General features: G+C 41.3%; 4 protein-coding genes, 1 long non-coding RNA gene and 1 other non-coding gene across 7 annotated transcripts; 3 read left to right on the plus strand and 3 right to left on the minus strand.

Annotated features, from left to right (window-relative positions):
- Window positions 1-1443: 1443 nt before the first annotated feature.
- Window positions 1444-23868, plus strand: PCP4L1 (Purkinje cell protein 4 like 1). Its single transcript, XM_032616093.1, has 3 exons — window positions 1444-1682; window positions 21598-21652; window positions 22269-23868. The coding sequence occupies exons 1-3, from the start codon at window positions 1674-1676 to the stop codon at window positions 22409-22411; spliced, it is 207 nt and encodes a 68-aa protein (XP_032471984.1). The 5' UTR covers window positions 1444-1673; the 3' UTR covers window positions 22412-23868.
- A 9494-nt stretch (window positions 23869-33362) lies between these two features.
- Window positions 33363-37065, minus strand: MPZ (myelin protein zero). The gene is made up of 6 exons (XM_032653186.1): window positions 36918-37065; window positions 35738-35904; window positions 35281-35494; window positions 34903-35038; window positions 34706-34766; window positions 33363-34604 (listed from the first exon to the last, which is right to left on the minus strand). Exons 1-6 carry the CDS (start codon window positions 37063-37065, stop codon window positions 34503-34505), a joined length of 828 nt encoding a protein of 275 aa, XP_032509077.1. The 3' UTR covers window positions 33363-34502.
- Window positions 37066-41537: 4472 nt separating this feature from the next.
- Window positions 41538-69364, plus strand: SDHC (succinate dehydrogenase complex subunit C). 2 transcript variants are annotated; one of them, XM_032633818.1, is made up of 6 exons: window positions 41538-41601; window positions 46871-46927; window positions 49138-49239; window positions 58985-59046; window positions 65421-65584; window positions 68499-69364. In XM_032633818.1, the coding sequence occupies exons 1-6, from the start codon at window positions 41582-41584 to the stop codon at window positions 68601-68603; spliced, it is 510 nt and encodes a 169-aa protein (XP_032489709.1). In that variant the 5' UTR covers window positions 41538-41581; the 3' UTR covers window positions 68604-69364. The 2 variants fall into 2 exon arrangements, with proteins under 2 accessions (XP_032489709.1, XP_032489714.1); XM_032633823.1 differs by lacking the exon at window positions 46871-46927 and having other exon boundaries at window positions 41563-41601.
- Window positions 69365-69485: 121 nt separating this feature from the next.
- CFAP126 (cilia and flagella associated protein 126) lies at window positions 69486-99324 on the minus strand. Its single transcript, XM_032653294.1, has 7 exons — window positions 99279-99324; window positions 98899-99061; window positions 98548-98669; window positions 72688-72755; window positions 72402-72482; window positions 71717-71893; window positions 69486-71328 (listed from the first exon to the last, which is right to left on the minus strand). The coding sequence occupies exons 1-7, from the start codon at window positions 99322-99324 to the stop codon at window positions 71053-71055; spliced, it is 933 nt and encodes a 310-aa protein (XP_032509185.1). The 3' UTR covers window positions 69486-71052.
- Window positions 99325-105653: 6329 nt separating this feature from the next.
- Window positions 105654-105726, minus strand: TRNAV-CAC. The gene has a single exon. It is a non-coding gene; the product is annotated as a tRNA-Val (tRNA).
- Window positions 105727-112536: 6810 nt separating this feature from the next.
- Window positions 112537-121217, plus strand: LOC116749220. The gene is made up of 4 exons (XR_004348541.1): window positions 112537-112605; window positions 115910-115913; window positions 116529-116536; window positions 121153-121217. It is a non-coding gene; the product is annotated as an uncharacterized LOC116749220 (long non-coding RNA).
- The last annotated feature ends 2813 nt before the right edge of the window (window positions 121218-124030 follow it).

Raw genomic sequence — 124030 nt, forward strand, 5'->3', positions numbered from 1 at the left:
GTATTTGAGGTCTTATCTGAATCTGGTTGTTGAGAAGGGATCAGTGGTTGCTGGCTGAGAGAAGCTCAACTATTAATGACTCAGTTATTACAGGCCATGAAAGAAACTATCAAAAGGGTGAAACGGCTAACGCTGAAAATGTTTGGCTTTGGCTGACTGAAGCTTTAAGTAGGCTAAAAGGTTTTACAATGCCTAGAAGTATCACAGGCAAGAGCATTTAAAGGATTTCTTTAAAGTAGAAATGAAAGCTAGATATTTAGGAATAGCAGTTGAAGTTATCAGAAAGTTCCTGACTTTTACCTAGGTGTTCTGTTTCTTTTCATCTTGCTCTAATCACATTTTTTTCTTAAAACTTATACAACATAGTGATTATTTAGTAAAGTTCCATCTTATTGAAAAATAATCTATATAGATTGGACTGTGGGCATCATCTTTCACATCTGCTCCCTACATCTGGGCAGAATCCACTTGCTAGTTTTGGTACTCAAACATATGCCACCAAATGGGTTCCTACCTGAATTGCAGGAAGAAAAAGCCTAGACTCTAAGAGATAGGACTTGCATATTGAAATCTATTTTAATGGCAACAATAGGTGCAAGGTCATAATGTGTGTGTGTGTGTGTGTGTGTGTGTGTGTGTGTGTGTGTCTCTCATTTTTTTAATAGCTTCACCACCACAGTGGAGCACAGTGGAGGGCACATTGTCAGACTGAGATTGAATGAGTAAACAGTCGTAAATTAACTTTTGGGGGGAGCTCATTACCTATTTGAGTAGATGCTAGGGGACCATCATTTTGTTGGAGAAGGGTTTTTCGCATTATGTGGGAGGTAGAATTGATGAATCCTAAAATGTCTTTCAACTCCTTAGATCTATATGATCTTCCAAATCAAACAGGCACTTCAAAATTCCCCTGTTCTTTGCCACAGAATACCGTCCCCTTGCATCTCTCTGTCTCTCTTTTGCTCTCTCTGTCCCTCTCTGTCTCTATCTCTCCCTCTCCTTCCCTTCCTCCTTTCTGCCCTTCTCTTATTCAGACTGCCATACTATTACTAAATCTTAATCTGTAACATCTCTTGGCTTTTACCCTTTCATTCAGTTTCCTGCTTCACATGCACCCTCTTGATATCCTTCCAGCTCTTCTTTCTTCACTTTCTCAAACTCACACACTCCTTCTCTGCCTCTCTCTCTCTTTCCTTCGTGTACTACTCCTTCCTCTCCTTCCTCCTTTGCTGCCCCTGCTTCATTTTCCATCTTCTCATCCCCCCACGGTCTCCCCCTCCTTCCCGCTCTCTGTCTTACCCTAGTTTGGAAATGCAGCAGACCTCTGAGCCTGCCACCATTGGATACCAGGGGCTGTCACTCTGCGGCAGGAAGAGCTCCTATTGGTCGGGCTGGAGGCTGGCAGGGAGCTGACTATAAAAGGTGGGGCCGGCGGAGGCTCGCGGGGCGGTACTGACAGGACAGGGTCGGAAGGGGACTCCTGGCAGGGAGCTGAGCGCCTGGAGCTGGGGTGCGGGCACTGGAGCAGCGGCTCTCCGCACTAACTCTCCTCGCCTCGTCAGCGGGTCCCCTGCCTCAGAGCCCGGCAACTTGCGGCCGTCGCCCGTGCAGCCTGAGTGCCCCTTGTCTCCCCTGCACGTGTCGCGCCCCGCGCGCCCCGTCTGGCCGCCGCGATGAGCGAGGTGAGAGGCGCTGCCCGGCCCCGCCGCTGCGGACTAGGGCTGCGGCGCGGGGAGGCCGCGGCTCGGGGTCCCAGGGCTGCGAGGGAGGGTGCTGCACCCCAGAGCCGCTGAGAATCCTCCCGGGACGCCCCCTGCCTCTCTGGGAAAGCTCCCACCTTGGAGTGCTGGGGAGCGATTGGAAGAGGGAGGCTTTAAGTTCCCTGACTGTCGGTGGAGATTTGGGGGGACTGGAATCGATTGTAGAATGGGAGGGCTGAGGTCTCAGGTCATAAGTTTTATCCTCAGGATACTGCCCTCTGCATAGGTCTTACTGCTCCAAGGTTACTTGGGCTTCCCTTCACTCCCCAGACTTCTGAGAAAAACATTAGCTTCTGTCTTCCCTCTCCTAGGGCTGTATTGCTTTTACACTCCTTATGTAGCATTCAACGGAGAACTCCAGCCCTCGCCCCCTGGGGTGGCCACTTCGCCCCTATTAGGAAGGTGGCATCCTACCCTCCACTCATTCAATCAAGAACCAACCGTTGGAGGGACCATTCTGATATTCAGAAGACTTGTAGTGGGGGCCTGTCTGGCTGCTGGGGAGGTGTCCCCTTCAAGAGTAGACCTCCTTCAGTGCTTGTTACACCCTGAGTCTCCACAGGGTCCGTGGTCATCCGAACCAGACCCAGTCCATTAACTGTGATTTCCTCTATTCAAAGAACACTGTCCATCCGTGGGGGTCAAAGCAGAGACTGGAAAAGACCTCTTCCATTGTTTGACTGCATTTTTAGGCATCCAGAGACAAGGATCTTCCTTTCTAAGTGAAGTCAGTATGGGCAGTGACATCACAAGCTTGCTCTCTGCACCCCCTTTCCTAGTACCCAGGATCTTGTGTTAAATCCAACATCTCAGCTATATGCCAGATCCCAGCTCTACTGCTTACTAGCTATGTGGCCTTAGGCAAGTTTACTAAGCCTTTCTCTGCTTCAGTGTTTTATCTGCAAATTGGGGGTAATACTGGTCGTTCTAACGATTAAATGAGAAAATATATGCCAAGTACTGAGAACGGTACCTGGCAGAAAGTAGGCACTCATTGTATGTTAGATATTGTTATCACCTCCATCTCACTTCTAAAATTAAAAAAAAATTTATTTTAGAGTATTTCAGAAAACTAGCATGAGAAGTGTCAAGGATACAAGGTTAGTGAAGGGGTAGGACCCTGTAGGTCTCAGTTTAGATCTTCATCTTTAGTAGGAGCTCTGCTGGCTCCTACCAAAATCTCTCGCCCGGGAAGCCAATTAGTGCCAACTACTATGTTTTGGTTGCCATGTCCACTAAGTTTATCCTGGAAAATTCAGCTACTCTGGGGGCTGCAGATGAACTAAAGTGGTTTCCTGTCCCTCAGATAGTTGTGACTGTGACCACAGCAGCCTTTCAGAAAGAAAGAAAAGGAAAAAAAGATTCAATCTTCTTTCCTTTTGCTTCTTTCAGCCCTAATGTGAGAAGAGAGGTTTTCTAGGTTTTCTTTGCCCTCTTCCGTTGCAGAGCACAGGCTCCGGACGTGCAGGCTCAGCGGCCATGGCTCACGGGCCCAGCCGCTCTGCGGCATGTGAGATCTTCCCGGACCGGGGCACAAACCCGTGTCCCCTGCATCGGCAGGCGGACTCTCAACCACTGCGCCACCAGGGAGGCCCTCTTTGCCCTCTTTTCACTGAGGTCTAGAGTTCAGCACCCCCCTAGTGTTTCTAAATCTGAAAGTTGCAATTCAAGCCATCCCCTGGAGGTTTGTGATCTGAAGTCTATGCCAACATGAAGATGTGTGGTTAGCCTGTGCTTTTTAGGGGAAGTGCACAGCCTCTCTGTAGGATACACTACAGGGGCTGGGATCTGGGGTGATATTTGATGGAGTGACAAAGCTGTCACAAAGCAGTGTCAAGAAAAATAATTTGGTGTTTGAGGGGAAAGTCAAGTCTTGACTTAGCAGCTGTACTTGACTAGCCTCGATCAGGAACTCAGTAGAATGAAGAGAGTGGAATCCTTGGATGGGAAGTAACTGACAGTGTCTGCAGGGCTGCCTGACCTCCCAGGCTGTCAGAGTGAACTGGTCCTAACTAGCAGTTTAGTTGTCGAAGCTGCCTCCTAATACAAAGCTGAGCCTGGCTTCAGGGATGAGTATTTATAAAATCCAGAAGCAGCCACCTGGGCTTACACAGAGATCAGCTGTCCCTGAACCAGATACCCAAAGGGCTTCTGCTTCCCTAGAGGCCAAGACCCAGCCTGTTTTCTTCCTCTTGTAAAAGCTATGAAGAAAAGTGGAAGTGTTGCCCAGAGCTCTGAAGCTCTAGGGAGACTCCAAACTTCTTTATTTCTCTCAGCCCAGCCCCAGGGATCTCCTTTTTCAGGCTGGAGCCCTAGCCCAGGAAAGCCCTGTGCACTCTGAATCTTATGTAAGCTTCACCTCCCCCACCTGCTTATTGTCTTGCTTCAGTGAAACTGCATGAAATGAGAGAATTTGGGATCTCTTTAAGAGAGTTCCATTTCAAATGAAGAACAAAAATTGGGGAGGGGGTCTCCAGACCTAGAGGAAAAGCGTAGGATCCCGGTGACGCTGCTGGGGAGGGTCTCTGGTTATACTTTGCCTTCCTGGCTCTGCTGTCACTCAGTACTACAGCAGAGCATTTCCCTGTGAGTGTGTATGTTCGTGTGCAGAGGAGCTGCAGGGGCTCGTCTCCAGCTTGTCTGCATTCACAGCTGCAGGCAGGACTTGATTGCTGTGAATCACAGTCTATCTCTTATAGTTTAATAACTTTTTGCTAGTTTCGGTGAAGAATGGGGATGGGAGATGCATTCAGTCCATGAGGGCTCTTTCCTATAGTCCCTTGTCATATGGTGTAGCTGGCGGCTTAAAGCACACTTGCAAGTTCTTCTGTGATCCTGTTGCCCTTCTCAACTGTAAAAAGCCCAGCTGGAGGAATCCCTTGGTCCAGCCGTCATTCTGCTGAAATGGGGCTTATGGATGACTGGTAACTAGTTCCATGGTGTCTGCCCCGTAGCGTCTGTCCTCAAGCTGGCAGGGGATGGAGCAAGGGACAGATCAACTAGAAACCTCACTAGACCCAGTACTCCCTCCTTTATTATTCTGCTTGCTGTCCTCCTAGGTAATAGGAATGGGATATCACACTTTGGGGATCACATTCTCCTTCCTGTGCATATCTGCCTGAATCTACAACCTCCTCCACAATGGAAGTTTGGTCAGGGTGACATCATTCTGTTACGTCTTCTGCGAACCATTTGTTAGGGAACCTGGTAGGGACTTGGAGGAAATCCAAGTTTCTCTCTTTCTCTCTCATTGGTATTTTATGATGACAATGATTATGTTGGACGTATAAAACAGAAGAGCTGGATACTGGAGAGCCTTCCACCTCTAGAAATATCTGTCTTCTGAAGTAAGAGAAACCAGAATCTGGTTCCAGAGCTTGCTCATCCCTTTCTCAGTCACCAATCCAGGTTGTTGGCTTTAGCTGCTTGAGCAGGAGACTGGCTGATAAAAGTGGATGACTTTGTCATCCTGTGACCTGGGAATATAGTCTTCTCCCTCAGCTGCAGCTGTTATCAGTAACACCTTAGAATGTCAAGTCTCTATAGGGACAGGCACCGTAAGTATTGTGGCTGGAGTCCGAATATGCAAACCTGATGTGTCTTTCATGTCTGTCCATGGAGAATCTTAACTGATGACAGTGATGGAGATAGGGCTGCAAAGACAGAGGAGGAAGTAGGATCAGGTCAATCAAGATAAGTCACTAGCTTGTCTTTTCAAGGTAGTGGTTCTATGAATGCTCCCCCCTGTTTTCTTTCTGTTTTTCTGTAGTTCCAAATTGTCTTTCATGAGTCTATGTTATCATGGAAAAAATAAGCTTAGTTTTGCAAAAATCCTTCTATCTAGAAGAAATACAGGTATTTTTTTTTTACCAAAAATATCTCAAATAATATATCAAAACATTTTAGCCATATAATTTCAGATTTGTCAAGGAACCCTAAAGATCATCTGGTCCAGGGCTACCCTGGTGGCGCAGTGGTTGAGAGTCTGCCTGCTGATGCAGGGCACACGGGTTCGTGCCCCGGTCCGGGAAGATCCCACATGCCGCGGAGCGGCTGGGCCCGTGAGCCATGGCTACTGAGCCTGTGCGTCCGGAGCCTGTGCTCCGCAACGGGAGAGGTCACAACAGTGAGAGGCCCGCGTACTGCAAAAAAAAATAAAAAATAAAAAAAATAAAAAGATCATCTGGTCCAATCTCCTCATTTTACAGATAAGGAAACTGAGGCCCAAACCTTATCTAAGTTTACACAGTATTAGAACCAACACTGGGGCATAGAACTGCTGCCTTCTTATCCCCAAAGAACTTTCCCTAAGACTCTTTTAACATGTGACTCCAGTGATAGAATGGTTTAATTTACATGCAACTTTGAAGGAATATATTAGAAATACTTTCTATAGGAGATCTAAGCAGTGTGATTTAATAAATCCTGAGCAAGAGGATAGAGAGAGAGGAGAGACCAATGTAGGATGATATGTACCAACGGGGTAAATTTTGGTAGAATACTAGACAGGGTAAGCACTATTCTTCCTTATGCAAGATGCCTAGTCACCTTAAAAGTGAGTGCAATGAATGTGCTGAAGTGGAGTAGGTAAGTTAATAGGAGTGTAGGAAGGCGGAAGTCTGGAGGTCCTCTTTTCATGCATTCTTTTTTTTTTTTTTTTTTGTGGTACGCGGGCCTCTCACTGTTGCGGCCTCTCCCGCTGCGGAGCAACAGGCTCCGGACGCGCAGGCTCAGCGGCCATGGCTCACGGGCCCAGCCGCTCCGCGGCACGTGGGATCTTCCCGGACCGGGGCACGAACCCGTGTCCCCTGCATCGGCAGGCGGACTCTCAACCACTGCGCCACCAGGGAAGCCCTTCATGCATTCTTAGTTTCTGGTGTCCATCACTGATTATCATCACTGTAAAGAAACAAGGACTAGAAGGAGAGGTTTTCTTTCAGAAAAGAAAGGAATGAGCAATTCTCTTAACTCTAAAGTATTTGACTTGGAGGATCCAGTGCAGAAAACAGGTATCTAAGTAGAATTTCGGTACCTGATAATCAAACAGACGCTGAACATTTACTCCTTCATTTGGCCACTTGACTTCCAAAGAGAGTACAAAGGCTTTGGGAGGAGAAATCTAGAAGAGGGAAAGAAGAACACGTTAGGCTGGCAAAGTAAGTGATGAATACTAAGTGCATGATTTTCTAAATCCGTACTCCAGACCTACTGCTCAAAGTGACTTGCTCCAGAATTATTTTACCTGCAAGAGTAAGCCAAGTCAGAAGCAGATCCCAAACCACTTTTTCTAAGAAAACTGCACCCCTGCAGGTGCCTAGATCTTATCACATTCTCCTCCCTAAAGCCTGATTATTGTTTAATTCCAGGCTGATGCCAGAAGGCGGGCCCACCTAAGTTTCCCAACCCCCCATCCAAGGAAAAGAGGTGCCATTTACCCTTCTGTTGTCCTTGGTGCTGCCTCCCTCCCCCACAAAGCCCTCCAGCTGAGTGTTTGCTTTGTAGACTGTGGTGGGATTAATACATTTATTTTGGGACAATAACGTCACGGGTGGGATGCACACTGAAGATTACAGTAATAAATGATGCTTTGGCACTACTTTCTCTCCCCTACCCCCTACCCCCAGTATGGGGTGAAGGCACAGCTCCAAGCTGTGTGCAGAGCACCGCAAATAACTACTCATTAAATTGTGGCAGCCCATGCTGGGGGGAAACGGGCGGGGGCTGTTGACTCACCGCATACCATGAGCTGGCATAGCCAAAGAATTCTGCCTGACTCCAGTGAGGGGTACTGCTATTTCAGGAAACAGGGGTGGGATGGCTGAGGGGGGGAAGGACAGACCATGGGGCTTGGGAGCTCGGACTGCTTAGGTTGTATTCCTGCCTCTAAGGTATTTGGGTTCTATTCCACGCATTAGGAAACATTAGGAAAAGAATGTGTGTCTGTAGAACCTGGAGTAAGGATTCCTCGTCCTTTTTCTGTTATTATCTTGAGGGTGACCTTGAGCAAGTCTTTCTGAAGCTGTTTGAGGACTGCAGCTGGTTGCTGCACTGAAAGAATTGAAACAGTTCCAGCAGTGCTCCAAAAACAGCGGTCCAGGGTCTTTCAGGGGCACCAGGGGATCCCAAAGGCCGCTCTAAGGATCTGTAGCGGTGAACCTCATTTACCATTGGGGGAGAACATGTCAGCAGGGATAAAAGGGTCCCTGGGGGGCTGAAGCCTCTTTGTCACTACTTGAAAGCAGATGCACCAACTCCTGTCTCCCTTCACTTTCTGCATCTCTAAAGCAAGCAGGGAGCTTACAAGGCCTAGGATTTATTTCAATACTAAGGCAAGAAAGGGGTCTTTGGGGCTCATGTTTAGGATTTTTAGGATTCAGGCCCTTTTTAGATTTCCCTGCCCTGGACTATAGGACAGGATTCTGAGTCCCTGTGCTTATTCATCTGAGCTAAGTGATCCTAACAGTACTATAATGTGTATATGATGTGTTTTCATTTGCCCAGCATCCAAGATATATCATGCAAAAGCAGAGTATATGTGATCCAGATACAATGGGGTGCTCCTTTGTTCCTGTCTGTTGCTGCTGTTAACAACCTGTGATACCTCTTTAAAGACCCCAGTGGGATGAGGCATATGGGGAAATCTGGGTAGTTTACCTTTCCCATGGTTAGTTCTAAATTGCCGCTTGGAACAGAGGGGGTGACACTATCTTGCCTCTTCGCGTGACAATGGTTGCTGTGGCAACGCCATTAAAGATGTAAGAGACAAAGAAAGGGAGAAATGCAGCCCAAGAAGGGGGCAGGGCGAGTAGGGCCTAGAGTTATAGGGTACCTATTCCCCAATAGTGACAGCTATAGGGAAAAAGCACCTAAGTCGCTACCACTTTGACTATTTTCAGGTGCTTTGCCAATACTAACAAGATATCCTTCTGAGGCAAGGAATGGATTTACACAGTCATCTTTCTGATACAAAGGATTGATTGAGGAGATATGGTCTGTTTGCTCCTGAGGACTAACCTTCTCCCTGTGGTCTACAAAAAAAAAAAAAAAAAAAAAGGGTATGTTTGTGTCTAAGGGTTCTTTGCAATGAAACATGAACATTAATGGAGGTGCTGTATTGGAGGTCCCCTCTGGTACACCTGTGACCTGGGAGTAGTTCCAGGAGGCTCCAGGGCTACAGACATGGGCAGCTGCTATACAGAATACAATTTCTGCCCAAGCAGACTATTGTTGGGCCCTTTACCAAAGGTTTAGAGCTATTGTCAGCATTTTGGGGGACAGACATTGGGAATACAGGGAGATTGTGATTTCCAGGGTTGGTTTAGAGTAAAAAGAGAACAGTTATGAAACTCCTTTGGTAGCAGAATAAGCCTCAAGGGCCCTTAGAGCCATCCCAGGTATTCCCTTCCTCCTTCAGTCCCACTTAGTGAAGATATATGCTGTGGCAGCTCTACTTTTTGATTCCAGGTCTTGAGCCAGGCAATACCCCAGTAACTTGACCTATTCTTATATTCAATCCACAGTTACATTACTTCAAAATAATAACAATTTATTTTGATATATGCTAGGTATTTTGCATAGTTTTTTTCTAGGTCTTTTCACCTTTTAGGATAGATATGTTTTCTCTTCTGCAGATGAGATGTCTGAGCACAGCAAGGCTAACTGATTTATCCAATGTCACACAGCTAGGAATGGGAGAGCCAGGATAGTCAATGCAGATCCAGGATATGAACTCGGATCTGTCTACCTCTACCTAAGATGACATATTGCTTCCACCAGGAATTTGAGGCTTGAGAAAATTTTAATTCACATAAACAAATATCTACTGAGTACCTACTATGTGCAAGACATAGGTTGCAGTTACTACAAGTGATACACAAATAAATGGACCGTGCTTTCAAGGAAATGGACTCTGGTGGGGTGGTGAAGTTGGGGAAGGGGAGGTAAGACAAATACACAATAACTATAATACAGGTAACATGAAATACACTCCTAGAGAAGTTCTTCCCCTTCATCCTCAGCTGTTTTTCAGGCACATCTACTGAAGTGAGGAAAAGCAATGACCTGGCTTCACAATCTCTGAGCCAGCTACAGAATAAGGCCCTCAGCTATCTGAAAACAAATTAGACTTCAGAAATCGTGGTGAGGTGGCAAATACAGCAGAGTAGGAGCTCCCTTCATTTGTTCAACATATATGAGTGTATATCGTGCTAGACCCTGGGACTACAGGAGTGAGTAAGATAGACACTGCCCCTACCCTCATAGCGAATTCCTCATAGGAACCCACACAGAAATGGAGGAGACAGACATTAAATATCTAATCAATAAATTATTATTTAATTACATTAGTAACAAGTACTACTAAGGAGAAATACCAGGTGCTGTGAAAACTTATGAGGGTCCTAGCCCAGTCTGGGGAGCTAAGAAGGGCTTCCTGGAAGAAGGAACCCTTAAGGAGAGCTCTGAAGGATAAATAGGAATTAACTAGGTAAAAGGGGAGCAGGGGTAAGGGAACCATGTGCCAAGGTCCTGAGGTGAGAAGGAACAGAGATGAGGTTACCGAGGTAATCAGAGGCTGCATAATGTAAGGCCTTTTAGACTGTGTTAAGGATTTTCTTTTTTTTTTTTTTTTAAGGATTTTCTTTAAAAAAAAAAAAAAGAATTTTCTTCTTTATCCTAAGAGCATCAGTAACCACTTGGGCTATTACCGTGGTCCACATAAGAAACAACTGTGTTAGGATGGTGGAAGTGAATGGATTAAGAGATATTAGGGAGATAAAGTTAATAGGACTTAATATTGAATTGGATATGCAATATGAAGGAAAGAAAGGTGTCAAGAACAATTTCTAGGTTTGTGGCTTGTACAACTGGATGAAATGGGGAATACCTTGCAGAGGACTAGGTTGGGTAGGTAGGATTATGAATTTAGTTTGAGATACAAAGAGTTTGGAGTTCCCATAGAACATCCAAGTGGAGATGTTTTATTTATTTATTTATTTTAATTTTTATTTTATTTATTTATTTTTTTGCAGTACGCAGGCCTCTCACTGTCGTGACTTCTCCCATTGCGGAGCACAGGCTCCGGACGCGCAGGCTCAGCGGCCATGGCTTACGGGCCCAGCCGCTCCGCGGCATGTGGGATCTTCCCGGACCGGGGCACGAACCCGTGTGCCCCGCATCGGCAGGTGGACTCTCAACCACTACGCCACCAGGGAAGCCCAAGTGGAGATGTTTAAAAGCTCAGAGGAGATTTCTGGGATAGAGGTATGCAGTCTGCCCTCTGCATCCACGGGTTCCACAAACAGCAGATTGAATTTCTGAATCTGAGGATGCAGAACCCATGGGTACTGGAGGGCAGACTGTACTGTGCTATTTTATGTAAGGGACTTGAGCATCTGTGGATTTAGGTATCCCTGGGGATCCTAAAACCAATCCCTCTTGGATACCAAGGGAAAGCTGTCCATTTGAGCCGTCAACGGCATTCTGTGCTGTTCAATATGGTAGCCACTAACCACATGTAGCTATTTAGCTTATTAGTTATTAATAAATTATTAACTTATTAAATAAATTTATAAATTTTATTCCTCAGTTGCACTAGCCACATTTCAAAATGCTCAATAGCCCCGTGTGCCTAGGGGATGCCATATATTGGACAGCACAGATATAAAACATTTCCATCATTGCAAAAAGTTCTTTTGCAGGGGTCTGCAAACTTTTTCTGTAATGAGCCGGGTAGCAAGTATTTTTGGCTTTGTGGGCCCTGTGGCCTCTGCTGCAATTACTCAACTCTGCTATTGTGGTGCAAAAGCAGCCACAGACAATATGCAAACAATGGGCATGGTTGTGTTCCAGTAAAATTTAATTTAGGAAAACAGGCCGTAGACCAGATTTGGCAGTGAGCAGTAGATAGCTGACCACTGTTCTATTGGATGATGCTGTATAAATGATAACTGAAGTCATAGGTGCAGATAAGATCATCTAGGAAAAGAGAACAGAAGGGAGCCTAGCCCTAAACCTCGAGAGCCCCCAATACTTAAATGTTGACAGAAGCGTCCAGAAAGATAGGAGAAAAACCAGGAAAAACTGTGACGTCCCAGGAGCTAAGGAAAGAATATGTGTCAAGAAAGGTGAAATGATTATTGAACGCTTCAAGAGGTCAAGCCAAGTGGAGCTGAAACTTTTGCATTTGATTTCTTATCATAGAGCACATTGGTTTTCTAAAGAGGCATTTCAGTGGAGTAGGAGTAGAAGCTAGGTTGAAGTGGGTGGGAGAGTGTGTGGGAGGTGAGGAAATGGAGACAGTAAGTGTTCTGAGAAGTCCAGCTACGAAAAGAAAAGAGACATGAGAGACCCTGGCCCCCACCCCTTCCCCAGTCACCTATCTACTCTACCTTTCTAACTGGTCCTTCTCAGTCTTTGCTAGCTTCTTGACCCCTCTTAACCTTCTTTCCCCTTAAAAAAATAACTTATTATTTAATAACTTATTACATTACTTGTATAACTTAATAAGTTAATAAGGTATAACTTACAGGCAGTAAAATGTACTTTTATCCGGATATAGTTCTGTGAATTCTGACAAACATATACATCATGTAACTGCCACCACAATCAAGATATACAGCAGTTCCATCATCCCCAAATTCCCCCATTTTCCTTTATACTCACCCCTCCCATGACCTCAGCCCTTAGCAGCCACTGATCTGTCTGCTGTACCTATAGTTTTGCCTTTACAAGAAATGTCATATAATTGGAATCATACAGTATACGTGTATCCTTTCGGGTCTGGCTTCTTTCACTTAGCATAATGCCTTTGAAGTTCATCCATGTTGTTGTATGTATCAGTAGTTCATTCCTTCTTTAATTGTTGAGTAGTATTACATTTTATGGATGTATTACAATTTGTTTACCCATTCCTCTGTTGAGGGACATTTGGTTGTTTCCAGTTTTTGGTGATTGCAGGTAAAGTCGTTATAAACGTTCACTTGCAAGTTTACGTGTAGATGTACGTTTTAATTTCACGTGGGTAAATACCTAGGAGTAGGATTGCTGGGTTGTATGAAAAATGTACACTTAAGAAACTTCCACACTAGCTGTTCCATCTTACCTTCCCACCAGCAATGTCTGAGAGCTCCAGATACTCTGTATCTTTGCCAGCACATCGTATAGTCATTAAAAAAAACCTAACAAAAACACATGCATGCACACACACGCACACACACACACACAACCCCCCCAAAACAACAACAACAACAAAACATTCTAATAGCTGTATAATGATGTCTAATTGTGGTTTTAATTCAAATTTCCCAAATGACTAATGATATATATATTTTCATGTGCTTATTTGCCATCCATGTATCTTCTTTGGTGAAGTGTCCAAATATCTTCCTCCTTTTTACAAACTGTATTCATACTATTGAGATTTGAAAGTTCTTTATATGTACTGGATACAAGTCCTTTATCAGATTTCTGATTTGCAAATATTTTCTTCCAGTCTGTAGTTTGTCTCTTCATTCTCTTAGGAGTGTCTTTCAAAGAGCAGTTTTTAATTTTGATGAAGTCCAATTTATAATTTTTTTCTTTTATGGATTATGCTTTTGGTGTATCTAAGAAATCTTTGCCTACCCCAAGGTTGCAAAGATATTTTTTCCCTGGATTTTCTTCTAGAAGTTTTATAGTTTTAGGTTTTATATCCATTTCAAGTTAATTTCTGTATAGGGTGCAAGACATAGATTGAGGTTTCTTTGCACTTGACTATCCAATTGTTCCAGCACTATTTTGAAAGGACCACCCTAACATTTTATTTATTTATTTATTTTTATAGATCTTTATTGGAGTATAATTGCTTCACAATACTGTGTTAGTTTCTGTTGTACAACAAAGTGAACCAGCTATATGCATACATATATCCCCATATCCCCTCTCTCTTGAGCCTCCCTCCCACCCTCCCTATCCCACCCCTCTAGGTCATCGCAAAGCACCGAGCTGATCTCCCTGTGCTATGCTGCTGCCTCCCACTAGCTATCTATTTTTACATTTAGTAGTGTATATGTCGATGCTACTCTCACTTCGCCCCAGCTTCCCCCTCCGTCTCCCCCCATGTCCTCAAGTCCATTCTCTATGTTTACGTCTTTATTCCTGCCCTGCCACTAGGTTCATCAGTACCATTTTTTTTTTAGATTCCATAATATGTGCGTTAACATACAGTATTTGTTTTTGTCTTTCTGACTTACTTCAGTCTGTATGACAGACTCTAGGTCCATCCACCTCACTACAAATAACTCAATTTCATTTCTCTTTATGGCTGGGTAATATTCCATTGTATATATGTGCCACATCTTTATCCATTCATCTGATGATGGACACTTAGGTTGCTTCCATGTCCTGGCTATTGTAAATAGTGCTGCAGTGAACATTGTGGTACATGTCTCTTTTTGAATTATGGTTTTCTCAGGGTACATGCGCAGTAGTGAGATTGCTGTGTCGTATGGTAGTTCTATTTTAGCTTTTTAAGGAACCTCCATACTGTTCTCCACAGTGATTGTATCAATGTGTATTCCCACCAATAGTGCAGGAGGGTCCCCTTTTCACCACACCCTTTCCAGCATTTACTGTTTGTAGATTTTTTGATAATGGCCATTCTGACAGGTGTGATGTGATACCTCATTGTAGTTCTGATTTCCATTTCTCTAATAATTAGTGAGGTTGAGCATCTTTTCATGTGCCTCTTGGCCATCTGTATGTCTACTTTGGTGAAATGTCTATTTGGGTCTTCCACCCATTTTTTAATTGGATTGTTTGTTTTTTGATATTGAGCTCCATGAGCTGTTTGTATATTTTGGAGAGTAACCCTTTGTCTGTTGTTTCATTTGCAAATATTTTCTCCCATTCTGAGGGTTGTCTTTTTGTCTTATTTATGGTTTCCTTTGCTGTGCAAAAGATCTTAAGTTTAATTAGATCCCATTTGGTTTTTTCTGTTTTTATTTTCATTACTCTAGGAGGTGGGTCAAAAAAGATCTTGCTGTGGTTTGCGTCAAAGAGTGTTCTTCCTATGTTTTCCTCTAAGAGTTTTATAGTGTCTGATCTTACATTTAGGTCTTTAATCCATTTGGAGCTTATTTTTGTGTATGGTGTTAGGGAGTGTTCTAATATTATTTTACATGTAGCTGTCCAGTTTTCCCAGCACCACTTATTGAAGAGGCTGTCTTTTCTCCGTTGTATGTTCTTGCCTCTTCTGTCATAAATTAGGTGACCATATGCACGTGGGTCTATCTCTGGGCTTTCTATCCTGTACCATTTATCTGTATTTCTGTTTTTGTGCCAGTACCACACTGTCTTGATTACCATAGCTTTGTAGTATAGTTTGAAGTTGTGGAGTCTGATTCCTCCAGCTCCGTTTTTCTTTCTCAAGATTGCTTTGACTATTCTGGATTTTTTGTGTTTCCATACGAATTGTAAATTTTTTTGTTCTAATTCTGTGAAGAATGCCATTGGTAGTTTGATAGAGATTGCATTGAATCTGTAGATTGCTTTGGGTAGTATAGTCATTTTCACAATATTGATTCTTCCAGTCCAAGAACATAGTATATTTCTCCGTCTGTTCACCCTAACATTTTAATATTGGAGTTCCTCAAGGCTTGGTCCTAGACCCGCTTCTTTTCACTCTAGTTGTGGTTGAAGAAGGAATTCAGATTGAGGAAGGCTTTTTCTTGTTTTTTCGGTTTTAAAGAAAGGAAGAGGTTTTATTTATATACAAGTCAAGAGAATTGATTGTGAAGATTCCTGAGGAGGAGAAAAGGGGAATGGGATCTAAAGCTCAAATGGAAGGAAAAGACATCATCTGAATGCTGATAAATTCCCTGGAAGGAGGTATGGGGTCAGGAAAGGGAGGATATTGCTGTGTCATATCCCTCTCTGCAGTCTCTCAAAGTTTGAAGACAGAAGACCCCTAAGCCAGCAGACCTCTCCTTTTCCTCCGTCCACACTGGAAGGGAGAGTCCACAACTTTGAACTGCAGAGGAAACAAAAGTATACTCATGGGGAATTGGCAGCTACTGCCAAGATGATGGAATGGAACATTGGAGCACATCAGGCCCAGAGGTGAGGAGAAAAGGAATACAGGAATGTAGGCAGGGAAAGAAACTAGGGCCCTCTAGGGAAAGGCAAGAGTTGATGGGCCTCATAGTTGCTAATTACATGTTGAGAAGTAAGAAACATTTAGTCTTGTGTAGGCAGTGAGGCTGAACTGAACCAAGCTTCAACTCACTAGAAACTTCGAGTAACAGGCTTAAATGTAAGCAAGAGAGTCATTTGAAATGGAAACCAACAGGATGATCCTGCATGTGGAATTCTCAGAATCTGAAAGGCTAGCATCTGGCCCTGGGAGTGAAAAACACACACATAGGCTATGGCTAACCCGCAGGGGTCAGCCCGGTATGTATCAGGAGGCCCACTGGGCAAACATCAAGATGAAAGCCAGAATCAGCATGGCTAGCTCAACTAGCAGAGCAGGAATCTGAGTCAGTAGGCAAGGTCTGGGATCAGGTTCTCAAATTACAAGTAAGCTTTCCCCATATTGGGAGGACAGGACCCTCTAGAGTATATATCAAGCAAGTGTTGGGGACTATGGATTGAGAGACTGGTCCTTGAATACAGCTGCCTAACTGTGGGAATGGAAGGAAATCATGATCTCTAGGACTTTCCTTCTTACCTAGGGATTGCTCTGCTGTGTGGGAGCACTTGTCTATTTAAACCAGTTTCACACTGGACCTCCTTCTCATGTGGTATGTGTGTACCACATGCATACACGTGCTTACGCCTTTGGCTGGAGACTGGGATACAGCATAGCATAATGTTCAAGAGGGTGGACTCTGGAGTCAGACCACCTTGGTTCAAATCCTGGCTTTGCTACTTCTTAGCTATGTGACCTTAGGCAACTTAATTAACCTCTTCTGGCCCTTAGTTTTCTTATCTGTAAAGTGAGACTAGTAACAATACCTATCTTATAGGGCTGTTGTAAGAATTAAACGTGTTAAAGTACTTAGAAAAGTGACTGGCACAAAGTAAATATTATATCAATATATATGATTATTAATAAGATGAGGTGGGGTGGCATTCTAAAGTCCTTGATTTCTTCCAGTTCCCCTAGATGGGTCCCATAAGGAAAAGGAAGGATTTGCTAAACCATTTCACTGTTGTTATTTCTGGTCAGAAGAGCTCAGTATTGAAAGAAGTAGAAGAGCACCTGAGAGTTTCCAGTAATCCATACCTGGCTAGAATGAGAGGCTGAAAGAGAGCGGCTGAGAAACGCTCACCTGTCACAGCTCTTGTGGGTGAGCACTGATTCTCTGGAGTTGTGAAATTTTGTAAGAGACAGTCTTACAGCACATGTGGTTTCTGGTTCATCCAGAGTGGACCTCCGTGCCTCCTTGGTTTACCAGAAATATGGTTAATCTGATGGCTGTCAGATGGATGCACCAGAGGACCTTGATTCATCTAAAATTGCTGAGTTTCTGGAAGATATACAGGAGGCTTGGGGCAGAGACCAGGGACCAGTAAAGGGCTGAGTATGATGTAGAGGGTGGGAGCTAACAACCTGTGATCTAACTGCCCCCACCTCCCACCTCAGCAAATCACTAACCACTAAATCCAGAAATCCATAGTGTTCAGAGTAGCTATTTGAGAACTGGCTGGAGAGGGTACAGGGAGGAGGAGCAGGTCGAAGCCCCAGCGTATTACTTTTTAGCAGAAGGTGTGAGAGGGATTTCAAGGGGCATTGTGAGTAATAGGGGTTTTCTTCTCCTTTACAGAACCCTTTTCTAGTCTCCGTAGTGACCTCTCATAAAGTTAAGCCAAATGGAGCTGAGAACCCCTGGGTGGCTAGACAGCAGCTGAGCCATGGCTCCATTCCAGGGTCAGTAATCTCAGGAGAGACTCAGGAAGGTGACAGCTGGCAGGGCAGAGGGAAAGGGGTGGCGGGTGTGGTTCAGCCCTGGCAAATATTCCTGCTTCGAGGATTCTCAAGGTTAGCTGATATGAGAAGGAAGGCAGAGGAAGGGACAGTTACTCGAGGGGAGATTTTTAGAACTGGGGTCCAGATTTTCCTCCAGAGGGGAAGGATGAAAGAAAAGAATTGGTGGATTAAGGGAACAGGCTTAGAGAGAGAGAGAGGGATAATGGTTAAAGCAAGGATCAGATTCAGGGATTTGCTGGCAATAAAAAAAGGAGGGTTTGAAGTCAGAGATCATGGGACTATAGAACTTGCCTCTTGACCTGTGACCCTCTTGTCTGGACTATTGACTATTATCCTATTACTAAACACCCCATGTATCTCATGCTTTTGCAGTGTGGACAGACCTCTTGTGATGACAGCGTGCCAGTGTGGAAAGCATCACCTAGCTAACTACTGGGTCATTACATTGATCATGTGCCAAAAAAAAAAAAAACAACCATATATATATATATCTCGACTACAGGAAGATCATGGGAAAAGAAAGAGTAATGAGTGGCCAGTCTCCCAAGAGTCTCAGGAACAACCCGTCCTCTAATGGAAACTTTTTTTTTTTTGGTCAAAGGGGGACTAGCAGGAATTCCATAGGGTTTGGGGAACACCCTTGTGCAAGTTCTTTCAGATTTTTAAATAAAAATGTACATATACATACATAAGCAATCAATATATTTTACAAAAATTGGACCATATCAACTTTTATTTGTAAATTTAATTATTTTTGGCTGCACTGGGTCTTCGTTGCTGCACATGGGCTTTCTCTAGTTGTGGTGAGCAGGGGCTACCCTTCATTGCGGTGCGCGGGCTTCTCATTGCAGTGGCTTCTCTCATTGCCGAGCATGGGCTGTAGGCGCGCGGGCTTCAACAGTTGTGGCACATGGGCTCAGTAGTTGTGGCTCACGGACTCTAGAGCACAGGCTCAGTAGCTGTGGCACAGGGGCTTAGTTGCTCTGCGGCATGTGAGATCTTCCCAGACCAGGGCTCAAGCCTGTGTCCCCTGCCTTGGCAGGTGAATTCTTAACCACTGTGCCACCAGGGAAGTCCCAGCGTTTTTTTTGTTTTTGTTTTGTTTTTTGGCGGTATGCAGGCCTCTCACTGTTGTGGCCTCTCCAGTTGCGGAGCACAGGCTCCGGATTCGCAGGCTCAGCGGCCATGGCTCACGGGCCCAGACACTCCGCGGCATGTGGGATCTTCCCGGACCGGGGCACGAACCCGTGTCCCCCGCATCGGCAGGCGGACTCTCAACCACTGCGCCACCAGGGAAGCCCTTGGGCAAGATCTTTAACATCTCTAAGCCTGTTTCCTCAACTATAAAATAGGATGACATCTCAGAGGTTTCAGAGGATTAAATGGGATACGGTTTGGCACATAATAAATGCTCAGGAAGTATTATTTGGATACTTGTCTTATCTCCTCACTCAGCCTGGAAGATAGGGACAATATCTTGACTGGTTTTACTTTATTTATTTTTCTAATTTTTGGCTGCGTTGGGTTTTTGTTGCTGCAGGCTGGCTTCCTCTAGTTGCGGTGAGTGGGGGCTACTCTTTGTTGTGGTGCTCGGGCTTCTCACTGCGGTGGCTTCTCTTGTTGCGGAGCATGGGCTCTAGGCGTGCGGGCTTCAGTAGTTGTGGCGCGCGGGCTCAGCAGTTGTGGTGCGCGGGCTTAGTTGCCCCATGGCATGTGGGATCTTAGTTCCCTGACCAGGGATCAAACGGGCATCCCCTGCATTGCAAGCCGGATTGTTAACCACTGGACCACCAGGGAAGTCCCTTACCTGCAGAATTTGACACCATTAATCACTCTTGTCTCCTTGAAATAGTTTCTTTATATGGCTTCTAAAGTACTATAATCTCTTGACTTTTCTCCTGGCTTCTTCTCAACTTCTCTTATTGATTTCTCCGCATTTCTACAACCTCTAATCACCGGAATGCCTCAGGATTTGACCCTTTTCTCCTCTTTATCTGAACTCACTCCCTTGGTGATCTCACCCAGTCTCATGGCTTAAATGCCAACCACATCTTAATAATTGTCTAATTTATATCTCTAGGCAAGAGTCTTCTCTTTAACTCATCTTGAATATCCAACAGCTTATAACAACATCTCCTCCTGGTAGACAGTGGACTTGAGGATGGTGGGGGGCCGGGGGCCAGGGGGTACGGGGTGGGGAGGCTGAGACAAAATGAGAGAGTAGCATTGACATATATACACTACCAAATGTAGAATAGCTAATAGGAAGCAGCTGCATATCACAGGGAGATCAAGTGCTTTGTGACCTCCTAGAGGGGTGGGATAGGGAGGGTGGGCAGGAGGCTCAAGAGGGAGGGGATATGGGGATATATGTATACGTAGAGCTGGTTCACTTTGTTATACAGCAGAAACTAACACAACATTGTAAAGCAATTATACTCCAATAAAGATGTAAAAAACAAAAACAAAAACAAACTCCTCCTGGATAATTAGGTAGGCAATCTCAAACTTGTCCAAAAACAAGCTTCTGATCCTTTCCCTAATACCTGCCCCTCCTGCTGTCTTCTTCATTTCAGGAAATGGCAATTTCATTTTTTTTCATTTCCTCAGCCCAAAAACTTTGGAGCTATCCTTGAGTTGTCTCACTATGCCATTTAACCAATAGTCGTAGCTTGAAAATACAGTTGGCCCTCTGTGTCGGAGGGTTCTGCATCCGTGGATTCAACGAACCAAAGATTGAAAGTATATAATTTTTTAAATTTCAGAAAGCTTCAAAAAACAAAACTTGAATTTGCTGCAAGCCAGCAACTATTTGCATAGCATTTACATTGTATTGACAACTATTTACATAGCCTTTACATTGTATTAGGCATTATAAGTAATCTAGAGATTTTAAGTCTGTGGGAGGATGTGCATAGGTTATATGCAAATACTTACCAATATACAAATAAATGCCATTTTATATAAGGTATTTGAGCGTCTGTGGATTTTGGTATCCTCGGGGGTCCTGGAACCAATCTCTTGCGGAATCTGAGGGACAATTGTATACCTAGAATCAAATCACTTCTCACCACCTCCACTGACACCTTTTTGATCCAAGCAACCATTATCTCCTGTCTAGTTTTCTGCAATAATCGCTGAACAGATTTTTCAGCTTCCTCCCTAATGCCCCTTATGTGCCAATTGAAGGTCTCTAATGGCTTCTCATCACCCTTACGATAAAAGTCAAGCTCCTTAAAAAGACTCCCAAGGCTTAAAAAGACTCCCAAGGTCCGACGGAGTCTGCCCCATCTCCCAGTTATCTCTGATCTCATCTCCAACTGTCATTCACTCCAGCTACGTTGGACTCATGCTATTGCTCAAACACGCTAGTCACACTTCCACCCCAGGGCACTTGAGAGCTCTTGCCCACCACCTACAGCCCTTACTCCCTTATCTCCTTCAGCTCTTGGCTCAGATACCACCTTTCAGAGAGGCTTTTCCTGACTACTCTGTATAAAACTGTATTTCTCCTTTCCCACCTGGCAGTCACTACCTCCCTTCCCCGTCTTTTCTCTATAGCACTTATCACCACTTAACATAATAATATTTTTTAAATTCATTTGTCTATCTATATCCTAGAATGTAAACTCCATGAGGGCAGGGTTTTTTCTGTTTTGTCCTCTACAATTTCCCTAGCACCAGTCAATACTTGTTGAATAAATTTTGATGACTTTTCTCCCTCTCTCTGATCTCAAGACCCACTTCTTCAAAAGACTAAGGGATGGACCTGGTAGTAGGAGGGCTTGAAAATGATGATGGTGAGTCTATGGGGATGGCACCTTAATACTTCTGTGAATATCTAATATTCTGATTTTTCTTTTCCAGCTTAACACCAAAACATCCCCAGCAACCAACCAGGCAGCTGACCCAGAGGAAAAGGGTGAGTGGGGGTGGGCTAAGCAGTTTGTAGGGCAGGTAAATATAGGGACATGAAGACAAGTAGGGCTGTAAGCCTGGAAGCTCCTAAAGTCAGATGTAACAGGAATAAGAATGTGATAAGTGAAACAAAGCACTAGGTTAGGACTACTATATCTATAAACTTCCTTCCACTTTTTCCTAAGAAGTAAACCGACTAGAATTTACTCTTTGATTTTAGACACTGGCTCTGGAATGCTTGGAAACACGTACAGTGATAGGAAGAAACTCATCAAATGATCCCAGCCCCTGTCTCCATCAGAACTTTAGGGAAAACAGGGGAAAGTGAGTGTGCTGTGGGACTCTGAACTGTAGGATTTAGGAATAAGTGGTGATAGAAGACATTTGTCATCTTGGTTCAAGAGTTGCAAAGCTTCTGAGTACCTACTATAACTAATTCTCAGCCAAGTACCCTGACTCAAGCTTCTGGGAGAGTTATTAGGCATTCCGGGTCCTAGCAAAGATTGGGGGACCTCACAGAGTCCAGTAGAAAGTGGACTTTAACCACTGTATTTGGGGCCTGGGAAAGGGGCTGGGGCAATTCAGGTTTACTCATTAATGAATCTCTCCACTATCTGCAGGGAGAGCTGGCAATGCCAAGAAGGCTGAGGAGGAGGAGGAGATTGACATTGATCTGACGGCACCAGAAACAGAGAAGGCTGCCCTTGCTATTCAGGGCAAGTTCCGGCGATTCCAGAAAAAGAAAAAGGATTCCAGTTCCTGAATAACCAGCCTTACCCTTCACCTTACTCCCTTCCCTCCCCTTCTCCACAGCTCTGACTCCCGTGTATCTTTGTCTCTTTGTCCCTCAAGCTTCTTGTTGAGGCAAGTTCAACACTTCTACATTATTTTCTCTGGCCTCTCAACCCATCGCAGCCGCAGAGGCACAAGGAACACAGGGAAGATGAAGAATTCAACAGGCAGCCACTTGCTTAAGGGTGGAACATTTTCTCCTTGGGATACAGCTTCTTGACCAGTACCTGTGCCTGCCCTATGAGGCTGAAGAGCAAGAGGATTTGAGGTTGAGAGAGGGACCCCTGACAATGTGGGAGGGAGGGAAAAGCCTTCAGAGTAGGGTGCCCGAGGGTGGGGCATATGCCCTGTTCCACTGGTTACAACATTCACACTTCAGGTAGCATTTTTTACCTTCCCATCCTTCTCATCAGAACCTCAACTTCCCTCCTATGAGCTAAGCCACAGTGGGGACTGGAGCCTCCCTTTCCCCTGGGCAGACCTAAATCAAACTGCTCCCATGTTAGTGCATGCTCAGTAGATTAGGTCCAAGGAAGGGAGACTGGGACTGGTAGAGAGACAAGGGAAAGTTTCCTTCATCGTCTAGTCTAGAACCGTAAGGGGCAGAAGTGGAAGAGGTTCAAGGGGCCACAGGCAGGGAAATGGGAAGATTTGGGAAGGAAATCGCCAGTTGATTTGGGAAGAAAAGAAAAGTGAAGGAGGAGGAGATCTCTAAGGACACAAGTTACTGCTGGTAAAGATGTACCATATGAAGGATTCTTGGGGCTTTTTTAACCTGCCTACCTCTAACCCCTCATGCCTAGCCACCCCCAGAGGCCACAAAAACCAAGTGACCCTTGTAGTTCCTACCTGCCCCACTGTGGAGTCAGAGCAGAAGTGGAACAGCCACTCTATGTGATTTTAGCATGTTTAATAATTATGAAAACAATAAACAAAATCCTCAAGTGGGGCCTTTTGACCTCTACTTCTGTTTTTTCTTGGGAGGAATATGAATATAAGCCTGAGCTGGCCTCAGGGAGGGTGGTAGAGCAACTGCACGGATTACATGATGGCTCAGGAAACTAACACAGACCGAAGCCCTCTCCTACCTTCCTTCCCTGACCTTGTGCTCACCTTGATTCACCACCCACATTGTCTCTACCTGCTGCTATTTCCACCCCCGATGCTGTTCATCTCCTTCTCTTTCCCCTTCCAGCGAGCACACGCTTGGTGGATCTGCCTCTGAAAACAAACCCCATCTTCCCTTCCTCCCTCTCCCCGAATGACCTGTGTTAGCTGTCCCTCCTGCTTTGTCTTCCTCCCACGACCCTCCTCCCCTCCCACTGTTTTATCAAACAGGAGAAGAAGCAGATGACTCTGGGTCAATAGAGAGCACCACTGTCACACTGAAGATTTTAAACCATGAATAAAATGATGGCTTACATTGCTGAGAAATGATTTCTATACATTGAGACCGGAAGCCAAATGCTTGAAGGTCGAACAAGGAACGCTTTCTCTCCCCCATTCTCCTCACTTCTTAGTACTGATTTAAGAATACAGAAGCTGGAACCATGCAGCAGCTCTGAATAGGAAGCAAGGAACAATATCCCTGGAAGCAACCTATATTACAAAGTTCGTCCATGCCTAACAAGCCATGGCTATAGACTATCAGGAGAATTAAACAGTAATTCACGGGAAGGCCCTCTTCTCCTGTTGCCAGAGACGAGAAGGAAATTTTACATTTGAAATCTGTTCTGAGTGCAGTATAGTAATGATGGTGGCTTTCAGTCCTGGACTCAGGAGCAAATAAAAGGATAACCTCATTGCCACACTAGGGTGTGTCCAGTATGTCCCGGTAGAACAGGAGGATTCCCTGTTCTCTGGTTCCGTGGACACAAGATGGGGATTAACTGTACTGCACCTTGGTCTGCCCCTATTAACACTAAAGTAAAATAGGTACTTCCTGTTCCTGGTGATATGAGCTTCTGAGAGTTGGCTGGTGCTAGGGCAATAGTGGCATTCTCTGTCACCAGCCGTCTCCTATAGACTCTGCTGCTTGGAGGATACCTGCTGATTTGTTTTTTGCCACCCTGATCTGGAGCATGATTTTTTCCCCTTCACTACTACTAGCTCCAGGCTATTATGCTTGTCCTCATGTGTATTTTAAAGAAAGGGCATGGTAGCAAAAACATAGTCTGTTGCTTTGGGAAAGATAGTTTGAACCGGAAAGAAAGGTTTAGGCATCTCTTGCTGGACCAGTAGTAGTTCTCAGTAAAAGTTCTGAAAGCTGGTTTCTCTCTGCCCAGGCTACTTACTTCTACCATAGGGCACTCAAACTGAGGCTTTCCTCTCTGGCATATCTGTAACTCCTCCTTGGGGCCCTAGAATTCTGTCTCTCTGCCAGAGACACGATCCTTGAGTACTGATCACTGAGAAATTATTCCTGAGTGCTTTGTTCTGTGGAGCAAAAACCACAAGTCTTTGAGGGATCGGTGAATACTCTCACAATAAGTGGTTTAGCAGAAGACACACGCATTAGAAACAGTCGAGGAAGAAAACAAATGCAGTTGTCACATCTATATCACTGATAACTCTTTTGGTACTTTTTTCTCTGTGTAGGAGTGGCAGAGCTGGGAGTAGAGTCTCGTCAAAAGTGAAAGAGGTCTGGAGATCTGAGGGGGGGATACTTTGAAATATGTTCCCAAAGCCCAAACTTGGAGGTGAAAGTCTTGGGAGAAATTCAGGCGGCTAAAAGGACAAGGATCCTGCTTCCCTGGACAACCTACTTTCAGGGACTTGGTGTCATTGCTGGGTAGGGCTCTTGACCTCTCCTTGAACTTGCCCCAATATAGAGCCATCTTTTTCCACTTTGATCTCTTCCATCTTTTACTCTTACACTTAACCCCTGTCCTAATGTCCTTTTTGGGAGCTTCCCTTCCTGTCCACCTCTGCCTCTCTCTGTCTACCCTTGCTGTGTTTCCCTTATTTCTGGAGTTGTTTTCAGTGGGAGTGACTCCTGGCAGCTTCTTTGAGCAGGGGCTGTACTCATCCCTGAGAACAAGTTCTCACTGGAATCACTCTCCAGTGAGCTGCTGTCTTCCAGTTTTAATCGTCTGCTGTCTGTGCCTCTGAAAACCGAGGATTTGTGGGTCAGGTGGTTTGTTAAGATGGACATCACTGGTGCCTACTGTTCTGGTTGTTTGGCTGGTAGCCCTGAGTCCAGATCTGCAAAGGCAGAAACTCACAATCCACGGATGTTCAGAAGGTCAGCCTGTTCCCAAGGCTTCAGCAGAGGCTTCTTCATTCCCTCCCTGACTACTTCCCTCCTCCAGCCATTGGGTTAGGGTCGCATTGACCGCTCTCCCTCCTGCTCTCAGGATTCTAGTCTTCCCTTGGTATAACACTACTGCTACTACTAATAGGCCTTTCTTGTTCCCTAATCACCTAGATCTTCAAGAATAAAGCAAGAGGGTCATATCCCCTAGATCACTTGAGTATTACCTGTACATAATGTTCTGTTGACATAGGTTTCATCATGTTCATCCCCCAAGTTGGGGTAACTCCCTAGCCTTATGCTACCTGCAGGGCATGAATGGTGATGACAATGGTAATATCTAGATTTGTAAAGTACTGTGTGCCAGACCACGTTCCAAGCAGTTTTACATATGTAAACTCATTTAATTCTTACAACCCTATGACATATTATTTCCTTTTTACATATGAAGAAACTGAGGCGCAGAGAGATTAAATAACCTTCCCAAAGCAAGTGAATTGGTGAGTTAGTATCAGAGCTCAGGTAGTCTGCCTCTAGAATCTGGGCTGTTTGTACCACCTTGATAAGGGACTGGATGACTGAAGAGTAGAGAGCTTTGTTGTCGAGGACGTCGTTCAGCCTAGTTTAGAGGGCAGAGAGGGCCAAGCTTCCCTTAGCCGAGCCCAGGCATATCTACTTGGTCCCTCATGGCCCACACAAGTAAGACCTAGACCCTCTGTGGTCCCCCATATCTCTAGGGGACCACCAGCTCTGGCTTTACCTGATTGTACTGCTAGACTCCTCCCAGAATTCTATCAGTGGCTTGATCGCATCCAGCTGCCTCCCCTGGTGCTCCAAGGAACACAGGGGCAGGCCCTCTGGAATTAAAGGTGGTTTGAAGTGAAATGGCTAGAGAAATGGGGCACAGAACTTGGCGGGTAGGGCTGATACGCATGCCCAGAAAAGGAAGAAGGGTCAACAGACTCACATTAGGGTATAAAGGTGAAGAGATGCAGGCATCATGAAATGAAACCAAACTCTTCTCTAACTCCCGGGAGGGCTCCAAGTCTCACTGATTCCCCAAGCCAGTTCTCAACGGGAGGATGTACTGCCCTCTAGGGGATGTTTTGGAAGTCCATGGGGGTATTTTTTTTGTTGTCATGATATGTAGGGGGGTGGGGTGGGGATGAGGGAGGGTTTCCTGGTATTGAGCATTCAGGGGTGAAAGATGCTAACCATACTGCAATGACCAGAATAGTGCTGCACAAAATAAAATTGTCCCACATCCCACGTGTCTTTTGAAAATACCATTGTGTATTAATGTGAAAAACCTGTTATAATCTGAGGGTACCTGGAACCCAACTTCATTTTACATATGAACACAAAGTACTTTTTTTTTTTTTTTTTTTTTTTTTTTGCGGTACACGGGCCTCTCACTGTTGTGGCCTCTCCCGTTGCGGAGCACAGGCTCCGGACGCGCAGGCTCGGCGGCCATGGCTCACGGGCCCAGCCGCTCCGCGGCACGTGGGATCTTCCCGGACCGGGGCACGAACCCGTGTCCCCTGCATCGGCAGGCGGACTCTCAACCACTGCGCCACCAGGGAAGCCCCACAAAGTACTTTTTGCACCATTTTAAACACTGGATTTTCAGAAATGCAACTAACATGTAGATTGAAGGAACTTATAATGTGTTTTGTTCAGAACTTTATCATGAGTTGCTTACCGTTTCAGAAATCCACGTCACCGATGACAATACTGCTTATGGTATTTGAGTCACTGATACATATGCCCCTCTCAGTTTGCATTTGTTGCTGTTGTATTTACAATGATTCTACGTGTAGGTTCAAGTCTCTACTATGTTATATGCTTCCAGTGTAGTTATGCCTGAACATTACATATTAAAATACAGACAATTTTATTATAAATTAATCTTTTATTTCACCTTTATAATATATGGTTAGAGTATTATATTTACTTTCTGAAATTATGTTTATAGTTCATATTATATATGAATATCATTCCTGGATAGTAAAACGGGCACTGTGTCTGAGGGCTTTGGGAACTGTTGCTCTAAGCTTTTGGAAAGCCATGCCCAGCACTAGCCTGAAGATTCAGGAATTCATGTTTCCCCTGCCTCCACCCCTTTTTTCTCTAAAAGAGGCCCCCAAACCTTACTGCCAAGCTGTAAGTCTTTACCATGAGCTGGACACTCAGAGAGGGACCACAGGATAAACAATGGGGACTCAGCTGGAAGCCACACTTAATGCCTAGAAAGAAAAGCCTTTGCAAGACAAAAGGATCATGTTTGTGTTGTGATGATGTCTGAATTGTGAAGCAGACAGTAGTAGACTGGAGATCTGACCTGTGGGCAAGTTAGGCCCTCCTGCCTTAATGTGTATTGGGGGAGAGGTTCCCCACTTGCTTCAACTGAACAGAGGAAAAAAAGGGAGGAAGAGGATGACTAGGAACTAACATGGATGGGGCTTCTACTCTATGCCAAGTACTTAGTGACATGGTTTACATATATTCTCAATTTCTTCTTTTAAGTACACCATAGGATAGATATCAACTTAACAAAACTCAAGGTTCCAGTCACGTGATTTGTCCCAGGTCACAGAGAGCTTCAACAGGAATTAAAGCAGGACTGGTTTGATCCGTGCTTTAGGTTGCCAAAAACAGGGGTGAGTTCCTTCTTTAGACCATTCCTAATTTTTGATTCTTTTAGAGTAAGCAAAGAGGGACTTCCCTGGTGGCGCAGTGGTTAAGAATCCACCTGCCAGTGCAGGGGACACGGGTTTGAGCTCTGGTCCGGGAAGATCCCACGTGCTGCGGAGCAACTAAGCCCGAGCGCCACAACTACTGAAGCCCGTGCACCTAGAGCCCGTGCTCCGCGACAAGAGGAGCCACCGCAATGAGAGACCCGCGCACTGCAAGGAAGAGTAGCCCCCGCTCGCCGCAACTAGAGAAAGCCTGCGCTCAGCAACCAAGACCCAACGCAGCCATAAATAAATAAATAAAATTTTAAAATGCTTTAAACAAACAAACAAAAAAATCTTCTAGATGACTCCATAGCTGAGTGCCTAATATGTCAACAGCAGAGACCAACACTGAGTCCCTAATATGTACTACTCCCTGGGGGGACCAGCCAGACGCTTGATGTCAAGGTAATTACATTGGATTTCTTTCATCATGGAGGGGGCATAGATTTGTCTTCCCTGGAGTAGATGTTTTGGACATGAATTTGCCTTCTTTGCTCATAATGCTCCTGCCAGCACCAACACTGGGGGAATTCACAGAATGCCTATTCATAGTTATGGCATTCCCCATAGTATTATGTCTAATCAAGGAGCTTATTTCATAGCAAAGGAAGTTTAGTAATGGGCTTGTGCTCATGGAATTAAGTGGTCTTACCATGTACCCCATCATCTGAAAGCAGAAGCTTATTTGAAACGTGGAATGGTTTACTGAAGATTCACAGCAGCAATTGGGAGACAATACCCTGAAAGAATGAAGTTCTGGCTTACGGGATGCAATATATGCTTTGAATCAGAGACCATTACATGGTGTTTTCTCCTCCATGACCAGAATACAAGGGTTCCAGAGTCAAGGGGTAAAAGTGCGGGTGGCTTTTTCACTATTACACCTAATAACCAACTCACAGAATTTTTGTTTCTCCTGGCAAATTTGAGCTCTACTGGTTTGGAGGACTTAGTCTCCAAAAGGAGAATGCTTCTACCATTAGACACAATGGTTCCATTGAATTAGAAGAGGAGACTGCCACCTGGTCATTTTGGGCTCTATACATCACTGAACCAAGAGGCAAAAAAAAAAATGATTACTTGGCTGGCTGGTGTGATATATCCTGATGACCTAGGGGAAGTTGGGATGCTGCTACACAATGGGAGCAAGGAGAGCTATTTCTGGAACCCAGGAGATTCTCTGGGGCACCACTTAGTACTTCCTTGCCTAAGAGTAAATGTTAACATAGCAACCAAAAAAAAAAAAAAAAAGACAGGACAGACCTTGAGTCAGAAATGGAAGTTTGGATCACTCTACTAGGTAAAGAACCCTGACTATCTGAAGTTCTGGCTGAAGACATAGGAAATATGGAATGAGTAGTTGAAGCAGTTCATAGATATTAATTATGGCTTCTTGACCAATTACAGAAATGAGGACTGTGGTGACTTGGCATATTTTCTGTTTGCTTGTTTTAGATATGTGTTTGTCTAAGTTAACCATTTTATGCATCTCTCCCTTTCTTCCCATTTTTATGTTATTATACTAGCTGTTGGAAGTGAACTTCACAATTTAATCTTTAGGTAACAAAAAATTCAGTGGAACTGTGGGTTTAAGGAGTAGCTAATATAGCCAGAGATGGACATGATGACTGGTGGCCTGTTTGAGGAACTGTGAAAAGCTCTGTGCTGTAGTCTGACTTTACCTCCCTTCTCCAACTTCACTCTCACACATAAATATTTGTCCAATTTCTTAGATGTTTTAAGGCAGAGCAGCAAATTCATGTTAAGGGTGGCTGGGCAGGTAAGGAAATGAGAGTAGTGAGAATTCAGGCCCTATCTAGAGGAAAAAAACTATATTCAGTTCAAGATGATTGTTGCCCTGTGACGCTCAAATGTAGCCTTAATTTAAATAAACAAACACACTTCGTGTGGGACGAACAAAAGATGTCTTCCTGGTTCCGGGTTCGTGCCCCGGTCCGGGAAGGTCCCACGTGCCACAGAACGGCTGGGCCCGTGAGCCGTGGCCGCTGAGCCTGCGCGTCTGGAGCCCGTGCTCCGCGACGGGAGCGGCCACAACAGTGAGAGGCCCGCGTACCGCAAAAAAAAAAAAAAAAAAAAAAAAAAAAAGTCATGCAGTTTTCAAATACGTAGGAGAAAAACCATTAGCGTGTTTCAAGGAAGCCAAGAGATAATGTGTTATCAGAAAGAGGAAGTGGCCATTGATGTTAAATGCAGCTGAAAGGGTGAGGAGGACTGAAAAATGACCATCGAATTTGGCGAAATGGACATCATTAATGCCCTTGGACAGGAGCAGTTTCAGTAGAGTGATGGGGACAGTGTGTTGAAGGGAGAATGGGAGGAAGGAGATAGTGCCCTAGACTTGTTCAAGAAGTTTTGCTGTAGAGGGAAGCAGAGAAATGGGACAGTAGTTGAAGATGCGAATAAGGGAGATATTTAATTGTTATGTGTAGGAAGATATTTCATTTGTGTTGTATTTTTCTCCACAATTACCAAGTGTCTTTTGGTTTCATTTATAATATATTCTGCCATTAAAGAGGTTCAAGATTTTATGATTTCTTGAGAAGAAATCTTAAGATTTCTGGACTTCCTGTCTTGTTTAAAGGCCTTCTCCATTTAAGGATTAAATGAATATGCTTATTTCCTTCAGATACTTGTATTTTATTTCTTAATATTTAGATTTTATTTTTATATATGGCATGAGATAAAGATCTTACCTTGTTTTCTTCTATACATATGTCAATTGCACCAATACCTTTTGTTAAATAATCCATTAATTTACCACTGAACTAGAATGTTATTTTTATAATATGTTCCCACACTTATTTGCATTTCTGGGCTCCGTATTCTGGTCTACTGATAAAGACTCTTTAGCTTAGATATTCCCAACTTCATTGAGCTGTGACTCAGCTTCCTCTCCCGCCCTGAAAAAGCTATATAGACTCTATTAGCTTCTATTTTCCAATTTAAAAAAATGTGGTAAAATACAATTAACATAAAATTTACCTCTCAACCATTTTTAAATGTATAGTTCAGTGGTATTAAGTACATTCATAATGTTTTGCAGCATCACCATCATCCATCTCCGTAACTCTTCATCTTGTAAAACTGAGACTCTATCCCAATTAAACAATAACTGCCCATTCTCCCATTTCCCCAGCGGCTGGCAACCACCATTCTACATTCTGTCTCTATGATTGTGACTACTCTAAGTACCTCATATAAGTGGAATCAAAGTATTTGTCTTTTTATGCCTGGCCTATTTCACTTAGCGTAATGTTCTCAGTTCATTCATGTTGTAGCATATGTTACAATTTTCTTTCTTTTTACAGCTGAATAATACCCCATTGTATGTATAGCTATACCACATTTTCTTATCCAGTCATCAATTGTCCAGGGACCTTTGGGTTGCTTCCACATATCAGCTATTGTGAATAATGCTGCTATGAACATGAGTGTACTAATATATTTTCAAGACCCTGATTTTAATTTTTTTTGGATATATTCCCAGAAATGGAACTGCTGTATCACATGGTAATTTTGTATTTAATTTTTTTGAGGAACCTCCATACTTTCCACAGGGGCTGTACCATTTTACATTCCCACCAACAGTGCACAAGGGTTCCAACTTCTCCACACCCTTGTCAACACTTTGTTTTGTTTTTCTGCCTCATTTATTTTTCTTTCTTTATTGCAATACGCGGGCCTCTCACTATTGTGGCCTCTCCCACCGCGGAGCACAGGCTCCGGACGCGCAGGTTCAGCGGCCATGGCTCACAGGCCCAGCCGCTCCGCGGCATGTGGGATCTTCCCGGACCGGGGCACGAACCCGTGTCCCCTGCATCGGCAGGCGGACTCTCAACCACTGTGCCACCAGGGAAGCCCTGTTTTGTTTTTGATAGTAGCTATCCTCATGGGTATGAGGTGGTATCTCATTGTAGTTTTCATTTGTATTTACCTAATGGAATCTATTAGCTTTTCTATTAACATGAATTTGGGTTAATTTTTCTTTTCAGAGAAGTGGAAGACAGCCCTTGAAATAAATGGAAGCACTCTGGGTTTTGGCAAAGCTGCTGTTAAAAATCTTATCTTTAACCTCTTAACAAGGTGAAGAATTGACTTGTGAGAATCTTAGGTTTTTTGCCATCAGTAACCGCCAAGGGAAAAAGATATATATGTTTTTCCATAATTATTTAAGGATTCCAGGATATTAATGGTGTACCACTAGCATACCAACAAACCAGCTAATGAGCTGTTAATATTATACCTAAAATGCACCAACAAAACAAAGTTGTGTGTGCGTGAGTTTGTAGGGGTGAATGAGATCAGTGCTAGTTTGTAAAGTGTAATCCTTTAGGCAAGACTGAGAAACATCTTTAAAGGACTGATCCTCAATATCTTAGTTGTATATCAATTTATAGTTTACAAAGGTTTCCATACACGGGATGGAATCATGTGATTCTTACAAAAATCCTGGGAATTCAGTAGGGCAGGTATCATTATCTCAGTTGTTTACAAATGCAGAAACAGGCTTACCTAAGCCAAGTGACTAGCCCTGGGTCAGCTTGTGAGTGGCTGGGATATTTTAAAAATATAGATCTTGGTGAAGAGGGAATCTGTTATAACCCATGTAAACGCAGAGCCTGATACACAGTTTAGCACATAGTACGAACTCTGTGTACTATAGTACAAACTCACTGAATATTTGTTGAATGTATGAATGTGTCTTATGAGCTTATTTCAGAGTTCTTTCCATAATACTATGTAACCCATGCCATGAAATCAAATTCTTAACAACTGAAACCGGTTGGGGAGAAGAAGGAGTTGGGGAGGAGAGGGTTTGGGGAAGGTGGGAGGTTGGGGATGGGATAAGGGGCAGGGATTATTCCCAGAAGAATGAGGAAATTGGAGATGGAGGCAACAGCTTCTGGAAATGTCAGTGTTTATTAAACATTTAAGGAGATTTGGGGGTTTGAGAAGAAATATACAGAATGTAGAAAAATCCTAAGAATCCCCTGTGGCTAGGAGTGCAGCCTCTTCCCTTTCCCCCGTTTCCCATTTGTTTATCCTGCTTTTTCTGTGGTTATTTAAAAGCTATTTCTTAAGGCTCATTTGTCCCCTCCTCAGCCCCCTCACCTATGAAGATCCTTTGTCTCTTGCTCTCCTTTCCTGTGACCTTGAGTCCCAGAACAGTGCTCCAAAGTGGTCAGGGGCCACCATTCCTGTAGCTGAGGTTTGAGGATCGGGGGCCCCTCTGCTTGGGCTGGCTCTCCATTAAGGATTTAATGGGGGGTGGGGAATTGCCAAAGCCACATGACGTCATTGGTACTCAGTCATGGGGGGAGGGTAGAGCATGGGCACAGATCAGATAAACAAACAAACAAGAATGGATTAAAAAATAAAAAATAACTAACAACCTAAATAAAACCTGAAGGAGAATCTGATCTGGGTGACCTGGGTGTTAGCTGGGAGGGCAGAGTCTGGAGCTGGGCCACCTGATGGAGGGGAGGGAGGGTCAGAGAGAAGAGGGTCAGAGGGACAGGCTAGGTGGTACAGGGGATGGGAATATCAGGTGGCCTGGAGTTGAGGCAGTGGGTAGCAAGGTCCCTTTCTTTTCAGCGTCAGAGGAACGGGCACCAAACACACAGTCCCTGGGGCAGGTGAAGTGAAGGATGGAGCCCTGGGCTTCCAGAAAGCCAGGGGGTGAAGGCGGGGGAGAATATGAAGTGCCTGGGGAATGAATTTTGGAATGAAACTTACATCTCAAAGGGAAGTGAGGGCAGGGCAGGGCTGGGGAGCTAAGGAGGAAAGCACCTAGACGGGGGATAGAGGAGCCTAGGTCCCCCTTTTCTGGCAGGGCCTTGGTGAGGGGAGGGGGGTGATCACTTTTCTGAGTCCAGGCCCATCATGTTCTTGAGGGCGTTCTTGAGGCTGGTTCTGCTGGGGGACTTGACAGCAGGCCGGAGCTCCGAGCTCTGCTCATCCTTTCGTAGCTCCATCTCTATGACCACCATCTGAGAGCCTTTCGTAGCCTCCGCCCCTGACCCCTTACCCCCCGCCCGGCCCGCTAACCGCTATTTCTTATCCTTGCGAGACTCCCCCAACCCTTTAGTCTTCTTCTCACTGGCAGCTTTGGTGCTTCTGCTGTGGTCCAGCATGGCGTACAGCACTGGCGTCTGTGGGGAGGAGTGCACGCATCAGTCACTGGTCTGGTGGGGCTTGACTGTTCCCATCCTGCCCCCGACTGCTGCCTGGAGGCACCCCAAGTCCCGCTAACCTGCCGGCCGCGCTTCGACGAGTCCTTCACAGACTTGTGCAATTTCCCCTTCTCCATGGCACTGCAGGGAAAGGGGGTGCTATGGATTTGGCCCTGTTGGAGCCCCTCACGGAGGGGTCAAGGCTTCCTTTTCCCTTTGGCCCTCCGCCCAATGGGGAGTAGTGGGTTGGGGAAGGGGAGTCGGCTCCGTGCCTTACCTGAGTCTCCTCTGCAGGGCCGCCTGCCTGCGTAGCCAGCAGTACCGAATCAGGTAGAAAAGCAGCAGCAGCAATAGAACACCCCCCAAAACACCCCCGATCACGGCTCCCAGCACCACCCCGTACCTAGTAGGCACTAAAAGGGGAAGGAAAAGAAGTGGCGGAATGAGCAGGGACGAGTATCTTTGGTTCCTAGCCCCACACTTATTCCCTGCGGTTTGGGTTGTAAGACATCCCAACCAAGGCTGTCTTCTGCCCACTCTCCCAGAGCCTGAGGGGCATTAGCCCCGGCATTTTGCCCCTTCCCCCGGCCTCTCAGGGAGGCCCGATCCCCTCTCTGAACTCCCTCCCATACCCACATCCCACCTCCTCTCACACCTTTTTCAAAGACATAGAGCGTGACCTGAGAGGTCTTGCCCACTATGTCTGGTGGGTTTTTGACGTCACAGGTGAAAGTGCCGTTGTCACTATAGTCCAGGTTGTGTATGACAATGGAGCCATCCTTCCAGAGAGGGTCCCCTACCCACTGAATGCGCTCTTTGAAGGTCCCCACCTCATCGATGTAGGGTTGTCCCTTGGCATAGTGGAAGATCTATGAGGAATGAGGGGAAGCATGTATTTCTAGCTTCAGGGTGAGGGATTCTGGGCTGGTGAGGGTAATGCTGGGGAGGGGGTTCAGCCCTAGTCAGTGTGACAAAGATTGCCACTTACCTTGCCAAAGATGGGGTTATGGCTCATAAAGGATTTCCCCTTCCTTAGCCCAAGTTCTCTTTTCTGTGGTTCTTTGAAGCACCCTTTCTGTTATGCAATCTCAGTATTCCCCCCAGGCACTCACCGAGATGGCATCGCGGCCTCCTTCTGGCTGGTAGCGCCAGGTGAAGGAGATGTCATCTGAGACCCACTCACTGGACCAGAAGGAGCAGTGCAGGGTCACCCGGGAGCCCACGGCACCGTGGACCTCCTTGTCCGTGTAAACCACAATGGCCTGGGCTGGGGAAAGCACTGCAAACATAGAGGGGGAATCAGATGCACATGTGGGTCCAAAAAGGGATATAGAGGGAGTGAGATCAATAGGAAGTCAAGCCTGAGTCAGAGGCCAAAGCAAAGACTGGGACAGAAGTGACGAATTCTGCGGTCCAGGTCTCTCTCGCCTAATTGAATAGATGAGTGGAAATGCTGTGTTGGTTCAAGCTCTTCGGCATGTTCATAGAGGAAATGAAATCAGCAGTACCAGAATTCCCCTGAGGACTTCCAGAAGTTGAATTCTGTCTCCAAGTCTAACTTTCCCTTTGGATCAGTATCTAATTCTTAAGCTATCCCTTAGATGCAGGCTCTACAATTTTTAAAACTTATTATAAATTATACAGGTAACACATAGTGCATTCTTCTTATAACTATTCAAGCAATAGAGATAAAGAGAGCTAAAGTCTCTCTTGACCAATTCCTTTCCTGTAGTCCCCTCCCAGATATTACCAATGTTATCAGTTTAATGTGTAACCATTTTCTATGTGTCAGACTCAACATAAACTCAAGATACACATATACTTATAAGAAATAGTTTTTCTGTGGAGCTTTCTTTTCTTTTTTAACATACATTGCATTATAGTCTTTTTTTTTTGCTTAAGAATATATGTATAAAAAGAATATATGTATCTGTTGGGAGTGTTCCACTTTGATGCGTACAGATCAGTATTATTTTTAACAGCTACATAGTATTTCACAGTACAACAAACTCAAATGTCTTGCAGAAAAATTGAAGATAACTAGAGAATGTAAGTCTTCTTCCCTGACCCAGCTGTCTTCAGTGCTGAATCCCTGATTGCCATACAGCTGCTCTTGACTGGGGGGTCACGGGGGGAAGGACCTCATATCCCTCTCAGGGGAAGCTAGATTCAGAGCAGGACCCCCAAGTCCAAAGCTCAGATGACTCTGCATTTGAGCCCCTTGCGGTTCTGCTTTGACCCTCCTCACCCTCCTCTTGGCCCTTTTGGCCCAGTGTCACTCCCAAGACTCACCCACACAAGGCCATTCCAGGGAGATTATGTGTGTGGGCTGGCCCTGGCAGGGGGCAACTGTAGACCCTTTTGTTCTATGGGAGAGGGAGGAAGCAATCAAATAAATAGAGACCCATTGTCTGACCACTGACCAGTGTTGGGGGCTCATGCCTCCCCTCCCCTCACTGCCCCCCACACCCCTGCCCGTGGTCCATAGTCCCAAATCTCCCACCTCAGCATGCAACACCAATGACTCACCTCCTGGGACTCAGCCTTCGAGCCTTCTTGGGTATCCCAAATGTAACAAGGAAGGTTATTCATTGGATCTAACTTCTATTCCTCCTGTTCAAACATCAACCACTGCCCTTCAGCTCTGTTCAATGGTGCTACGAGTGGAACAGAACTTTCTCTCCCTCTTATACTCCAAGATTCCCTCTCCCCATTTCCCTCACCACGCCCTTCTCCAACTCCCTATCCTTAACATTTTCTCAGGATAGCTCTGAATAGTCCAGTACAGTCCAGAAGAGTCTAGCTGCTAGGTTTAGGACTCAAGGAGCTGACCGCAGAGAATCTCAGACATTCTAACCAGCCCTCCCTCCCCTCCCCTCATTTGCCCTACTTCTCACCCACTACACTAGGCTTCAGGGCAGTTTGGAGAAGGGAACAATCCATTCAGATAACCCTGCTTTGAACTTCTCTTCCTCACCCAACATCTGCCGTGGGGCAAGGAAGGGGCAGGTCAACTTATGTGGAAGATAGCTTTAGATGAGACAAGACCCTAGAATCTCACAGAACCTCCCTTCTACTCTGTTCACCCACATAATGGACAACAGATCCACAAAGAGAAACTGAGGTACCAAGAGACAAAGGATCCGAGGAGTTGGGACCACAAACCTTGGGCTCCTTCCTTAGATCACATTCCCTGACTTTTCTCTTCAGGGAAACTAAGGTTAAGGTAACTTCTGCACGACTAGGTAATGAGTAGGGACCAGAACCCAGATGTCTGAACATGTTCCTTACCAAGCTCTAACATTCCTTCCTACTAGGCCTTCACCACTGCTTTGGGGGCATGTTACTGGTTTCCAACCCGGGTCCAGTCAGGTCCACCTCAGGGAAGCTCTCTATACTCTTTTCCCTTTTCCCTTCACAGAATACCTTTACCTTTACAGCCTCCCTCCAGACTATATATATATTTTTTCTCTGCATAGAATATCACCTTCCTGCTGTTGCTGCCTGTTTCTTTGATTGCAGTGAGGAGCACAGCGAAGGCAGGGGGAAGGTTGCTGAGAGACAACCTGAGCCCCGGGGCCCCCAGACTGGGGTGGCTCAACTTACCCAAAGAGGAGAAGAGTAGCGCAGCCAGGATAGGACTGGGGTTGGAAGAGGGAGCCCCAGGAGCCATAGCTGGGGCAGGGCTAGGGCCCGGAGCGTCTGCGGGGTTGGGAGAGTGGGGGACAAGGAACTGAGCGGGGGTTCCTGGAACCCGCTTAAAATCCCCCAGGGTCCCGGTATGAGGGGGCTGTCCTGAGCCAGTAGCCAATTGCAGCCTGGCATGTGCAGTTGAGAGGTGGTGAGGAGGGGGGCAGAGCACAGGGAGCAGAAGGGGCATTGTGTCCTCTGGGTAGAGGGGTGGGGGGGACACATACCACCCCATACACTGAGGGCTTTGTGTCTGCTGGCCTCCCCCTGCCCCAGGCTGGAATGTCGGGGGGGTGGGTGAGGGAGAGGGACAGAAAAAGGGACACAAACACATTTCTCTGAGGGACAGATGGGTGGAGGAACCTGAATCCTAAGGCTATGAAAAGGGATTCCTCCCTAGCCTCCATGCCTGAGAGCGGCTCCCCTAGAGCTCTAGGAGTTAGAGGTGGGTTTCCCCCAGAGAACTTTCAAAACAGGATATCCCTGTTATCTTCACTACTGTGGGCTACATTACAGGCTTCTTGAGATGACTAAGTCCTTTAGGTGTCTTTTTTTTTTTTTCCTATCTCTCTGCATCTTGGGTCATTCTTTCCAGATAAAAAACTTTTTTTCTGTGGGAAAATACCCAGGGAAGAATCCCTTGATCTTTCCCTTTTTTTCAGGAAGTCCTTCACTGCCTCATGCTGCAGTTTAAGTCCATTTCAGTTAAAAGCAAGGCAACAAAATTATATTGAGTGCCAGCCAGCTACATATATGAGTATGTGAATATTTGGGTATGTGAGTAATAGAAAGAGGAATAAAAATTAAGATCCTCCTTCAAGGAGTTCAAAATTTAGTTTGGGGAGGCAGAGGGGAGAATCAGAGGACAAACCCGTTAACAATGAAATATAATAAACCATGATGCAGCAGACTGATGAACAAAGTCCTGAGAGTATAAGTGAGGGCACATAGAGCTACATTAGGAAAATCAAGTTACGTAACAGAGATTAAACACAAAAATATCAATAACTTTCATTTAATAAATGAAGTTCAGAGGAAGAGGGAGTCATGTCTAGAAGGCAATATTAGATGTGGACCGACCTTTAAGGATCCATGCCATTTTGAAAAGGAGAAATTGGCAGTGAGGGTATCTAGGCAGATAGAACAACAAAAGCAAAGACAAAGAGATAAGAAAGTGTGTATGTGTATGTGTGTGTGTGTGTGTGTGTGTGTGTGGTGGGTAGGTTTGTGAAGTTTTGGGAATATTCAGGGCAGATCTGGTGTCCTCCATTTTTACTCGATTTGGGGGATCTTGAACAGGCATCAGAGGAAAGGAGTCTGTACAGGAAAGTTGAAGCCAGTTTGTGGATGGCCTTAAATGACAGAGCAAAGGGGGTGGATTTAATCTGGTACATCATAAGAATTTTGCTGATGGTTTTGGGATGGTATTTGGGGTTAGGAATGGGAGTGTCTACATGGTCAGAGCTGAGTTTCAAGACAAATACGTTACATGAAACATTTGAAGAACTAAGTGAAAGAGGCGTTCATTGGATTTGTTCATGTGACGCTTCCGAGGGCCAAAGCAAGATCAATGACTGGAAGATCAATCGCAGAAAACTGTATTTTAATGTAACAACTTTCTAATGACTAAATTGTTTACTAAATGAAACTTGTTTTTTGAGGTACCCATTATGGAATGTGTTAGAACGCACTCTTGAAAATCAGCTGTCAGCAGCGCTACAGAGGAGATTCCTACACTGGAGAGAAAATCGGGTTGGAGAGCCTGTAAGGTCCCTTCCAGTCCAGAATTTTATTATAGTGCTTTCTTTGCCAGCATTATAGAAATGCAAAATAGTATATTCATTTGATGTAGAAATAAATGAATCTGTGCTATTTAAGTCCTGAAAGGAAAAGTACATAAGCGCTAAATATAAATAAGATCTGAATATTTATGTAACGAATAGGTTTTTATTGCTGAACAGGAGTTGCTTTGGCTGTCTGCTTCACTTTTCCTCACGCTTCCTCCTCAAAAGAGGCTAAAGAACTTTTGCGCTTTTCCGTTCCTTTCCACTTGCTTGTTTTCTCCCTTATAAGTGCTCTGGAAGTGATTGCTGTGCTTGGGTTCCTCAAAACTGTTTTTATGTATATAAATCAAAGCAAGTTCTCCCCCACCCCTACCCCAGGTTCTTCTGGCAGTGGGTGTCACCCACACAGCCCTGAAACAAGGAACAAGGGAGCGTTGTCTTCGGTTAGTGGGCATCTAGCTCATGCAGCGGCTCAAGCCCAGAAATTGTGAGACATAAAGCTAATCGAGGTGGTTAGAGGACGCTCCCCATCCTCGGATGGTGCTCTGAGAGGTTCTCTCCCCGACGGATCTCAACTTGTGCACTATCTCTGTATTGGTGAAGACGGTTCACATAAGAATGGGAAGGAGTCCGAAGTATCTTTACAAAAAAAATTTTTTTAAATTGAAGTATAGTTGATTTACGAAGTTGTGTTAATTTCTGGTGTACAGCAAAGTGATTCAGTCATATATATATTCTTTTTCATATTCTTTTCCATTATGGTTCATTACAGGATATTGAATATAGTTCCCCGTGCCATACAGTAGGACCTTGTTGGTTACCTATTCTATACATAGTAGTTTGTATCTGCTAATCCCAAACTCCTAATTTATCCCTCCCCCTTTCCCCTTTGGTAACTATGTTTGTTTTCTATGTCTGTTTCTGTTCTGTAAATAAATTCAGTTGTACCATATTTTAGAGTCCACATATATGTGATATGTTATTTTTCTTTTTCTTTCTGACTTACTTTAGTATGATAATCTTTTGGTTCATCCATGTTGCTGCAAGCCGAAAGTATGTTTTTCCCTGCATGTCTCAGTCACCCTATAATACTTTTTAGTCCCACCTGGGAGGGGGAAGGCGTGAAACTAGACTGAGAAGTCCTCAGTGAAGAATCTGGGCAAGCCCTCTGCTTTGTGGTGCTAAACAAAATGAGTGTTTTTAGAGGTGCTACCTGTGAAGCACCTCTAAAAACAAAAAGGTAAAACGCAGTCTGCGCCACTGCGGAAAACTTACCACTTTTTAGAAGTCAGCTGAGAGAGGCGGGGTCAGAGACTAACCGCGCACAGAAGATAGGCGAAGAGTCGGAACTAGGGCTGATCCGGAGAGCCTCCCAATCCTCTGAAAGAGCTGGTGTCGTCACGTGACAGAAGCCCCGCCCCTCCCCTCGCCCAGAGGTGGGGGGGCCCGTCGGCGTCACTTCCGTCCAGGCCGGAACCCAAGATGGCTGCGATCTGGTTGAGGTGACTTTAGTGTGGGGTGGGAGTCGGTGCTGGCGGCTCTCGGGAGAGCTGCACTGGCCGCTCACGTCTTGCTAACAGCTGTTTACCCCGTGCCTCGGCAGGGAAAGGACCTGTGGGTGGAGGCCACGCGCTTTGGAAACCTAGAGACCCTTCCCCTTCTCTAGCGTCTCCTGTGCACCATGTAGGGCTTCGGGGGTCCCTGGCCGATTATCTTTTCCTTACTTCTTGCGGATGGGTCGCGGGGCTCTCGCCGCTTCTGTTTTCCCACTTTTTTTTTTGCGGTACGCGGGCCTCTCACTGCTGTGGCCTCTCCCGTTGCGGAGCACAGGCTCCGGACGCGCAGGCTCAGCGGCCATGGCTCACGGGCCCAGCCGCTCCGCGGCATGTGGGATCTTCCCGGACCGGGGCACGAACCTGTGTCCCCTGCATCGGCAGGTGGACTCTCACCACTGCGCCACCAGGGAAGCCCAGCTTTCCCACTTTAAAAATAGTTTTTCCCCACTTCTAAAATAGTTCTTCCCCAGATTGCTCTTGTGGCTGCAGCGAGAGCCGAGCTCCAAGAAAATAAGTAGGTCTAACTTCTCTTATTTAGGGCTTGGGCCTCGAGGAGAAGGATCTTGGTGTACTTTACCTTTGCGTTTTACTCCTGCAAACACCAGCTGCTGGCAATGAGTGGGCACTGTCCCAGTTCCTAACGGGCCCCTCGTAGAGAGTGCAGGAGGCCTAGACCCCTATCGGGGTGACGATTAGCAATAGCGCCCATAGTGGTTGCTCTGCTGCCTCAGAGCAGCCAGGAACTTCAGTTTGTTTATTTTTTTACTTGGTGGGTGAGGAGAATAGATGCCCCAGTTTTTCTCTGTAGTGTCAACTCCTTGTCCTGAGAAATACCCTAGATTGTCTTCCATTATGAACTGTCCATTGTCGACAAGGCCTCGTTCTTTGCTCAGAGCCTTTCTAGCCATAGCGATTTTTGACGCTCTTGGTACAAATCCCAGCATAGTTTCGTGCCAGCACTATTTTTGGAAACTATTTGTTAGGGAAAGTTAGTTTTAATGCAGTTGAGATTTAATTCCTGATTTCCCCAAATGTCTTCTCATTTCTCTTTCCACTTCAATCACCCAGTGTAAAAATAGACGGACTTTATTTAGTTTTTCTCTGTGACAAAATGATTCCTCTTGGAGCTGAGATCAGGAATGGTTTATCTTAATCCTTCGTTTTTCTCCCTGACTCTTATTTACAATTGTGTCTTTTTTTCTAAAGCGTGTCAGGGCTAGTCTTGCCAGATTGCCTCCTTTGTTACAAGTAGTTTGACCATAATTGAATGCTTTTGAATTCTTTGATATATCATATTTTAGAAGATGTCACAGGCTTTTTGGTGGAATTAACGTTTAGCTTGTAATGATCATATTGGGTCTAAACAGTTCATTTTAGGAGTTTCATGATTAGCGCTTAGAAACCAAGGATCACTGTACACATTGAGTATGTCCAGTCTGTATCATTTTGAGCTGTGTAGGACTGTCATCACTAGGATTCATTAGTGGTAGTACAAAACTCTTATGGAAAGGGCACCTTAAATTCTAGGAGCTAGTTTCTAGTTCTAGTAGTGTCACTAATTCCATTTATTTGGGACAAGTCAAGGTCATTGATTGAATGATTGTGGTTTCTTCACTTGTGAATGAAAATAGTGATAACTTGAACTCACTTAAGAGAAATATTGGCTAAACATTTTTAATGCTTGGTTAACTAAAAATTATTAGTTATCACAGTATTGTATGTCATGGCTTTTGAATAGTGCTCTATATTTTGTATACTCCCTGAAGTTCATGGGCTAGCTAGGGAGGAATAACCAGCTAAGTAGCACAGACTCCATTGGCAGTCAGTCAGGGAATGACTTGCCAAAGCCAAGACTGAGATAGAGAACTAAGCTAAGAACAGCTAGGCTTCTATCTAGTAATGTTCATGCAGTTTAAGCACAAAGCCACCAAGTCATTAACCCTCTGAATGTTGCTCATAATATTAAATGCTACGTGTGAAGCACCTCCAAAAACAAGGTTTAATTTATTTAAAGTCTAAATTCTTAAGACTGCCTTTTAAAATAAGCATACTAATTCACAAATCATTTTTTTGAGCCTCTTCTGTCATATTGTTATAGGTGCTATAGATGCAGAGTATTCCAGTTCTATTCTTGAGGAGCTCAAAATTTAGCAAAGGAGATAAATGGATTAATTAATAAGCAACATAATGTTGATTTAGGGATATGAACAAGTGATGTGGGAGCATGACAGGTGCAGCAGGTAGGGCTAAAGGAGTGGTGAAGTTGCCATTTGGGAGTTGTTGGATCTTGAAGGATGAGTTTATCAGGCTGCTAGGGAGGTCCACTCAGAGAATAGCCTGAGCAAAGGCATGTGGTCAAAAGAAACTATGCTCTGTCTGGGGGTAATGTAACATTCAGTGCGGTAGAAGTATAGAGGGCTGAAGGGAGCTTGTGGGAGAATAGCTCTGGAGAATTGGATCAGGTCATGTGGAGAAGGGCCTTGTTTGACTGCAGTGTGAACCTTATAAGTAGTGGGGAACTGTTAAAGACTTGCAGGCAGATGATTGATGAAGTCAGCTTTATTTTTCAGTAATTTAACTCTGCTAATATTGAATGATAGGGAAGAGATTGGTGCTAGGAGATCAATTCAGGAGCTCCTGTTACAGTCCTAGTGAGAAATGAAGAGAATACAGACTAAAACAATGGACTGAAGTTTTCTAGATAGTATTGGTAGGATTGGGTGATGCCTTGCATATATATGGGGAGATGTAAGAGAAAAGAAATCAAGAATGACTTAACATTGTATCTTTAGAGTTAGTTGGGTGCTCATACAATTAATCAGAAATTCTGTATATAAATGACTGCTCTTCATTGTGTCCTTCAAGGTTATGTAAATACTTTATAATGTTCCTGTTACCTCAGACATTTATGAAACTAAATTTTGACATGCCATCAGATCAAGTTTAGAGGGCATACAAGAGAAATTCATTATATTATAGTCACATCTTGTTTTGGACCAAAAATGGATCTTATTCAATTTGATCACATAGACTTGGCTTTGAATAACTTTTGGTTTTTTCCAAAAGTCAAATCCATTTTCAGCAGATGAATATTTTTACACTGCAGAGTTTTAAAAAGAATGTGATATGAATTCTAAAGACCTTTGGGAGACCAGTGAAATATTACTAAATTACATGTATGTGGTATATTGCAGTTTAGAGAGTGCTTTCCTATACATTTTCTCTTGCAGTCCTCCCAACAACCAATAATGTAGGTATTATCAATCCTATTTTATAAATGAAAAAGCTGAAGCTCAGTGACTCACTAAGTTACACAACTTATGCAGATCTAGACCTCCAGTCTGGCTTTTTTACTTTGTCCAGTGTTCTTGTTACATTACTGTTGTTGCCTCAGTACAGAGAAGAGTTTCAAAAACAATTTAAGCCATGATTACATTTTGGGGGAGACATGTATAATGCATTTAGAAAGGGACAGGCACTAACTAGAAATCAGTTCTGGCTTGTTAATTAAAAATAAAACAAAGTACTGTTACTTTCTAGCTATAACATATAAAGCACTCTTCCTGGGTGGAAAAAGAAATCTTTTCAGGGTTCCTGGTTTCACATGAAAGGCAAGGATAGATTAGATATCTACTCTTGTCATATTTCAAATAAGGTTATGCAGTTGTGCAACTAGTTTCTGTTAGGGCCTTGTGGAAAGTTTACATTGGTATTTGTCTGGGAGACAATAGCACTAGACAGAGAGTGCTGTAGATTCCAACCCACATCTGCAAACTCTTGCTGGGTAGCTGAGTGACTGGACGTAGCCTGGTGTGAGGAATGCATGCCCTGCAACTTCAGAGTCACAATTGATTTAAAGAGATTTGTTCCCACTTCTTTCTTTCTGGGAGCCTTGGGTACATAATGTCTGTATTCATCTCTTGCCTCCAAAGCTGGAAAGAGGGAAGAGCTGAAGGAAGTGTTGGTTGGATTATTTTTCCTTCAAATAGTGGGCCCTTCTAGTGTTCTAGTGTAGAGTGTAAGGTTCTTGAAATATTTATGCATCTAATATCAATGGTATGAGGGACATCATGAGCTTTTTTAGAAGATCATTGGATCTTAATGTGATCTTGTATCCCCACAGTGCCTTGCACATAGTGTATATACAATAAACTTTTGTAGAATCTCAATGTATTTGGTCCCAGAGCTTCACTCTGATAACTTTCTCAAATACCTTTGGAAAGATTCGATATAAGTGAGTTAAAGGGGTGTAGTGATCATGTGTTTTTCATAATACCATGTAAATGCTGGATCAGTTAAATTCTCTTTAGATAGAATGCCTGGGTACATTTTAGTCTCAGACTTGAAAAGCAGTTCCGGTATTGATATATACATTTCAAAAATAGCAACTTTTTAGTAGAAAACTTGTGTTACCTTCTTCAAGTACCTTTTCATGTGGGTAGTAAAGAAATCTACATTCTCATATTTTTTGCACTGTTATATGACAGCTTTTTTCACTTAAAGTTCATCCAGGTTGTCTGGAACTTGTTGGTAGTTCCTAGAGTGACAGCTTAATACTTAGGACCCTGCCTCCTCAAACCCGTTGTTCTTTAAACCTTTTAAATTCATCCATTTGCATCAGGTGTCTGCTTTTGCTAAGTTGTATAGTACTTGGTGTTGCCACTGGCTTAATTTGTACCCACCCCCCTTTTAAAATTTTATTTTATTTTATTTTTTATTTTATTTTTTATTTTATTTTTGGCCATACCTCATGGCATGCAGGATCTTAGTTCCCTGACCAGGGATTGAACACTTGCCCCCTGCAGTGCAAGCGAGGAGTGCTAACCACTGGACCGCCAAGGAAGTCCCCCTCTCTTTTTTTTAAACCCCTGTCTTTTAAACATCACGTCCTTTAAGATCTAGCTTGAAAAAATTTGCTTTCTGTATTTCTTTGTTGAACATTACCAACTCTGGTTATTCTTTTACCTTGTATTATTTGTGTTCAGCTAAAACCTTATTTTGCATTTGTGAGTAACATTTGTGATTATTCTCAAGTTATTTAAAGTTGCAGCTTTCCAACTAGAAAAAATCTCAAAGATCCTGATACTGTCATTGTTTTTATCTTATTCCTAATTTTCCCCTCCACCCAGAGTCTAATACAGTACAAAAATAGAGAAGTTGATATACTGAAGTACATCTCTAAATGTGTAATACTGTTGGTTCTCTTATCTTTCAGACGTGCTGGCCATCATTGCCTCCGTGCCCACCTTAGTCCTCTGCTCTGTATCAGAAAGTAAGTTTCTAAATATGGAGATGATTATTATTTAACCTTTTTTTAATCAGGGAAAAGCAGTAGGTTGTTGACTGATATTTTGGGGATATGTACGGAAGCAGGTAATTGTAGATGGCTGGCTGAAAATTTAGTGATTGTGGTCCTTATTTTTCTCATCTGGTAGTAGAAGAAGGAAGAATAAGAATATATCTTTGGTTTTTTTCTCAATTTTCCTCACCTTAAGCTTTTCTGCTATATCTAACTTTATTGATTTGCATTTTGGGCAGCTCCCAGGCCTTAGTCTTTATATCTCTTTCTTTCTGCTATATTCATTTCTAGTCTACTGACTTCAACAATTGTCTCTTTGTGGTCCTTTTTTTTTTAACGTTTAATTTTAGAAATATTTTGTACTTCCAGGGAGTTCCCTAGTGGTCCAATGGTTAGGATTCAGTGCTTTCACTGCCACGGCCCGGGCTCAATCCCTGGTCGGGGAACTGAGGTCCCGCAAGCTGTGTGGTACTGCCGGAAGAAAAAAAAAGAGAGATAGTAGAAATATTTTGATAATTTGTACTTTCAGAAAAGTTGGAAGAATAGTACAAGGAGGTTCTGTATACCTTTCACCTACATTCATCAGTTGTTAACATTTTGCTGTGTTTACCTATCACTCTATATATTTTAGGTTGTGCTATATGAAATTGCCATTTTTGTGGCCTAGTATTGACAATTTAGTGTGATTCAGCACAATTTAATTATTGTGATTATTTTCTCTGAATTCTTTGAGATTAAGTTGCAGACATCATGACCTTTTACTTCTAAAAACTTCTCCTAAGGGAATTCCCTGGCGATCCAGTGGTTGGGACTCCGAGCTTCTACTGCAGGGGCTACCAGTTCTATTCCTGGTTGGGGAACTAAGATCCTAAATGCCGTGTGATGTGGCCAAAAAAAAAAAAACTTCTCCTAAGAACAAGAGCATTATGTTATAAAGCACAGTAAAATTATACAAATGCAATTATCAAATTTGGCAAACTTAACATTGATGTAATCTTATCTGATATACAGTTGTTTTTCAGATTTTCCATTTGTCCCAAATAATGTACTTTATAGAAGTACAGTCCACCTGTCCCCCATCCAGGATCTAATTAGGCTCACATATTATATTTAGTTGTCATATTTCTGTAGTATCCTTTAACCTGGAACTATTTCTTAGCCTTCCTGTGTCTTTTATGACATTGACATTTTTGAAGAATACAGGTCAGTTATTTTGTAGAGTGTCTCTTAAGTTAGGTTTGTCTGATTGTTTTCTAATGACTAGATTCAGGTTATCCATTTTTGGCAAGTGTAATACATAAATGATGTTGTATCCTCAGTACATCACATCAGGGGCATATGATGTCATTTGTCCCATTAGTGATTTTAACTTTGATCATTTGAATACAGAAATGTCTGCTAAGTTTTTTCCCAGTATGGAGTTACTGTTTTTAACTTTTGCAATTAATAAGTAATCTATGGGGAAATATTTTCTTGAGGGGGATAGATCATGTTTAATATAGGCACCTAGAAAGTTAAATTGTTGAACACAGCTGTTTAACAATTGGCTTCAGGGACTTCCCTGGTGGTCCAGTGGTTAAGACTCTGCACTTCCACTGCAGGGGGCGCAGGTTTGATCCTGGTGGGGGAACTAAGATCCCATATGCCCCACAGTGCAGCCAAAAAAAAAAAAAAAGTAAAAAGAAAAGAAAAAGAATAAAGCAGTTGGATTCAGCCTAGCCCAGTGACAAGGAAAACCAAGAAGCTATTCAGAGGTACTGAGCTGAATCCAGTTCTTGATTTTTGAGAACCTAAAAAGGAGTCTTGAAGAGCCAGATGAGAGCAGGTGGTAATGTATGAGATATCACTCATGGCCTGGGAAAAGGGTAATCCATTTATGTAAATGGTTTTGAAATATTATATTTGCCCTGCCGCCCAACAAGGAGTTTAGCCTCCATTACTGGACCTGTGTGTTGGGGGATGGGAAAGAAGAGTTATCCTCTGATATGACCTCATTGGGTGATTGAGGTTATTAATAACTGTGTCAACCTTGGCAGAAAGGTAAGGTGAGTGGACAAACATGTTTTCCTAATACATAGGTTCATCTAGCCCAGCTTACCATTTTATATTTTAACTTTTTGTTATGTGAAAATTTAAACCAAGTTTACTTTTAATCATTTTAAAACCTTTTGGTTTTATTTTAGTGCTGTTCCTTTGGGAACAACAGCCAAAGAAGAGATGGAGAGGTTCTGGAATAAGAACACTGGTTCAAACCGTCCTTTGTCTCCCCATGTCACTATCTACAGGTAAGGGCTCTGGAACCAGGGAATTTAGTAGTAGGGGATAAAAGTTCTAGAGGTTGGCCCATAGCCTCCCTGAGTATTTCCCTTAGGCCTTTTTTATAACAAGATGACTAAATTCTCTCTTCTGGCCTTAGAAGGGTAATCTAGCCTGCAAAACTACTATTTGGAAAATTCTGGTAAGTCAAAATGTAATTCCTGTTAATTAAAAAAATTATTTTGAAACAATTTCAAATTTACATAAATGTTGCAGAAGTAGTGCACTGTGTTCCTCTATACCTTTATGCAGATTCCCAATGTGTTATAACATGTCTGAATGATTTAAGAACAAGTGCAGTGATGATGATACCCCATTATTCCTGTATTAGTTTTCTAATGCTGCTGTCCCAAGTTAACTACAAACTTGGTAGCTTAAAACAGCACATTTATTATCTTACAGTCCTGTAGGTCAAACTCTGGCTCATGTCTTACAGGGCTAAAATTAAGGTGTTAGCAGGGCTGCATTCGTTTCTGGAGACTCTAGGGGAGAATCTGTTTCCTTGCCTTTTCCAGCTTCTGAAGGCTGTTCCGAATTCTTTGGTTTGTGGTCTTCCTCCATCTTCAAAACCAGCGATGGTGGGTCAAGTTCTCCCATCCTGTCACTTTGAACCTGCTTCATTGTCACATTTCTTCTCTAACTCCCTCCTTCTGCCAGACCCTTCCACTTTTAAGGACTTTAAAAGGATTATATTGGGCCCATCCAGCTAATCCAAGATAGTCTCCTTATCTTAAGGTGAGCTTATAGCAACCTTAATTTCACCTGCAGCCTTAATTCCCCTTTGCCATTTAAGGTAAATACTCACAGGTTTCAGGGATTAGAACGTGGACATCTTTCTGCCTACCACAATCCCTTAATACTTGAGTGTGTATTTCCTAAATTCAAGGAAACTCTCCATACTACAACCATCACAGTCAAAATTAACATTGACCCAGTGTTACCAACTAATCCTCAGATCCCATTCAGATTTTGCCAGTTGTCCCAGTAATGTCCTTTATAGGTCCAAGAGCCAACTCAGGATCATGTATTACATTTAGTTGTCTCTTTAATCTCCTTCAGTATGGAACAGTGTTTTAGCCTTTCTGTATCTTTTATGATCTTGACATTTTTAGGATGTTTCCCAGTTTGGGGTATATCTGATGTTTTCTTGTGTTTATGCATTTTTGGCAGGAATACCTCTGAAGTGATGCCATGTTCTTCGTAGTGCATCCTATCAGAGGGTGACACAGGATGATGATTTATCCCATTGGTGGTGATGTAACTTTTTTTTTAAAGATTTATTTATTATTTATTTATTTAATTTATTTATCTTTGGCTGCATCGGGTTTTAGTTGCAGCACGTGGGATCTTCGTTGTGGTGCACGGGCTGCTCTCTAGTTGTGGTGTGCGAGTTTTCTCTAGTTGTGGCGCACAGGCTCCAGGGTGCGTGGGCTCTGCAGTTGTGATGCATGGCTTCCAAAGCACATGAGCTCTTTAGTTTGTGGCACACAGGCTCTAGTTGAGGCACTCGAGCTCAGTAGTTGTGGTGTGTGGGCTTAGTTGCCCCGTGGCATGTGGGATCTTAGTTCTCTGACCAGGGATCGATTCCACGTCCCCTGCATTGTAAGGTGGATTCTTTACCACTTGACCACCAGGGAAGTCCCTGGTTGGTGATGTAACTTTTTATCACTGGTTAAGGTGTGTCTGCTAGGTTTCTCCACTATAAAGTTAATGAAAAATGATGTATTTATTCTTATTTTGTGGGGGGGTACTTGAGAATATAATATTCTACTTCTCATCAGAAGTTTACCCATTAGCATCTTTCGATGATAGTTGCCTGAATCAGTTATTACCGCGATGGTTGGCAAATTGTGATTTTTCTAATTCCATCATACCTTGTTTATTACTATAAGGTAAAGCTCTCTCTCTCTCTCTCTCTCTCTCTCTCTCTCTCTCTCTCTCTCTCTCTCTCTCTCTCTCTCTCTCTTTCTTTCTCCAGTATTTCTAACAGGAAAAACTCTTCTCTTCTACTCTTATGACACCAACTAAAGGAAAGACACTAATGTTTCCTCTCTACTCTCGATACTTCTGATACCAAATGTGTACGGGTTTTCCCACATCAACCAATTTTTCAACTCTCCAGCACCAACTGGGTGTCCAACAATTCAGTTATGACACTTACTACTTGGAGTTAGCACAGACCCCCCCAGGTTAGGGGCTCAGTCCCACAAGACTGACTGCCTGCCACTTTGGATGCCAATCGCAAGTCCCAGGTTGTCACCTGTACTTCTGACTAATCAACTATAAATCAAGAGTTTTCATAACACCCTCTGTGGATTCAATAATTTGTTAGAATGGCTCAAAGAACTCAGAAACATTTTCTTAAATTTACTAGCTTATTATAAAGGATATTACAAATGATACAGATGGATAGCCAGGTGCCCTTTTAGTTAGTTCTATGTCTGGAAGGATCCTGAGCACAGGAGCTTCTGTCCCCATGGAGTTGCGGTGCACTCCCTTCCTGTCATGGATGTATTTACCAGCCTGAAAACTTCCCAAACCCTGTACTTTGGGGATTTTTATGGAGGCTTCAACACGTAGGCATGATCAATTATTAACTTAATCTCTAGCCCTTCCCTTCCCGGAAGGAGGTGGGGGTGGGGCTGAAAGTTCCAAGCTTCTGGTCATGGTTTGGTCTTTCTGGGGACCAACCCCCATCCAGAGTCACCTCATTAGAACAAAGATCGCTCTTACCACCCAGGAAATTCCAAGGGATTTAGGAACTGTGTGTCAGGAACCAGAGTCAAAGACCAAATAAAAAGATACTCCTAGCACCCCTATCACTCAGGAGATCAATAAGGGTTTTAGGAGCACTGTGTCAGAAACTAGGAACAGATACTTATATATATATATATATATATATATATATATGTATATTTATGTATATATGGACTTCCCTGGTGGTGCCTGCCAATGCAGGGGATACAGGTTTGAGCCCTGGTCCAGCAAGATCCCACGTGCCGCGGAGCAACTAAGACCATTAGCCACGACTACTGAGCCTGCGCTCTAGAGCCCATGAGCCACAACTACTGAGCCCGCATGCCACAGCTACTGAAGCCCACGCTCCTAGAGCCCGTGCTCCGCAACAAGAGAAGCCACCACAATGAGAAGCCCGCGCACCACAATGAAGAGTAGCCCCCACTCGCTGCAACTGGAGAAAGCCCGTGAGCAGCACCGAGGACCCAACAAAGCCAAAAATTAATTAATTAATTAAAAAAATATGTGTATATATATATATATATTTTTTTTTTTTTTCCTATTATTGCACAATTCCTATTTTGCCCAAAGAGTTACACTGTTACTCTGATTTATTTTGTTGTTCAGATTGTCCCAGCCTTAGCTAGTGGGAGTTATTTCAAGATGGCTCCTGTGAAATCAAGGTCTGGGTGCTAGATGTGCTCATTGCTACCAGGATATCATTGCTTCTAGGCTGTTTCAGTAGATAGATCTATGAGATATATGTATGAATATACACATGTACATGTGTATATGTGAGTATATACATATGCATAACGTACATCTATTTCTGTTAATTTGTTGTCTTCAGAAGTAGCATTGATGGCTGTTATGCTGGTGTCTTCCCCAAAAACCCCTATAGATCTGCTCCTTTCTAGTTAACTCAGCAAATCATCTTGAGCTCAGCTACCATCTTTACTTGGGTTTCTGCCAGGGAGGCTGATCATATTTTAACCACCTCCACAAATACCACAACCCTTCAGATTTTTTCCAAGCCAGATTCCAGAAATAATTCTGATTGAACAGTAGAAATTGGACATTCTACTAAAACAGAAGATTAATAAGTGATTTCAATCCTTGCTACTTTATGGTAAAACTTATTTTTAAGAGATGAAAGATGTGGGGGAGGATTATAATGATGAAGAACTTCTCAATTTATTTTGAGTCTATATTTAAAGCCCTGGCCTTTTTTCACAGCTCATATAACAAACAGTAATAAGCTGATGAGATGAGACTTAAACTACCTTGTTTGCTCTTTGGTTATGAAACTCTAGACAGGAAACATAGAGCTGTTTCCAAAGTGAAATGTCTGGGAAAGATTTCTGAGATATCTGGAATCATATTTTCTGTTGCTAACTTTTATAGATTTTTGGAGGTAGCACAGAAGTATATGGTTAAGTTAGCCCTTTCTGAAGTACTCTTTTTTTAAATTTTTTAAAAAATAAATTATTTAATATCTATTTTTGGCTGCGTTGGGGCTTCGTTGCTGCACACAGGCTTTCTCTAGTTGTGGTGAGCAGGGGCTACTCTTCATTGTGGAGCACGGGCTCTAGGCATGCGGGCTTCAGTAGTTGTGGCTCATGGGCTCTAGAGCGCAGGCTCAGTAGTTGTGGCGCACGGGCTTAGTTGCGCTGTGGCATGTGGGATCTTCCAGGACCAGGGCTCGAACCCATGTCCCCTGCATTGGCAGGCGGATTCTTAACCACTGTGCCACCAGGGAAGTCCCTGAAGTACTCTTTATCTCTTAATAAATTAAGTCAGTTTATCAAAGCAAAAGTGTATATAGGGATTACATTATTGGGAAAACAAGTCATTCTAAAGGACATTAGAAAATAGTTTAAAAACTTAGAGTTAGTTTAATTTATTCTTCAACCTCATTGGTTTTAAGACTGCTACTTGGGGCTTTGGATATTCCATTAAGCTTCTGCGGATAGTCGTGTGGGGCTGGCCAACATGCAAATTGCACTGTAGGTAGGCCCTTAGTCCTGGATAACCAAAGCAACGTGACTTTAAGGATTTTGCATTTGAAGAAAGAGTGCTGCTCAAAAAAATAATAATAATAAAAAAATAAAAATATTTATTTAAAAGCCACTCTTGTACCTAATGAGTGAATTTCCTCTGCAGTATTTTCATAAATGGATGTCTACCTATGCTTGCACACGTCCAGAGAAAAGGAACTCACTATCACCTTTTTCCAATTTGGGAATTTCTCTTATTATCAGAAAGACCCTCATTTTATTGAACTTACTACAACTTATATCTTCTGTACAGTGGTTCTAGTTCTACCTTGAACCATATAAAATAGATCTAAGTCCATTTTTTTTTTCTGACAACCTTTATTGACGTTGAGTATCTTTTTATGTGTCTATTTGCGGTACGCGGGCCTCTCACTGCTGTGGCCTCTCCCGCCATGGAGCACAGGCTCCGGACGTGCAGGCCCAGCGGCTATGACTCAGCGGCCATGGCCCAGCCGCTCCGCGGCATGTGGGATCCTCCCAGACTGGGGCACGAACCCGTATACCCTGCATCGGCCGGTGGACTCCCAACCACTGCGCCACCAGGGAGGCCCATATGCTCATTTTTAAGTTGGGTTGTCTTTTTACTTTTTTTAAGTTGTGGTAAAATGTATATAACATAAAATTTGCCAGTTTAGCCATTTTTAAGTGTATAGTTCAGTGGCATTAAGTACATTCACATTGTTGTACAACCATCACCACTGTTCATCTCCAGAATCCTCTCATCTTCCCAAACTGAAACTATACAATAATTACCATTCCCTTCTGCCCCCAGCCCCTGGCAACCACCATTCAAGTTTCTGTCTCTATAAATTTGACTACTCTAGGTACCTCATAAGGTAGAATCATATAATGTTTGTCCTTTTGTATCTGGCTTATTTCGTCTGGCATAACGTCTTCAAGGTTCATCCATGTTGAAGAATGTGTCAGAATTTAATTCCTTTTTAAAGCTGAATAATATCCCATTTTACGTATATACCACATTTTGCTTATCCATTAATTCGTCCATGGATTTTTGTGTTGTTTCTATCTTTTGGCTCTTGTGAATAATGCTGCTATGAGCGTGGGTGTACGAATATCTCTTTGAATCTCTGATTTCAATTCTTTTGGGTATATCCTCAAAGTGGTATTGCCAGATCATATGGTAATTCTATATTTAATTTTTTTTATATAAATTTATTTTATTTCTTTATTTTTGGCTGTGTTGGGTCTTCTTTGCTGTGCGCGGGCTTTCTCTAGTTGAGGCAAGCAGGGGCTACTCTTCGTTGCAGTGCATAGTTTCTCATTGTGGTGGCTTCTCTTGTTGCAGAGCATGGTCTCTAGGTGCATGGGCTCAGTAGTTGTGGCTTGCGGGCTCTAGAGCACAGGCTCAGTAGATGTGGCACATGGGCTTAGTTGCTCTGCAGCATGTGGGATCTTCCCAGACCAGGGCTCAAACCTGTGTCGCATGCATTGGCAGGCAGATTCTTAACCACTGCACCACCAGGGAAGTCCCTATATTTAATTTTTTGAGGAAGCAACATACTGTTTTCCACAAGGGCTGCACTGTTTACATTTCCACCAGCAGTGCACAAGGGTTCCAGTTTCTCTACATCCTTGCCAACATTTGTGATTTGCTGTTTTTGTTGTTGTTGTTTTAATAATAGCCATCCTAATGGATGTGAAGAGGTATTTCATTATGGTTTTGATTTGCATTTCTCTAATGATTAGTGATGCTGAGCATCTTTTCATATACTTACTGGCCACTTATATATCTTCTTTGCTTTTTACTTTTTTGGTGGTATTGTTTGCAGCGTGATGTTAGGTCACTTGCTGAAAATCATATATCTTATGTCTCTAGCTTTTCCTTGATTAACATTCTACTAACAGTCAAAAAAGGAAAGAAATTTAACACACTTCAAATCAGTAGATATTTGTTAATTGCTCACAGTGTGCTTGGTACTTTTTTAGGAGTTGGGAATACAAAGATGAATAAGATATAATCTGTGTTCAAAAGGATCTCAGTATTTCCTGAAAAAAAATTTTCCAAAGGGAAATCATACTGGCTCCTAGTGATCATCTTTTCTGTAAGTGAATTTAAACAATCTTGATTTTCTGTGCTTGACTCTTATGTTTGAAAGGAAATAGTGGGGATGATCTGTCTCTGCTCCATGATGTCTGAGGCCTCAACTAGAGAACACAAGGCTGGGACTGAAATAATTTGAAGATCCATTTACTCACATGTTTTGGGTTGATTCTGGCTCTTAGAGGGGACTTCGTTTTTCTCTCTACATGGGTCTTGTTACATGATCTCTCTGCTGAGGCTATTTTGGGCTTCCATATTGCATAAGAGAGGGATGGATGAAGGGATGGAGGGATAGAAGGAGGGCAAGTGATTTGGAACTCGTGCAGTGTCAGTTCTGCTGCATTCTGTATCTTGAGGCAGTCAGTCATGAAGTCCTGCCCAGAGTCAAGGCGCTAAATATAAATGCTGCCTGATGAGGAGTGACAAGATTCTGGAAGATCATGTGAGACTGGAAATAATATCATGGTTGTTTGGAAAATAAAATCTCCCTTACCTACTCAGTACTAGGCTAACCAGGCTATGGTTTTAACCATTTTTTTAATTAAAAAATTTGTTTTTAATTAATTTATTTATTTTTGGCTGCATTGGATCTTCGTTGCTGCGTGCTGGCTTTCTCTAGTTGCAGTGAGTGGGGGCTACTCTTCATTGCGGTGCGTGGGCTTCTCATTGTGGTGGCTTCTCTTGTTGCGGAGCACGGGCTCTAGGTGCACGGGCTTCAGTAGTTGTGGTACACGGGCGTGGAGTAGTTGTTGCTCCACGGCGTGTGGGATCTTCCCGGACCAGGGCTCGAATCCGTGTTCCCTGCACTGGCAGGTAGATTCCTAACCACTGCGCCACCAGGGAAGCCTAACCATTTTTTTTAAATTAGGGTAACATTTGACTTTATCACTCCCATTTTCCATTTCAATATGTCTAAAAGATTACTAGAACAGTGCATATATTCCATGTGTTAGCTCTCGGGATTTAATTGATCTTGCCAGGAGCCCTAAGTGCACTTGGAATGCTAAGCAATGTCTTATAATTTCCCGACTTTTTTTTTTTTCTTTCAAATCAATATTTGTTCTGTCTTTTTCAGTCTGATAATCATTCTCTTTGACAAATAAAATAGTTGAGCAATCTGCTTTGCACTCTGTCATCCATTAACATAAAATTGTCAACCCTAGTTAGGAGGCTGTCTTTCCCTGAATACAATTTTAAAAGCCCCTTGTTGTTGTCCTTGACATCTTTGCAAGCCTCAGCTCATTCTGGGTTTTAGTCTCCTGATTCTTCTAATCAAATTATGCCACTGTTCTCCGCTTGTCCTTTGTTATGAGGCTCTTCTTCTGCCTTTTATATTTATCTTGTTAGTCTGAGTTAATGAGAGTGGTGTCTAGCCAGTTTTTTTGGTTTCTTTAGACATTACTCCTTTCTTACTGTGACCATTTTTAATACATAGAATTTCCTTTTGTGGTCCTTTCAACCTACTTGAGTTGCTTCCCTTTAGAGTATGGAGTACGTGGTCTGATTATGCTCAGCATTCTCTATCTAAGCTAACTTTCCAGGATGAATGTTAACTTTATCCAAAGATGCCTGTTCTTTCCATTTCACTAACCAGTTCCCTCTTGAGCATGAGCACTAGGTCCAGAATGTAGCAGTGTTGGTTGTCCTTCAATGGAAATGCTTTGGCAGACAGACAAATCAGAACATGATTTATTTATTTATATTAATTAATTAATTAATTTACTTTTGACCATGTTGGGTCCTCTTTGCTGCACGCGGGCTTTCTCTAGCTGTGGCGAGTGGGGACTACTCTTCGTTGTGGTGTGCGGGCTTCTCATTGTGGTGGCTTCTCTTGTTGTGGAGCACGGGCTCTGGGTGCACGGGCTTCAGTAGCTGTGGCTCACAGGCTCTAGAGCGCAGGCTCAGTAGCTGTGGCCCATGGGCTTAGTTGCTCCACGGTATGTGGGAATCTTCCTGGACCAGGGATTGAACCCGCGTCCCCTGCATTGGCAGGAGGATTCGTAACCACTGCGCCACCAGGGAAGTCCCAGAACATGCTTTAAAAAGTGGTTTGATGACAAAGTATTTTAAAACTACTGTGGATTAAGAACATATACTAAATCCAGCAAAATGGGATTTTAAATTTGGGGTAGGTAATTTATTAGGGAATGACTGATATGCTCAATTTGGATATTTTGGGGTATATAATAAGAAAGATCATGGATGACTGTATGTTATATGAAACAGTGGATAAATAAAACTCAGGTTTTCTTCTACTTCTGTCTTATGACTGGAGAAATGGAAGGACCCAGATGGTTGTAATCTAGTGTTTATTTTCTAACTGTATGCAACTTTTATTGATGTTTTTGACCCATGTTCCTTCTTCTTATGAAAGGAGGAGTTTGAGTTTTAATTGATTCCTCCTCTCAGCTCTGTTAGTGATGCAGTCTGGAAAAGGGAGTAATGCATCTCCTTAAATAAATCATTGTTCTTATTTTCAAATTAGAGAGTGGAAACACAGGAATGTGAAAGCTGTTTGTTTTTGTTTTGTGATAAATGGTTGCCTATTTCCGAAGTGGTTTATATTCTCTTTGCCAAGACGGACTCTCTACTATGGTGTCATCTATTCCTTTTTTTTTTTTTTTTTGCGTTACGCGGGCCTCTCACTGTTGTGGCCTCTCCTGTTGCAGAGCACAGGCTCCGGACGTGCAGGCTCAGCGGCCATGGCTCATGGGCCCAGCCGCTCCGCGGCATGTGGGATCTTCTCGGACCAGGGCACAAACACGTGTCCCCTGCATTGGCAGGCGGACTCTCAACCACTGTGCCACCAGGGAAGCCCTATTCCTTTTTTTAAAATTGCTTTTGTGTGTTTCTTTTCAGATGGTCTCTTCCCATGGTGATGTCCATTTGCCACCGTGGCACTGGTATTGCCTTGAGTGCAGGTATGTATGTATGTTTTTATGCGCACGTGAACACAAACACACACACACATACTGCTTTGAAAAACTTTGCTGTTTCTTTGGCTCTTGGCAATGCCTACTCAGAAACTTGATTTAGAGAAAATGATAAGTCATTTAAGCTTATTGTTTGTTCATTTCTTTAACAATTAATTATGAGTTCACACAATGCTCAGGTTCTTTTCTTAGCCAATTTTTAAATCATCCCTAGCATGTCCTGATAGTATGTTTGTCATTACAGAGAACAGATACAGAAATATAATGGAGATAGATTGGCTGACTGACCAAACATAGTCCAAGATTAACCATCAACCTTATTCTTTCAGAAACTCAGTTTTAGCACCCAGTTTTCATCACCTAGAATTGATCAGGTGCAAAAACATTAACTCATTCTCCAATCTCAAAAATTCTTGGTTAAAAGTCAGAATGTCTATTTATTTATTTATATGATATGAAATACAGCTGCATAGTGAGTCGTATGCTGGTCTTAGTGCATCCTTTTCAGGTAGTAAGGTTTATTACAGGTAGGATGTACAGATTATAGTCAGGTTTCTGGAGTCTGATGGATCTTTCCACAGTAGGGAGGTACTTTATAAGAGGATCAGCTGTATTTTAACAGTTTTCTCTGGCTAGTGCTGGAGACATGGACATATTTTTGTTTTTCATAATATCCTTTGGGGGCCCCTCCTAGGCTTCCGTAGAGTGTGTTTTCACTGAAGTGGTCATCAACAGGACTAGTGGCTCAAATATAGGGATCCTGTATTTAGGGAGCAGCTGCTGAGACATTGGAGAAATTATCCAAAACTAAGTCTCTGCTATTCACAATTAGATTAGTTTTGTTGGTAAGCAAGTAAAGATAGGAATTCCTATCTAAGATCCGGTATTATCATTCCTATGTTACCGTTCCTTAGGTTATTATATAACTTGTAATTATTTTATTTGCTTAGTTTTTATAAATCTCTTTTATTAGGCTGTAAACTCTTCATAAAGTAGGAACTGCATCTATCTTATTTACCTTTCATATCCTCTAGCACTCAGTAGGTGCTTAGTTAATCTTTATTTACTAAATGAGTACAACCATGTAAATCACTTTGCTCATAGTGGTCATTTCAGATATGTTCGTTCCTTCTAACTTCTAATTAATCTCCTGTTATGCATTAGAAATTGGTTAGTGATAATAATAGCCTCTACCCTCAAGGGTGAAAGAGTCTAAGGAGTAAGACAAATAAATATTTATAATGCACTGTGATAACTTTTTAATAGAGATATGAGATCCCAGAGGAGAGAACAACTCTTCAGGAATTTGAGAACTTGAAAGAAGGATGAGTAGGAGAATTCATGAAAAGGAGGTAGAGGAGGACTTTCCAATGGATAGACTACCTTATACAAAGGCACAGGGTTTGGAAAGCATCCAGAGTCCTGGATAATGATAACTAGATCTGCTTGTTTAAGAGTTGTGTTATGGGAGAAGCAGCAAAAGATAAGGCTGGAAAGTGCGCCAGACAGTAAAGGACTTTGACTGCTGTGCTGAGAAGTTGGAACTTGATCCCATTGACCATGGGAAGTCATAAAAGGTTCATGTTCTCATTTGTTTGGCCTAGACAAGTCCATGATTAGGTATTTATTCAGACTATAGAGATTTTGTGGCCAATATATAAATTATGAAAAGCATGTTGAACTAGAAAAGCATGATGACACTAGTTTGACTTTATATAGAATTTATTGAGGAAGACCTTTACAAGCAGTCCTTTAAAAGATGGAGAGAGAAGGCTAGTAACACTCTTTCATTGCTTAGATTCTGTAGGGATTAAAATACTCGTGATTTTTCATAGTGATAGACAGTATAAAAATCTAGGTGAAATTAGGTAAATGCTTGAGAGTGACAGGTACCTGAAGCTGCAATGTGAATGAGACTGGGAAAGGGTAATCAAGATGCAACATACAACAATAAAAAGAATGAGATTCAAAAAAGAAAATATGAGTGCCAAACAACAGATATTTTAGAGGAATACAACTATAAATAAATTGTACAATTAACTTGAATGGGTAGAAGAATGGTCCTGAATGTTTTGGATAGTCTTTAAAAACAGGTTAGATTGGAGAATCAGAACTTCAGTGAAAGGTCACTTGACTGTATAGGCAAACCTACTGCTCAGGCAGTCGTTTCTTTTCTAGAAAAGCCAAAGGACTTATAGATATATAAAGTAACTAATGGAACTCTGAAATGACTGTTTTTTTCATCTGGGCTTTTCATGAGATGGGACCGGCGTCATCGATTCTCCAATGTGCTGTGTTATACCCTTGTCATTCCCGACTGAGGCAGTTTAGAGAAAGAGAAAAGAGCATAAACTTTGGAGTTAGATCTGAGTTCAGTTCCAGCTCTGTCACTAGCTAGCTACTGTATCATCACTATCTTTTCTGGTTATAATAATGCCTAGTTAGGACTGTGAGAATTAAATATATAGAATTTGAGCTGTAAATCAGGGTTCCCATGGCCCCTTCCTAAGGTTTGATAATTTGCTACAGAAGAGCTCACCATAACTCAGGAAGACACTTTATTTAGACATACTGTTTTGTTTCTTTTTTTTTTTTTTTTTTTTTTTTTTTTTTTTTTTTTTTTTTTTGCCATGTGGCTTGTGGGACCTTAGTTCCATGACCAGGGATTGAACCTGTGCCCCCTGCATTGGAAGTGTGGAGTCCTAACCACTGGACCGCCAGTGAAGTCCCAAGACATACTGGTTTTTACAATAAAGGATCAACTTCTTTATTTTATTATTTTTTTTAAACTTGCTTCAGAACTTTTTTTTCTGGCTGCATTGGGTCTTCATTGCTGCACTCAGGCTTTCTCTAGTTGTGGCGAGTGGGGGCTGCTCTTCGTTGCAGTGCATGTGCTTCTCATCGCGGTGGCTTTTCTTGTTGTGGAGCTCGGGCTCTAGGAGCACAGGCTCAGTAGTTGTGGTGCACGGGCTTAGTTGCTCCGTGACATGTGGGATCTTCCTGGACCAGGGCTCGAACCCGTGTCCCCTGCATTGGCAGGTGGATTCTTAACCACTGTGCCACCAGGGAAGTCCTCAACTCCTTTATTTAAAAAACCAAACGAGTCTTCCCTGGTGGCACAGTGGTTGAGAGTCCGCCTGCCGATGCAGGGGACACGGGTTCGTGCCCCGGTCTGGGAAGATCCCACATGCCGCAGAGCAGCTAGGCCCGTGAGCCATGGCCGCTGAGCCTGTGCGTCTGGAGCCTGTGCTCCGCAATGGGAGAGGCCACGACAGTGAGAGGCCCACGTACTGCAAAAAAAAAAAAAAAAAAAAAAAGCAAACAGAGGAGATACACAGGGCAAGGTATGGGGAAGCAGAGAGGGGAGTATGTATGGAGCTTCCATGCCCTCTCTGGGCACACCACTCTCCCAGTACATCTTTGTGTTCAGTGACCTGGAAGCTGTCCAAGTCCTGTAGTTTAGGGGGTTTTATGGTGGCTTCATTGCCTAGGCAAGGTTGATTAAATCATTGGCCATTGGTGATTAGCTCAATCACCAGCCACTCCCAGGTGTGGTGGGGTTGGGGGAGGGAGGTGGACAGGGGAGGGGAGGGAGGTATGGGACTAAAAGTCCCAATCCTCAAATCATGCCTTGGTCTTTCTGGCAGCTAGACCCCATTCTGAAGCTGTCTAGCCGCCCGCTCCCCCTCCCCCCCAGCTACTAATTATCTCATTAGCATACAAAAAAACCTTTCCTTTCACTCCAGAGATTACAAGGGTTTTAGGAGCTGTGTGCCAGGAATTGGGGGAAAAAGACCAAATACGTATTTCTTATTGTATCACATCTTCAAACAAGGAATATCAGTATCAGTAAGTTAATCAGAAGAGATTTTGGCCAAAGCTTTCCTCTTTACAAATGAAAAGTATATGAGAAGAAATTAAATATGAAATTTCCTAAATCCTCCTCTGATGTCTAGTGTACTGGAAGGTAGGAAGTAGCCTCTCCTCCTAGAATCTGAGTGCCTGAGGAGGGACTCCTCTAACAGCCAAACAATTTAAATTATGAAAACAAAGCCACTGAAGCTGTCCCATCTAATCACTAAGAAAAACTAAATGGTGCTTTCACTTGGCTGCCAAGACCAACTTCAGCCTGCTCCTCTGCAGTTAAGTGCTACATACAGAACTGTGCGGATTGTCAGTAAGTCCTGTTGCCACTTCCAGAAGCCATCATAAGTTCTTTCAGACACTTTCCCAGCAAGCCTCTGCAGATGTCACTGCCAAAGAAAATGAAAACATCTAAAAGGGACTTGGTGGACCTGTCCAAATGATGATTAAAACTCAGGTTGGCAGTACCTGATTGCTGTCCTAGCTAAAGTGTTGTCAAACTAATCTCATATATTCTGCCTGTCTGCTTCCCTGCAGCCTTGTGGGGGGGGGCGGCACGTGGCAGGCAGGAGTATTCATGCATTGAGGGAAAACAAAGCATTTCTGAGAAGCATTTTCTCTTCTGGTGACAATCAGTTTTTCCAGGTCATCCCCTCTTGACAATTCAAGGACTAAGACATGGAGTAGGAAGGGCTGAGAATGAGATTTTTAGCTACAAATGATCAGACATTTTCTGAGAGGTAAAAGATTAAATATTCCAACTATTAATGTAAATAATAATCACTACCAGGCCTGTATTAGGAACTTTATATATATGTATTTAATTTAATTCTCACAGTCCTAACTAGGCATTATTAAAAGCAGAGAAGGAAGTGATGATATAGTAGCTAGTTAGTGACAGGACTGAACTCAGATCTGTCTTAACCAAAGTTTGTGCACTTTTCACTCTCTCTATACTGCCTCTGTCTGGAATGACTGGGATTCCTAACATGTGACATATCACATTTGAGAATCAATAATTCATGTCCCATCTCACAGAAAGCCCAAGAGAATAAAACAGTAATTTCAGAGTTCCGTTAATTACTTTATAAATCTGTAAGTCCTTTGGCTTTTCTAGAAACAAAGCTGACTGCCTGAGCACTAGGTTTGCCTGGTCTCTCACTGAAGGTCTGATTCTCTAATCCGACTTGTGTGAATATCAGTGTGGAACAGGAAATGAGCATGGTAATGTCCAATTTAATTTCTGAGGTTTGAGATGTACAATATCCAACAACATATTAGTAGGTAACTCTGGTTATTTAAGAATAAAAGTTTTTTCTTTCCGTTTACAAGGATAATTTTTTTCACATAGCTACTAAATTGTTAGGACATAAATATTTGAGTTGTTTGAATCTAACTACTTAATAAACAGAACTGTTAGGTTTTTCTTTTGGCTTGGGGGCATCATGAAAAAAATTCCTGAAAACACTGAGGTACCATGGAACTGAGATAGTTTGAGAAGGTTTGGGAGGAAGATATGACCCAAGAGCGTTCAAGGATCTTTGACAGCCTGGATAGATAGGAAGCTAGACGATCACAGGAGCTCCCCACTATCCTCTGAATTTCAGTGCAAACCTGAAGTTCCGAAACCTCGACAGCCACACATATGCCTCAGATACCAGGCTCAGCTTTGATCTGTGCAGCAAATGTGACAGCAGTCTACCAACTGAGTCCTAGGAATAGCCACTCAGCAACACTAACCTCTAGGAGACCAGACTCTGACGTGGCTGCCTCATCCTAGGGTGTGAACAGCATGTCTTCCTTCAGCCTTTGCTTCTCCTATGAATGCTATAAAATTCTGACGCATCTGAGGTTTCGTCAAAGAGCTGCAAGCCATGGTAGTTATTCTCAGCACCAGCATTCTTCCAGACTGATGGAGAAATGGACGGCACCCAAAAGTTTTTAATTTTGATGAAGTCCAATTTATTATTTTGTTGCTTCTGGTTTGCTGTCATATCTAAGAAACCACTGCTAATCCAAGGTCGTAAAGATTTACTCCTATGTTTTCTTGGTTTTATGGTTTTAGTTCTTACATTTAGGTCTCTGATCCATATTGAGTTAAATTTTTGTATGGTAGAGATTTGAGTGATTTAAAATTTTTTCCCATTCTTCTCCTTGGACTGAATGTACTGTTATTATTTTTTCTTACTGAGATGATGATATAGATGCAGCCAGAGGTGGCTTCTAAAATGATGGGTGAAGTTTTTATAGAGTTTTTATAGAGAGATGTTGAAAGAAGGAGCAATATGCTAAAATATATGGCAAATTTAAGAGATTAGGGTCAGATTCCAAATAACGTATCTTCCACTGTGAATGTGAACATTAGTTTAAATCTTCCCTATTTTAAAATGGTTTAGAATTGTGTGAAGTCCTAGGGGCTGTCATAGAACCCAGTTTTATGTGTTACATTGGTTGTAGCTGGTGTGTAGCTGTGACGGGCTTACTTTGTTTCTCCGCAGGGGTCTCTCTTTTTGGCTTGTCAGCCCTCTTGGTCCCTGGGAGTTTTGAGTCTCATTTGGAACTTGTAAAGTCCCTGTATTTGGGGCCAGCGCTGATCCACACAGCCAAATTTGCACTTGTCTTCCCTCTCACGTATCACACCTGGAATGGGATCCGACACTTGGTAAGTTAATTGTAGGCTTGTACATTTTCTGGGTGAAAGGAATGGAGAGCCTGGAAGGATTTTCTCTTTCCTGGTCTGGGTTTAGTGCTGTTCTTAAAGTTAGTTGTGCTGGACCTTTGTTCAGGGGCCTCTTGGGGAAAGCTAAACTAGATGCTCTGTTTAGCCCAGGTAGCCCAGCTGGTGATATAGCTGAGACTGGATGTAGGTCTGGCAGATTCTTGCAGGGTCTCAGTGAACTCTTTTAGTTTCAAGAGGGATGTTACTAAAAGAGACCCATGAAGCCAGGCCATACATCTGGCATAGAAGGCATATTTATCAGACAAATAATAGTTACTGCTTTCAGTCTAAACTTCCTGTCAACACAGAGTGACAAATTTGGCTGGAGTCAAATATTCTGACGTTTATTATCTTGATATTGGATTGTGTTAACTGCTTTTGTTTTTTGTTTGTTTTGAACCATTAGAGAGAATGGGGCCAACTTTAACAAGCAACTGGGTGCTAGGATCCCAATATTGAGTTTAGGAATCTTTTGATAGCCTGAAATCTGACCATGTTGCCTCCTACATGACCTTGGGGTCAGTTCAAACTGGTGTCTCCTTCTATTTATTAAGGAATTAAAGCTTAATCAAACCTGCCCCAGGTCAGAGATGAATCTCTCCTACAGCATTTTAAGATTTATATTTTGTGGTCTCCCTACCCCTAGTCTTGCTTCCTTTCCCAGGAAGATAATTACAGCTTTATTCTTTCTGGTTTTCCATACTTTCTCAACCTAAGCCATCGGTCAGTTGGATGCTCTTGCCTTAATTTGACCTTTCATAACTTCCACATCAGAGCCTAGAGATAAGCACTTTCTGAATTGTATTCTGGTCCAATAGACAGTTTAATGGAATCAGAAGAGTGAGAGACTAAATGATCTATTAAATTAAGTGTATCTATCAACTGTTCCCTGGGGCAGTGTTCAGTTTGATTCAAAATGACTTCACTTCCCTCAGGAGGAGGGGATGGAGAGGGAGGGCATTTCCATTAATGACTTCTTATTCCACAGAACAAAGCTTTCCAATGGAATCAGCTGATCAGCTTCCTTTGTTGGCATCCTGGCTCAGGCAGGGAGTTGCCATATATTTGCTTTTGTCTCAGTATGGGGGGGAGGGAAGGGGAAGAGATTTTATAAAATGTCAGAACTAAGTCAAGGCTTTTCTTAATCCCTTAAATTTGCTTTTGTTTGTTCTTTTAGCAAGTCCTGGCTCTGAGTGTGGGACAGGATTTTTATCTGTTCTCTGTGACAGTCCATAGTTCTTGCACTCTCAGCTTGATAATTGCCTTGCCAGAAGATCTAGTGGGGGAGTGGAGGGTGGAATTGATATTAAGAGAGTAGGAAGTGACAAGGTCTCTGGTATGCTAGAGAATATTCCCCCATCACCACCACCCAGTAGGACTCGATTTTTTGGTAAAACACTGTGCCTTTATAAGCAAAACAGCTTTTTGTGGAATCTGTTTGACTCCTAATCTTATCTAGGTAGAAGCTCTTTGGCAGCTGAGGTAGGGGCATCTTCTCATCTTGATTATTTTGGGGGCTATCTAATTTTTCTCTGAAACAATCCTAATTTATTCAGTTTTACATTCAGGGTATAGGTATATGTGTGTGTTGAGACAGTCATATGTGGAAAGTGTGAAACCTGAAGACTCTACTTTTGCCCTAGGGGATCTTTTAGAGTACAATATGTTAATGTCCCTAGAGCACAAGAGAGTCTAGATCAGTATTTTTTAAATTGTGTTTTTTAGACTCAATGGGTAGAAAATCAATACAGTGGGTTGCTACCAACAAAAAAAAGAAATTTAAATAGAATACAACATATAGAATATAACACACATGGTAATGATAAATATTGCTTATTGTTTCATGAACTTTTATATATTATATATTTTATACACACACACACACACACACACACACACACACGCACACACACATTGGATACTAATTAAAAAGATATTTCTTAGTTGGGGGTGTGGGTCACAGTCAAAACAAAATTGAGAAATAGTGTTCTAGACCCCAAAGAGTATTTTTAAAAAATATTAGTCCTGGACTTCCCTGGTGGCACAGTGGTTAAGAATCCACCTGCCAATGCAGGAGACACAGGTTTGAACCCTGGTCTGGGAAGATCCCACATGCCACGGAGCAACTAAGCCCAAGTGCCACAACTACTGAGCCTGTGCTCTAGAGCCCATGAGCCACAACTACTGAGCCCTTGTGCCACAGCTACTGAAGCCTGCGTGCCTAGAGCCCGTGCTCCACAACAAGAGAAACCCCCACTTGCTGCAACTAGAGAAAAGCCCGTGCGCAGCAATGAAGACGCAATGCAGCCAAAAATAAATAATTTATTAAAAAAATAACTAGTCCTCTGATGGACAAATGTTCCTTCTCAAAGGGGATTCTGTGGTTGGCTATAGCTAGGAAACCATGTATATTATATCCCCATTTTGGAGATTAACAGTGTGCATTAATAGTTTGAGAAGTCGTGTAGTTAAACTTTTACCAAATTAATTTGATTACAGAACTTTTTTCCCCTGTGTAATGCCTTTTAACATTCTGAGGAACTAGTTTTTGGAGAAACACACTCTGGGAAACACTGATCAGTTTTTTTGTCACGAGAGAACTTTTTATTCATTCTGGAAGATCTTATGGGCTGAGGATGGATCCCTTTACTGTCATTGGGATAAGTGGGTGGTCGTTACTGTATTGTGGGTTTTGAGGAAAGTGAAGGTCAGGAATAAGGGGAGAAGAGCTTTTCTCTAGAATCATGCTGAGAGAAATTGCCTGTTCCTAGGTGGAGTTCCTTTCTGAGAAAGGAGCTGTGAGAGTGACCAGGACCCTGATTGCTGAAAAGAAATTTTTTTTTTCTTATTTCTACAGATGTGGGACCTAGGAAAAGGCCTGACGATTTCCCAGCTATACCAGTCTGGAGTGATTGTCTTGGTTCTTACCGTGTTGTCCTCTGTAGGGCTGGCAGCCATGTGAAGAGCCGACGTTCCCAGCATCATCTTCCTACCAGTTATTGCATTGACCCATCTTCCTGTTTGTTACTCTTATCTTAAGCCAGGGCAAAGTTATCTTGATTTGTTTAGACCCTTTTGTGCTTGCAGATCCCCTTGGAGCTCAGCAGTAAGAGTACCGTATAGAACCAGAGTAGTGGAAAAGGATCCAGTTTTCCCCTGATTTCTAAAGATGGAATGACTCTAAAGACTCCCTTTTCCTGCCCCCAGCTTGCAGCCTACTCTGGGCCTGGGAACCCTCATTCTCTCTCCATATTAGGCCTTGATTTGTGCTGAGGGTCAGCTTTTGGCTTCTTCCTAAGACAGTGGAAACAATGCCACTCTGTGGCCTCTGCCATGGGGACTGGGAGTGGGGCTTGGGTTGCCACTGCCTGTGGGTTGCTGGCTTAAAGGACAATTCTGTTAATTGGTCAGAGCCCAGGGTCTTTAACACCCACACAACGTGACTGAAAGAAGAGGGGTGGGGGTGGAGGGGAATTAGCCTGTCCTGGCTAGAGGGAGATGAAGAGAGTAAGTTGGCTCTTGGAGCACATGCTTTGGGGAGAAGAAGATATATAGCTTTTGATGCAAGAGGAAGATCCAGAAAACTATCACTGAACCTATTAAGGATTATTTCTCTTCCTTGCATTTCCAGAAAAACCAAGCCTCTTATTGTCATGTTTTCTAATCCAAATTCATGTGACAGCTTTTTCTGAAACAGAATTAAAATTATTATTTTGTCTTTGACTCTCCTTGATATCTTGAGAAACCAAGACAATGGTGGTTGAGGAGGAGCCAATTTCCTCCCCCTCCCTCTGGTCTCAGGCGATTACATCCCCCAATCTGACCTTTCTCAGGAGGGAAACAGTTTGTCCTACCAGTGACCACTGGAAAAATTTTCAGGGAATCAAATGCAAGTAGCCATGGATTTAACATTTTGCCGAAACCTCAGAGAAGGAAGGAGCAAGAGAGAGGAAGTTAAGCATGTGGAGAGCTTTTTGGTTATTACAGGCTCCAAAATCCCACTGAGAACTGATTATTATAAGCCTTAAGGTACAGTTCAGCAAATTATGATCCAGTGCAACAATGGAGGGGACAGCCAACGGACTATGAATATGAACTAAGTATTCCATTTGGGGAGAAAGGAGAGTAGAGGTTAGAAAGGGGAGATTGTTGGAAACCTGGCAAACATTTATAGTTTAATGAGAAAACTTGCTACTTTTTATAATCCATGTAGGCCAGGCTTTTGGGTCCCTAACTGCCTTGACAGGAGTGCTGTTTTGATAGTATTTGGAAACTCTGGGGTGACAGGTCTATCTTGTCTATCACTCTGAGTTTTTTGCCAACCAGTTAAAGCTGTGGGTTGGAGAGAAGTAACAGTGGCTGTAATTGGTGTCAGTTAGAGAGGAAGACCTTATTTAGTTGCCTCAACAGTCTTCATCCCAGCTCCCAAGTAGTCTTTGGCTTTAAGTGATGATCATTTCTCCCTTTTTGCTACACTGGCCCTGGGAAGTCTTTGTAGCCTTCCTCCAGCATATACAAATGTCCTCTGTACTTGTCCTTGGAGTTAGGCATACATGTTCATGAGGGAACAATTGGGCAATGGAACTGGGAAAGGTTTGGCAAGGGCATTAAATTTAACCACCAGTGCCAGGAAGATGCAGAATGGGGATAATGATAAACAGAAATTGGAGGCTGGGAAATAGATAAGGGACTTTTTTGGTGGCTTCTTATCATTCAGGTGATTGGGGTGAGGGGAGTGGCAGTGTGGTCATCATGTATGTTATTCTGTCCTAAATTTCTACTTGTTGTCTCCCTTTATTTCTCTTCTCTGTCTTCTAATCACTTCTTTATCTTCAGTTTTCAAATTATATTTGTATTTTTGCTTGAGTTTTGCTTTTATAACTCTAATTTGCTTTCCCTGTGTGTTCTGTCATCAGATAATGAAGTGTTAGACAAGGATTGTGTCTTCTACTCTGGCTTCCTGTACCTTTTCTTTCCCACCTTCTCCAAATGCACATATACACACTCTAAATGATTGTACTTCTGACTTTGAAGTTGTAGTTCATGCTCAGGATGAAAAGTGAGCGAGTAGGGGTGACAGACTGGTTATTTGAGGTTTCTTTTGCTGTGATTCAGAACAACTTCCTCCTGGTCATTTCTGGAAATGACTCAGTCCTTGTAAAAATGTGTTCTACCCCCAAGCCACTGTCATGTTCTTTTCCCTGCTCTATTTCCTCCAACCCTTCTCCTAGTTATGGGTTAAAAGAGGCAGATATAGCAGGAGGGAAAAATCCAAATCAGTAAAAGATTCAACAAACAATGTTTATTTTCCAAATTTGCCTTTATTCCCATCCATAATTTCCCTGACTGGGGGGTCTTGCTTACATCACTCAATCTCTAGACAGGTTTTCTCAGTGTGGTCCCTTAGTCCCTTATGGAGTTCCAGGTTTGCATTTCTGGACCTCAGCTAAATTAGGACCTGCACAGTGTTCTAGCTTACATGGGCTTCCAGGTGGACTCTTTGGAGAGTTGGGTGGGCTTTGGGGACCTGGAGTGTGACCTTCAGGGGGGTGTGAGCTTTGGGGTTGATCTAGGGAATTGAGATTTGGTGCTGGGGAGCTTGGGATTATGGTTGCACATGGTGCTGCTTGCTGTACAGTCTGTGTGATAGACTTCCCAAGTTTCTTCTGACTGTCTGGATCATGGGGCTGTCAGGGGTGGAATAGAAGAGACAGTTATGTTTCAGGTTAGGCCTAGGTCATTCCCAATCCATCTCAGAATTCTAGATCCCTTTCTCCCCATTCCATGAACAAAAGGTCAGGTTTCAAATAAGAAGAGTTAAATTTGATACTGTTAACTTCCCCTTGAGATCAGCTCATTCTGTACTGTGTGGACAGGGTGTGAGTGGGAGGGTGTGGATAAGATCCCCTTAGCTTATCCCTTCAGGCCTCAGAGGTTGTTTAAGGACTAGATAGGGTAAGACAGAATTGGTTAGCCCCCTGCTGGGATTGTGGTAGTATAACATTAGGCATTTTTGAGATTGAAAAGAAGTGAAGACAACAGGACTGAAGTTAGATGGGAGGAACAGATAGATACCTTGCCTAAGATTTCAGGATGTAGCCCATTGGAGGCCTTGAGTAAATCAGGATTTTTCTGTATCCATTTGGTAAGGGAGGCAGCACCAGCAGCTGTACGGGAGGTCAGGGTCACCCGAGCAGGGGGTACCTTCAGAGGCATTTGCCAGGTGCCCATGAAGGAACCCCAAGGACTTGCCTAAAAGGAAAAATGGGATTCCTCAACAGGGCTTCTCACTCCCAGTAACTGACCTATTGGTGGGCCGTTTGTCTTATTTCCATCCTTTACCTTTGGGAATGCATGGTCATGAAACAAGAATGAAAGCATAATTTCCCCACTCTTCCTTTTCCCCCTCTCTCATTTAGGCTACCCTAATTTTTTCATCTGCTTATCTCTGCTGGCTTAAATTCCACATCCTTAGGTTAAGTTTGGCAGCGTACCCACTGCATAAATGTTATCACCTGAAGGTGTTCATTTTATACAGATCATTCATCCGCTTAAGGAATTCTGGGTGTTAAACACGACCCTGTTCTGTTGGATAAGCTGGCTGGAAGTTTGGGGGCACTCGTGTTACAACGTGAATTAGATTGCACTTTAATTTTCTAAATAGTAGCTGCAGGAGATTGCAAGTCTCCCTGCTCTGTAACTCCAGTTCTGTGCCTCAGTTCTTTACCTTTCAAGATGAGAATGGAGATGAGTATCTCACCTCGGAACGGGGCACTGAAGGCAACAGATGACCACGATCATTGGCGATAATCTGAGTGTAGCCTTCATGGGAAGAAATCCTCTGGGGTAGAGGTGGGGACAGAAGTGCTTGTGAACATGGAGTGGAAAAGTAGAAGAAAGTATCTGAAGGGCTTGAATTAAGGACTGAGGGAGAGGAGGATGTGGGAATTCCAAGAAGGCTGAAAGAAGTTAGGTACCAGTGAATTACACAGAGTGTGACATAAAGAACCAGAAACTGGCATTGTGGTGTGTTGAATGTGGAATACCTCTTTTGTTGGCTTGGCGAGAGACCAGTTCTGCAGATACTTGGGTGAGAAAGCTTTTTCATACTGTGGAGAAAAAGATGAGAATCCCTATGAGACTCAAAGGCCCCAAGCCCAGGAAATGATAGCCAGGCACAGTTCTTCAGATTTGAAGACCAAAGGCATGAACAACCATGCTAAGTAAGCTTTAACTCACTTTAGAGAGGATGTGATTTGTTTCATCTGTGTGCTGTCCAACATGGAGCCACTAGCCACGTGTGGCTGTTGAGCGTTGGAAATGTGACTAGTCCAGATTGAGGTGCTTTGTAAGTACAGTTGACCCTTGAACAACAGGGGTTTGAACTGTGCAGGTTAACTTACAATAAATAAATATGTACTTTTCAATAAATATGTATTACAGTACTACATGATCAGTAGGTGGTTGAATCTGTGGATGTGGAACTGGTTATGGAGGGCCGACTCTAAAGTTATATGTAGATTTTCAGCTGTGTGGGGATCTGTACCCTAATCCCTGCCTTGTTCAAGGGTCAACTATATAAAATACAATGGATTTTGAAGACTTAGTACAAAAACGAATGAAACATCTGATTATAACAAAATATTGATTAAGTGTTGGAAATAATATTTGGGGCTAAATTATTAAAATTAACTATTTCTTTTTAATTTTTTTCACGTAGCTACTAGAAAATTTAAAGTTACATTTGTGACTCACATTATCTTTTTATTGCAGTGCTGGTCTAGACCAGCGGTCAGCAAACTCTGGCCTGGGCCAAATCCATCCTCCTGTCTGTTTTGGGATGGCCTGAGAAAGCTAAGAATTGTTTTTATAGATGAACATTTGCACTTGATTTGATAAAGGGGAACACTAACTTTGTACCCCAATTAACCAAAATATTTTCTCATCCTATAAGAATTTCATGCTTTTCATTAATATTACAAAAAATTGCACTTAGTTACTGTATTTTGAATTTTGGCAAAATTTTATGGAAAAGTGTTTTGTCTCATACGTATATATCTCTGATTTTGTCACTCGACTCACAAAGCCTAAAATATTTACTCTCTGGCCCTTTTCAGAAAAAGTTTGCTGACCTCTGGGTTAGGGCCTACAAACTTAACCCAGAGATACCTATTTCTTGTCCTTGGGCCCTCCCTCCCCTGAGGAGCTGAGGAGGTAAAAAAATATTCTCACCCCACTCTCAGCCATATATTCAGTCATCAGAATCCTACGGGAGGGGTCAGACCAAAGGTGGAATCTGGAACGCAACATTTAACATTAAAGAAATGGAAAAGAGTACTTACTTGGTTGGCGCTGTAGTTAGTGGCCATGATCCTGCCACTTCCTCTGTTTACCTGTGTTGCCTGGCAACCGCAAGAAGGCAGACCTTCTCGACTACCTCCTAATTAGCAGGGGCTGCCTTTTCCTTCTTGTTAATCACTTTCTTGGCTGACACTGCCCCCAATCTTTCCCCTTGAAACTTAGGTTCATTTTCATTTTAGAGATGTGAGGGACAGAGTAAATAAATGTGAGAAAATTGGTTGAATAGTGGCCCAGACTTTTTTCTAGCATAACTTCCCCTGCTTAAGAACTTCCAGGTTGTCTTTGACTGGGGTCTTTAACCACCATACCAAACCATGGAGCCCCAAGAGCTGTGTTCATTGGGCAGTGTGGTGTAATGTATCATAGACTTTAGAGCCAGACACTGGGGTTTGAGTCCTTACTAAACACAGGAACATAGGAGCTGTATGGCATTAAATAACTGATGTCCCTCCACTGAATTTCTATAGTCATTTGTATTGTGGAAATAATAGAACAACTACAGGGTAAATGAGGTGAGGTGAATAAAGTATCTAGATAATGTCATACCATGGTAGGTACTCAGTACTGCCAAGACCCTGTTTACAGGGTCCACTACTTCATTTTCTCAGAATAACAAAGGAATGATGTTTTTATTTATTTTAAAAATAAATTTATTTATTTATTTTTGGCTGCGTTGGGTCTTTGTTGCTGTGTGTGGGCTTTCTCTAGTTGCGGCGAGCGGGAGCTACTCTTCGTTGTGGTGTGCGGGCTTCTCACTGTGATGGCTTCTCTTGTTGCAGAGCATGGGCTCTAGGCGTGTGGGATTTAGTAGTTGTGGCTCACGGGCTCTCTTAGAGCACAGGCTCAGTAGTTGTGGCGCACAAGCTTAGTTGCTCTGCGGCATGTGGGATCTTCCCAGAACCAGGGCTCGAACCCGTGTCCCCTGCATTGGCAGGCGGATTCTTAACCACTGCGCCACTAGGGAAATCCAGGAATGATGTTTTTAAAAGCAGCTGATTCAGATTTGTCCCCAGAAAGAAAAACATGTCCTTAGTCCTTAAATGACTCCTGTCTCTTCCATCACTCTCTAGAATCACAGAGCCTAAAAACAAAGGTGCTTGATGTTGGCTGGGATGAGGTGGAATCAGGAGCTGGTGCCAGGAGATTGAGCAGGGATGATGAAAGAAAGCTGTAGTGTGGAAAGCATCAGATTTAGAAAATTTAGTGGTGGTGCTATGACACAAACCTAATATTTGTTGGACTAGGAAACCTCTCTGAGACTAATCTAGAATGGTATTATCAGAACCATCTACTGGGTTGTTAGGGAGAAAGTGGAATTGTGTTTTCTGAATTATAAAGTTTATACATAAGGCATTAAAATGAAAGGAAGAAACTAAGAAATAAGTTGTCCAAAGAAATAGATCATTGAGAACCAGGAGAGCATTTTAATGGATGATTGTCAATCCCTTCTCCCTTCCTTCTTCCAAAGTCCTCATCCCAACCAACACACCAAGTACAAGAACACTCCTACACTTCTAGAGATGGAGGTAAAAAACAGCTCTTGTTTTACAGACTCTGGCAGTTAACAGATGTGCTTATGTGAGGTCTGGAAAGGGGACTCATGTGCTTAGTCCCTGTGGTTCTCATTAGTCTCTAGAGTGATAACATTTTGGTTCCTAAAGCCACAGTGATATTTAAGCAAGCATCATATCTCTTGGAACTTCTGTCTTTAGCTAGTATGCTTTTCTGATAGAGATGTAATGTTATATGATGGCTTCAATTTTATTTTTTTAATTAACTAGTTTTTGTTTAATTGAAAAAAGTGTACACGGGAAAAAAATTTCACGTTTACGGAAAGGTATTTACTGAAAAGCAAATCTCCATTTGACTTCAACTCCCAGTCTTGCTCCTCAGAGGCAACTACTGTTATTATTTTCTTGTGTCTCCTTCCAGAAATATTCTATACATTCTAAGATTAATGGGAGCAAGCCGTTCACACTGTTTTGTGATTTGCTTTTTTGACTATCTTGGGGATTTTTTTTTTCATGATAGTATATTATTTCATTTTAGGGTGTACCATCATGTATTTAGTCTCATTTGGATGACCATTTAGGTTATTTCCAGACTTTTGCTGTTACATACATTGCTGCAATGAAAATCTATATCTACATATATATCTTTATGAATATAAAGATATATAGAGAGAAATATGTGTATATATCTTTAGGAACATATGTGATTAGTAGGATAAATTTCTAAAAGTGAAGTGTAAAGTCAAAGGGTTTATGAATTTAGAACATTAGTAGACAATGTCAAATTGCCACTCAGAGACATTGTACCAGTTTATACATCTGCCAACGGTGTATGAGAGTGCTTAGTTCTCCACTCCCTTACCAATGTTTTTCCTGTTTTTGTCAATCTAATAATAAAAACTAATGTAGTTACTATATGCCAGGCGCAGTCCTAATTGCTTTTTATTATATTTTCTCATTTGGTTCTCACAAGAACCCCAGCCTAGGAAACTGGGGCATGCACAGTAAGGGGTAGAACCAGTATTTAATCCCAAGTATTCTGACTCTAGAGTGATCAGTTTTTTGTTTTTTTTTTGAGTGATCAGTTTTAACCATTACACTGTATTGCTTCTTAAGCTGTAGGTGAAACATGGTGTATCCTTGTTTTAAACTTTCTTTAATTACAAGGTTTTTTCTTTATGTTTTTTTTCCCCCCTGAAAATAGCCTTTCATGTTTTTTGTCATTTGTTATTGAGCTGTTGATCACTTTTATTAATCTATTTGAACTTTATGTATTAAGGAAATCAGCCCTTTTGTCAGTTATGTTGCAAACATTTTCCCCCAGTTTGTCATTTAAATTTATGTAGTCAAACTTATCACCCTTTTCTTTCTGTACTTCTGGATCTTATACTTTGAAGGCTTTTTGTAAATTCCAATATTTGAAAAATAATTCACCCCTGGTTTCAGTTTTTATATTTAAATTTTTATTCTGTTGGAATTTATTTTGGTGACTAAACTGAAGTCAATCTCCAGATACCTAACTAGTTGTCTTGGCATCATTTATTGAATAAGCCATCTTTTCCCTACTGATTTGAATTGCCACCTTTATTGTATTCCCTAATATATTTGGGTCTGTTTCTGGATCCTCTAACCCATTGTTCTGCAGGTAGAGGTGACCATTTTAGGTTATTTGTGTCTTTTTAAAATCCATGGTTCAATCCTGGCTGGGTCCTGTGTGAATTCTCCAATTAGAATTTCACAGACACTAGGAAATTTAATATAAATAGTAACAGGCAATTTCGAGCTTCTAACAAAATTGTATTGAATATTAGCCTTTCTTCAGATTGACTGGTTGACTTTAGGTACAGCTGTTGTTCTTTCATCGAACCAGATTTAACTCTTTCAAAGTTGGAAGGGCTCATAAAGGCCCCACTCAAAAAATATGCCTCACGATATTTTCATCATTTGATTCAGTTCTCTGATGCCTGAAATTAGACCATTAGGAAATATTTTATTTGGGTTGAGATCATCTGCCATTGGACTACAAGTTTACTTTGTGTCTATAGGAAGTGTATAAACTACCTAATTGAGGGCAACTACCAACCTGAGCACTGGAGTCAGATTGCCTGGATTAACTTCTGGTTCTGCCTAAATGTGTGACTTTGGACAAGTTACTTGGTCTTTCTGGGTCTGAGAACCCTTGTGGTGTGAAACGCGGATAATCTGAGTTTTGAGTGTTAAACATATGTAACATGCCTAGTAGGGTACGTGATGCATAGTGAGTGTTCAATAATTTTAGCATTAGTATTAGCTCGAGACTGCCCAGTAAAAAGAAGTACCTATTAAGGTTACCTGGAACAGAAAAGGGGGGAATTTATTGTAAAGTTATGGGATATTTATAACAGATTCCCAAAGTCGGAAGTGTAGTTTGGGCCTTAAAGGATACTAGAATCTGGAAGATAGAACATGACCAAGAAGAGGGATTTTTTTTTTTCTCCATCTCATTGTTCTCAGCAATGCCTTGTTCTTATTTCTCTGCAAGTCAGCCAGTGTGATTGCTTCCTCATTGACAGCCTCCATCCTGAGATTACTTGGACTTGTACCTTTCTTGCAACCTAGTAAGAGTCTTACAATAGGAGGGAATGGGAAGAACAAAAAGAATGCTGGTCAGTTTAAGCGGAAAGAGACCATAGAAGGTAAAGCTTTTGCTTTGAACCAGTGGATCTTCTTTTTAAAAATAGGTAATAACTTTCCCACAATCAGTTATCAGTTTTCCAAGGTTTTGTGCATATTCAAGAATAGATATAATAAATAGAAATATATATTTTATTCATCACCATTACATTTTACACAAATTGTAGCATAACATACTACTTTCATTTTAAGATTAAAAAATATATTTTGAATATCATTAAATATTAGTGCATAAAGAGCTTCCTTGCTTTTTTTATAGCTGCATAGTATACATTAATGATGTATTATAATCAGTTCCCTATTGTTGAACATTTAGTTTGTTTTTAAACTTTTGCTATCATAGTGCAGCAATGGATAACCTTCTGCATGTGTTGTTTTGCATTGTGTGAGTATATTTGTAAGACAAATTTATAGAAATGAAATTGTGAAGTCAAAGGATATGTGCAGTTTGATAGATACTGCCATATTGCCTTCTAGAGGTTATATCCCCTCCAGCCATGTATCAAGAGTTCTCTGGCAGAACTTGAAGCCTTGATAGATTGATGAGATCTCCAAGTTTGCTTTTATCCCACATCTCTTCCCAGACATTAAAGAGATTCACAGCAACTTCTCCCTCAAAAATCTGCGTTGTTAGGTAAACTACCTCATTTAGTGATTTCTAATTTATAATAGCCAAAAGTTAGCAACCTGAACTTTCAATGTATTTTTCTTCCCATGGCAATTTTTTTTTCTTTTTCACCATGCAGCTTACAGGATCTTAGTTCCCCAACCAGGGAATGAACCCAGGTCCTCGGCAGTGAAAGCGCAGAGTCCTAACCCCTTGACCGCCAGAGAATTCCCCCCCATGGCAATTTTAAAACCAGAAAAATCATTAGTAACCTCATTAGTAAAAACTTGAGCATCTCATCTATTACATAGTTTGACCAACAGCTCTCCATGTTTTCTTCCAGATAGTTCCAAAGTACCCTGCATACTAGTTCACTGGGGCAGGTGGTAGTGGGTCTTGGATTGGAGACCTGGCTTTTGCCTGTTTTCCTGAGTTAACAGGATCTTATCCAACCAAGCTACTGGACCAACTTTGAACTTTACACCCCCCTGTTTTCTGTATTCCTTTATAAGAACTGAAGACAGTTCTGTACACAGTAAGCACTGAAGAAATGGATGGCTGCATATATAGACACTATTTCAAAATTTCTCTATATATTACAAATTTTTTATTCTATTTTCTTTCCTTGGAGGAACCTAAGGCTCCCTCTATTGGAGACTGCTATTATGTCTCCCCTCCCATACCCCATAAAAGAAGAATATTGTTGATAAGAACACTTCCTGAGGAATCTAGAGAACAAGCTGTAGACAACCACAGTTACTGAGGAGACATCAGTATCTCTCACTAGTGGAGAGAATTAAATTTATGTTTACTTGAATAACCAAGAATAAACGATGGTTTTAATGGAAGAGTGTAGTTATGTGATAGCTATGTGCTTTGATGATATACACAGTGGCCATAAAGTCTGGGAAAAGATACTATTTTGTTCTGTATTGAAATATAATACCAACAAACCATTAATATGTATTCATTTATGTTTCCAGATTTCTTGGCAACCCTGTAAATATAGTACAGATAACAATGAGAGATTAGATATGTGAGGTAGATTAGGTAGTATATGAGAAGTATCAATAGAATAAGCCCTGATTATCATATACAGATATTAACTAAAAATAAAGGATTTGCCTCAAGTTAGGTGTTAGGGGAAAGCAATGGGGGCTGGTGGGGGGAGTGACTGATTAAGAGATTCCTAGATAGTTTCAGTGTTGCTCTATATTAGGAAAAACTCCAGTCCTCCTGTGTTTCTCCTTTACTCTCACACTACTGTCTCATTAACAACACTTCTGACACCAGACAAGGGGGTTTTCCCCACATCAGGTAATTCCATGACACCAGCTGGGTGTTCTATAATTTAGCTCAATTCTAATGCTATCTACCTGGAGATAGGATCAGATCCCACAGGTTAAGGGCTCAGTCCCACAAGACTGCCTGCCCCCCTACCCTTCAGATGCCAATTGCATGTCCAGGTTGTTACTTGTGCTTCTGATCAATCAGCTGTAAGTCAGAGGTTCCCATGACCCCCTCCTTGAGTTTAATTAATTTGCTAGAATGGCTCACAGAACTCAACAAAATACTTGAGGATATCTGTGAGGATATGATAAAGAATACTGATGAACATACAGATAGAAGAGATGTTTAGGGAAGGTATGTGGGAAGGGGCGTGGAGCTCCCATGTCCTCTCTGGGTCTGCCACTCTCCCTGGACACTCTCCAAACCCTATCTTATTGGGATTTTTCTGGAGGCTTCATCACATAGGCCTGATCGATCGTTAATTCCATTTCTAGCCCCTCTCCCCTCTCCAGAGAATGGGGGATGGGGTTGAAGTCTAAGCTTCTAATCATGACTTGGTCTTTCTGGTGACTAGCTTCCATCCAGGAGCCCACCAATAATCACCTCATTAAAACAAAAGACACACCCACCCCTATTACCCAGGAAATTCCAAGCACTGTGTCAGTAACCAGGGTCAAAGACCAAATGTTAGCACAAAAGATGTTCCTAGTGCTTTTATCACTTAGGTATTTACAAGGGTTTCAGGAGCTCTGTACCATGAACAAGGGGCAGAGACCAATATATGTGTTTTCTATCATCTCACGTGCTCATATAGACAATAGCAAAAAAGAGACAGAACTTATGTATTGTATAAAAGTATTGGGATAAAGTTAACCATTAGAACAAAAATACAAACTCTTTTAAATACCAGAAGGTATGTTAAAAAAAAGTTGGGGTGGGGAGAGGAGGAAGCATATGAAATAGATCACATGGTGAGAGACCTACATATATTAAAAAAAAAATGTTAACTTAAATCAGTAAGGCAGCTGTAAGTCCAGAAATATTGATTGCATCAACAAATATATAAATGGGCTTACCATACCTGTTAAAATGATTTTCACATTGACTACAAAAGCAAATTCCAACACTATGCTGTATAAAAGAAATATATCTAAATTGAAGAGATTCAGGAAGCCTAAAAATAAATGACTAAAAAAGTACCAGAATTATTTTCTTAAATTAAAGCAGGGGTTGCAATTGTAATTATCCAAGAAAGTAGAATTCTGACAAAATGGTTTAAAAGAGATAAATAATTTTTTTAATTAATTTATTTATACAGAAAGTTCTTATTAGTTATCCATTTTAAACATTAGTGTATATATGTCAATCCCGATCTCCCAATTCATTCCACCAACCCCTCCCCCTGGCCTCTTGCCCCCTTGGTGTCCATATGTTTGTTCTCTACGTCTGTGTCTCAATTTCTGCCCGGCAAACCCGTTCATCTGTACGATTTTTCTAGGTTGCACATATATGCGTTAATATATGATATTTGTTTTTCTCTTCCTGACTTACTTCACTCTGTATGACACTCTCTAGATTCATCCACGTCTCTACACATGACCCAATTTTGTTCCTTTTTATGAGTGAGTAATACTCCGTTGTACCACATCTTCTTTATCCATTCGTCTGTCAATGGGCATTTAGGTTGCTTCTGTGTCCTAGCTTTGTAAATAGTGCTGCAATGAACATTGGGGTGCATGTGTCTTTTTTTTTTTTTTTTTTGCGGTACGCGGGCCTCTCACTGTTGTGGCCTCTCCCGTTGCGGAGCAACAGGCTCCGGACGCGCAGGCTCAGTGGCCATGGCTCACGGGCCCAGCCGCTCCGCGGCATGTGGGATCCTCCCACACCGGGGCACGAACCCGTGTCCCCTGCATCGGCAGGCGGACTCTCAACCACTGCGCCACCAGGGAAGCCCGCATGTGTCTTTTTGAATTATGGTTTTCTCTGGGTATATGCCCAGTAGTGGGATTGCTGGATCATATGGTAATTCTATTTTTAGTTTTTTAAGGAACCTCCATACTATTCTCCATAGTGGCTGTATCAATTTACATTCCCACCAACAGTGCAAGAGGGTTCCCTTTTCTCCACACCCTCTCCAGCATTTGTTGTTTATGGATTTTCTGATGAAGCCCATTCTAACCGGTGTGAGGTGATACCTCATTGTAGTTTTGATTTGCATTTCTCTAATAATTAGTGATGTTGAGCAGCTTTTCATGTGCTTCTTGACCATCTGTATGTCTTCTTTGGAGAAATGTCTATTTAGGTCTTCTGCCCATTTTTGGATTGGGCTGTTTGTTTTTTAATATTGAGCTGCATGAGCTGTTTATATATTTTGGAGATTAATCCTTTGTCCACTGATTTATTTGCAAATATTTTCTCCCATTCTGAGGGTTGTCTTTGCATCTTGTTTATAGTTTCTTTTGCTGTGCAAAAGCTTTTAAGTTTCATTAGGTCCCACTTGTTTATTTTTATTTTTTCACTTATTTATTTTTGTTTTTACTCTAGGAGGCTGGTCAAAAAAGATCTTGCTGTGATTTATGTCAAAGAGTGTTCTTCCTATATTTTCCTCCAAAAGTTTTATAGTGTCCAGTCTTACATTTAGGTCTCTAATCCATTTTGAGTTTATTTTTGTGTATGGTGTTAGAGAATGTTCTAATTTCATTCTTTTACATGTAGCTGTCCAGTTTTCCCAGCACCACTTATTGAAGAGATGGTCTTTTCTCCATTGTATATCCTTGCCTCCTTTGTCATAGATTAGTTGACCATAAGTGCATGGGTTTATCTCTGGGCTTTCTATCCTGTTCCATTGATCTATATTTCTGTTTTTGTGCCAGTACCATATTGTCTTGATTACTATAGATTTGTAGTATAGTCTGAAGTCAGGGAATCTGGTTGCTCCAGCTCCATTTATTTTCCTTCAAAACTGCTTTGGCTATTCGGGGTCTTTTGTGTTTCCATACAAATTTTAAGACTTTTTGTTCTAGTTCTGTAAAAAATGCCGTTGGTAATTTGATAGGGATTGCACTGAATCTGTAGATTGCTTTGGGTAGTATAGTCATTTTCACAATATTGTTTCTTCCAATCCAAGAACATGGTATATCTCTCCATCTGTTTGTATCATCTTTAATGTCTTTCATCAGTGTCTTACAGTATTCTGCATACAGGTCTTTTGTCTCCCTAGGTAGGTTTATTCCTAGGTATTTTATTCTTTTTGTTGCAGTGGTAAATGGGAGTGTTTCCTTAATTTTTCTTTCAGATTTTTCATCATTAGTGTATAGGAATGCAAGAGATTTCTGTGCATTAATTTTGTATCCTGCAACTTTACCAGATTCATTGATTAGCTCTAGTGGTTTTCTGGTGGCATCTTTAGGATTCTCTATGTATAGTATCATGTCATCTGCAAAGAGTGACAGTTTTACTTCTTCTTTTCCAATTTGTAATCCTTTTATTTCTTTTTCTTCTCTGACTGCCATGGCTAGGACTTGCAAAACTACGCTGAATAATAGTGGTGAGTGTGGATATCCTTGTCTTGTTCCTGATCTTAGAGGAAATGCTTTCAGTTTTCACCCTTGAGAGTGATGTTTGCTGTGGGTTTGTCATATATGGCCTTTATTATGTTGAGGTAGGTTTCCTCTATGCCCACTTTCTGGAGAGTTTTTATCATAAACAGGTGTTGAATTTTGTCAAAAGCTTTTAATGCATCTATTGAGATGATCATATGTTTTTTTTCTTCAATTTGTTAATATGGTATATCACATTGATTGATTTGCATATATTGAAGAATCCTTGCATCCCTGGGATAAATCCCACTTGATCATGGTGTATGATCCTTTAATATGTTGTTGGATTCTGTTTGCTAGTATTTTGTTGAGGATTTTTGCATCTATGTTCATCAGTGATATGGGTCTGTAATTTTCTTTTTTTGTAGTATCTTTGTCTGGTTTTGGTATCAGGGTGATGGTGGCCTCATAGAATGAATTTGGGAGTGTTCCTTCCTCTGCAATTTTTTGGAAGAGTTTGAGAAGGATGGGTGTTAGCTCTTCTCTAAATGTTTGATAGAATTCACCTGTGAATCCATCTGGTCATGGACTTTTGTTTGTTGGAAGATTTTTAATCACAGTTTCAATTTCATTACTTGTGATTGGTCTGTTCATACTTTCTATTTCTTCCTGGTTCAGTCTTGGAAGGTTATACTTTTCTAAGAATTTGTCCATTTCTTCCAGGTTGTCCATTTTATTGGCATAGAGTTGCTTGTAGTAGTCTCTTAAGATGCTTTGAATTTCTGCAGTGTCTGTTGTAACTTCTCCTTTTTCATTTCTAATTTTATTGATTTGAGTCCTCTCCCTCTTTTTCTTGATGCGTCTAGCTAATGGTTTATCAATTTTGTTTATTTTCTCAAAGAACCAACTTTTAGTTTTATTGATCTTTGCTATTGTTTTCTTTGCTTCTATTTCATTTATTTCTGCTCTGAACTTTTTTTTTTTAATTAATTAATTAATTTATTTTTGGCTGTGTTAGGTCTTCATTGCTGCAGGCGGGCCCTCTCTAGCTGCGCTGAGCAGGGGCCACTCTTTGTGGTGGTGCGCGGGCTTCTCACTGTAGTGGCTCCTCCAACTGCAGAGCACGGGCTCCAGGCTCACAGACTTCAGCAGTTGTGGCACGCAGGCTCAGTAGTTGTGGACTGCAGGCTCCAGAGTGCAGGGCCAGCAGTCATGGTGCACAGTCCTTGTTGCTCCGCAGCATGTGTGATCCTCCTGGACCAAGGCTCGAACCCACATCCCCTGCACTGGCAGGCGGACTCCCAACCACTGCGCCACCAGTGAAGCCCTTTGCTCTGATCCTTATGATTTCTTTCCTTCTGCTAACTTTGGGTTTTGTTTGTTCTTCTTTCTCTAGTCCCTTTAGGTGTAAGGTTAGATTGTTTATTTGAGATTTTTCTTGTTTCTTGAGGTAGGCTTGTATTGCTATAAACTTCCCTCTTGGAACTGCTTTTGCTGCATCCCATAGGTTTTGGATCGTCGTGTTTTCATTGTCATTTGTCTCTAGGTATTTTTTAATTTCCTCTGATTTCTTCAGTGATCTCTTGGTTATTTAGTAATGTATTGTTTAGCCTTCATGTGTTTGTGTTTTTTACAGTCTTTTCCCTGTAATTGATTTCTAATCTTATAGCATTGTGGTGAGAAAAGATGCTTGATATGATTTCAGTTTTCTTAAATTTACTGAGACTTGATTTGTGACCCAAGATATGATCCATCCTGGAGAATGTTCCATGCGCACTTGAGAAGAAAGTGTAATCTGCTGTTTTTGGATGGAATGTCCTATAAATATCAATTAACTCTATCTGGTCTATTGTGTCATTTAAAGCTTGTGTTTCCTTTTTAATTTTCTGTTTGGATGATTTGCCCATTAGTGTAAGTGAGGTGTTAAAGTCTCCCACTATTATTGTGTTATTGTCGATTTCCTCTTTTATAGCTGTTAGCAGTTGCCTTATGTTTTGCGGTGCTCCTATGTTGGGTGCATATATATTTATAATTGTTATATCTTCTTCTTGGATTGATCCCTTGATCATTATGTAGTGTCCATTCTTGTCTCTTGTAACATTCTTTATTTTAAAGCCTATTTTATCTGCTGTGAGTATTGCTACTCCAGCTTTCTTTTGATTTCCATTTGCATGGAATATCTTTTTCCATCCCCTCACTTTTAGTCTATGTGTGTCCCTAAGTCTGAAGTGGGTCTCTTGTAGACAGCATATATATGGGTCTTGTTTTTGTATGCATTCAGCGAGCCTGTATCTTTTGGTTGGAGCATTTAGTCCATTCATGTTTAAGGTAATTATCGGTATGTATGTTACTATTACCATTTTCTTAATTGTTATGGGTTTGTTTTTGTAGGTCCTTTTCTTCTCTTGTGTTTCCCACTTAGAAGAGTTCCTTTAGCATTTGTTGTAGAGCTGATTTGGTGGTGCTGAACTCTCTGAGTTTTTGCTTGTCTGTAAAGCTTTTGATTTCTCCATCGAATCTGAATGAGATCCTTGCTGGGCAGAGTAATCTTGGTTGTGGGTTCTTCCCTTTCATCACTTTAAATATATCATGCCACTCCCTTCTGGCTTGTAGAGTTTCTGCTGAGAAATCAGCTGTTAACCTTATGGGAGTTCACTTGTATGTTGTCGTTTTTTCCTCACTGCATTCAATATTTTTTCTTTGCCTTTAATTTTTGCCATTTTGATTACTGTGTGTCTCAGCATGTTTCTCCTTTGGTTTAGCCTGTATGGGACTCTCTGTGCTTCCTGGACTTGGGTGGCTATTTCCTTTCTCATGTTAGGGAAGTTTTCGACTATAATCTCTTCAAATATTTTCTCGGGTCCTTTTTCTCTCTCTTCTCCTTCTGGAAGCCCATAAAATGAATGTTGTTGTGTTTAATGTTGTCCCAGAGGTCTCTTAGGCTGTCTTCATTTCTTTTCATTCTTTTTTCTTTATTCTATTCCACAGCAGTGAATTCCACCATTCTGTCTTCCAGGTCACTTATCCGTTCTTCTGCCTCAGTTATTCTGCTATTGATTACTTCTAGTGTATTTTTCATTTCAGTTATTGTATTGTTCATTTTTGTCTGTTTGTTCTTTAATTCTTCTAGGTCTTTGTTAAACATTTCTTGCATCTTCTCTATCTTTGCCTCCATTCTTTTTCCAAGGTCCTGGATCATCTTCACCATCATTATTCTGAATTCTTTTTCTTGAAGGTTGCCTATCTCCACTTCATTTAGTTGTTTTTCTGGGGTTTTATCTTGTTCCTTCATCTGGTACATAGCCCTCTGCCTTTTCATCTTGTCTATCTTTCTGTGAATGTGGTTTTTGTTCCACAGGCTGCAGGATTTGAGATAAAGAAATTTTTACCACAATTAAAAAAAGAGAAAGAATTACACTTAATATGGGAGAAATAGAAGCACATTAATAATAGGAGAGTTTAACAAATCAGATCTAGAGAGATAAAGTGAACAAGAAATTAGTACAGATACAGACAACCTAAACAACATAATAAATAAGATGGATTTAATATATATTAAACTCTGAACCTTGATGATAGAGTATATGGCTTTCCTCCCCCCCAAATGCATATAAAGGATTCACAAATATCACAAAAATGTGGCATGTTCACATCTTAGGCCACAGAAAAAATCTCAATAAATTCCAATTTAAATTTCCATATGGGAAATTTAAAAACTTGCTGTTAACCACTTCTAGGTCAAAGGAGAAATGCAAAACCAATTGAAAATATTAATAATGAAAATAAGAATCTATGGGAAATAGTTAAAACAGCTATTAGAGATTTAATATTAAATGAATAGGAGTTAAAAAGCAAATATAAATGAACATTATGACTCAAAAAACTAGGGAGAAAAAAAACAAGGCAAGCTAACACACCACTGTAAAGCAATTATACTCCAATAAAGATGTAAAAAAAAAGAGACATCAGTCATATCAAACTGAACATGGCCAAAGGAAGGAACTAGAAAATAACAGAGGAATGATTGTATCTTCAGCAAGACAATGGCATGGGGAAAAAAAGGAGGACTGTTTTTAATTAAAAGAGATATAAGAACTAACCACAGTATGAATATTGCTGGATCCTGATTCTAATTAAATGTATAAAGACATTTAGAGAAATCTGAATATGGACTGGCTATTGGATGGTACTGATGGATAATGATGGATGATACAGGTGGATAATGATCTTATATTTAGAGATTTACCATGAAGAGTTTAGGATTGTGATGTCTGAGGTTTGCTTTAAAGTACTTCAGGAAAATTTTTTTTAAAAGGATAGATGAAGCAACTGTGGTAATATATTGATAAATATTCAATCTGGACAGGGATATATACAAATTCATTTACACTATTCAACTTTTATGTATGTTTGAAAATTTTCATAATAAAGTGTTTTTTTTAAATAAAAATAAAAGGCAAACGAATGTCAGGAGAGGAAAGAAATTAGTAAAAGAAAGGCAGTGTTAATGGGTTTGAAAACTACGACAACAAAAAGTAGAACTTTTAAAACTGGAAATTAAAATTCTCTTTAAAATAAAAACTTTTAAAATCCAAAACTGTTTCTTTGAAAAAATTAAATTGATAACTTCTTAACTAAACTACTCAAAATAAAGGGGGGCGGGGAAGACAGCACAAATAGATAATGTTAGAAAGAAAGAGACACAGAAAAGAAAAATTTTTATCTATTCTATGTACATATGTTTGAAAATCTACATTAAATGTATAATGTTGCATAAAACCCCAATTTAACAGAATTGACCCCTGTGGAGACAGAGTAAAAACATACCATTTAATATAAAAGAATTAGAGAAACTGGTTAGAGTTACCCCACAAAACAAAACAGATCCAGATAGTTTCATAGAATATATTATCAAATTTAAAAAAATAAATCCTTAACTTTCTAAGCTATTTTAGAGCAAATTCGCAAATTCACTTTATGAAGTGGGTGTAACGTTGATTCCCAAACTTGAATTTTGGAACCATGACAAAGACTAAACAAAAAACACTCTAGATCAACTTCACTTGTTAATATTGATACAAAAATCTTATATAAAATATTAGTAAGCAGAATCCAATAGTATGTTAAGAAAATTGTATCATGACCAAGTGGATAATACTCTATGGATGCAAAGATGGAGAGTCAAAGGAAGTCCATTAATATAGTTTATCATATTAATTGATCCAAGGTAAAAAATAAAATGCTCATCTCCACAGATGCATTGATAAATTTTAATACATAACAACACCACCAAAAAGTAAAAAGACAACTGGGGGAAAAAGTTATACCACAGGCAAAGAGTTAGCATCCTTGATAAAAACAACAGGGACTTCCCTGGTGGTCCAGTGGGTAAGACTCCACGCTCCCAATGCAGGGGGCCCAGGTTCGATCCCTGGTCAGGGAACTAGATCCCACATGTCACAACTAAGAGTCCGCATGCCAGAACTAAGAAGCCCAAACACCGCAACGAAGATCCTGCGTGCCACAACTAAGACCCGGCACAGCCAAAATAAATAAATAAATAAATAAATAAATAAATGTTAAAACAAACAACAACAAAACTTCTTAAAATACAGAAGAAAAAGACTAATAACCCTATAGAAAACTGGTTATAATGGGGCATGTCACAGAGAAAGACATACAAATTGCTGTTAACCATATGAAAATTGTTCAGTATTGCTCATAATTTTAGAAATATTGAAATTAAAACTGCATGGAGATACCACATCTTACCCACGAGACTGCATAAATCTAAAAGTTTGATAACGTACTCTGTTGGTCAGTCTATGAGGAAACAGGCATTCTAATATGTTGAGTATGGAAATGTAAAATGGTACAACCTCCACGATGGAGACTTTGGCAGTATCTAGCTAGCACAGTTATCAATGCCTTTTGATTAAGCAATTCCATTTTTAGAAATCTATCCCAAAGATACTCTAGTAAAAATATGAAAAGTATCAACTATTATATGCAGCATTATTTGTAATAACTACAGACTGGAAACAACTCAACTGTCAGTAATATGGTATCTCCACACAGTGGAGTACTACACAGCTGTGAAAAGCAGTGAGGAAGATGCTGCTGTGGAATGATCTCCAGGAAATACTTTAAAGTGAATAAAGCAAGGTGTAGGACATGTGAATAGTGTGCTATTGTTTATATTAAAAAGGAGATATAAATTATATGTGTTTCTAATAGAAAAATGATGGAAAAATAAGTGGTATGATTAGTGATTACCTTTAGGTAGAGAGGAGAAATAATGCAGAAAAGATAGGGGTAGAAGATAAACTTCTTTGAATATACCTTGTTTTGCAGAGTTGATTTTAGAACCTTGTAAATATTTTACATAATTATAAAATTAAGATTAAAAAAAGGTAATTCCTAAAATAAAAAACAAATGAATTCTCATTATTTTCACAACAGTTTTTTTTTACAGAAATAATTGGCTAAATACAACAGCTATATAAATGAGTTAATACCTCTACTACTAAACGTCACAAATTTCATAACCAGTTTTCTTTCTTAAGACTAAGTCTCCCTCTAGTGGAGATTAGTTTTACAACCAGTCCCCTACCCCCTACACTACAAAGGAAGAAATCTTTTGCCCATTGTCTCCTGCCACCAAATCCTTAAATTACATAAGTGTAGAGTCATGAGGAGGAGGATGTGGTGGAAGATATTGAGCAATGGGATAGCAAAGAGTCAGTGACAGAGTCAAGTTTTAAAAAGAAGTGGGGGGGAGGAGAGACTCTAAGAGCCAAGAAAATTTGGTTATTCAACCCAGAATGAGGAAGGAACTCCAACTTCCTGTTGTTGGAGGATTGCCACCACCTCTGCGCAGAAAGATTTGATTAATATGTCAGTGTCGCTGTGTACTCAGGGAAATAGCTCCCCCTAAGGCATTGCTTTAGGGAGAAACCTGGGTGAGAAATAGTGGTGAGTAGATGAAGAGTGATTCTCTTGAGCCAGATAAAGAGTGATGGGAGTCAATTCCAGGCATCTCTCCCATGCCTCAGGACTCTCCCAGAGTCCCACTGACCCTTGAGGTCAGATGCATGAAAGCTTTGCCTCCTTGGAAACTGATCATGGGGAAAGGTACTGGCACGGTCTCTTCAGTTCCTGGTAGGGAGAGGAGAGTCAGAGACTGGCCCACATTAGTGGTTGCATAAGGCTGAGGGAGGGACCTGAGGGTGATGGCAACTTGCTACAGGATTTCTTTCAGGGACGAGGAAAATTTTCTAAGGTTGTGGTGATATTTGCACAACTCTGTGAATATACTAAAAGTCAATGAAGTGTGCGCTTGAAATGAGTGAATTGTATGGTCTATAAATTATATCTCAATAAATCTGTTACTAAATAAATAAATAAGTAAATGTCCCCCCCTACCCCCGCCAGATCTAACTCCTTAATTCAGTTCTGGGGGCCTGCTCTTCTACATATCTAGCCTAAGAATACTGTCCAGGAAATTACTCATTTGAATGACTATTTCAGCCAATTCCCACACCTTTCTTTGTTCTGCCTTCACTTCCTCCCTTTAAAAGGTGAATTGAAATCCTAGATGGAAAAAATTGTCCTAACTAGGTGTGGTGACACTTCCTGTGGGCAAAATATAAGAAACATGTTGCTAAAGGCCAAAGTTCCTAATATAACAAGAAGTAATGTGAACGTCATACAATGAAATATTATCAGCCTTAAAAAAGCATGAAATTCTGACATGCTACAACATTTGGATGAACCTTGAAGACATTATGCTAAATGAAATAAGCCTGTTACAAAAAGACAAATACTGAATGATTTATTTATATGAGGTACCTGTACTTAGAGTGATCAAACATCATAGAGGCAGAAAGTAGAATTCTACTGGGGGTGGGGGGGGAGATGGGGAGTTATTGTTTAATAGGTACAGAGTTTCAGTTTTGCAAGATGAAAAAAATTCTGGAAATAGATAAGGGTGTTGGTCATACAACAATATGAATGTACTTAATATGACTGAACTGTACACTTAAAAAGGGTTAAGATGGTAAATTTTATATGTATTTTACCACAATAAGAAAAAAAAATTTGTTGTGTAATGTGAACTTCACTGAAGACTGCCAAGTAATGAAAATAGGTACCGATGAATGATGCTAGGATAAGATCTCATGTCTCATTTTAACAAGTACCAAGAGGAACACCAGAGCTCTCCAGAGTTCTGTGTCCCTCCTTGTTACATACATAAATCACTCAATCATCATTCATACCTCTTCTCTGAGAACATATTGCCTCAGACCACTCCCAAATTTTACCCTCTCCCTCTTTGTTTGTCAGAAATAAGGCACAGTCAGTAATTTCCTAAAAAGTCTAGATCAGAGTTTTTATTCTCACAATTATCAAAATTTTTTGAGCAATTAAAGTAAAGCCAAAGTTTTTAAACTTATTTTTGCAATAGCCCCTTGTAAAATGAGAATAATATTAGTACATTTTATATATGAGAAAACTAAAACATAGGAAGGTTAAATAATTTGTCCAAGATGCACAGCCAGTAAGTTGCAGAACCAGTTTTCAAACTCCCAAACTGACCTGTTCCTGAAAGTCCAGACCCTAAAATCTGAAATCTCGGGCCCTCATTTAATCTGATTGGATAAGTGAAACAAAACAAGTTTCTCCTGTGGGAAGTCTCAGATGTTTAACTTCCAGGCGTACATTAAAACTCTTCTATAGTGGAAAGGGGATATAATATACACCATTTCCTCAACTTATTTGACCACTGGACTAATTTTTCATGGAGCATCTCAAGGAATTTTCTTAGCTGAAATTTTGCAAAACTTTACATGTAATACAGAATATTGCTTTTGTCTTTTTCCACTACTTTAAGAGAATATTTGAATTACTTTCTCTCATTTGGAAAAATTTTTTAATTGAGATATTGAGAAACTTAATGATTTGCCTAAGGCCATAACCAGTTAATACTGGAGCTGTAATTAGACTCTAGGTCTGGCCATAATTTCAGGGATTTTTTTTTTTAATTATAGAAGGAATATATTCACATTGTAGAAAATCAAACAAATCAAACAGAGATATGCGAAGACTCCCCCTCCGCCACCCCCCAGTATTCCAACCTCATCTTCCTTGGGGAAAAAACTATTCTAGTTAAAGTAGATTTGGCTGCAAGTGACAGAAAATTTAAAATAAGTAGCTTAAAAATATAAAGAGGTTTATTTTGCTCCCATGAAAATGTCCAGAGGTATGCAGTCCTGGGTTGTTAGGGGAGCTCTGCCGCTTGAGGACCTCAGGGTCTTAGATTCCTTCCAGCTCCATCCCAAGGGTGGAACCCTGATTCTCATAATCCAAGATGGCAGTAGTTCCAAAGGACACGCAGCAGCCGTCTTTTATTTATTTATTTATTTGTTTTGCGGTACGCGGGCCTCTCACTGTTGTGGCCTCTCCCGTTGCTGAGAACACAGGCTCCGGACGCGCAGGCTCAGCGGTCATGAGCTCACCCGGATCAGGGCACGAATACGTGTCCCCTGCATCGGCAGGCGGACTCTCAACCACTGCGCCACTAGGGAAGCCCAGCAGCTGTCTTTTAAGGAATGATACTTGAAGCTGTCACACAAAGATATTTCCATTTTCATCTCATTGGCCTGAACTTAGTCACTGACCATAGCTCGCTGCAAATATAGCAGACTAGGAAAAATACAGTTTTTATTCTGAGAGGTTATACGCCCAACTAAAAATTACATTACTAGAAGTGGGAGAAATTATGTCAGGGAACTGTTTCTGAAACTAAATAATCGTCAGCACTTGTTATGCATCCTTTCAGACTGTTTTCTTGTACTATACACATTACTCTGCAACTGGCCTTTTTCATTTAATGTATCACTGAGGTATCAGAGTCCTCAGCTAAAAGAAATACAAATCAACTCCGGCTAATTCAGCGGAAAAATAACTTATTAAAGGACATTGGGTAGTTCATACGATTTCTAGGGAGATAGATAGAGAATTAGACTTGGATTTTAAGTTATTCCTGTTAGTCCTGACGAATTAGTACCCTGAGCTGCCACTGCCACTGGGCACGAACACTGCGGCTTGCATATCTGACTTACTCTGCCCTCTGCCCTGGCTCCATGGGCATACGACCTATGCAGTCCCATAGGGCCCTGCACTGAGAAAGGCTGTGACCTCGGTTTGTCTGTTGTTCCTGTCTTGAAATTCTTAATAATTTTTGAACAAGCGGCCCCACATTTTTATTTTGCACTGGCTCTTACAAATCATGTAGCCAGTCCTACGTTCTGGACATTGGGTGCTACTATTTGAGTCACTATGATGACTACCGCCTCTAGAAACTGGCTGAAGCTGCCCCTGTTGCCATACCCCTCACCAGGCTTCATTCACTGCCTTCCCTGCTTCTTCCCCTCACCTGTTTCCAATTCAAGATGTGGGACTGGTGGTCTAATCTGCAGATTTTCTAGCTGTAACGGAGGCTAGAAAAGTGAATAGCTGGCATTTTATGGTGGGAGGAAAGCTGTATCTTACAAGGCAGAGGCAGCGGTGGTTGCGTGGGGATCCCCCAAACATAGGAAGTAGGTTCAGCGGCTCAATAGTCAAAAGGAATCAATAAAATAGAACCACAAAGTATATATAAATTTATCTCATTTTCTTAAACAGTTGCCTAATATTCCATAGTGGAGACATTTATTCAGTCATTCCCCTGTTAATGGGCATTCAAGATATTTCCACTTTTTGCTACCATAATATTGTAATAAACATCTTTATACATTTGGCTTTCTATACTGATGGTTTTATTTCAGTAGGCTAGATTCTTAAAAGTAGAGTTGCTGGACAAAAGTGAACATGTATTCTTATTTTTAGTATATATTGCCAGGTTACTTTTTAAAAAACACAGTAATTTATATTCCCACCAGCAAGATACAAAAGTGCTGTTTTCTCCCATCCTTTTAGTCCCTGAATATTATTACTCTTTTTCTTTTTATCAATCTGATGAGTGAAAATGATATATTATTCTTTTAATTTTTGGTTTTTTGACTACCAGCACCTTTTCATATGTTTATTGGCTACACTGAATTTCTTTTTTATGAATTGCCTATTCATATCCTTTACTCACTTTTCTATTAGTTTGTTTCTTTTTCTTATCAATTTGTAGGCACTCTTTGTGTGTTAGAGATACACTTTTTCAGTCATATGTGTTGGAATTATTTCTCAGAGCATGTTTCTAGTTTTTTTTTGTTTTTTTTTTTACTTTATTTAGAGTGGCTTTTGTTTTAATTTCCTTTAAAAGATAGTTAAGTATGTCTTTTCCTGTATGGCTTCTCCATTTGTTTGATTATTCTTGCTTAAGAAGTTTTCATTGTACATTTATGTGTTGATTGGTTATAATAAGCACGTATTTCTTTTGTAATAAAAATATTTTTTAAAAAAGGAAAAGAAGTTTAAAACCTTGAAAGAGTAGCCTGAAGACTTTTATTCTTAGGTCCAATTCTATTACCAACTAGATATGGCCTTGGACAAGTCACCAAGTTGCTATTTCATTGTCTTAATTTTACAAATTAAAGGTAATAGCATCTACCCTGCCACTTCACAGGATTGTTGTAAAGATAAATCAGATTTTTTAAAAGTATAAATATGGGTTATAAAAATATAAGGTATTATTATTATTATATGTTTTCCCTCTTTACTTGAAAGGTAATGTGATGAGTAAAGAAATCACTAGATTAGGAAGTCATGTTCCATCTTACGCCAATTACTAACCAGTATGCCTTTGCGCAACTTGTTTAGCTTCTATGGGATTCAGTTTCCTCATCCTTAAAATGAAAGTGTTGGTCTCTAAGTTTCTTTCCAGCTTTAAGGATCTAAAGATATTGTAGCGAAATCCCTAACAGTAAAGTTATGTAATTTTTTGGTATTAAAGGATATTCTTAGTATTAAGTGTTTAAATATGTATCTTGAAGATACATAAATGGAGAATGGATTGGAGGATGACAACTATGGATGCACTGAAACTGATTAGGAGCCTTCTGCAGTTGTTGAGGTGAGGGGTGATGGTAGACTGAACCAGGGTGAGAGCAAAGGAAAATGTAGAACAAGTGAGCTAGCCTTAAAAGTCTCAGTTGATCATTTGGCCCATCTTGGGTGTTTGTTAAGTCACAGCACGCACTCAAATGATGGACAGATGTAGGTCCAAAACCAAAATTAATCTTCCTATTTCCCATTCCGATTCATATTTGTTCTCCAGTTTTACGTCTTAAGACTAAGACTCTTTCTAGTGCAGACCAATATTTTGACATAAGTAGTGGCTCACAATTTACTCATTACATTCAGATATGCATGGGGAAAAATGTAGCATATTTTATAATTGATCTAACCTGTTCTTAAGCCTCTATCCTACAAGATGTGGAGAAATGGGGGGAAATTTAACTGCCCAGTTAAAGATCTCTAAGTTTTTTCTTGTTTAAGTTGTGGTGGTGATTGTGTTTCCAAAGATGACAATATGTCCCACCCCATAAGCTGTTTTGAAATGTGACCTGGACAATTACCCTTCAAGAAGCAGAGTCTATTTCCGCTCTCTACGAATCTGGGAACTGCTGATATGTAAGTTCCAGGGTGGAGACTTAACAGATCTGTAGCTTCTGCCTGCCTTGGTTGGGAACATTCCCTCTTGCTAGTCCGTGCCATGTAAGAAGACCAGTTACTTTGTCAGAGATAAAGGCCATGTGGAGAAAGCCCTAAGGCTATCTTGATCATTCTAGTTCCAGCCAAATTCCCATCTGAGCCCCTGCCAACCTACAGAACCATAGAAATAATAAATTGTTATTTTAAGGCACTAAATTTTGAGGTGGTTATACAGAAATAGATAACAAAACAAGGTATTTGGGGGTTAACTCAGTCCCTATAGGAAGATGCTTGGTCTTTCATCATTCCTCTTAATTTCTCAACAGGGTTGCAGCTAGATATTCCATACCATATGCTCTTAAATGTGATGCTGACACTTTCACTGAGGAGTCTGTATTCTCTCCTCTTGAATTTGGGTGGGCCTATGACTAAGGTGGAAGTGATGCAGAGCCAAAAGTGACAGCTTCTGCTCAGTCCTCTTGGGATGCCACATCTTGGAGTCCAGCCACCTTGGATCTGAGGAAGCAGAGAGACCTCATGGAGAGTCCACTTGTAGGTGCTGCTGCTGACAGCCTCAGCTGAGATCCCAGCCGACAGCCAGCGTAACATCCAGACATTTGAATGAGCAGCTCCAGATGATTCCAGCCCCCAGCCGTCAAGTCACCTCTGCCCTCCAAGTCTTCCCAGCTGAAGTCCCAGAGATTTTAAGCAGAAACAAACTGTCCCCAACATACCCTTTCCAAATTCTTGACTCAGGAGTCGTTTGTTACACAGCAGTAGATAACGAGAACACTCTCTTATTCTCCTCAAGGTGGCATCTAGGTGAAGGTGGACCTACCATGACCTAGAGGTAGCAGAAAAGGGAGGCAACCCTGTGGCTGGCAGCTGGCACCTTACTGCTCTCAGATGTGTTGGGCTGGCCTTGTCCCTGGGTGCCATGTGCTAAGCTGCAGCTATTTCTGTTGGGCCTTTTGCAATCCTGACATTAATTGCTCAAGTCCATTGACCCATCCCATTCATTTGCCTCTAGCTGCAAAGTCTCTGCCCAGTAAGCTGTTTTGTCTCATTCCCAGACTTCTACAAAAGACATTTGTTCTAGTCTAGGTGTCTTCCCTTGGAAGGAGATGGGAGTTAAATCTATTCAGAATATATTCCTCTCTCCTCCGCCCCCCACCAGCAACTCCCAGTGTGACTGTATTAGACCAGATGGTGGGTCAAGTTCTCACCTCCTACTCTTAGGAGTTTTTTGTTTGTTTTATTTTGTTTTTTTTAATCCATTCCTCAGGAGTGGGAAGCTCAGAGTCCCTTCCAGCACTAGCCCCACCTTCAGGGTTTCATTAGAATATTTGGGAGTGTTCTGCTAGGGGTGTAGGCAGGAGCAGCTGTGTTTAAGGTATCAAGAAGTTCTGCTGGCACCCCAACCTCAGTTTCCTGCAGTTTCCCCACTGCCTTACCTTGTTGTCAGAAACCAGGCAATTCACCTCTTCCATGGTAGGGCTGGGGCTCACATTCTCTTGTTTGACTTGGACCTCACAGCTGCTCCCTCCAAGGACTCCAAGACAAAGTACACTCATTATAGGCCTGGTCTCAAGTGATGCTCTGATTTAAAAAGGGATTTGTGGACAATCAGTACAAATGACCTGGGTTTGGGTCAAAATCCATCACTAGAATGGGAACTCAGGCATATGTCTTTACAACTTTATTTCCTCATCTGTAACATTTTGATGATTATCTCATAATATTGTTAAAATGATTGACATTGTAAACTACTGTGATACAAAGTAAATGTAAAACAAACGTTAGTCATTATGATTAGAAAGTGTATATTAGCACGTTAAAAACTCCGAAAGCTATTTATCCTAATTTTTTTTTTTTTTTTTTTTTTTTTTTTTTTTTGGTACGCGGGCCTCTCACTGTTGTGGCCTCTCCCGTTGTGGAGCGCAGGCTCAGCGGCCATGGCTCACGGGCCCAGCCGCCCCGCGGCATGTGGGATTTTCCCGGACCGGGACACGAACCCGTGTCCCCTGCATCGGCAGGCGGACTCTCAACCACTGCGCCACCAGGGAAGCCCCCCGAAAGCTATTTAATTAGAGAACTGCTGAACTCTGTTGAACCAGAATTTTCCTGGTTAATACGTCCACAGGAACACTTTTAAATAGCACACCTATAATTGGGATTAGGTGGAGATGGAGGGGCTGGGGAGAACGGGAACACACCGGCTGGAACACGCACATGACTATGAAGTGTTCAAATCTATGGGATCGCCACTCTCCTCGGAGCAGTGACAAGGCCCGGTCATTTCCAGCTCCTGGGGCCGAAGTGGGGACGCCAACAGGAGGCTGCCTGCGCTGTGCTCCACTTCCCTCCCACCGATGTGTGGCCGGTATCGTGTCACGTTGCTCCCATTGTCGGGAACCGATCAACACTTCCCAGGTTTCCGGTCCTGACTCAGGCCTGAGTTGCGGGAAGGGTCCCCGCCACGGTTGCACTGGGAGGAGCGCGGGCGGGGCTGCCCGCGGGCGTGACGGCGGACAGGGGGCGGGGACGTCCGAGGGCTGCGGCCAATCGGCCTTCTCAGACTTCCGGGAAACCCTGGCGCGCCTTTTCTCTAGGCCTCAGATTTCCGGCCTTGAAATAGGTTTCTCGGGTTGTACAGTTAAGCCGAAGGTGGCCTTTGTGTAGGGTTCGTGCCCCGGAGACGGTCTCTCAGGAACCCGGATTTCAGGTGTGTCTGGGGACCCCTGGGCGTCTCGGTTGACTCGCGCGCTGCCCAGCTGTTGGCCCTCGGAGTCTGCGGAAAACGAGGAAGGAGGGGTTAGGTGCAGCCTGGACGCCCCCAGGAGTAAGCAGGCGAAATCACGCGACGAATTAATTTTTGGAGATATTCGCGTTTTTTATTGTTTAGTTAATGTGTCCATATCTTCTTTGTCTTTTTAATGAAAACTTATAATCTCGTCTTTGCCTAACTAGATTACTCTTTTCTCATATTACGTCTTTTTTTTTTTTACCATGTTTGAATTCGTCTGCCCACTCCAGAAAAATGTCCACTGACATTTTCACTTAAAGTTAGGTCACATACACTTCTCGTTTCTATTTAGTCTTAATGGTATTTTTTTCATCTTAAAAACATTTGATAGTTTTTGAATAGGTGATATATAAAAGTAATAAAAATAAATCCACACACTAAGAAAGTTAATACAGAGAACAAGCAGGTGGTTGCCAGAGGGGAGGGGTGGGAGAGGAGAGAAATAGGGGAGGGGTGGGAGAGGAGAGAAATAGGTGAGGGAAGTTAAGTGGTGCAAACTTCCAGTTACAAAGTAAATGAGTTAGGAGTACGAAATATACAGTGTGGGGAATATAGTCAATAATAATGTAATATCTTTGTATGGTGATAGATGGTAATCATTTTGAAATGTATAGAAATATCAAATCACTATGCTGTGCATCAGGAACTAACATAGTTTTGTATAGATCAAATATACCTCAAAAACAAACGAACATACTAATAGAAAAAGAGATCAGATTTATGGTTACCAGAGGCAAGGTCTGGGGAGAAGCAGATTGGATGAAGGTGGTCAAAAGGTACAAACTTCCAGTTATAAGTTAACTAAGTACTAGGGACATAATGTACAATATGATAAATGTAATTAACACTGCTGTATGTTATATATCAAACTTATTTAAGAGAGTAAATTCTAAGAGTTCTCATCACAAGGGAAAAAATTTTTTTAATGTTATCTTATTTTGTGTCTATATGAGGTAATGGATGTTCACTAAACTAATTACGGTAATCATTTCGTGATGTATATAAGTCAAATCATTATGTTGTACACCTTAAACTTACACTGTGCTGTATGTCAATTATATCTCAATAAAACTGGAAGGGGAGAAAAATCATTAAAACAACAAACAAATGAAGACTGGCTTTGAAAATTCCCTGAGCAGACAAAACCAGTTTAGTCATACAGCAAAGCTTAATTTAGCTTATTTTGCAAAGCAAGGGAGACTAATTTGACCTTGGTCACTTCTTGCTCATGCCTCTGGAAATCATAGGTACAACTTAAACTCTTCGCCAAAATTGATATGAGGTAACCACTAACCAATTCCCTATCACTTAAGAAAATTCTAATATTGTAACCAATCACTGTGAATAATAAGCAGTCACTGCCTCCTCACGAATACAAGCTGCTTTGTAACAATACAGTTGGCCCTTCCTATTCCTGGCTTCCACATTCTTGGGCTCAACCAACCAAGAATCAAAAATATTTGGAAAAAAAATTTCAGAAAGTTCTAAAAAGCAAAACTAGAATTTCTCGCAAGCCAGCAACTATTTACATGGAATTTATATTGTATTTACAGCTATTTACATAGCATTTACATTGTATTAGTTATCATAAGTAATCTAGAGATTAATTAAAGTAAATGGGAGGACCTTAGTAGGTTAGAGGCAAATACTACACCATTTTATATAAGGGACTTCAGTGTTCAAGGATTTTGGTGTATGAGTAGAGGTCGTGGAACCAATCCCCCAGAGATATGGAGGGACGACTCTATAGCCCTGAGTTTTCCTCCACGTTTGGAGTGAGTGCGCCTGGTTTGTGAACTTTCTTTTTGTTGTGTGCACAATAAACTTTTACTACTTCAGTGATTCATTGGTTTTACTTCTGCTGTTTCTGAACTTTTGACAAAGTATTGGGTTGGCCAAAAATTTTTATTTTCACCAAGAACTTTATTGATCAATGTATACACCATTTTGTTCCACTACCTTCTGCCATTTTCCAGGCAACTTCATAATTCCATCCTCCCAAAATTTTTTATCTTTTTGAGCAAAGAACTGTTCCAAGTGCCTTTTACAGTCTTCCAGGGAATTGAAATTTTTTCTGTTAAAAGAATTTTTTTTTTTATTTTTGTGGTACGCGGGCCTCTCACTGTTGTGGCCTCTCCCATTGCGGAGCACAGGCTCCGGACGCGCAGGCTCAGTGGCCATGGCTCACGGGCTCAGTGGCCATGGCTCACGGGCCCAGTGGGATCTTCCCAGATTGGGGCACAAACCCGTGTCTCCTCCATCGGCAGGCGGACTCTCAACCACTGCACCACCAGGGAAGCCCTATTAAAAGAATTTTGTAAGGACTGAAATAAATGGACATCCAAAGGTGCAGTGTCTGGTGAATATGGCGCATGAATCAGAACTTCCCAGCCAAGCTGTAACAGTTTTTCCTGGTCCTCAAAGAAACATGTGGTCTTAATTTATGACAAACGAGGCAAGAACAATGGAGAAAAAACAGCCTCTTTAATAAGTGGTGCTGGGAAAACTGGACAGCTACATGTAAAAGAATGAAATTAGAACACTACCTAACACAAAAATAAACTCCAAATGGATTAAAGACCTAAATGTAAAACCAGACACTGTAAAGCTCTTAGAGGGAAACTAGGAAGAACACTCTATGACATAAATCACAGCAAGATCTTTTTGACCAGCCTCCTAGAGTAGTGAAAATAAAAACAAAAATGGGACCTAATGAAACTTAAAAGCTTTTGCACAGCAAAGGAAACTATAAACAAGACAAGAAGACAACCCTCAGAATGGGAGAAAATATTTGCAAATGAAACAACAGACAAAGGATTAATCTCCAAAATATACAAACAGCTCATGGAGCTCAATATCAGAAAAACAAACAGCCCAATTAAAAAATGGACGAAAGACCTAAATAGACATTTCACCAAAGAAGACATACAGATGCCAAGAGGCACATGAAAAGATGCTCAACATCACTAGTTATTAGAGAAATGCAACTCGAAACTCCAATGAGGTATCACCTCACACCAATCAAAATGGCCATTATCAAAAAAAATCTAGAAACAATAAATGCTGGAAAGGGTGTGATGAAAAGGGAACCCTCCTGCACTGTAAATTGATACAACCACTATGGAGAACAGTATGGTGGTTCCTTAAAAAACTAAAAATAGAACTACCATACGACCCAGCAATCCCACTACTGGGCATACACCCTGAGAAAACCAGAATTCAAAAAGAGTCATGTACCACAATGTTCATTGCAGCTCTATTTACAATAGCCAGGACATGGAAGCAACCTAAATGTCCATCGACAGATGAATGGATAAAGATGTGACACATATATACAATGGAATGTTACTCAGCCATAAAAAGAAACGAAGTTGAGTTATTTGTAGTGAGGTGGATAGACCTAGAGTCTGTCATACAGAGTGAAGTAAGTCAGAAAGAGAGAAACAAATACCGTATGCTAACACATATATATGGAAGGTAAAAAAGAAAAAAAGTGGTACTGATGAACCTAGTGGTGGGGCAGGAATAAAGACGTAGACATGGAGAATGGACTTGAGGACATGGGGGGCGGGGGAGGGGGAAGCTGGGGCGAAGTGAGAGTAGCATCGACATATACACTACCAAATGTAAAAATAGATAGCTAGTGGGAGGCAGCAGCATAGCACAGGGAGATCAGCTCGGTGCTTTGCGATGACCTAGAGAGGTGGGATAGGGAGGGTGGGAGGGAGGCTCAAGAGGGAGGGGAATGGGGATATATGTATGAATATGGCTGATTCACTTTGTTGTACAACAGAAACTAACACAGTATTGTGAAGCAATTATACTCCGATAAAGATTATTAAAAAAAAAAAAGAAAAAGAAAAAGACCTGGTGGTGCAGTGGTTGAGAGTCCGCTTGCGGATGCAGTGGATGAGGGTTCGTGTCCCGGCCCGGGAAGATCCCACATGCCGCGGAGCGGCTGAGCTTGCGCGTCCGGAGCCTGTGCTCCGCAGCGGGAGAGGTCGCAACAGTGAGAGGCCCGCGTACCGCAAAAAAAAAAAAAAAACTTATCATATATTTTATCTTGTTATCATTTGCCTCACCCACTAGAATGTAAACTACATGTGGGCAGGGATTTGGTTCAGTCTGTTTTTGTAGTTAATGAATCCCTGGAGGTTAGAACAGTACCTGGAACTTAGTAGGTACTCTATAAATATTTGTTTAATAAAATGTATGATGGCATTGTTTGTCATATCTTGGAGTGGGTAACAACCTAGCATCTATCGTGGGGGAAAGAAAAGTAAAATGGGTGGGTGCCCACTATGAAATTATTTACAGCAGTCAGAAGCAAAGGAGTAAATGTACACACAGAAACTTGGGTAGAACCCAAAGTCACAATGCTGAGTGAAGAACATACACAAAATTAGGAAACAATTACACACAAAACAACTACACAGTCTACAAGGATACATACAAATTCAAAATACATATCAAACACATTAGAGAGGGGGTGAAAGTAGGAAATAGGGATAAAAGAAAGTAATAAATTAAGACAAAAATAAATAAAGCAAGAGAAGAGTCTTGCACCCATCCATGTGGATCGAGGGCAATGAATTGAGATTAACACTGTACCTGAGGTCCATCCCCAAATTATTGAATGTTGTGAATACATATTTTAGTTTCATACAAAAATTTTAATAAGAAACTTAAAAATATGTATTTGTATGAATATCCAGAACAGACTTCAAATACATGTTTATTTTTTTCTGAGAAATATTAAAACAAATGTTAACAGCTGTATTAGGGCGTAACTGACATACAGTAAATTGGACATATTCAAAATGTACAGGTTAAGTTTTGGCAAGTGTATCACTCTATGAAATCATCCTCACAATGGGGAGCCAACTTGCCCATTAGGCACGGTAGGCATACACTACAAAAATATTTCAACTTATTTTAAATCCAAAATGCCTTAATTTTATTAAAAAATCATTTAAATTCAAAATGAAATTTTACAAATGATTTTATATAATATTAATACCTTCATCTTTATACCAATGCAGCTGTAAAATATATTAATAAATTATATATTTAAGTCATATTATATATAATGGTATATTATATTCAGTTATATATTATGTTATATATAAATGAACTATATTAATACATATAAATTTTAAATTAAAGAAAAGATTTTTAACATTTAAACATTTTTTATGAAGAGTCCCAGGAAGGTCAAAGTGTCTAGGGCCAATGAAAGTCATCATGCAGCCCTGTCACAATTAAGATAGTGAACATATCCATTGTCCCCCCAATTTTCCCTTTCTAATCCTTATTGCCTGCCATTCTCCTTCCACTTACCAAGCAATCACTGATCTGCTTTTTGTCATTATAGTTTTCATTTTCTACAATTTTATATAAGTGGAGTCATATAACACTCTTTTTGACTGGGCTTCTTTCACCCAGCATAATAGTAATTATATATATATATATATTTTTTTTTTTTTTTGCTGAGCAGCATTCCATTGTATGGATGTAACCATAATTTATCTTCACCTGTTGGGTGACGTTTGGGTTGTTTCCAGCTTTGGTCTGTTACAAATAAAGCTACTATGAGTATTCGTGTACAAGTCTTTCTATGAGCATACACTTAATTTTCTCTTGGAAGTACCTAGGATTAGAATGGCTGAGTCTATAGTAGTAGTTTAACTTTCAAAGAAACTGTTAAACTGTTTTCCAAAGTGGATGTAACATTTTACATCCCCCCACCCCCCATCAGTGTATGAGTGTTCCAGTTCTTCCACATCCTGGGCACCTGGTATGATAGGCATTCTAATACATGTGTATGATATCTCGTGTTTTAATTTTGCATTTCCCTAATGATTAATGATGTAGAACATCTTTAGATATGATTATTTGCTATCCGCCTATCTTCCTTGGAGAAGTGTCTGTGCAAACTGCCGTGTGTGTGTGTGTGTGTGTGTGTGTGTGTGTGAAAATAACTTAATTAAAAGAAAATATACATTGTTTTCACCTGATTCAGAACCAAGGGCTTAGGGCCTTAGGATTCCCTGTGGGGAAAGACTCAGAGGAGGGAGGGAGAAAGAATCTCCATGACTGGGAACTTAGAACTGAATGCATGGGGACAGCTTAAATCGAACGAAGAAATAGGCACGTTTGTTGGGGGCAGAGAGCAGAGCGACTTGTAATACTAGCTCTGGAACTATGTTCCATTCATTAATCTGGACTGCAGGGTAAAGATACCCGCCCTTCAGCTTAAAGCGAGATAATGCTAGGCACACAGCTGGGTCTTGATAACAGGTTTGCAAATTCTCTGGAGGAGACAGCCCCCTGCAGACCCAGCTGAAGAAGAAGGAGTCTGAGCAGAGTTTGAATAAGGGACCAGCCTGAGTTTCAGGGCACCGCCCTGAACCAGAACTTGGTTCTGGGGATCCGGATCGGAACTGATGACTTCATTCGAGTGACCAAAAGTGCTTTACGTTTCTGGTGTCAGAAAAGATAAGAGAAAAACTGGAGGACCGCCGCGGGGGTCAGTGCTCAACCAGCGGAGAAAAAAAAAAAAAAAAAGTACGTGCGTTGTTTCCGCCCGGTTTCGAACCGGGGACCTTTCGCGTGTGAGGCGAACGTGATAACCACTACACTACGGAAACAGTCGATAGCCGCTTCTTCAAAAACTAGTCTTGAAATGTAGCAGCTCGTCACTGTGTCCCCGCCGGTGAGAAAAGTGCTGGGGCGGGTCGACCACAGCCTAGGCTCACCCAGAGGCCTGGAAAGTGGCAGGCAAGGCCCGGAGGCGCGCCCGGTATCATGGTTACAGCACCAGGTGAACTCGATGGTGCCTCATCAGGAAACTTCCAGCACAAGTGGAGCTCCAGCCAGTGTCGTTGCTGTTGAAAGCCTGAGTCTGTGGGCCAAAGCTCCAGTCTTCCTCAAGGGCTCGTCGTGCAGTTTTCCGGATCCTGCAGGTCCCGGAGGAACGCTTGGCGGGGAGCCGGAGCACCCTGGGGTAAGGTCACCCTCTGGCACTTAGTGCGTGTCCCGTGTTCCGAGACTGGAGAAAAATGGTGCGGTAACTACAGGTAGGAAGAGACTTAGGTGGCAGACTCGGCCAAGATAAGGAAAACCAGCTCATATGTGAAACAAATATACACCTTAAGTTTGCCCAGTACGTACTTTAGAAAGCAATTGTAATGGAAAAACTGTTTTCTCCTTCCTACGTCTTTCTTCCCTTTACTACTCACACCAGCACTTCACTTCTTGTCACCAAGTGTGTGGAGGTTTTTGCCCCACACCAAGCAATTCTCTGTCTCTGACACCACCTAGGTGTTCCACAGTTTAACTGAATTCTGACACTATCTACTTGGAGATTAGATTAAAGGCTCAGTCGTACAAGAGTGCCCTCACCCCCTTCATACGCCAGTCTCAAGCCCAAGTTATCACCTGAACTTTTTTTTTTTAATTTTATTTTATTTACAGCAGGCTCTTATTATCTATTTTATACATATACATACTAGTATATATGTCAATGCTAATCTCCCAATTCATCACACACACACTGCCCCCCACCCCCCATTTGGTGTCCATACATTTGTTCTCTACATGTGTCTTTATTTCTGCCTTGCATACTGGTTCATCTGTACCATATTTCTAGATTCCACACATATGCATTAATATACGATATTTGTTTTTCTCTTTCTGACTTACTTCACTCTGTATGACAGTCTGTAGGTCCATCCACGTCTCTACAAATGACTCAATTCCATTCCTTTTTATTGCTGAGTAATATTCCATTCTATATATGTACCACATCTTTATCCATTCATCTGTCAATGGGCATTTAGGTTGCTTCCATTACCTGGCTATTGTAAATAGTGCTGCAATGAACATTGGGGTGCATGCGTCTTTTTGAATTATGGTTTTCTCTGGGTATATGCCCAGTAGTGGGTTTGCTGGGTCATATGGTAATTCTATTTCTAGTTTTGTAAGGAACCTCCATACTGTTCTCCATAGTGGCTGTATCAATTTACATTCCCACCAACAGTGCAAGAGGGTTCCCTTTTCTCCACACCCTCTCCAGCATTTGTTATTTGTAGATTTTCTGATGATGCCCATTCTAACTGGTGTGAGGTGATACCTCATTGTAATTTGATTTGCATTTATCTAATAATTGAGCAGCTTTTCATGTGCCTCTTGGCCATCTGTATGTCTTATTTGGACAAATGTCTATTTAGGTCTTCTGCCCATTTTTTGATTGGGTTGTTTGTTTTTTAATATTGAGCTGCATGAGCTGTTTATATATTTTGGAGATTAATCCTTCGTCCATTGCAAATATTTTCTCCCATTTTGAGGGTTGTCTTTTCATCTTGTTTATAGTTTCCTTTGCTGTGCAAAAGCTTTTAAGTTTCATTAGGTCCCACTTGTTTATTTTTATTTTTTCATTTGTTTATTTTTGTTTTTACTCTAGGAGGCTGGTCAAAAAAGATCTTGCTGTGATTTATGTCAAAGAGTGTTCTTCCTATGTTTTCCTCTAAGAGTTTAATAGTGTCCGGTCTTACATTTAGGTCTTTAATCCATTTTATTTTTGTGTATGGTGTTAGGGAATGTTCTAATTTCATTTTTTTTTTTTTTTTTTTGGCAGTACGCGGGCCTCTCACTGCTGTGGCCTCTCCCGTTGCGGAGCACAGGCTCCGGACGTGCAGGCTCAGCGGCCATGGCTCATGGGCGGGCCCAGCCGCTCCGCGGCATGTGGGATCTTCCCAGACCGGGGCACGAACCCGTGTCCCCTGCATCGGCAGGCGGACTCTCAACCACTGCGCCACCAGGGAAGCCCTCTAATTTCATTTTTTACATGTAGCTGTCCAGTGTTCCCAGCACCACTTATTGAAGAGACTGTCTTTTCTCGATTGTATATCCTTGCCTCCTTTGTCATAGCTTAGTTGACCATAAGTGTGTGGGTTTATCTCTGGGCTTTCTATCCTGTTCCATTGATCTATATTTCTGTTTTTGTGCCAGTACCATATTGTCTTGATCACTGTAGCATTGTAGTATAGTCTGAAGTCAGGGAGTCTGATTTCTCCAGCTCCATTTTTTTTCCCCTCAAGATTGCTTTGATTATTCGGGGTCTTTTTTGTCTCTGTACAAATTTTAAGACTTTTTGTTCTAGCTCTGTAAAAAATGCCATTGGTAATTTGATAGGGATTGCATTGGATCTGTAGATTGCTTTGGGTAGAATAGTCATTTTCACAATATTGATTCTTCTAATCCAAGAATGTGGTATATCTTTCCATCAGTTTGTGTCATCTTTGATTTCTTTCATGAGTGTCATAGTTTTCTGAGTACAGGTCTTTTACCTCCTTAGGTAGGTTTATTCCTAGGTATTTTATTCTTTTTTTTTGCAATGGTGAATGGGATTGTTTCCTTGATTTCTCTTTCTGATCTTTTGTTGTTAGTGTATAGGAATGAAAGAGATTTCTGTGCATTAATCTTGTATCCTGCAACTTTACCAGATTCATTGATTAGCTCTAGTAGTTTTCTGGTGGCATCTTTAGGATTATCTATATATAGTATCATGTCACCTGCAAACAGTGACTGTTTTACTTCTTCTTTTACAATTTGGATTCCTTTTATTTCTTTTTCTTCTCTGACTGCCGTGGCTAGGACTTCCAAAACTATGTTGAATAATAGTGGTGAGAGTGGACATCCTTGTCTTGTTCCTGATCTTAGAGGAAATGCTTTCAGTTTTCACCCTTGAGAGTGATGTTTGCTGTGGGTTTGTCATATATGGCCTTTATTATGTTGAGGTAGGTTTCCTCTATGCCCACTTCCTGGAGAGTTTTTATCATGAATGGGTATTGAATTTTGTCAAAAGCTTTTTCTGCATCTATTGAGATGATCACGTGGTTTTTATTCTTCAATTTGTTAATATGGCTTATCACATTGATTGATTTGCATATATTGAAGAATCCTTGCATCCCTGGGATAAATCCTGCTTGATCGTGGTGTGTGATCCTTTAAACGTGTTGTTGGATTCTGTTTGCTAGTATTTTGTTGAGGATTTTTGCATCTATATTCATCAGTGATACGGGTCTGTAATTTTCTTTTTTTATATCTTTGTCTGGTTTTGGTATCAGGGTGATAGCCTTGTAGAATGAGTTTGGGAGTGTTCCTTCCCTGCAATTTTTTGGAAGAGTTTGAGAAGGATGGGTGTTAGCTCTTCTCTAAATGTTTGATAGAATTCACTTGTGAAGCCATCTGGTCCTGGATTTTTGTTTGTTGGAAGATTTTTTATCAGTTTCAACTTTATTACTTGTGATTGGTCTGTTCATATTTTCTATTTCTTCCTGGTTCAGTCTTGGAAGATTATACCTTTCTAAGAATTTGTCCATTTCTTCCAGGTTGTCCATTTTATTGGCATAGATTTGATGGTAGTAGTCTGTTAGGATGCTTTGTATTTCTGCAGTGTCCATTGTAACTTCTCCTTTTTCATTTCTAATTTTATTAATTTGAGTCCTCTCCCTTTTTCCTGATGAGTCTGGCTAAAGGTTTATCAATTTTGTTTATCTTCTCAAAGAACCAGCTTTTAGTGTTATTGATCTTTGCTATTGTTTTCTTTGTTTCTGTTTCATTTATTTCTGCACTGATCTTTATGATTTCTTTCCTTCTACTAATTTTGGTTTTATTTGCTCTTCTTTCTCTAGTTCCTTTAGGTTTAAGGTTAGATTGTTTATTTGAGATGTGTCTTGAGGTAGGCTCATACTGCTATAAACGTCCCTCTTAGAACTGCTTTTGCTGCTTCCCATAGCTTTTGGATCGTCATGTTTTCATTGTCATTTGTCTCTAGGTATTTTTTGATTTCGTCTTTGATTTCTTCAATGGTCTCTTGGTTAGCTAGTAACATATTCTTTAGCCTCCATGTGTTTGTGTTTTTTACGTTTTTTTCCCTGTAATTTATTTCTAATGTCATGGCATTGAGTCGGAAAAGATGCTTGATATGATTTCAATTTTCTTAAATTTACCAAGGCTTAATCTGTGACCCAAGATTTGATCTATCCAGGAGAATATTCTGTGTGCACTTGAGAAGAAAGTGTAATCTGCTGTTTTGGGATGGAATGTCCTATAAATATCAATTAAATCTATCTGGTCTATTGTGTCATTTAAAGCTTGTGTTTCCTTATTAATTTTCTTTCTGGATGATCTGTCCATTGGTGTAAGTGAGGTGTTAAAGTCTCCCACTATTATTGTGTTACTGTTCATTTCCTCTTTTATAGCTGTTAGCATTTGCCTTATGTATTGAGGTGTTCTTATGTTGGGTGCATATATATTTATAATTGTTATATCTTCTTCTTGTATTGATCCCTTGATCATTATGTAGTGTCCTTCCTTGTCTCTTGTAACATTCTTTATTTTAAAGTCCATTTTATCTGCTATGAGTATTGCTACTCCAGCTTTCTTTTGATTTCCATTTGCATGGAATATCTTTTTCCATCCCCTCACTTTCAGTCTGTATGTGTCCCTAGGTCTGAAGTGGGTCTCTTGTAGACATCATATATATGGGTCTTGTTTTTGTATACATTCAGTGAGCCTGTGTCTTTTGGCTGGAGCATTTAATCCATTCACATTTAAGGTATTATCAATATGTATGTTCCTATTACCATTTTCTTAATTGTTTTGCATTTGTTTTTGTAGGTCCTTTTCTTCTCTGTGTTTCCCTCTTAGGGAAGTTCCTTTAGCATTTTTTGTAGAGCTGGTTTGGTGGTGCTGAATTCTCTGAGCTTTTGCTTGTTTGTAAAGCTTTTGATTTCTCTATCGACTCGGAATGAGATCCTTGCCGGCTAGAGTAATCTTGGTTGTAGGTTCTTCCCTTTCATCACTTTAAATATACCGTGCCACTCCTTTCTGGCTTGCAGAGTTTCTACTGAGAAATCAGCTGTTAACATTATGGAAGTTCCCTTGTATGTTATTTGTCGTTTTTTCCTTGTTGCTTTTGATAATTTTTCTTTGTCTTTAATTTTTGTCAACTTGATTACTATGTGTCTCAGAATGTTTCTCCTTGGGTTTATCCTGCCTGGGACTCTGCGCTTCCTGGACTTGGGTGGCTATTTCCTTTCCTATGTTAGGGAAGTTTTCAACTATAATCTCTTCAAATATTTTCTCTGGTCCTTTCTCTCTCTCTTCTCCTTCTGGGACCCTATAATGAGAATGTTGGTGTGTTTAATGTTGTCCCAGAGATCTCTTAGGCCGTCTTCTCTTCTTTTCATTCTTTAAATAAATTTATTTATTTATTTTGGTTGCGTTGGGTCTTTGTTGCTGCACGTGGGCTTTCTTTAGTTGCGTCGAGCAGAGGCTACTCTTCATTGTGGTTTATGGGCTTCTCACCTCAGTGGCTTCTCTTGTTGTGGAGCACAGGCTCTAGGCACACGGGCTTCAGTAGTTGTGGCTCGGGGGCTCTAGAACGCAGGCCCAGTAGTTGTGGCTCACAGGCTCTAGAGTGCAGGCTCTGTAGTTGTGGCGCATGGGCTTACTTGCTCTGCGGCACGTGGGATCTTCCCTGACCAGGGCTCAAACTCATGTCCTCTGCATTGGCAGGAGGATTCTTAACCACTGTGCCACCAGGGAAGCCCTCATTCTTTGTTCTTTACTCTGTTCCATGGCAGTGAATTCCACCATTCTGTCTTCCAGGTCACTTATGTGTTCTTCTGCCTCAGTTATTCTGCTATTGATTCCTTCTAGTGTATTTTTTAGTTCATTTACTGTATTGTTCATCTCTGTTTGTTTGTTCTCTAACTCTTCTAGGTGTTTGTTCTTTAATTCTTCTAGGTCTTTGTTAAACATTTCTTGCATATTCTCGATCTTTGCCTCCCTTCTTTTTCTGAGGTCTTGGATCATCTTCACTGTCATTATTCTGAATTCTTTTTCTGGAAGGTTGCCTATCTCCACTTCATTTTAGTTGTTTTTCTGGGGTTTTATCTTTTTTCTTCAGCTGGTACATAATCCTCTGCCTTTTCATCTTGTCTCTCTTTCTGTGAATGTGGTTTTTGTTCCACAGGCCACAGGATTGTAGTTCTTCTTGCTTCTGCTGTCTGCCCTCTCTCTCTCTCTCCCTCTAAATTAAAGTATAGTCGATTTACAATATTGTGTTAATTTCAGATGTACAGCAAAGCTATTCTACATATGATTCTACATATATATGTATATACCTATATTCTTTTTTTTCTGAGTCTTTTCCATTACAAGATATTGAATATAGTCCTTATGCTATACGGTAAATCCTAGTTGTTTATCTATTTTATATATGGTAGTGTGCATCTGTTAATCCCATACTCCTAATATATCCACCCCCCCTTCCCCTTTGGTAACCATAAGTTTGTTTTCAATGTCTGTGAGTTTGTTTCTGTTTTGTAAATAAGTTCATTTGTACTATTTTTAAAATTTCACATATAAGTGATATCATATAATATTTGTCTTTCTCTGACTTACTATGATAATCTCTAGGTCTATCCATGTTGCTGCAAATGGCATTATTTCATTCTGTATGGCTGAGTAATATTCTATGGTACATACATGCCACATCTTAAGTCAATCCTCTGTCAAGGGACACTTGGGTTTTTTCCACATCTTGGCTATTGCAAATAGTGCTGCTATGAACATGGAGGTGCATGTATCTTTTTGAATTAGAGCTTTCATCTTTTCCCAGTATATGCCCAGGAATGAGATTGCTGGATCATATGGTAACTCTATTTTTCATTTTTTAAGGAACCTCCATACTGTTTTCATAGTGGCTGCACCAATTTACATTCCCACCAACAGTGTAGGAGGGTTCCCTTTTCTCCACACCCTCCCCAGCATTTATTATTTATAGACTTTTTGATGATGGCCATTCTGACCAGTGTGAGGTGATACCTCATTGTAGTTTTGATTTGTATTTCTCTAATAATTAGTGATGATGAGCATCTTTTCATGTACCTATTGGCCATCTGTATGTTTTCTTTGGAAAAATGTCTATTTAGGTCTTCTGCCCATTTTTTTTTACTTTTCGTTGTTGCTGTTATTGAGTTGTATGAGTTGTTAGTATATTTTGGAAATTAAGCCCTTGTCGTTCACATTGTTTGCAAATATTTTCTCCCAGCCTATATGTTCTTTTCATTTTGTTTATGGTTTCCTTTGCTGTGCAAAAGTTTATAAGTTTGATTAGGTCCAATTTGTTTATTTTTGCATTTATTTCTATTGTTTTGGGATTCTGACCTAAGAAAATATTGCTACGATTTATGTCAGAGAATATTTTGCTATGTTCTTTCTAGGAGTTTTGAGGTGTCATGTCTTCTGACCCACGAGTTATAGATTGGGGGTTCCAATGATCCCCTCATCAGGTTGGATTAATTTGCTAGAGCAGCTCACAGAACTCAGGGAAACACTTACTTGTATCAATTGCATCAATTTATTAAAGAATATGATAAAGGATACAGATGGACAGCCAGATAAAGAAATACATAGGCAAGGTCTGGGAGGTTCACCTCATGCAGGAGCTTCTGTCTCTGTAGAGTTGGGGTGCATCAACCTCTCAGTGTAGATATATTCACCAACCTGGAAGCTCTCCAGACCCCCATGCTTTTGGAATTTTATGGAGGGTTCATCACATAGGCATGATCAATCATTAACTCCATTTCAGTTCTGTTCCCTCTCTGATGGATGGGGCTGAAAATTCCAAGGTTTTAATCATGGCTAGTCTTTCTTGTGACCAGCCCCCATTTAGTAGTCATGCAGGAGCCCACCCAGAGTTGCCTCCTTAGAACAAAAGGTTCTCCTACTGCTCTTATCACTTAGGAAATTACAAGGGTTTTAGGAATTCTGTGCCAGGAGTCGGGGCAGAGACATATATATATATATATATATATATATTTTTTTTTTTTTTCTATTTTCTCTTCTCTCACAGCCCACCACTCCTGGTCTCTGGCCACAGACCCCTCCCAGCAAAATGATACACAAGTTCAAAGGTACTGACACATTACTAGAATCCCCAGCAGTCATTAATAATCATTCCTGTCCATCATCATATTGTAGGAGAATGTCTGCTGGGACAAGCCCACTCAGGTTTGCAGGCTTTCATTCCATCTTGTCAAGTTCCAGAAACAGGCGTGGCCTCAGCAAATATGTGGCTTCACCCTTTCAGGCATCTGATATAATTGAGCTGAGGTGATATCATTTCTTGCTCTGAGCCTCTTTCAAGGTGTTAATATAATATTGGATTTTTGCCTTATTACATAAGTCATTTACTCATAACTTTACTGTTAGCTACTACTATTCCTCCTTCTCTCCATTTATACCCAAATTCTTTTACCTTTGGAAGGGATTAGGTTCAGCCACTGTGCTGGTCTATATTGCAGGCAGTAATAATAGTCTAGCATGTGCCTCCCCATCAGTCCACTTCTATTCAGATAAGGTAAGGTTACATAGGTGCAGAGCTAGTGGGCTATCTTAACCAGAAGGCAATATAGCTGCATTCACTGTTAGCCCCAATTTTATCAGATGGTATGAAGGCATATCCTGCCCCATCAGGCCCTTAGGAATTATGACATAAAGATCAGAAACACAGTTGCACTTTTTGCTTAGGAATCATCCCTATTTTCAGCCCTAGTTGTAGCCCTGGTCCTGTGACCACTGCATCAGGTAGGGGGGACAAAAAAGTTGAGATGATGTGGGGAAGAAAGAATACTCCATCCTTCCCCACCCCCATCCCCCAGATCCACCAGTAAAACAGAGAAATCTGTCTAGTGGGGACACTCCTTTAGTCCCTCTCATTTTGAGTGTAAGCACACTCTGACTCCCAGTTAGTGTGTCTAATTAACATTGCTTGAAGCCCAGATTTACATGCCTTCTGTTTTACAATATTAGGTAGGGAAACGGTTTCCCAGTCAGATACAGTGTCCACCCCCATAGTACAATCAGGTAGAAGACACAACCGCTTCACATAAAACCTGTTCAAACATACCAATTCTCCTACAAACTTTTCCGGCAATTCCATTAACCCCTACACTCCTAACTGTAGCCTCCAGTAGGAGTCCATCAACAGGTTTTGGTCTTACAATACTAGGTAGAGGAAGTGTTCCCCAGCCAGACATAATATCCATTTCCAGGAAACATTCACGTAAAGGAGACGCAACTTTACATGAATCTTATTTAAACATTTCCACTTTTATAATCTTATCAGCACTCACGTTTTTATGTTCTCCCAGTCTAACTGTAGACCATATCAGGGTTTCACCAATAGATTTTGGTACCATAGTGTGTGGGGATCCTGTATCAAGGGGTCCTGGGAACTTCTCTTTTCCACCCCTTGACCATTTTACCCACTCTTGTGCAAAAGGCTTTGGGTCTCCAGTGAAGGGTTGAGCCACGGGACCCTGGCCCTTTTTGTCAGTTTTTAACTTGATTAATCTGCTTGATCACAGACCCAGGCGATTCTGAGTGGGGTTTCTCATCAAAATCTTTGCCTTCTGGCTTTAAAAATTCCTCTAAACTGGGGTAAATGGAGCAGAGTTGTTTGGGGCCTTTTGATGTTGGGGAACCAGCAAGGGGTTCCCTTGATCCACCCAACCTTCTATAGTGCCGCATCAGCACTTCTGTTTCAACACCATCAATGTCTACCATATTCATCCCATTTCTTAATAGCCATCTAAAGATTTCCACCCTGCTGGAGAGAGCTGGAGAGTTCTTTGACTCTCCTCACTGTCTTTCTCCATTTTCTTTTTAATTATTTTAATGCCCTTGGTTTCAGTAAGACCCACACAAGGAAGCTGAGACAGCAAATCTGATAAGGCTTCTTGGATTCTTATTAAGTTTTGTAAGAGTCATGTCATATGGGGTGTCCATGCAACAGGGGCACCCTTAGTTACAGCACTTACCATAACTTGCATAAACAGGCATGTTCAGCAGGTGAATATCCCGTAAACATAAAACCAATCGCATATGGCTTACGTGCGAAGCATATCAACTGCTTCATCTGGGGTGCTCCATTTGGCATTTATAGGGGGAATTGGGCAGTCTCCCTTCTCAGGACAAACACACTTTACAGTGGCTTTTATCCAGTCCATTAGGCTTGCTGTTCCCTCAGGAATAATCTCCTGTGTGTCTGGCTCATGTAACGCCATCTGTGATTGTTCAGTAGTGAACTGTGGGTCCTGTATCAATGTAAACATGCTCTTCCACTCTGCAGCATTCAAAACCAAAGACACAGCCCCTAAATTAACCCTTCTCACCACCCATTTTAATAAAGCTTCCTCAGGAAGCTGATGATACTGATAAGAGACGGCCCCATTCACACTATACCCTCTGGTTTCAGTAATTTCTTGTTTTGCCCTCCCCCCACATTGACTACCTTCTTGTTAACCAGAGGCTTTAGAGGTACTTTATGTTGTCCCGGTATAATTTTTCCCGTTGTGGGCAGGTTTGAGGTTAGTGGCTGAAGTTCAGACCAACCCAACTCCGAGTTTGGATGAGCATCAAGTTTTGACCCAGCACTTTCTTTATTTTAGCTTTTACAGATAACAGTGACCAAGGGATTGTATGTTTACTGTGCTTCTTATTATTATGCATTTCCTTGCTTACTCAACGAGTCAGCTCTTCAGGAGTCAGATTATCCCCATCTCTAAATTCCATTGGCAACTTTTACCTTTAGTAAATGATTGAAGTGTGGCTGCAGTTTAATACCATGGGTGACTAGGTAGCCATCCAGGGATCAAAGATTCCTCATACACCACCCTCTCATCCTTTCTCTTCCCAAACCACATGTTTCCATGAGTCAGGGTGGTTCTAGCAAATCCCACTTCACGGACACCAACTATAATTTGGAAAAACCTGTGTTCTGCAACGGGAGAGGCCACAACAGTGAGAGGCCCGCGTACCGCAAAAAAAAAAAGATAAGCCAATTGCTTAAGGTTATAGATAAGAACTTTAAAATAATTATTATTTATTATTTTTATTTATTATTATATTATTATTTATTAAATATTATTTTATTATATTATTATTTATTAAATATTATTATTATTTATTATTATTATTTAAAGAAAATAGAGGGAAAGATGAAAAATTAGATGAAAAGATGGAGAATTTCAATAGAGATGTAAGAATCCATACAGAGATGCAAATGGATTTCTAGAACTGAACTCTCTGGATGGCTTTAACATCAAACTGGACACAACACAACAGAAGATGGTATTATTGAACTCAAAGACAGGTCAGTAGAAAATATCCAAATTGAAGCACACACCATGCAAAACATGGGAGAGAAGAGACTATACCAGAAACATTTAATTGGTTCCAGAAGGAGAGAAGAAAGATAATGGACAGAAGTGATATTTGTAGAGATAGAGACTGAGAACTTTCCAAAACTGATGAATGACTCAATCTCCAGATTCAGGGAATTCAGCGAATCCCAAACAGGACAAATACAAAGAAAACCACATCTTGGTTTTTTCTTTAGTTAAATTACTAAATTTCTAAAAATATCAAAGTTAAATTACTAAAAATAAAAGTTAAAAATCATAAAAGTAGATAGGAAAAAAAAGATATTACTTTTAAAAGGATACCATATCAATGTCTGATTTTTCCAACAGAAACCGTGGAAGGCATGTAATAGCATGTTTAAAATGCTGAAAAATAGAAGAAACACCTACCATACTAGAATTATATAAACAGTGAAAATATCCTTAATGTGAAAGCAAAATAAAGACATTTTCAGACAAACAAAAGCTGAACAATATATTTCCAGCTGACTGAGGGGAGTTCTTCAGGATGAAGGAAAATGTCTCCACATAGAAACATGTATATATAAGAAAAAATGAAGAGCACTGGCAAACTAATGCATGTAAATATGAAATAATATTGCCTGTTTTAAGTAACAATGATAACCATGTTTTATGGGGGTTATAACCTATGAGGAAGTGAAATATATGACAACAATAACAGAAATGGCAGGAAGGTAAATAGAATTGAACTGTTGAAAGACTCCTGCATTGCTCATGAAGTTGTAAATATACTAATTTAAGTTAGGCTAAAAGAAATCAAGGGTGCCTCTTGTAATCTCTAGGATAACCACTAAAAGAATAATACAAAAAGATATAATTACAAAGTTAATAGAGGAAATAAAGTTGAATAACAAAACATACAATTAACACAAGAGAAGACAGGAAAGAATAATAAGGAAATAAAGAACATATGGAGAAAGTAGAAAGCAAAAAGTAAGATAAACTTAACTATATGAGTAATCACGTTAAATGTAAATAGACTATATAGTCCAGTTAGAAAACAAAGATTGTTAGACTGGATAAATAAACAAATCTACAATGAAACTATGTGCTGTTTACAATACACAAAATACACTTTAAATATTAAAACACAGATTGGTTGAAAGCAAAAGGACAGAAAATAATATACCATGCAGACATTAACCAAAAGAAGGCTGGTGTGCCAATATCATCTAAAACTGGGAAAAATACCCAAATGTCCATTATTGGGAGACTGGGTAAATAAATTGTGATATATTTATATAATGGAATACTCACAGCAACAACATAACTATATACTGATATCTTCAACAATATGAATGTATTTAATAATCATTTTGTGAGTGAAAGAAACTATACACAAAAGAGAACTTACCCTGTGTTTTCATGTACATGAAATTTCAAGAACTAATTGTGATAAATGTCAGAATAGTGGCTCCCTCTGGTGGGGAGTACAGATTGAGAAGGAGTAGGAGAGAAGCACCTAGGATGCTGGAAATGTACTATATCTTAACCTGAGTGGTGCTTGCACGGGCGTATACATATGTAAAAACTCATCAAACTGGAAGTTTAATGTTAGTGCACTTTAAATCTCAGTAAAAAGGAAAAATGAACAAAATACAATTCCTTAAAAATTACAAATGTGGGACTTCCCTGGTGGTCCAGTGGGTAAGACCCCATGCTCCCAATGCAGGGGGCCTGGGTTCGATCCCTGGTCAGGGAACTAGATCCCACATGCATGCTGCAACTAAGGGTCCTCGTGCCGCAACTGAGAGTCCGCATGCCACAACTAAGACCCGGCGCAGCCAAAATAAAAAAAATAAATTAATTAAAAAAAAATTACAAATGCAATTTCTTTTCACTTAGCAATTCTTCTATGAATTTATTCTCCAGATATAGCTGCACATTTTCAAAATGATACATGTACAGGTTATTCAAGCAGAATTCTTTGTAATAGTAAAAGATTGGAAACAACCTAAATGTCCATTAATAGAGAATTAGTGAAATAAATTATGAACATCTACACAGTGGAATACTATACAGCCACAAAAAAGGAATGAGGAAGATCATTTAAATGAATAAGGCAGGTGTAGAAAAATATATATGGTATAATATCATTTGTATAAAAGGAGGAGTATAGACATTAGGTGAATAGGGGTGTTTAGGCTTTTCCTATTCCTAGTTGGTTCTCATTATCCCTCACTTCTTATCATGGCCCCTGACTCCTTTTGTGTGAAGCCACAAAATCTGCATTGTGCACAACCATGACCTTTTAAGCCACTGTCTGGGGAAGTCTGAACAGGTAGCAGCCTCTCTGCAAGAGTGGGATGTTTGAAACAATGGTATCAGATAATGGTAAAGGATCTCCTGTAAGCTTTTCTTAACAGGCAGACTTTACTCAACCCATTTAAAAGGCTGATTAACCTTAGTATGTATATGAATGATTTAAGATTTATCTTTCATCTACAATAGAAATAGAATGATTCATAATAGATTGTTTTCTCTAAAGCTCTAATACAATGCAACGTTTGTCTTTTTAATTTGTTTGTTTTGATAACTTATATCTTTCACAGACCCGAAGGGCTGAATAAAATGGGAACTACACCTGTTTGTAGATTAGTTTGACTGTAACTGAAATGAAATATCTTGTCTGGCACTATATAATCAATTAATCCAGGACGGCAAGTCTACAGGATGGGACATTGAAATACCCTAGAACAAAAGGCAATATGTTATGCAAGTTGGTAATCAATTTTTAAAATGTGCAAGGATGGTTTCTGAGCTGCTGGGATAAGAGTATTTGAACACAAAAACCTCTATTCCTCTACACAGAGATGTGTGGGTTTTTCCCCACTGACCAGTTCTCTGATACCAGCTGGGTGTCCTAAATTCAATTGAATTCTGATACTATCTACCTGTGGTTAGCACAGACTCCACAGGTTAAGGGCTCAGTCCCACAAGACTGCCCCCCCCCCATTTCAGATACCTTTCGCAAGTTCAGGTTGTCACTTGTGTGTCTGATGAACCAGTTATAAATTGGAGGCTCCCATAACTCCCTTCTCAGGTTTGATAATTTGCTAGAATGACTCCCTGAATTCAGGAAAACAGGTTACTTACTAGATTATCAGTTTATTATAAAAGGATGCAACTCAGAAACAGCCAGATGGAAGAGATGCATAGGGCAAAGTATGTGGGGAGGAGCTCAGAGCTTTGATGTCCTCTCCAGGTGGACCACCCTCCTGGCACCTCCATGTGTTCACCAGCTTGAAAGCTCTCTGAACCCCCTAGTTAAGGGATTTTTATGGAGGCCTCATCTAATAGGCATGCTTGGTTATTTTTTTAAATTGAAGTATAGTTGATTTACTATAGTTTCTGTTGTGTTGGTTTCTGGTGTATAGCAAAGTAATTCATTTATACATATATGTACATATTCTTTTTCATACTCTTTTCCATTAAGATTTATTACAGGATATTGAATATAGTTCCCTGTGCTATACAGTAGGAGCTTGTTGTTTATTTTATATATAGTAGTTTGTATCTGCTAATCCCAAACTCCTAATTTATCCCTCCTCCACCCCATTTCCCCTTTGGTAGCCAAAAGTTTGTTCTCGGTGTCTGTGAGTCTGTTTCTGTTTCATAAATAAGTTCATTTGTGCCATATTTTAGATTCCATATATAAGTGATATCATATGGTACTTATCTTTCTCTTTCTGACTTACTTCACTCAGTATGACAATCTCTAGGTTCATCCATGTTGCTGCATATGGCATTATTTCATTCTATTTAATGGCTGAGAAGTGTTCCATTGTGTATATACACTGCATCTTCTTTATTCAGTCATCTGTTGATGGATATTTAGGTTGCTTCCATGTATTGGCTATTGTAAATAGTCAGGCATGCTTGGTTATTAACTCAATCTCCAGCACTTCTCCAAAGGATGAAAGTAGGGGAGTAGTCGGGGGGCTGAAATTTTCAAGCTTCTAATCATAACGTTCTTTCTGGTGACCAGGCCCCATTCTGAAGCTATCCAGGAGCCCACCAAAAGTTCCCTCAATAGAACATAAGATGCTCCTATCATCCAGGAAATTCCAAGGGATTTAGGAGCTCTGTGACAAGAACCAGGTCAAAGACCAAATATTAGAACAAAAGATGCTCCTAGCACTTTTATCTCTCAGGAAATTACAAAGGTTTTAGGAGCTCTGGCCAGGAGCCTGGAATAAAGACATATATATATATATATATATATATATATATATGTATGTATTTCTTATTATAACAAAATATCACAGTACCTATATGGGGGTCTCTCAGACACGTGGCATAACGGGCATCATTATTTTACAAGTCCTGGCACTAATTATTAAGCCAGACAGACACCAGCCCCTTCTCCCACTTTTGGAGGGAGGAGAAAGGGCCCACACAGCCATAATTCTCAAGAGAAACAAAGGGCAGTGTCGAACACCCAGTTGCTAGGCTGATTAGCACCTGAGCGGAGGCTGTGAAGGTTGAAGATGTCCTTCAGGTAATTCCACAATGCCCACCCCCATTGAGAATCACGTATTTATTTCTTTATTACCTCACAGCTTGCAGGATCTTAGTTCCCAGACCAGGGATGGAATCCAGCCCCAGCAGTGAAAGCGCTGAGTCCTAACCACTGGACCACCAGAGAATTCCCTGATTTATACTTTAAAAAATTAATTTTCACACTGAAACATGCACAATATTTCAGATATCTTCTAAATCTTGAAAGGTTATATTAGCATAGGCACAGCATTAATAATGATGACACTTTCTCCCACTTTGAAATACTAAAAATAGTTAAAATTAGAGTTCTAGGAAGCCCAGTAATTTTACCTTTTTGGTCTTTCCACTGGTGGCTGTCACCAGATGCCTCATAGGGAAATCCAGAGCCACTCAATACACTTACTGAGCTTGCAAAATCAGGGATGTCATCCATTTGTATTTCTTGTAAAATAAGAATGTATTTCTGTATAGTAACTAACTGGTTAATTTTACTTGTAGGCCAGGAAATAAAATGAATAAACAAATGTGATGTGGTAACAAAATTAATTAAATATTTGGGAAATCAAATCCTAATCTCCATGACAGATGATAATAATCACTACTATACTGATGAGGAAGGATATGGGGCGTTTCATCAAAGTTGGTTCTCTCCTTCAACTGCCTGGGTCTACCCTGGGTCCAGCTAGCTACAGACATTGATTGCTCTGGTCCAGTTAGCTCCCAGGCTACCAGCAGCATCCAGTCCCCTCCAGAAAGGAGAGAGTGAGAGACCAACATAGAAGTGGCACATGGTGGAAATGCCAGAAACACTGTCGGCTCTCCACCCCTCCCCCACCCAAACCCATTTGCTCCCCGCAGGGTTGTGGTAGGTGGTCATAGAATGAGGAGGCTGTACTGCTGTGGTCTGGGAGGAGCAGAGGCTAGGTGTGGCCTAGTGGAAGCAACGGGTCAGGGAAAATCCAACCACGTGCTCTGGCGAGATGCATGCCCTGTTCAGCTCCTGCCTGAGCAAAGGGGAAGGAGGTGATCGCAAAGAACGGACTAGGAAGAAGCCGTGGACTTCTATCCGAAATGCAAAGAAAATCAAAAAGCAATCAATTGGGCACAGGGGCCAGCTGGACGCTTGAACCGGAGATGCAGCGTGGGCGTTCTTTGGCTGCTTTGATCAAGGCCCAGAACAATGGAAATGTTGATGGCACAGTATCAGAAGCTTAGTATTAAGAAGGAAACAAAATGGAGAACAAAAGCAAGACAAACTCCAGCTGGGAAGTTTGAGAAAGAAAGTCTTAATAACTAAAATGCAAATGTATACCAGGAAACCCATCTTACCTTCTGGTACCAGGATCAAAATTATGGGGCCCAGTGTAAAATGAAAATGTGAGTCCCCTGTTCAGAAAACAGCAAGAAAAGTGCTGTTCAAGGTAGTGAAATATAACACTTTTTCCTTTTTTTTCTGTGGTCTCTCTCTCTCTCGACTTGTTATGGTGTTTTTTATTTGCTATTTAATGTCATTCTATGTAAAGAAAAATTAAGAATTTAAATAGCATGAATTTTACTTGTTATCTTTGTATTGTGCAATGCCAGTTTTAAATGTTGACCAAGTTCTCACTATTGCCCACTTCTTATCCTCTGCTTTATCTTGACCTAACTTTAGTCAGGCTTCTCTACTCTCCATAGGTCCTTAAGCTTTGGATTGCCCCTGAGATTGAACAAGCGCTAAAATGCAGAATATGTCCCTTTCACCAGCTTATCCTGAGAATCAGCTGGCCAAAGGGAGACACATTTCCCGGGAAACTGCTCCGACCATGCCATCTATTCACTCTCCATTGATTGATTCCTCCACTTCCCCTTAAAAGTTTCTGGGAAGCTCTGCTTACCCCTCCCTCTGAAAGAAACACCTTTTTCTGTTTGATTTTGAGATGCTTGCAGATTTCTGAGATTGGAACATTCTCCCTATCGCAATGGTTTTTTTTTTTTTTTTTTTTTTTTTGCGGTATGCGGGCCTCTCACTGTTGTGGCCTCTCCCATTGTGGAGCACAGGCTCCAAACACACAGGCTCAGCGGCCATGGCTCACAGGCCTAGCCGCTCCGCGGCATGTGGGATCTTCCCGGACCAGGGCACGAACCCGTGTCCCCTGCATTGGCAGGC

Source organism: Phocoena sinus, chromosome 1 (assembly GCF_008692025.1).
Source record: "Phocoena sinus isolate mPhoSin1 chromosome 1, mPhoSin1.pri, whole genome shotgun sequence".
NCBI classification, from domain to species: domain Eukaryota; kingdom Metazoa; phylum Chordata; class Mammalia; order Artiodactyla; family Phocoenidae; genus Phocoena; species Phocoena sinus.

Excerpts from the sequence above, each read along its gene's own strand:
- PCP4L1 (XM_032616093.1), top strand. Across the intron at positions 21,653-22,268 it reads AGCTGACCCAGAGGAAAAGG|GGAGAGCTGGCAATGCCAAG; the intron begins GTGAGTGGGGGT and ends CACTATCTGCAG.
- SDHC (XM_032633818.1), top strand. The coding sequence starts at position 41,582 with ATGGCTGCGATCTGGTTGAG. Across the intron at positions 49,240-58,984 it reads CCCCATGTCACTATCTACAG|ATGGTCTCTTCCCATGGTGA; the intron begins GTAAGGGCTCTG and ends GTTTCTTTTCAG. Across the intron at positions 65,585-68,498 it reads GGAATGGGATCCGACACTTG|ATGTGGGACCTAGGAAAAGG; the intron begins GTAAGTTAATTG and ends TTATTTCTACAG.
- CFAP126 (XM_032653294.1), bottom strand. The coding sequence starts at position 99,324 with ATGTCAGTGGACATTTTTCTGGAGTGGGCAGACGAATTCAAACATG. Across the intron at positions 98,670-98,898 it reads CCCGAGAAACCTATTTCAAG|CAACGTGACACGATACCGGC; the intron begins GCCGGAAATCTG and ends CGACAATGGGAG. Across the intron at positions 72,483-72,687 it reads TCGCCAAGCCAACAAAAGAG|AGGATTTCTTCCCATGAAGG; the intron begins GTATTCCACATT and ends CCTCTACCCCAG.
- MPZ (XM_032653186.1), bottom strand. The coding sequence starts at position 37,065 with ATGAGCCCCCAACACTGGTCAGTGGTCAGACAATGGGTCTCTATTTAT. Across the intron at positions 35,905-36,917 it reads CCTGGAATGGCCTTGTGTGG|TGCTTTCCCCAGCCCAGGCC; the intron begins GTGAGTCTTGGG and ends CTATGTTTGCAG. Across the intron at positions 34,605-34,705 it reads CGTCGAAGCGCGGCCGGCAG|ACGCCAGTGCTGTACGCCAT; the intron begins GTTAGCGGGACT and ends TCCTCCCCACAG.